Source organism: Oryza sativa, chromosome 5 (genome assembly GCF_034140825.1).
Source record: "Oryza sativa Japonica Group chromosome 5, ASM3414082v1".
Taxonomy (NCBI): domain Eukaryota; kingdom Viridiplantae; phylum Streptophyta; class Magnoliopsida; order Poales; family Poaceae; genus Oryza; species Oryza sativa.
In genome coordinates, this window is record NC_089039.1 from 24,458,482 (window position 1) to 24,564,414 (window position 105,933).

Here is a 105,933-nt window from a genome sequence, read left to right on the forward strand (position 1 = left end):
GCTTTATTGGGCCGATGAGATGTCACGTGATCCTCACCTGCTTGGGCCCACGAGGAGGACTCATTTGCTCTTCTTTTTATTACCACGACTGTCCAAATGCTTAATGCTTTTGTTTTGTTTTGTTTTGGGAGGGTTGCCTCAATTCTACGAAAGCACAGGTTTTGAACTTTGTTTGTGTGTAGGGGGAGTAGTATGTGTTTTTGGTCTTAATATATATGTTGGCTGAAAGAGCATGATATACATGTGCTTTTGAAACAAAACGTTGCCATCATTTCCTTGCTAATTCAGGAGAAAACAGTAAGCATATACTCTACGTTTCATCGTAGTAAGTCGTTTAGACTTTATATAGTTATTTTTTTTTATTTTTGCCAAGTTAGTAAAAAAATATAGCAATACTTTTAATACAAAATAAACATATTATCAAAATATATTCAATATTACATTTAATAAAACTAATTTGGTATTTTAAATGTTGCTTAAATTTTATATAAACTTGATCAAGTCAAAGCTACTTATTCTATCTTACTACAAAGTTGATGACCAATCAGGATTTGAAATTTCGTTTCGAAATTTTTGAAATTTTGGTAATTTCGCCCCCACCGACAAGCTCATATCTTGCCCGAAATTTTTGGTTGTTTTACATTTTTTTGTGAATTTGGTCAAATTTTATTTAAATTCATTCAAAATCAGTCAAAATTTCAAATATTTTCGGCCAAAATTTTCGAAATTTCGGTAATTTCGGTGCTCCCGGCAGAAATAGCAATTTCAAAATTTAAAACCATGTTCCCAATAACTCCTAAAGCTTCACATGCAAGTGTGTCACATTATTACCCGCGAGTAATTATTATCTAGAGTGTTTTAAATCGCATGCACGTGTAACATATCATTATCCACTAGCAATTATTATCTATAATATTTTCAATATCATGCAAATATAACATATTATTTACAATTTTGTTGTATTTTTAGAACTTAATATGTAAACAATGTCAAATTATTATCTCCATATTATTTAACATATACATGTATCATTTCTATAGGGTATAACATTTATTCATCCACATATCTCACAGTAAAACGTGAGGTATCAACTAGTATAATATAAAACTGAGAAAATACTTAAGAAATGCAGCTACTAGCGGGGTGGGACGGGAAGGACTCCCGTGAAAAACATGTTAAGTCCTAATGGTGCAACCAAACAGCCCCTAAAGATGCTAGGATCCATCTGCCATTTAGGAAAATCAAAAGACCAATCTCAGGTTGACTTGCATAGCATCTTAAAACTGCTTCGTGTGTAGTGATGAGTAAGTTTGCTAGATCAAGAGCATCTTAAACTGATCTGGAAAGAACGTGTTTGGTTCTATCTCTGTCCTTTTTAATTACTAGTTTTTATATCAGTACATGTATATGGTTGTCTTTTACTATACTACTAATAACTTAATGATTTCTTTAAATGAAGTTGACGTCCTGCAGATGAAGATACAGTAGGAAAGATCAGTCGATCAGAAAATTCAATAGAGCGTTAAGCCGCTAACGCCTTAACCACCTGATACCATGCCAGGAGCAAGAGCAACATAAATTTCATAAGAAATACAGCACAAAATGGAAAGAATACCGAATTCCAAACATGTCATCAAGTGTGTTTGGTTGGATGAATAAAATTGGATGGGAGATAGTCGTCTAATTCTTTGATTAAAAAAAAGATAGTCCTCTAATTCTTTATCGTGTTTGGTTGGAGGGCATGGGCCCATAAAAAAAGAAGAGTAAAGTTTACGGGCGGTTCTTAAACTTATAGCGGTATGTCATCTAGGTCCCTAAACTTTCAAAATGCAAATCCATGTCCCAGAACTTGTCATTGTGTGTCATTTAGGTCCCAAATCGCCACAACCCCTTCAGGATCTTACGTGGCGTGTATTTGGCATGCCACACGGACATGACATGGTATTATTTTGACTGGCAAATGGGACCCATTTAAATTTTTTCCTTTTTCTTTTTTTCTTCTCTTTTTCCCCTTTATTCTCCTTTCTCTGTGACCCGTGCAGAAAAAAAAGGAAAAAAAAAGAAGAATGAGAAGAAAACGAAAAAGAAAAAGAAAAGAAGAAAAAAAGAGAGAAAATGACACGTTACGTCCATGTGGCATTGCCACATCAGTACCACGTAGGATCCTAGAGGGGATGTGTCAATTTGGGACCTAGATGATACACTTTGACAAGTTTTGGGACCTAGATATGCATTTTGAGAGTTTAGAGACCTACATGACACAACCCTACAACTTTAAGGACCGCCAATGCACTTTACTCAAAAAAAAATATTCTCAATATGTTAGATGAGTGAATCCGTTCAATTTGGCCAGATGAAGCCATTTATGTTTTTTTTTTGGGATGAGCTATATATGTGTCGCATGTTTTTTTTGGTTGAAAATAGTCGGATCTCTGGCCGTTGATGGTTTGATGTACGGTGGATAAACGCTTGAGGGATGCAGCTTTCCTTTTTATCGTTATTAATCCTTTGCTTTTTTTATTAGCATCGGATTTTTCATGTATGGATGATGACACGTTGGTTACATCATAGTTACATACTATTTACACTATAATTACATATGTAATTTTAAAACGTACATATGTAATTTTCGAATTTACATATATAATTTTACGACTTATGTTACACATACACTAAAATTATATATGTAATTTAGGTACTTACAATGTAAATACATGCTGATTATTTTTTGATAAAAAATATGATGCCATAAATATAGCTACTCTTTTTTTTTTTGGTGACGTGCCCCATTCACTTGGTCATGATTGGTTCAATTTTCTGTTAGCAAGCTACATGAACATGAACCAAAAACACCCTTGGTGATTAAGGTAAAGCCATCACCGACACAAAAAATAGATACTGTACATGTTTGATGCGTTTAACTAAACGTCTGACACTGATGTGTAATCCATCATCGAGGGCCTCTATAGCAAAGATTAAGGAGAAGGCCAAAACTTGGCTATCTGCAGCAGGCGTAAAGCACATCTTGCTTATGTTGTCGTGGTGTTTTTACTTCTTATTCAGTTTTTTTATACTTGTACAAATAGCTTTTACTTCTACCCTTTTCGATGAAATTGGTATGTCTGATACTAGTCGTTCGAAAAATAGGGCCTTTTGTGCAAATTCAAACTTAGGACCTGTTTAGTTCGCGAAATAAAAATTTTTAGGTGTCACATCGAACGTTTGATTAGATTTCGGAAAAGGTTTTTGGACACGAATGAAAAAACTAATTTCATAAATCGCCTGGAAACCGCGAGACGAATCTTTTGAGTCTAATTAATTCGCCATTAGCACATGTGGGTTACTGTAGCACTTATAGCTAATCATAGACTAATTAGGCTCAAAAATCGCGATTTCTCCCTAACTGTGCAATTAGTTTTTCTTTTAATCTACATTTAATGCTTCATGCATGTGTTCAAAGATTCGATGTGATGTTTTTGGGAAAAACTTTTTTTTAACTAAACGAGGCCTTATGGGGGCATTTTGTAATTACGAAAGATTAGGGGGGAACTTTTGTAATTTGCTCGTACTATATATAATCAGCTAAGGCGAAATAACTTTCTGAAATCTCCGATAGCCAGCAAACAAAGCAGGGCGGGAAGCAGGAGGAGAGGGAGAGAGGAAGCGGCGGCCATGGAGGGCGGGAGAAGCTGGAGCATCGAGAGCTACCTCAACGAGTACTTCGACATCCCCGCCAAGAACCCTCCCGGCGAGGCGCGCCGCCGATGGCGCCGCGCCGTCGGCCTCATCGTCCGCAACCGCCGCCGCCGCTTCGGCAGGTTCTCCGACGTCGACGCCATCGACGAAGCCCAGCGCCGCAAGATCCTGGTTCGTACGCAGCCCCCTCTCCCCCTCCCCCGGCGGGATCGCCATTCCCCCCCCCATCCCCGCCGCCGCGGTTGCCCCGGCGGCCGGCGAGCGTGGTAGACTGCAAGTAGAGTCGTACGGCTCGTACGACTGACTGTTCGTAGCATATCGTGCGGGTCGCTTTCGTTGAAGCGAGGTACAAATTTACCTATTCTTTCTCGAATTTTGTAAGTAATTTTTTGGGAGAGGTCAGAACTGTGGCTAACGAAATTGCTGCGAAATTTCCTCGGATTGGTCTCCTATGTGGATGCGCCCTCCCCCCCCCCCCCCCCCCCCTCCTGATGTGGATGCGCGCGTCTGCATCCCCCACAACTTGTGCCTCTTGTTGCTGGCCATGACATCCACAAGATCTCTCAATCTCACAGCGGATTCCACGCCAAGGTTCTGTCAAATTCTTGAAGTCCATGTCCTATCATTTGAACTGCGCTGTAGCCGGGGGCTGCGATTCAGGAGGCGTTCTTTCCACGTCTCGCCTCGTTGAATTGAGTTCTTGAATTAATTGTTCTCGACCTGTTCTGGTCAAGGTTCTCATGCGACCGTCCGGATTGAGAAGACCACTTCCAGCGGAAGGCAAATGAAATAATGGATACATGTGTGTTCATACAACATTACAACTGGAAAAAGCTACATTGCATTATCTCAACCATTATCATAACATGGTCAAGTTGTACATTATCATAACATGGTCAAGTTGTACAAAAGTATACAGCAAGATAGGATCTTCTACCCTTTTTAACTTAAAGAAGTCAAGGGGGCCCCTTAATTGTCCAACCATCTCGGATCATCGGGGCATCTGACCTGTAAAAGTATCAACTAGGGTATTATCGTTTATCGGGATCAATGATCCACCTTCAGTAGGAATGTGACAGGAACCTTTCTTGGGAGGGGCAAAATATTTATGGGTGAAATCTTTGCCTTCGGGCCGGCAACGATGCCTGTGGGTGCCGTTTTCCTCTTGGGGCGTTGCTGCATAATCTCATCTCTCCCAGTTACTTTCTTCAGGTGAAAACGATGTCCTGACTCCCTGGGGCAGGCGGTGGTAACGCTTTCGGTGTTGTTCCCTTCTTGGAGGCGTCGCTTCGAAGATCTTTCATTCTTGTTTCCGCTATCGCGGCATGTGTTGTCATAGACGCGCGGTGTGGTTGTTTTTTTTCTTTCCTTACTATAGTTTTTCAGGACTATAGACTTGTATATTTCTCATGCTTTATCAATACATGAAACTCACACTGTCTTGTGCAATTCGTTTTAAAAAAATGATCCACCTTAATTGTCTGGCCAACTTGACCATCGATTTATTAATCCATCCATCACATATTTCTCAAGACTAACCATCCAGCCTATTGTCTAACATGGACAAATCATCCTGACAATGCAAATTTTAGTATACATCTCAATTAAATCATACTTCGATTTATTTTTACTTGAACTCTTATTTTGGGGAAACGGATTGTTTACTTCAACCTGTTATTGGGCTTCAACTGACTAGAATTGAGCTAGACAAGTCTACCGTGAATCATTACTAGATAAAGGAAAAACAAGCCTAACTGACTATTGCTGCTTCTGCTTTTATTACTTTTTTTGGGGGGAATACGCAAGGAGCGCATCTTTGTATTAAGGAGTAATAAAAGTTATTTACAGGAAAAATACAAATGTGGTGAAGGGGACAAGATACAGGAAGGGAAAAAACGAAGGAAAATAAAATCTAATCTCGCAAAAAACTTCTGCTTTTATTACTGAAATTTATTTTTGAAGTCTCGTCAAATTACATCCACGAGTGAAGGCCAAAAAAACAAGGAGTGTAGTTGTGTAGATGATAGTAGTAATTCCTTTTGCCATCAACGGTCCCCTTGAGAACATAAAATTCATGTAGGTTATTTTATTATTTGATAGCACAAGTAGATTGTTTTTGTTCTTTTCTTAGAGATGCTTCTTTTTCTTGTCCAGGGAAAAGTTCAGGTTGTAATTAACGTGCACAAGGCAGCGCTGCAATTTATTGATGGTGTGGTCTCAACTAATTATTTCTGGTTTCTGCTCTTATCATAATCACAATATGTCATTTCACCTTATATCTAATGATGTAGGTGTAAAACAATATCATCTACCTCCTGAACTTATTGAAGAAGGATTCTGTATCAGCCCAGATGAACTAGCAGCAATTGCTAACATGCGTGAAGATTATACAATGCTCAGGATGCATGGTGGAATCAATGGAATATCTAGAAAAATCAAAGCATCATTGGAAGATGGTGCCAAGGAAACAGATATAGCAACCAGACAGATGCTGTATGGAGCTAACAGGCACGCTGAGAAGCCCCCTAGAAGCTTCTGGATGTTTGTGTGGGATGCATTGCATGACTTGACACTGATTATTCTAGTGGTATGTGCTCTGGTTTCTATAGTGGTCGGCCTTGCCACCAAGGGATGGCCGATGGGTATTTATGATGGTTTTGGCATAATACTCAGCATTTTGTTGGTGGTACTAGTTACTGCAACCAGTGATTACCAACAAGCTCGGAAGTTTATGGAACTGGACCGTGAGAAGCAAAAAATATATATCCGTGTAACTAGAGATAAGAAAACAAAGGAGGTTTTAGTTCATGACTTGGTTGTCGGAGACATCTTGCATCTTTCTATAGGCGATGTGGTTCCTGCAGATGGTCTGTTTATATCTGGTGACTGCCTAATGATAGATGAATCAAGTTTGTCTGGTGAGAGTGAGCCAGTTAATATTTCTGAAGAGAGGCCTTTTCTTCATGCTGGGAATAAAGTAGTAGATGGGGCAGCTAAGATGCTTGTTACTGCCGTTGGTACGCGTACTGAGTGGGGCAAAATCATGGGTACTCTGAATGGAGATGGTGTGGATGAAACTCCTTTGCAAGTTAAGCTTAATGGTGTGGCTACAATAATTGGCCAGATTGGATTGGTGTTTGCTGTGCTAACATTTTTGGTACTTCTAGCGAGGTTCTTGGCTGACAAGGGAATGCATGTTGGTTTGTTAAATTGGTCTGCAAATGATGCATTGACAATAGTCAACTACTTCGCTATTGCAGTCACAATCATTGTTGTCGCAGTCCCTGAGGGTCTACCATTGGCTGTGACTCTTAGTCTGGCATTTGCTATGAAGAAGTTGATGCATGACAAAGCACTAGTTAGGCATCTCGCCGCATGTGAAACCATGGGTTCAGCAAGTTGCATTTGCACTGATAAGACAGGGACTTTGACCACGAACCACATGATTGTTGATAAGGTTTGGATTGGTGATGTCAAGTTTGTTGGGGACAAAAAAAATTCTGAGCTAAAAAGCACGATTTCAGAAAGAGTTATGGCGATCCTTATACAAGGCATATTTGTGAATACTGCGTCTGAAGTGGTGAAGGGAGACGATGGAAAAAATACCATCTTAGGCTTGGCTACTGAAACGGCATTATTGGAGTTTGGCTTGAGCTTGGAAGAACATTTATATGATGACTACAATAAGTTGACTAGAATAAAAGTAGATCCTTTTAATTCAGTTAAGAAAAAGATGTCTGTGACAATACAATTACCTAATGGAGGCATCAGGACCTTCTGCAAAGGTGCGTCAGAAATTATTCTGGAACAGTGCAATACCATCCACAATACTGATGGAAATATAGTACCGCTGTCAGAAATGCAGAAGCATAATGTATTAAATATAATCAATTCGTTTGCTTCTGAGGCATTGAGAACACTTTGCATCGCATTTAAGGATATGGATGAATTTCCCAATGATCAACCTATATCAGATGATGGTTACACACTAATAGCAGTTTTTGGTATAAAGGATCCAGTCCGTCCTGGTGTCAAGGATGCAGTAAGGACCTGCATGGCTGCTGGTATTAGAGTAAGAATGGTGACGGGAGACAACATCAACACTGCTAAAGCTATTGCCAAGGAATGTGGAATATTAACGGAGGATGGAATAGCAATAGAAGGACAACAGCTTAACAATAAGAGCTCAGATGAACTGAAGGAACTCCTACCAAAAATTCAGGTTTAGTTGTACTCTCTTGTTTTCTTTTCATTAATTAAATGCGAATATAAGCTAAATCTATGTCCCAAGCTCAGGTAATAGCTCGCTCCTTGCCTATGGACAAATACAAATTGGTGACAAGCCTGAAAAGTATGTATCAAGAGGTTGTTGCGGTGACTGGTGATGGAACCAATGATGCCCCAGCACTGCACGAGTCAGATATTGGACTAGCAATGGGTATCACTGGAACTGAGGTATCTATGAATGTTTTTCGGTAATTTATGTTGTTTTATTCCTCTATGACCTTAATATGTTCGGTTTGAGCGTGTCTTGAAGTGAGAACTGGGAAATGCCCTTTAGTCTAAACCAATTTTCTACAAGGGCTTATCTATATCCTGACTTAATAATAATATTAGCTGTATTTTTTAAAAACATATTCCTAGATGTTTAATATTGTCAGTGCTAAAAAAAGGAGCAAACGGTACAAAAATACAATTTAATTATTTTGCATAAGGTCGATTTCCTTGGCTGTAACAGTATTCATCATTGTTTAGTGACATTTGATTTTCCGTGTATGATATATCTGTGGACAAGTTGTGATGCAAGTTTTATCTGTTTGCAGGTTGCAAAAGAGAGCGCTGATGTTATAATAATGGATGACAATTTCGAAACCATTGTAAATGTTGCTAGATGGGGCCGTGCAGTTTACTTAAACATCCAGAAGTTTGTGCAGTTCCAGCTTACAGTTAATATTGTGGCTCTGATTGTGAATTTTGTCTCAGCGTGCATCATAGGTATTAGCACACTTGCTACCACTCTAATATTATTGATCTAATGATGACTGTTTGAAATGAATGTGTATTGTTTTCTAGAATAAATTCGTATGCATTTTATTTGGAATGCATATGCAACTTATGATATAATATTTCCTTTTTGCTACACATTTTAATAATAAAGTCATATATATTGTTATTATGGCTGGAAATAGAGGATTGATAGGGTAGATCGCCCTCAAGTCGCTGGCTTCTCCGGAAGACCGAGGCTTTGATCTGTTTGACTTGGTGGGCAAAATCCTTAATTTCTTTATTGCTTAAGTCCCTAATACAATAGCAGGCCCCCTTTATATACTAGGTGCCAGTCTAATATTTAGGAAATCTAAGACAAACTAGGAATAGGAAACAGAATCCTAAACCAACTAGAATTAGATATATCTACTGATTATTCCTATTCCTATTCCTATGGTATTTGATTCCATAACGCCGGTCTATAATAATTGTCCTCTCTTCTTCCCTTTACTTGAAGGGAGTGCACCACTTACTGCTGTTCAGTTGCTATGGGTGAACATGATTATGGATACGTTGGGAGCCTTGGCCTTAGCCACAGAACCACCAAATGACGAAATGATGAAGAGGCCCCCTGTTAGGCGAGGAGATAATTTTATCACTCGGATTATGTGGAGAAATATTCTTGGCCAAGGTTTGTATCAGCTCCTTGTGCTGGCTACTCTAATGGTTATTGGAAAGAAACTCCTTAGTATTGAAGGTCCTCAATCTGATAAAACCATCAATACTCTCATATTCAACTCTTTCGTCTTTTGCCAGGTATGTGAACTACAAGTCCCTTTTACATGCAAATGAGTCAATTTTGTTGTTTTTGTCTATGGATTTTATTTATGTTTGATATTTCAAGTTCTCATATTATAATTGACAGGCTATCATTTACATTATTCTCGGCCATTTCAGATGTCATGTTCACTTTGTAGAGGCTAAGACATTTAATTCTGTGCAAAGCTCATTGACATGTGATATCTGATAATAATTTTCAATATGCCATGGACTCTCTGATGACTTCAGCAAACCATAGAAAATAATCATGTAGTAATCAGTATATGTTTTTCCATTTTCGTTAGAAAAACGATCCAGACAAATTTAATAATTTTCAGAACAAAACAAAGCTTTTTCCGTGCGCATTTCACATATCCTGATGCTATGATTCTATAAAATGCAAGTGCAAAGTAAAGGCAATATTCATTAAACAAGTGATCTATTGTGGAAATTAGGAATCAGTGCTTTATTTTAATGGTAATTTTACCATCCTTGAGAAGGTATCGGGAGGTAACACATTTTCTAGTGTAAAATTTGGTACATTCAGGTACTAAAATACCTTGAGTATAAAAAACTTTTGTGTAAAATTTAGGTACCTTGAGGTACTTTCTCAAGGAAGGTAAAATTTCTCTTATTTTAACGGTAAGTTTCATCTGACATGTTACCATGCTTCCAGGTTTTCAATGAAATAAATTGTAGGGAGATGGAAAAGATCAATGTCCTCCAAGGTATCTTCAGAAACTGGATCTTTGTTGGTATATTGACAGCTACTGTCATATTCCAAGTGATCATAGTAGAATTTCTTGGCACTTTTGCAAACACTGTACCATTGAGCGGGGAGCTGTGGCTGCTCAGCGTCGTCATTGGCTCAATTAGCATGATCATCTCTGTTATCCTCAAGTGCATTCCAGTTGAATTTAATAAGACAAATACTAAACCCCATGGTTATGAGTTGATTCCTGAAGGCCCAGAGATTCTATAGCAGTTTCACGGGAGGTGCGGAAATTCCGCTCAAACTGCGGTTTCTGCGGTCAGCAACCCAATCAATCATAATGGAAAAGGATGCACTGTAAGGATTTCTCTACTGATGTAATTTTGTTGAATATGATCATGTGTTTCTGAACATGATATACTGAAGAGTTGAAGTAGATGTTATAACCAGCAGATATGTGATGAAGTATACGGAATAGGACCAATCATGCTGCAAGATCAGACAGCCTACGGGATTTATGGTGTTGATTCAAGATTTCAAGTAGATATGGCTGCTACATGAGAATGTCGCAGCAAATGTGGACTGCTTGGAGGCTTCGTTGCAAAGCGTACAGTTTGAGCTGGTTCTGCAGAGTTCAGCTTGAGATTTGAGCGTACAGTTTTGTAAAATTGAACTCTAGGTACTAACAACTGTCGAAATGGTATCATATTATTACCCTTCGTGCTTTTCTCTTCAGCGGTGAACTGTGTATAACGTGTAATTATTCTTTTTTATGTATAATAAAGCAAATTGTGTGTAACTATTCTTTTTATGTATAATAAAGCAAATTGTGCGTAACTATTCTTTATGTATTCTTTGTGCATAAGAATGGATGTCCTACATGTGAATAATGTTGTGTTCTAAGGTGAAGTTGGGAACCTTCCCTTCCCTCCCCGCACGGCAAACGTGGTATCATTAACACGTGATTAATTAAGTATTAGTTAATAAAGCTTAAAAATGAGTTATGAGCTTTTAAAATAATTTTCTTATATGTATATTTTTTAAAACGTATCGTTTAGCAGTTCGAGAAAACATACGCAAGAAAAAAGAGGGAGAAGTTGGGAATATGGACAATCGAACATAGGGATGAAAACGGACGGAAACCACCTTTATCATTTTCGTTTTTGTCGACGTTTGATGTCTCGACTACGGTATTTGGACAGTATGGGGATCGTCGGTGCTAGGATATATGCGAGACTAAGGTAAAAGAGATGGAGACAGGGATTTTTATACAGGTTCGGGCCCCTGAGTTGTCAGGTAATAACCCTACATCCTGTTGGCCGAAGCCGGTATTGCTCTTATTCACCATAATCACACCAGTACAATATGTGGGTAGCCTATCTAACTGTTGTCGACATGGCGGTCTGAAGGTCTGACTCGTAGTCGACAACAGGGTAGCCTTCCTCCTCGAGCTCGCGCCCGATGGAATCAAAGACAGTGCTAGATCCCTACGGCCGGCCTCTGAAGGTACCGGATAGGGTCGATCCAGGCGTATCTCTGATGTCGATATCCGGCGGCTTGTCTTGGTGTATGTAGGCTTCTATGTTGATTGTGTTGGGAGTTGATTGTCTCGTGGTGGGTGTTGATCGTCTCATGGTGGGGGTTGATCGTGTTGATAGTTTTGATCCTCCATGGTGGGTGTGTGTCCCTCTGTCCTCCTAGGGGGGCTTGTATTTATACCCATAGATGTCCCCTTGTCCAAGTAGAACTAGGGAAACCAATATGGATACAATCCGAGTAGTCCTTGTCGTTTCCATGTAGAACTCTGATTGTCTTTCCTTATCCGGAACTCCTCCTATATCCGAAGGTTGCTTCCGTATAGGACATGGTATGTGGTGTATCTTGCCGAGATTTAGTCAACTACTATTAGGTATGTAGTATCCATAACCCTGACAGTTTTCATATTTTTTTTCGGAATCAGAAATCGTAGATATAAAAACGGAATCGAATATTATCGAAACTGAAAACGGAACGAAAACAAACAGGTGCGAATATGGTAACAAAATTTTATCAAAATACAAAACCCCTCAAACTGAGCTTCAAACTTTGTCAAGTTCAATTCTCAAATCTCAATAGTAAACAATTCATCATAAAACACAATCATATCAAGTCCAATTGTTAAGTCTCAACAGTACATCATAAAACACAATCTATGAAATAAATGATCTATGTCTAAGAGAGAAATATTGTCGATAAATCCCAATGCAAGAATTTAGGAATTGGGCCAGGCTATTATTGTGTTGTATGGGCTGTGCTACAGGTATGGAGGGTATGGAAATTCCGAGAAAATTTTTAGAAAGTTTCAACTGATTCCGAGTTCCTACGAAAACTGCCCTAATCATATTTGATTCTGTTTCCGAGAAAATATTTCCCAATTCGTTTACTTTTTCGAAAAATTCTGACCGATAGATTCTGTTTTTGAAAATAGCTTTGGAATTCAAAAAGTTTCCGTACCGTTTTCACTCCTAATCGAACATGGCTAAAGGGTTAGCGACAACAAAAACAAGCGGGAAAAACTCCATAGCACAAAAACTCGCAGGTCATCGACTCACCGTGCTAAGATAAAAACAAAACTACCAAAGAAAATTGCCAAAAATCCATGGCGATGAGAAATCTAAAATAACCTGAAATAGTGAAATGTGATGGGAGTCAACATGGTCTGAACAGTGCAGGAGACAAGAAAGCAAGTGTAAACTAAAATCTTGGACCAGAAAATGATCAAATCAACTCATCTAAATTTCATCCTCCATACTTCTATTTGGATGGCCATCCAAAAAGATTCACATTCTATATAACTTTTCACTCCAACAGATTATCCATATTATATCCTACATATACCAACATCCTATATTTTACTAATAATTTTCAACTACTACACATTTTTACTCCTACTTCTCTCACCTTTCACCACTTAAAAAAATCTTGGTAAGTGGGTAGTTGAGGATGGAGTGAGGAGAGAGAAACTCTATATTTGGCTTGGGAAGGGCTAGATTTGGAGGACCTCCAACAATGGAGTATGTATGTGATGGAGACTCTACTGGAGCATTGTTTTTCTTCTCCATACTCTAAATATCAGATGGATGACTAGATAGAGAAGCTGCTGGGATGCTCTAACAACCCACCACAATCAAGCTTAACCTCGCTTTAGAAAACGCTTTTGGATAGCATGCTGCCGCTAAACGCAATCACAATCAAAAGCCAACCCTTGCACGCCCGAATTAAATCACCCGGTTGGTCACCTGTGCAGCAGCTGCACCGCCCCGGCTCGGACCAGCCCCACCTACTCCACCGCCCCGCCGGTTCATTCATCCACGCTGACGCTGACGCGGCGAGAAACCACGGCGGAATCCGCGCCGGCTCCACCTGTCAGAAACGTGGCGTGGGTAAGCCCAAGTTTAGTTCCAAAATTTTTCTTGAAACTTTTAATTTTTCCATCACATCAAAACTTTCCTATACACATAAACTTCCAACTTTTCCGTCACATCGTTCTAATTTGAACCAAACTTCTAATTTTGGCGTGAACAAGGGAAGAAAACGGATAATATGCGACTTGATTCGCGCGATTTGGATAAAATACCACCCCTGTATTTGTACATGATAAAATATCACTTAATATATTGTCTTCCACCTTCCAGTGAAAAGCTTTCGAAGAATTTTAGCCCAAAAACATCCTTGGTTGTGGAGAGAGAAGGAAAGGGGAGGGTCGAGCCGGACGACCGTCGTCCCCGGCGGTGGCGCCGCTCGTCCGCTCGCTTCTCACCGTCGATCTCCAGCGCCGCTCGGGCGCTCACGACTTGTCACCCATTGACTAACGCGCGCCACCCGACCACTCACTGAACGTCGCCTCCAGCCGTCTCTGTGAGTAGGACTAGGTCCAGCAATATGGCACGGTCATTGTCCGACCCTCCAGCGCTCCTCTTTTCCCTCTTTCTTTTCACAAAAGAGAGCATTTTGATCTAAAATTCTTTAGCGTTATTTTAATCGGGAAAAATGTATTAAGTGATATTTTATATGATGTATTTTATTATCTGTATCTACATTTTATCGAAACCACCCATATTATCCGTTTTCTCTACCCAACAAGGCGGGTTTACGGGGTCCACCTGTCGGATGCCTGCATCCGTCAGTCCACCGGTCACCCGCTCGTCAGAGGTAGGTCGCCGTCGCCGCGTCCCCCTCCGCCGCCGGCTCCCGTCGCTCTCCGGTCTCACGCGCCGCGCGGCCGCAGCAGCAACAACAACAACAACCCGTTTTGACCGCGCCTTCCTCCTCCGCCGGCCCGCGCGCTCGCCGCGCGCGGCCGCCACGGGTTTCTCTCTAGAAGCCCCGCACGAATTTTATCCGTTTTTTCGCATTCTCCCCGCCTCATCTCCTCCTTGACACCGACCTCTCCTCCTCGGCTCGGGGAATTCAAACGCGCGGCCTCGCCGGGTGGCCTCGCCTCGCCTCGCCGCGTTCCGACAGCGAGTGCCCCGCTGGTGCCACTATTTCTTGCCGCCCCAACCCCTCGCATCGATCCCCCACACCCACATCTCGCCTCCTCTTCCTCGATCCTTTGTCTTCTTGCTTAGCTAGCTCTGCCATGGTGGGGAGCTACGCGGCGGGAGGGGGACGGGGAGCGGCAGTGGCGGCGGTGGCGGAGGGGAAGCTGGACGAGCTGCGGCGGAGGATGGGGAAGGCGGACGGCGACCTGCTGAGGATCGTCGGGGTGGGGGGCGGGGCGTGGGGGAGCGCCTTCTGCGCGCTGCTGCAGGACGCGTACGGGCGGCACCGCGACAAGGCGCAGGTGCGGGTGTGGCGGAGGCCCGGGCGCGCCGTCGACCGCGCCACCGCCGAGCACCTCTTCGAGGTCATCAACTCCCGGGAGGACGTCCTCCGCAGGCTCATCCGCCGCTGCGCCTACCTCAAGTACGTCGAGGCCCGCCTCGGCGACCGCACGCTCTACGCCGACGAGATCCTCCGCGACGGCTTCTGCCTCAACATGGTCGACACGCCGCTCTGCCCGCTCAAGGTCGTCACCAACCTGCAGGAGGCGGTCTGGGACGCCGACATAGTCATCAACGGCTTGCCCTCCACCGAGACCAGGGAGGTGTTCGGGGAGATCGGGAGGTATTGGAAGGAGAGGATCAGACCCCCCGTGATCATCTCGCTGGCCAAGGGGATCGAGGCGTCGATTGACCCCGTGCCCCGGATCATTACCCCGACACAGATGATCAGCAATGCAAGTAAGTTCTTTGCTCTCGAGTGAGTTTGATTATCATATCCATTTTTACTAATTAGTTTCAATTACAGTATCAAATCGATTATTCGGTTGCTATTTTACTACTATTTTCGTTGATCGTTGTACTTGTGTCCTTGTGGGAATAATGGACACATAAAGAAAAGGTAGTTGCTGCTGAACTGGGACCAAGATACATACCTCCAGAATATTCTTGATAAAATGTGCAGGCTATTCTTGATATGCACCTAATGTGATGTCCTTCATGTTTATTGCAATTATTATACCCAACACAATGTCTATTGTTGAATGTTATGAGAGCTAGTTAAGGCCTTCAGTATGTGCCCATGTGCTATGTTTCTTTGCAATTCCTTTAGGGGTAATGCATCTTATTTTTAGCAGAGTTTATCCAAATTAGTACCCAGTACTGCACGTTCCGTGTCACGTTTCTACCCAGTATTAACTTCTGATATGCTCCTAAGTTTTTGTTTCACTGTATAATTGATTTTACCATCCACTGGTCTTCATCTTTCCTACCATGTTGTAGCCTTTAATGTTTTTTGTTTCTTATGATGGGCCTATTGCAGCTGGAGTTCCATTGGAGAATATTCTATATCTTGGAGGTCCTAACATTGCATCTGAGATATATAACAAAGAATATGCAAATGCTCGCATATGTGGAGCTGACAAGTGGAGAAAACCTCTAGCTAAATTTCTGAGGCAGCCTCATTTTATTGTGTGGGATAATAGTGATCTCATCACTCATGAAGTAATGGGCGGCTTAAAGAACATATATGCCATTGGTGCTGGTAAGTTCCATGGTCTCATATCTGACGTTTTATGTCCATATCACCTTGAAAATTTTTAACTGGGAAAATAAAACCATCATGTGGCTTTTCTTGTTGAAGCTCACACACAATGCTTGGCAAAAGTATGACCAGTTCAAACAACGAAGCCATAAAATTGTTATGTTTGCATAATGCTGAATGCTATCTGTCCTGTAGGAATTGTATTCAGTATACGTTGAATTGCTATTATCTCTTATGTCAAACGCAATGCTGCTTTGACATTTCATCAAACCTATCATAGATTAGAAAGAGTAAATCAGGTCATCTTGGGTAATGAGGTTCCCCTATGCATACATATTCGTTATAACCTTCTGCATTAATATAGAGGATCTTGATTTAAGTCATGTTGTTAAATACCTTGTTATCTTGTAGGTATGGTGGCTGCACTAACCAATGAGAGTGCAACCAGCAAATCGGTTTACTTTTCACTTTGCACGTCTGAAATGATATACATCACCCATCTCCTAGCCGAAGACCCTGAGAAACTTGCCGGGCCTTTATTAGCCGATACCTATGTAACACTGCTGAAAGGTCGTAATGCATGGTATGGGCAGAAATTAGCTAAGGGTGAACTGACTCTTGAAATGGGGGACAGTATCAAGGGCAAAGGGACTATCCAGGTTGGTGCTACCTTCTTAATGATGTAAATCTTTCCATACTTCTGGGTGTGTTTTTGGTGCCGAATAGCCATGTGCTAAGATTTGCTGTGATTTTATCTTTAGGGTGTCTCTGCAGTCCATGCATTTTATGAGCTCTTGAGCCAGAGTAGCTTAAGCGTGACACATCCAGAAGTGAAGAAGCTTGTTGCTCCGGTCGAGCTGTGCCCAATACTAAAAACACTTTATAAAATCCTAATCAAGAGGTTGGTCAGATTACCTTTGTTGCTGTTCCTGCTAGTACTAATATATGTGTACAGGCTTAAGTTCTTTGCACATTTCACCTGCAGGGAGCTTGCCACTGACTCCATTCTCCAGGCAATACGAGATGAATCAATGTATGATCCACGGGAGAGGATTGAGATGTCTCAGCGCCAGTGTCTTTACCGACCATCTCTTCTTGGCCTACCTAAAGTAGATATTACCCAGGCTTAGATCTATTCTTTTTTTTTTCTGCAGATTTGTTTTGAGATTTGCAGGATTCTTTGATGTATTCTTTGCATAGTGGTCCTCAAGATCCTTCCTTGTGTGCCAAGTGCATCTCGTGTTCGAACACTGATTCCATTCTCTACTAGAGAATTTGATAATGAGGTGTTTTGGTTTTTTATTGTCAGAGTTCCAAATAGTTTCACGGGCTGATGCCCCCCACATGTGTATATAAAGTACAACCACTGTTGATTCAATTGTATTTGTTGCTCCTTTAGAGCCTGTTCACTTTGATGCCAAAAAAAAACCTTACCAAATTTTGGCATTGCCGAAATTTTAGCGTAGTTGCCAAAATTTTAGCAACTTGCCAAAATTTTGGCAAGATTTCTTATATAGTCACCAAAATTTAGTAGCAAACTAAATATAATCACTTTTTTTAGCAACTTTACCAAAATTTAGTAAGGTTTAAAATGGCATCAAAGTGAACAGGCCCTTAATATATTTCTTACCATTGCAGGGAACGGATACCTGCTTTCTTTTCTTATTACTTATATAGATACACAGAAGATGCATACGTTCCCAGTTCACCTACGCGGTGGTTCATGCGTCTTCCCTGTAATCGAAAGGAAAAAAAAGGGACCATCTACAAAACCGCTGCAAGTTTTTTAAAGGAAAAATTTTTAAATCTAACTATAATATATAATTGTAATATACTTCTACTATAACTATAATATAAGTATTAAAATAATATATGCAACTTGATGGCCTGTTCTGATTGTAACCAAAATAAACCTTACCAAATTTTAGCAATGCTAAAATTTTGGCAAGTTGGCAATATTAACAAAATTTTGGCAGAATTTATTATGTATTTACTAAAGTTTGGTAACAAACTAAACGTAGACACATTTTTAGCAACTATACAAAAAAAAATGGTATGGTTGAAAATAACATCAATCTGAACAGCCTCTATATCTAACTTATATAGAGATTATAATATAGTTACAATATAACTATAGTGTAACTATAGTTGCATTTGATTTTTTTTTCAAAAAAAAAAACTTGTGACAGTTTTTTAGCCATTCTGATAAATAACTACTGTTCATGGTTTCCTTGGCCCATTTACGGACTGTGAAAGCAAAAGGAAATGAGAACATGAGGCCCGTTTATCGGTCTATGGCTAGCTAATCCATCCGTAAACAACGTTAGCCGGCTAGCCCAACTAATGGCCCATTGCGCCCCGTCAAAGACAACTTTAAGTGTTTTTTTTCTCTTTTTCATCTACTATCTTTGTGATTAATAAATAATATCGTTGACTTTTAAATAACATTTGAGTATTCATTTTACTTAAAAATTTTACGTAAATATGCTAAAGTGTAAGTTGTACTTAAGTTTTATTTAATGGTAAAACATGTCACAATAAATTAAATGATATTTATATAATTTTTTTAATAGAACGGATGACCATATGTTATGTAAAAAATCAATGACGTTACCTATTAAAACCCAGAGGGAGTATTAGAAGTGAGCATGCATAGTTTCAGCAGTGCAGAAAGTAACAAGGAAAACAAATTAAAACACCATACGACTACTGAAGCCTGATTTCCTAATAACCATCTGATCATCTCCTCAGGCTTTACATCCAGGTGCCATCATATCCCGTCTTAGCAGCTAAAACCTGGGAGGAAAATCCACATGAGGGACATAATTAAAAAGTGATGAGCAATGCTCCGGTGCTTTCTACTTGGAGTATTATACTACAAGTAAAATTAATCTCGACCGTTCATTTTAAAGGGTAGATTAGTAATCTCCTAATATATATTAGGGGCAATTTTGGCAGGATCTATTTTCTCTGTCTCGGTCGGTCTTGGCTTGATCGCATCAGGTCCGACGAAAAGCACCGCATCTCGCCCGACGCACGTTGCTTATCGCTACTCCTCCCGGCACGCCGTGGCGCGGTGCGGCGAAACCCTCAGGCGTCCCCTCCTCCCACCTCTCACCTGTCTATCCGTTCCTCCTCCTCTCCTGTATTCCACGTCGGCATCCTGGTTCGCCATCGTGGCCTTCTGTCCGCTGCGAGTGGCCTTCCGCGCGCGTCCGATTCCGCCGGAGCCCCTGCGCAAGACCTGAGATTCTTGGCAGCGCCCACTTTGGAGGATTCAATCCATTCCGCCGGCGGGTAGTGATCTCCATTCCGTGTTGCTCCGATTGTGTGGGCTGCGGCCACTTGGGAGGCAGCTGCGATACATTCCAGCGCCGTATCCCCGGTCCCCCTCCGTGCGTGCCCGAGTCTTGTGGCTTGCATCGGCGAGCACCTCCTCGACCGCGAGCACGGCATGAGATGCAGAATATGCAACAGTGTCGCTCGCTGCGTGTTGCCGTGGAAGGCGTCGCCGGCGAACCTGATAGACCGCAGTGCTCAGAGGTTTCAGCACATCCGTGCTCGCGGCGGCGTCAGGACACTGGATCGGACGCTGAACGATGCATGTGGCATGCCCGATCTGCTAGCTCAGGATGGTGGCCGGCGACTGTCCGCACGCTCTCCTGCGGGCATGACTTCCACGAGGATTGCAACATCGCGAAGTGGCTCCGTGACAACAAGAAGGCCTGCCCAGTTCATTCTGCTTGTAATATTCAGTTGTATGGTGTGTCGAATACTTCATTGACTAATTGACGAGCTTTGAGATACTGATGTTTATTGGATCTTGTGACTGTCCCAATATATTCATTGTTCAGTAATGGTTTAAGTAAAAAAGAAAAGGTGAATAGTGATGGACTACTAGTAATGTCAATGTGTTGACCATGTCAGTGTGTTGTGCATTTTTTTTGTGTGCAACTGTGATGGGGTGAGATGAATCCAAGCAATTTGAACTGAAATATGTCATCCTGCTCCTGGATCAGTAAACAAGTTGTTTTGCTCCTGAAAGAGTGAGACTGAAAAAATCTGATAAACTGCTTAAATGAGATTTTTCACTATCAGAGTTTTGCCCATATGTAAATTGCATTTCAGTCAGAGCTGTAATTCAGGATTTGTTTTATATTTCATACCATCGAAACATCTAACTGCATTCTGTCATATTCTGGCGCTCTGAATCATCGCTACATGATTCCTTTCTTGTGCTCATATGGGGGTAGCTAAGCCCTCAATTGCCACTAAATTGATTTTTTTTCAGTCATAGGACAATGTCTACTAATGGGGGCTTAGAACATCTTGATTCACTCTTTGCTGCAAACTCCCTGGTCTACTGTCGTGTTTATGCAAAAGCATTTGCATTAGCTCCGCGGCAGCTTGTGAAGTCATGCACAGTCCCTATTCATGTAGCATCCAAACACCTCATTCCCAAGTCCCTTAGCCGCTCGTACGGTCGCCGGCGGCGACCAAATGCCACCGCCTCACTCGAGCTCCGCCACCGCACGTCGCCGGCTGCCATAGCTCATTTCTTGGCCAATCCGAGCCGTCCACCACATCCCCATACTACACTCGTTCATTCCCAGTTGCCCATTCCTCCTACCTCGCCGCCGTTCGCCGGAACCCGTTGAATTTCGTCCGCCGTCCAATTGCCCGGCGATCTCCTGTCTTGGTCAAAGCTACATGGCAGGACTAGTCGTCCGCCGTGGGCAAGGACCTTCAGCGGCTTGGCGAAGAGGAGAAGGGCCACCCTTGGTCGCTGGAGGGGGAGGAGATGTCGATCGCGCTGGAAATGATGGAGGCGGAGAGGGAGATGGACAAGCGACGAAGTCAACGATGGATGGGGTCAGGCGCTTGAGAATGGCGAAGGTTTAGAGTTACTGAATAATAATTTACGATAATACCCTTATATGAATTATTATCTATGGACAAATATACCCCTCCACGTTTCTACTACCACTATGAGTGGTGGTAGTAGAATTAGATCTCAACCCTACGATTATATACGATCAACGGCTCGGATTATTTTCTACTATAAGTAGAAAGCACCGGAGTGAGGCACAAAAGTGATTACACGTTCGTCCCATATAATTTCTTCACACACAAGCTAAACTAGCTAATTATTAAATGCGCGTGATCATCCTATAATTGCACGACAAAATTATCTATATTATCAGATCGGATGGAAAATGACCGGATGGAAACGGACGTGTCCATGATGATCAGTCCATCAAACTAGCTGTTTCAATTTGCATCGTTTTCACGTACTCACGCTCACGCTCACGGGCCCTCGCCTTTTTCACAGGGAGAAAACTGAAAAGAAGAGCTCCTGGATGTGCTCATGTGACGAACCCTAATTTAATCCGACGCGTTAACCCCAACCAACAAGACAAATGCACGCAGAGTCAATCGCCCGATCGAAAACAGCTTCCCGCCAAGCGCCTGACCGATCTCTGAAGCGAAAGTTGCACCAGCAGCTAGCTATAGCTCATTTAATCGTTTCTGCAAGAATTTGACATTTTTGGGGATCGAGCAGATGAACCTTTTTTTTTTCCTGATGTTGTGTGTTCACGTGGGGGAAAAAAACATTTGGTGGGGTTGATGATCATGTAGTGTAGTGTTTGGAGAGCCACAGCTGTCGGATCTAATTCTCTCGTAATGTCGGTCGCTTGTGCCTCGAGATTCATGATACGCCCTCTGTTCCTTTCGTTTGTAACTTGACATAGTTGGCCAGTGTGATTTTTCTTTTTTTTTTTGCAAATAAAACTTTTGAATTATGTTGTTTTTATATTTTCACCTTATTAGGCACCAGCTGACCAGCAACATGAGATGATTTGCCTGCCAATCTGCCATGTATATGTTGCTGACCTGCCTAGTACTCCATTCGTCCCAAAACAAGTCAACATCGTACTACGATGTGACACATACTAATACAAATATAGAGTATATCCAGATTTATTGTACTATAATATATTATAACTTAATATGATATTGGTTTATTTTGAGACGAATAATGTAGTTGTTACGAAGAGCATTTATCATGTCTGGAATTGAATTCCTGTTGCGATTTTACAACTAGTTAGCACACGCAAAGTTTTATATGTTCTTATGAAAAATCAAATCACTCGCAGCAATCCAAAGCTTTACACTGAAACTACTCCTAAAAATCTATGAATCGATACGCCGCGTCTGAATCCGAACAGCTGCCGTCTTACATATGTCGGGCTGTCGGCTGGATTATCTTTGGATGCAAATATATAAGTTATCTCTGCTGTATCAGAGAGCAAGCCAAGCTATCTATGTTGTCCTTGCGTGATTGTACAATCTAACTAGATTAGATTAACCAAGAGGAAAATTGTCCTTCGACAAGCTAGCTCACCAGCAGCTTAATTAGCTAGCTCCATCTGCATCATGGGCAATGGATGCGTTGCGTGCAGATATTCTCAACGACAGATCAAAACGAATTCGATCGTGTGGTAGCCAAAAAGAAATATCGGTTTTACACTGCCGGAATATCTAGCTATAGGACATTTCTTCTGCAAGTGAAGTTAATCAGGTTGTCCAAAAAAAAAAGGCTATCGTGGTCACGGGAACAGACGCCTGTATCTCGCTGTCTGAATTTTTCTTTTCTGACGAAGAACAAAGAGAGAGAAAAAAAACGCGAGCAGAGTATGTGGTTTTGTGAATTGAGGCGCCGATTTTCCGTGAACCATCTACTGTTTACTCAAGAAAAAAACGCAAGAAGAACATGTTTACTCTCACTTTCACCTAACGCCATTCCAGAGCAAAAGCGTAATTAAGATATGTTTATGTCCTTAAAATAACAGAGAGTGAGACCAGCCGACAGGCCATCAGTTTTATTCTTGTTTAACCATTCATGCAGTTAGAACCAGCTGGATGAATATTCAGATACATGTTGTTACCGTACCTTGTAAAAAAATTGGGTTTGTGTTACTATTTTTCTTACATCGGGTTGCTTTCAAGAAGTGCTTTTCTGAATTCTGGGCCTCGTATGTAAACGCGTTGGGGGATAGTATGTGGGTGTTCGTTTTCGTCTTCTCATGGTGAATGGGATATATTACATTTATTTATTTTTGAGATTACATGTTTGTCTTTTCCAATACCATATCATAGAACTTGATAAGCCTAGGATACAATTGGAACCAAGGAATTTTTTTTTCCCGATCGCCTCTCTATACCTCCTCAAAAACCATAAATCGCCATTATAACTCCTTTGATTGGTACCACTCGTCCACTGTGACGTGATACCTACTGCATGTGTATAAGATATCTTCGAGGTATTATATCTGAAGGGCCTAAATAACCTTGTTTTTGCTTTAATCTTAATCTAGCAGATTTTCTTGTGCAACTTTATGTGGAGTTAGATTTCTAAAGTTGAATTGGATATACAACTCTAATGTCCTATTTCATCATAGATATAATTGTATTTTATATACAACATATTTTAAAAGCATAATTGGATTTATCCTACAACCCCTTCTATTTTTATTGGTACAATTTTGTATTTTATTTACAAACATCAATCAATATCAATGTTATAATTTGAACCCACTATGATCTATAACAATGTAAGGCTGTTGTGGTTGGAAACAAATCCCTCCCGCACGTAAAATGGAGCGATCCATTAGCGCGTTATTAATTAAGTATTAGTTTTTTTTAAAAAAAATTGATCAATATGACTTTTTAAAGCAACTTTACTTTAGAACATTTTTGCAAAAAACACACACACAATTTAGCAATTTGAAAAGCGTGCGCGTGGAAAACAAGTTGAGTGAGTCGGAAAAACTCAAGTGTTGAACTCAACCTAGATCTTTCTCTTTTTTTCCCCGATTAAGATACTCCCTTAGTTCCAAAATAAGCGTAGTTATGAGTTTCCGTGTTTAACTTTAATCGTCCGTCTTATTTTGAGATGGAGAAAGTAGTAATTTCTAGGTCTCCAAGCCAACATGATGCTCTTTTATATCTTTCAAGATAATACAAATGTAATATAGTCCATCCGTTAAAAAAAAACGAATATAGGACTGGATGTGACGTATCCTATTACAACAAATCTGGACAGAGACATGTCCAGATTCATTATATTAGGATGTGTCACATCCAGTATTAGGTTAGTTTTTTATGGGACTGAGGGAGTAGTAGTTACTCCCTCCATTCCATTCTAAATTGATCTACATATTTCATAGGTACACCAAGATCAAAAAAACTAATAACTCTCTCATACTATATTTACTCTAGCAACAAACTCAATGCATGCAGCATCCCCATTATTTCTTAACCAATAGCAAATCTAAATATTGTATGTGGGTAATAAATACTTGTGTACATGGATGCATGTATCAATGTCCATCTACTCTAATCCACAAATAACGAATAGACTTAATGAATGAACACAAATATGTAGATCATTTAGGAATAACCTCAAAAAAAATATATATGTAGATCAATTTAGAATAGTGGGAGTAGTAGATAAATTTTTTAAGTTAACTTTATCTGAAAAAAGTTTGATCAGAGTTGCTAGACATACGAGGGTAGCGAGAGTGTCAACTGCTACAATACATGCACGGCGAACAAAAATCAATGCAATTAGCCACAAAGCGAGAATCGAGAAGCTTTCTCTGCTGCGGCGAGGTTAATTTACCGTGAAGCAAATGGCGATCGATCTGCAGGTTGGTGCGTTGCGTTGCACCTAATCAGATTAGCCCAGGCCAAATAGTAATACGTGGTACGGTTGATGAGGATGGCCTCTAATTAATAGTGTGTGTTGACCTCTTGACTATATTATGTATCGTTGGAACTTGGGAACCGCTGATGTGATCTGTTTTTGCAGTACAGGCACCGGCTTTGGTGACCTAATATTTGTGGTCGACGATTCTTAATTATGTATGGTAGTACATACAGATATCTGCATTAATACTCTTTATTAGTACTGTATCACAAAATTTTTAGATTATATTCAGCACATTCAAGTACCAGCGAATATCAAATATAGTTAGAAAAAGGAAATTTGGAAAAGGAGAACGATAATCTATCTTCACCTTGTGTATAGCAGATTTATTCTTTTGGGGGGGTTGGCCGAAGACAAGGTTGATCAAATTTCATAAAGACAAGACCGGATGGGATGAGATTTGATTAAAAAAACTGCCTGTAAAAAGAAGTACATATGCTACTAGTGCTGAAATTTAGCCATTAGCTTCTTTTTTTTAAAAAAAAAGAAACCTTCTTGCTTCCACATATTTAATTTTAGAGAACTGCAACATGATATAGCATAGACCTCTTTTGAAATGCAGAAAAAAAATTACATAACTTTTACAGGAACTAAACAATTTTTCACAAAACAAAGACCTTTGAAAACCTCCATTGCGAAAAAAAAATCATAGTATAATTTTCAATGTTTGTTTGCACCGTGTTTTGGAGGGAGCTGAGTGTCCAGTTTGTCCACGGATGTACCACCAAACGTGTAATACTGTGCACCGAAATGAATGTTTGCATACGACACACATGACGTCTGAGATGTACGTGTCAAACAACTCGGTAAATGGACGAATGAAACGTGTGCGCGGTGTGCCAGACAGGTCAACCACATGAAACTTGACTCGGTGAATACGTGCACGTGTGAGGTCACGTTTTTGTGTGTCCCAAAATCCACAAAAAAGTAAGAACAGAACTACGGTCTGCTAGTAAATGCTGACCTTATATGCATACATGCAAACATGGTAGGAGTACACAGCAACAAGAGACTTGTTAGCAAGGTTAGCCATAAAAGTGATAATGTGTGCCAGCTCGATTATTTTGCGACTACGTGGAAGACGCACAGGCCAGGAAACGCCGATGCTTCTAAAATCGGCCATATCTGATGTTAGGTTTTTGGGCTGGTTTGGTTTGAGGCCTAAATTGGCCTTACTAATATTTGTCAATTTTAATAGTGTTTATTGTTTATTTGGTTTGGAGCCAAATTTTGGCATGCCTAAGAAAATAGGCCACTTCAACATTTAATTTAGGCTATTTTGGCTTCAATCCAAACACAATTTTACCTTTATCAAAATTAGTCATGCCAAAAGTTGTCAAAATTTGACATTGACAAAAATTGGTAAGGCCAATTTATGCCACAAACCAAACCAGCCCTTTATTCATCTAAATTTTTTTTCCTAGTGCAGCTCACAATACACAAGAAGTTAGAATGAACCTGTTTATAAACTTAAGTTAAATGAGTCTACATTTAGCATATATGGGCGAGTCATATACTATGATCACATTGTATATAAGATTAATTCCAATATAATTATGTGGGCCAATAACTTACAAAGTCGATCATGTAAATAAACCCAACTATTCCACCATGTGCTTGATCGGCGCAAAAAATGCATATACATATAAATATAAATTCTAGTATATCTCAATAACTTACAAAGTCGATCATGTAAATAAACCCAACTATTCCACCATGTGCTTGATCGGCGCAAAAAATGCATATACATATAAATATAAATTCTAGTATATCTCAATTAATTTCTCTATTGTGTTTCATCATAGTTATCCTTGGCACCATTTCACATCAGTAATTCCCCATCACACGCAGCATAAATACTTTTCACATTAAATTAAAGAAATACCATAATATAATATATAAATATTGTATGATGTCCTCCCTACTGATAATACTTCTCATTTTAAGCAAGGATGAGGTCAAACTTTAGAATATTTAATTATGAATCATTTTTAAAATATTTGTCTTTTAAATATGGTGGCCACATATATAGATTAGTCTTAAAAAATATTTTAATAAAATCACATATTTGTTAATACTTTTATATATTTTATAATAAAAAATAATGGTTAAAGTTATTTTTTTTGAGACCGTGTCCTTATTTAAAATGACAAGTATTATCAATCCGAAGGGAGTATAAAAATAAGTCCTACATCAATACGCTCAGATACCCTCCCTTAATCCCGGAGATACTTACCACGGATTCCTCCACGACACTAATCCCAACCAGAATCACCTCTGCCCCCTAATTTGCCACTAATGACAAGCTTATACAATATGTGGTCAAAGCCGCGACCGGTCTGACCACGTCCCTTCGCCGTTGATCGAGTCGACGTGGCTTTCCTGACGCCGTCGACGATCGATCGAGCAGGCCATCGATCTGGTCGTCCGTAATTCATCTACTAACCGCTTGCGGCTGCAGGTTCGCGCGCACGCACGCACGCGTTGCATTTGCCTAGTCCTTCGGGTTGGTGTGGCTTCTGAAACCGACTCCTCCCCCACTCTTCTCCCACGCAAATCTGAAATTGTGAAGTGAGCGGTTTGCCTTTAGGCTTATATATACGGAGACCTTAACACCACGCAGAGAGAGAGGGAGGAGACGCGCGCGCGCAGGTTCAGATAGTTTCAGGCTTGGGAGGAAGGAAGGAGAGGCAGAGAGAGAATTTTTGTCTGAGAGAATTCAGATTTCAGAGAGATAATTTTCGTCTGAAGAATTGTGTATCGATCGATGTCTGGTGGTGTGATCAGCATGGTGGTCGCGCCATGGATTCTCGCTTGCGGGTTCTTGCTCTGCTCATCCTCCTTCCTCGGTGAGAACAGTTCTCAGTTCATTGGTTCATCTTTCTGTTTTTTTTTTCAGTTTTTTTACCTTGCTTGCAATTTCTTCTGTTTTCTTTACCTCAAGGGTGATCGGTTAGCTTCAATCTATACATGAGTTCATCTGAGGTTTAGAATTACGTTTAATCTCTTATAGTAGATTATAGTGTATGAATGGTTACAGCATGTTTCTCATAGCTAGAGTCGCAGTTTCTTCAATCTGTTCTTGACGTCTAGCTAGCTACTTTCATCGCGTTCTGTTCATAGCAGTTTTTTTTTCTTTTTTTGAAGAACGTTCATAGCTAGGTTGGTTTTGTCTCCCATCACGTCTTGTTTTGTTTCTTGATTTGAGCTTATACTGCCATTAGGGTAAAGGATTTTCTTTTAACTTTGAGGGATCCTTTGGGATAAAGATGGCGCCAAATGTCTGCTTCGATAATTAATTATCGATTGCAGGTAGAGCCGTATAGGTGGTTGCCAGGCTTATTCTTTGTGTTCTTGGTTAGGTTTCTTAAAGAAAGAAATCCATCCTGCTGAGGAAACACTGCATGATTGGTTTCAGGAGGAATGCTGCGACTGTAGCTATATTTATTTTGTGGGTTTTCAATTTTTTAATTACCCATTTATCGTACTGGACAAAACTTCGGTAATACTCCAGTATTTAGGAGAAGGAAAAGGATAACAACAATATTGACATCAGCATCCTGATTGGACAGATTTCGATTACAGTACAAATATATTTCGTATGGTTCAGAAAAATAACTGTATCTAGTCCACTGGGCCTATGATGCGTTCTTACTTCCTTAGACCAGTTCTGTTCTTTCAGTAAAAGTTTGGCTAAACCTACCTAAATAATTTAAATAGGTCATATCTGCCATTATTTATTAGATGTTACATCTCAACCAAAATATATATCTTATTCTGCCAATAGTTTTTCTGATTGACGAAATGAAAAAGGGTAACACTTTTGCATTGATGTTTAAATCAAACTAAACTGATGTTGATATCGTTGTCATCTCAATATGACATAACACACCGTCACTGGATAGGATTATGTCTTTTCTTAATCTTGTAGTTTTTTTTTTCAACATCAGACAACCTAAACCACCATTTTTGCTGTTATCTTTGATTCCAGTGCATCTTTGACTCTTTGTATATCTTATCCAGTGTGCTTTGATGAAACAACTATAATTAGGCAGACCTAGATGATGCTGTAAACCTAGATAAGATATAATCCATTACCATATGAACGTATCTAAACAGCATCACATTGTCTACAATTACAACAAAAAAGACATTGCTGCGGTTTTAATATCTTTGTTTATTTCTGGTTGAAAGCGATGTACTTGGATATATTTGACTCCATGGACATTGACGTTTACTGTTTGCTCCTTGACGCCAAGTAGAAAATGGTTTGTGCATTTTGCATCTTATTTTTTGTAGTGTGAATGACGGAATTGGACCTGTGTAGTACGTTCTATAAGTCCTTAGGTTGGAAACTTGGAATAGCCAGCAGAAAAGACGTATAGTGATGTGGAGTTGTGCACGGGCTTCACTTGGAAAATTTTATCTGGTCCCAACTCTTCTCCTGGGTTTGTTGGCTAACCACTCGCCTAATCTAGCTAGGAGTTCAGTTTCTGCAAGTCAGGTTACACACCTAATTCATTGTTCTTCATTTCATAATGTTAACCTAAACATGATAGGTTTGGCATTGCGGATGTGAACAAGGCTAATGATTGCAACTTCTCACAAGTCCACTTAATTTTCTCATCTCAAATATATATATATATATATATATATATATATATATATATATATATATATATATATATATATATATATATATATATATATATATATATATATATATATATATATATATATATATATATATATATATATATATATATATATTTGCTCCAAAGTTGAAACAAATATAAATTGATCATTTGACTAATGTAAATTGTATCATACACCCTCCATCCCACAAAATATGGCATCTTCTAGTACAACGAATCTGAATAAAGATATTTAGATTCGTTGTACTTGTGTGATCTCTTCTAGGTTGATTTTTTTTTATAGATGGAGTAGCTGTATAATGAATGAAAATTACTGAAAAAAAAAGTTGTAAGTTGTAACTCATCCGTGTGGCAAAATGATGCAGGAGCTGAAGGCGCCATTGGTGTGAACTACGGCATGCTGGGGAACAACCTGCCGTCGCCGGCGCAGGTGATCTCCATGTACAAGGCCAAGAACATCAACTACGTCCGCCTCTTCCACCCGGACACCGCCGTCCTCGCCGCGCTCCGCAACTCCGGCATCGGCGTCGTCCTCGGCACGTACAACGAGGACCTCGCCCGCCTCGCCTCCGACCCCTCGTTTGCCGCCTCCTGGGTCAGCTCCTACGTCCAGCCCTTCGCCGGCGCCGTCAGCTTCCGCTACATCAACGCCGGCAACGAGGTCATCCCCGGCGACCCCGCCGCCAACGTCCTCCCGGCCATGCGCAACCTCGACGCCGCGCTCAAGGCCGCCGGGATCAGCGGCATCCCGGTCACCACCGCCGTCGCCACGTCCGTGCTCGGCGTCTCGTACCCGCCGTCGCAGGGCGCGTTCTCGGAGGCGGCGTCGCCGTACATGGCGCCGATCGTCGCCTACCTCGCGTCCAGGGGCGCGCCGCTGCTGGTGAACGTGTACCCCTACTTCGCGTACGCCGCGGACGCGGAGCGCGTGCAGCTCGGGTACGCGCTGCTGTCGGCGTCGCAGTCGGCGTCGGTGACCGACGGCGGCGTGACATACACCAACATGTTCGACGCGATCGTGGACGCGGCGCACGCGGCGGTGGAGAAGGCGACGGGCGGGCAGGCGGTGGAGCTGGTGGTGTCGGAGACCGGCTGGCCGTCCGGTGGCGGCGGCGTGGGCGCCACCGTGGAGAACGCGGCGGCGTACAACAACAACCTGATCCGCCACGTCTCCGGCGGCGCCGGGACGCCGCGGCGGCCGGGGAAGCCGGTGGAGACGTACCTGTTCGCCATGTTCAACGAGAACCAGAAGCCCGAGGGCGTGGAGCAGCATTTCGGCCTCTTCCAGCCCGACATGACCGAAGTCTACCATGTCGACTTCGCGGCCTCCAGCTAGATTAGGCCCGGCCCATTTCACATTTCTTTCTTTCAGCTGCTGCTACTATTTTATTATTTGTCGGATACAGTATTTTCGTAGTTTCGGTTCGATCTCATGTCACCGGTGCTCTGATTTGGATTCATTGTTCATTTGTTGTCGATGCACATTGGAGTATGATTTATTCAAACGCACGAATTTTACGAGAAGATATGCAGACAATTTCCACTAGATGAATGCTGATCTGGATTTAAAAACAAACACCATGTCAAAAACTGAGTGAAATTTAATCGTTGCGAAGAAACTAATTCTGCGCCGATTGCTTTTGCGGAACTATGGTGGACCGGAAATGCGATACTTACGGGCCGTTTACCCGTAGACTCGGTCAAAGCCTTTTGGACGCTTATGGGCCGGACGTGGGCCCACGAAGGTACCAGCGATGATGCCACGTGCCACTTTTTGTGGCACACGTGGCGATCCAATCCGAGAGGACTAGCCGCTGGTGTGTAGTAGTACTAGCGAGTTCTTCCTCGGCGAGTTGGCGGCGTAGAGGGAACGAGAAGAGGCGAGTTCTTGACCCTTCCACCGTTGCGCGCTTCGTCTGAGTTTTGCGCCTCTCCTCGAGACCGGTGAGTGCGATCACGCGATTTGTTTTCCCATCTGTTCCGTAGTTTGGTTGAGTCCGATGCTTAGGGTTACTTCGTGTTGGTTCTGTTTCTTTGGTGGAATCTTTGATCGATCGCGTTAGGGTTTGCTTTCAGCAAAATGGTTTTATTTTCTAGCGAATTAGCGTGCTTTGGTTGGTACCATGTAATCAGGAATCAGGCAAAGGAGGAGGGTAGGAAACTAGGGATTCAGGTACGAGTTATTTTGTGCGTGTTCCCCATGTGGCCATGTGCGAGGCTGAAGGGGAGATTAGGATTACTCTGTTTGATAGAAGTAGGAAGTTTTGGTGGTTCATCAAGTGGAAATGCAATTGAGTCTCTAGCAGATTCCTCTCGGTGATTGTAACAATCTTATAGTTGTAGTGAGCTAGAAATGATTCACAAGTCGATTAGCCTGATTTTGAGATTCCACGCAAAAACCGAGTAAATTTGAGACCCACTGGCAGATCCTTTCCAACTTATGTTATTGTACTCCAATAAAGTGGCTAAGGTGATGCCCTTTTGTGTAGATTTGTTTCGAAGTTGCTAAAGCCAACTTTAACTCATTCGCTCTAGTACCACTTGATGCCTGGTAAATGTGAAGATTGTAGGAGCAGACTAGTTAAATCCAGGAGCAATGCTTCTACAAGAACAGCTTAGTTATGCCTTTTTCCCTTTTTTTTTCCCCTGGAAGCATCTTCAGTTGTATTTTGCTGATGCTTAGTGTATTGGGTCCAAAAATGGATTGTATGGGAAAGATGTGACAGTTTTCTATGGCATTCTTTATCTATTTTTAGATAATTGATAGAAATATGGCCTCCTATATCCACAAGTGGATATACACAGCTAAAAGATACATGATACATGAGTTCTTAGGCTCCAAGTCTCAAAACTGAGGACAAAATAAAAAGGAAAAAAGCTAGACAACTACGAAAGAGAACTAGAAGACTTTGTTTGGAACTTCCTAAAGATTTCGTAATAGTATGACTAATCTTTGTCAATACATTCTGTTAGCATATTGCTGTGTATGCTGTGTGGTTCTTCTCTTGGAGTCTTACATCTAGTAATTCATACCAGGCATGGATGCAAAGAACTTAGGCAACAGACGACAAAATCATGAGAAGAGTACAATGACAGAAGATGCACGGAGCCGAGATCAGGAGACCTTGCAGCGGTTTGCAGATTCAGATATTACTGTGAGTCCAGTCAACAGTCATGAATCTGGAGATGTGAACATGGAAGCTGCCATCTCTGCTGAGGATGTCTTGCGAGCTGGTGGTTTCGGAGCAAAAGATGACATCGGCAGCCTCCTTCCCACAGCCGTAGATTCGACTGATTTCGAGGCCTCGCTACGGGATGCTCGCGACTTTGAAGGCGAGAGTGAAAAACCATCGCATCCTGGACTAGGATACAAAGCAAATGAAACTGACAGTGGAGGCAAACCATCAGATGTGCAGCAGCAGCAGCAGCAGCAGTGATCCTTAGTGTTCTCTTCTCCTCCATGCAATTTTAGCTTTGGATAACATGACATTCGCCGCGTTCCTCTAGTGCTCCGAAGACCTATCCTGTTCTGACTTTGTGCTAAGGTATGTGGCATTTCTGTTGTTTCCCTGATGTACCATGTATGAACGTGACCATGATGATTCTGCTGTATGAACCAGATCGTTTCACCTTGTATACCTAAGTATTAGTGGTAGTAGTTTGTGCCAGTTTTTTCATCATGAGTTGATTATCTGCTGGTGATTGTGGTCACAGGATGCAGAGGAGAGCTGATATATTTTGGAACGAAACGCATGCAAATTTTGCATGGTAGGTACTTGATAGGAGGCATAAAGGATCATCTGAACACTTATGTATGATCAGAAATCAAACATTAAAACAATAGAAATCAACTAAGTTGACATTAAAACCAACAGAAATCAACTAAGTCTGGATCTCGACACAAGAACAGAACAACAGAGCAGGTCTGTCATTCACTGTGAGGCTCTTTGTGAGTTAAGATGATAGACAATCGTCGTCGTCGTCGTCGTCAGCATCACGAAACTTTTGCCCTTCGGCCTTGTTGACGTGAAGCCTCTTCTTCTTCTGCCCTGGCTTCTTCTTGCCGGCGTCGGCCGCCTTCTCGGCCTTGAGCTTCTCGTTGGCCACCGTCGTCATGGACGACACGATCTCCTTCACGCTCGTCGACGTCAGCGACGCCACGGCGAGCTTGTTCATCGCCTTCATAAGACCAATGTAATGGTAGCTTTTCTGAAACGAAGAAAGAAACAACCAAACATTAGACCCCAAATTCTCCTTGCAATTATTTCACGGACAAGAATATGAGACGAGAATGCAAATACCTCGTAAGGTCTAAGAAGATCTTTCGCGATGCGCTCGGCGTACTCGGCGAATTCCTTCTCCGATTTTGGGACGAACTTCTCGATGGGTTCGTCGTCGTCAGGCTGCTTCTGAGCTATCTCAGCAGCGGCATTCGAGGTAGAGGTTTCACTCGGTGTTGCGTCTGCTGCTTCTGCCTTCGCCTTCGCGTTGGCCTGGCTCTTCTTCCCTTTGGTTGCAGGAGGTTTCGTGCTCGCCGCCGTGGCGGCCGTCTCCTTCCCAGGTTTAACGTCGTCGTCGTCGTCCCACGTGTCCTTCACCGCGGCGAAGTCGTCGCCGGCGTCTTCGTCCTCCCAAAGCCTTTTTCCCATAGACTGTTCTTCCTCATCGGAAAATTCATCGTCATCTGCAGCGAGAAACGCACGGGCAATGTCAGAACAAAAAATGGATCAAAATTACAGTTTGATAAAAAAAAGTGATATCGAGAAGGAAAAGGGGAGTTTTACTATGGACCATCGACGGCAACTTACCCCAACTCGCCATCTTTGATGCCGTACTTGATGATCCGTGCAAGAACATCAACAAATTAACTATCAAAAGCAGGGATTTATAGCCTTTTTCTCCAAAACCCAAGAAAACACCAAGAGGGCTTCGATTGTCGAGTGAAATTCGAGGGCTGCAAAATCGAGCCGGTGCACGAGAATTTTTGAAGTTTTTCTTGCGACCGAGAAGTGCTCGCCAAATTGCGATGGCTATCCGTGGATGCACGGGACAATCCAGGTATATAGAGGAAACGGAGGGCCGTCTTCTTGTCAGAGTCGGACGAGGAAGAGCATACTAGAGTACTGGATTCCTAGTCCGATTCATGATCCGAGTTTCTGCTGCCGTGGGGCGCAGCAGCCAATTGCTGATACAGGCATTGATGAACTGGAATCGGCTTAAATATGCCACGTTTTATTAAGAGAGTTTTGAGCGTTCGACACCACAAAATCTGCGATCCAAACTAATGAACTCATGGCTCGACAACCAGAAGAAAAATGTAGTGATGAGGTTTGTCTGAATTCTGATGCGGCAGGATGAACATTGATTGGATCATTGGAAGCACTGCACGTCCAGATCCGATGCGGAGTTTGTTGAAGTATATAGATGTGACAGGAGTTTATACATGAATGCTCAAATGTCCATGGTTAATGCAAATATCTTGAAGAAATTTCATGGGCATAAAATGTGATGATGTTTCACTTTCAGTGATCAGTTTCTGGTTGCACACCCTTCATCTGAATTTTGAGCTGAATCCAGTGTGCGCATCCAGCATGCAAATACATGATCAAATGCTCACAATGGATTATGAAAATCTCCAAGGTGTCTGTTTGTTCCGGAATCCAGCATGAACTCCTGCCATGCCATGATTCACTAATTTTCAATGGATACATCTACTTTCAACAGTCGACTGCCCAGGCACCCTAAAGTTTGCTTCTCTGCCAAAGAAAAAAAAACGCAAATAAAACATACTTACCCAGCAAATTAGCAAAAGAAAAAAAAAAGATGATGAGAGAAAGTTCTGGGGGAAACAACGTAAGGTATTGATAATTATGTTTCCTGAGGTAAGGTATATCCAACAAACACAAAATGCTGGGAAGTTATTCAAACGATTTCCAGCATCTCTATAAAACATTGGTCTCTTACATTTCGAGTGGTTGAAGAGGTGCGAGAAAGGAGTAGAATATAGCAAGTTTAGAATGGTACATGAAGAAGATGCAACAAAATGAAACTTAGCCTCATACGGCCACAGTGACAGCTTCATCAAGTGCAATGACTCCAGGAAGTTCCTTTCCTTCCAACAGCTCCAAGCTAGCACCACCTCCCGTTGAAATGTGGCTCATAACATCTGCAACTCCCACCTTCTCAACAGCGGCAACAGAATCACCTCCTCCAATAATGGTTGTAACACCCTTGCCGCTAAGGTCTGCCAACTTCTTTGCAATAGCCTGCAAAAGAGAGCTCACAGTTAAGCTTGTTTTCGCAATTCCGTTAAGTTTGTTTTGGCAATTCCATCTGTAATCAAACCGAATGAGAGCATTGGCACAGGCCATCACCTCAGTTCCTACTGCAAACTTGTCAAATTCGAAGACACCCATAGGTCCATTCCAAATGACTGTCTGTGTTGTTTCCAGGGTAGAGCTGAATGACGCGACTGAATCTGGACCAATATCCAGACCCATCCAACCATCAGGAATAGCAGATGCTGGAACAACCTGTAGAACAATTCAAAGTCAAGGTCAGGTCCAGTATATCACTTCACCAAACTTTGAGCTGCTCTATATCAAGTTATCGACTAGACAATATCTATGATAATCATCATCAGTGATTACAAAAGAATAAAACATAACAGACCTGGCTGTTAGCATCAGGAGCAAACTTATCAGCAATGATAACGTCAGATGGCAACAGAAGGGAGACACCCTTTTCTTTTGCCTTTGCAAGGAGAGATGTTGCAAGCTCAAGTTTGTCTTCCTCAACCAAGGAAGAACCAACAGAGAGTCCTTGTGCCTTGTAAAATGTGAAGATCATACCACCACCTAGAAGAAGGATATCACATTTCTCCAAAAGGGATTCGATAACCCCAATCTTGGATGACACCTTTGAACCACCCACGATGGCAGCAAATGGGCGTTTAGGGCTTGAAACAGCTCCAACAAGGTAGTCAAGCTCCTGTGATTTAAATTAATGATAAACATTGAGGCTCAGAACTTTATATTGTTTTTGAAAGAAAAGAAAGGGTACTCTAAAATTTCTGGTCTAGGTATAGCTTTCAAAAATTTCAAGCATCAGACTTGAAAATGTAAGGTGAAACGGTAGTAACCTTCTGCAAAAGGAATCCTGCGACAGAAGGCTTTAAAAACTTGGTAACTCCCTCAGTTGATGCATGTGCTCTGTGGGCTGTTCCGAATGCATCATTGACATAGAGATCTGCTAAGGAGGCAAGCTTCTTGGCAAACTCTGGGTCATTCTTCTCCTCTTCCTTGTAAAATCTAACATTTTCAAGGAGCAAAACACTACCATTTGGCAATTCAGATACCAATTTCTCAACATCTGGTCCAATAACATCTTCTGCCTTAGTCACCTGTTTGCGAATACAAATATGGTTTAATCAGTGTGATCAAATTAGCCCGTAAAGATTCAATTAGAAATAACAGTAACGCAGAAACCTGTATGCCGAGAAGTTCAGACAATCGCGGTACAAGGGGAGCCAAGCTAAACTTGGGAGTAACACCCTTTGGGCGACCCTGCACATTTATAGGAGAAAACGAATAAGATCACAATTGATTCATATGCAACGAGTAAAAAGATTGGTCACATATTACTTTGCTAGATTATTTGCAACAACATTTGATAACCAATTTTAGCCTTTCAAACAGCACAACAAGAAAAATTCGTGCCTAATAAGACACTATGCACAACAATCATCCCATGGAATCAGATGAGATCACAGCGACTGGCATCCCGCAGGTTCTGAGATCCTGCATTGTATATCTGTGACAAGTAGCGTTACATTGAGGAAAAAGATGAGGGACGGAGGCTTTACCAGGTGGCTGGAGAGGATGACCTTGGCACCGTTCTTGATAAGGTACTGGATGGTGGGGATGGCGGCGCGGACACGGGTGTCGTCGGTGATGTTCTGGTTGTCGTCGAGCGGGACGTTGAGGTCGGCGCGCACGAACACGCGCTTCCCCTCGAGGTCGGCGGCGGTGAGGTCCCCGACGCTCTTCTTCGCCATGGTGGCGACGGCGCGCGTCCCGCGCGAGGACGACGACGCCGCCTGCCGGCACCGCGACGCGACGTGGGTCGCCAGCCGCGGGTCCGCGGCCGCCGCGAACGCCAGCGACCGCGCCGGCTGGCACCCGGCCGCCAGCCCCCCGCGCCGTAGCGGCGACGCGGCGGCGGGCCCCACCGCCGCGGCGCGCCTGGCGGCGAGGGAGAGCGAGGACGTGGTCGGCGCGGCCGCGGACGCCATTGGGGGAGGACGAGGGAGCGCGCGCGGAGGCTGGAACGCGGAGAAGGTGGGAGGCGGGAGGGGGACGAGGGGTTGGGGGGTTCGTAAAGAAAGAGGGTTTTGTGGACGAGAGGGGGGAGGGGGAGATTTGCTTATCGCTGGCGAGAGGTTGGGAACTTGGGAATTGGGATGGGAGGTGGGGGTCGATGATACCGGTGGTTGTGTGGGGGAGGAGGCGGCGGTGATCGCCGCGACGGCGACGTGTGGGGCTTGCTGCCTTCCGTGATCGCCGTTGTTTTTTTGTGTGATCCGTGTGATCGAATCGATCGATCGGAGTTTGGAGAAAACTTGTCCATTTTCGTGTGATTCGTTGAACACAATTTTTTTCTCTTTTTTTAGACAAAACACTTTTTTTTTCTCGAGGCCAGTTCAGCGGTAGGGATTTATCAATTTGTCATTGGCATATTCTTTGTCACAGCATACTACCATAGCACATCTCGTGGAACATGCTACGGAGTATATGATTATTGTTTACTGCTTGATCAACCTGACACCCACATGACTGTTAATTTTGTATGCCATTTTTTTTACAAGGCTGTGTAAGAAAAGTGCAATTGAACTTTCTTCCTTTCTTTTTAGCTGAGAATGCAGGAAGCAAGAGTATTATTTTGTGTTGTATATGTTAAACTGGAGGGGAAAAAATAGAAAATTCGATCCATAACATAGGAAAGAAAGCGGTACAAAAAATGGCACAATAATTTTTCGCTTTCGATTAGAAGCACATGCCACCGGTTTTTCTTCACCCCGTAACACTTCCGTCGTGGTCATCGTTCCAGTGAACTGGTTAGTTGTTAGTCAAGAGTTAGAAAGACCATATTGCCTTCATGCCTTGGTTCATATGAGCCACATGGAGGAGATGATTGCCGGCCATCCAGAGTTCCTCGACCGCGCCGTTCCATCTCTCGACGCTCGGCTCAACTTCACCAAGAACGCGTGCCAAAGCTAGCCATGGCCACCGCGGTGAGGGTAATCACCAAGTGGGGCCACCCCACCGCGGACATCACCCACCTCGTTGTCTCCACTAACGCCGGCGCCCACTCCCTTGGGACCGACGAGTGGCTCGCGGCACTCCTCGGCCTCCGTGCCACCGTCCAACGCACCATCCTCTACATGCACGGCTGCTCCGCCAGCTGCAGCGCGCTTCGCCTCACCAAGGACATCGCCGAGAACAACCACGGGGCGCGCGTGCTCGTGGCCTGCACGGAGGTCTTCCTCATAGTGTTCGCCGCCCCCGACAAGGCCCACCTTGACACCCTCGTCACGCATTGCCATTTGGCAACGACGCCAGCGCCGTCATTGTGGGCACCGACCCGAGAGCTCCCGTTGAACACTCTGTCTTCCACATGGTGTATAATCGGATGGGGAGCGAGAGCTAGGGTTTGGTGAAGACAAAGAATAAAGAGAACGAGATGACACAGAATGGGAGATTAAGGCGAGGAAGACGAAGGGCAAATGGGTCCAACAATTTTTTTTCATACTTCAGTGTAATGCTGTTAACTACAAACCTGACTGAAGTGCTATGGGGCGAAGAAAAATCGGTGGCCTGTGCTTCTGATCGAAAGCGAAAAATTCTTATGCTATTTTTTGGTTTTTTTTGCGTGTGCTATGATAAAAAAAAAGGCACCAAGAGATACTAAATAACACGGGGAAATAAAATTTATCGCATAAAGATGACACGAGATGAAGTTTTTAGCATATGAAAGCCACGTTGGCGTGCTTGTCGCGGCAGTAAAGTCCAGGCTGCTGAGTGTACCCTTGCTTGGCGAGCAGCTCCCGCGCTCTCCGCACGAGCTCCATGTTGGTCACCTTCCCGCGGCGCTCCTCGGCGAGGACGCTCTGGATGGCGTCGCTGAGCGCGCCGTACGACACGCCCTCCGGTGTGGTGGCGTCCGCCGAGGTCTCGTCGGTTTGGCACCCGCTGATCAGCACGCCGTTGCGCGGCAACGGCCTCGTCTCCGGCGCCCCTTGCTTCGCCGCCGCCGCCTCGCCCTCGCCGTCGACGCGCTCTGGCTTAGCTTTATCCGGGTGCTCCTCGCTCGCCGTGGCGCTGCCGTGTCTGCGACCCAGCATGGCATTCACGAGCCGCCTGATCTTGGGGCTCGCGTCGTCGCCGAAGTGGTGGAACAGCGTCGTCCGGATCGAGCCCACGCCGACGTCGTCCTTCCCGGTCCTCTCCCTGAGCATCTCCACGAACGTCGAGAGCGGCAGCGACCGGTTCTTGATGCCGGCGCGCGTCGCGTCGGCGGCCAGCAGCTCTGCCTGCGAGCGTGGTGGTTGATCCTCTCCCACGCCATCGCGGCTGCGGCTACCGATGATCCGTTGGCCACCGCGGCGAGGAAGATGGCGCAGCGCGATCTGCAGGAGGGAGGCGCACGAGCACGTGCCGGGAGAGGGAGCTTGCTGCCGGCGCAACTCTCTCTCCCGTTGCTGGATCTTGCTCTGCTTCGTGCTGCTCCCTATCTGCTCCTTGGTCTTGTCGATGAGCCCGCCGCTGTGGCACGAGTCGGAGACCATGGTGAACAGGCAGCCATCCGGGACTTTCTGCACGAGCTCCGTGAAATCTTGGTCTGCATCATCCAGCTCTCGTGTCAAATGAGTGATAGCCATATATACTGGGTGTTAGCGAGAGATCAGGTGTTTGTCTCCGATATCACCTTTGATCAGGTTCATGTCGCAGGGCACGATGCACTCGTCGTAGCCGGTGTCGTCGTCGTCACCGCCGGTCTCGATCGGCAGCTGCAAGCCGTGGCCACTGTAGTGGAAGAAGAGGGTGTCCCCGGGCCGCGCGTCGCCGACGAGCCGCTCGAGCTCGAGCCGGATGTTGGCACCCGTGGGCTGCGGCGTGGACGGGTCGGCGTCGGCGAGGACGCGGATGTCGGCCTCGTCGAAGCCGAAGCGGTCGACGAGGCAGCGCCGCATGCGGGCCACGTCGTTGAGGCAGCCCTTCAGCTCCCCCTCCGTGCCGGCGTAGTTGATGCCCACCAGCACCGCTCTCTTCCGCCCCATCGTCGTGTTCGTCGCCGGCGATGTGATCGATCAATCGCCACCGCGGCTGTGAGCACCGGCGAGCCGGCGAGGTGTGTGCACTCTGCCGGGACACCGGTTTGGGTTGGTGGGGCGGCGAGCTGCCGTTCCGATAGGTTGGCACTGGCAGAGTGGCAGTTTTGTGGTGGGTTGGTGGAGCTCTGATGAGTGATGAGTGCGGTAGCGCGAGGTGATCGTCGCTGCCAGGGCGCGCGCTTTCTTGTATTGGCTAGTGATGCCACTCGACACTGGCAGATCGGCTGGTGTGCCTGAGTGCCTGACCAGGTTGGCTGGAGGCTGCCATTCTACAGCCTTTTTAGCAACATGTTTTTTGTGGTGGACTGATGGAGACCACCGGGGATCTGACAGTGAAATGGTGGCCGTGATGACAAACAAATCGCATTTCCCGGTGGCTGGGATTTGGTGATTATTTTACTGTCATTTTGTAACATCTTCTCTTGATATTAACAGTCGACCACTCTCCATGTTGTCTTTCATTTAAAAAACAAATAGACTCCATACTCCATAACAATGTAAAACATCAAAGGGGAAAGGGAAGATTCTCGCATATGTAGCAATCCACGCAGCACAGCTGATGTTCCAGGCTCTCAGCATATGAAGGCCACACTGGTGTGCTTGTCACTGCAGTAAAGGCCAGGCTGCTGGGTGTACCCTTGCTTGGACAACAACTCGCGCGCTCTCAGCACGAGCTCCTTGTTCGTCACCCTGCCGCTCTTCTCCGACAGGATGGTCTGGATGGCGTTGCTGAGCGCGCCGTAGGACACGCCCTTGGGCGTCGTGGCGTCCGCCGATGTCTGGTCGGTCTGGCACCCGCTAATCAGCACGCCATTGCTCACCCTCGCCGTCGTGCCGGCGTACGCCTCGTGGACGCTGTGCACCTCCTGTTTCATGGCCGGCTCGAGGGCGTCCGCCTCCTGGTTGCCCTCCAGCTTAGCCTTCATGAACTCCTGCGCCAGGGCGCCCACCAAGCCCATCACGCCGCCGTGCTGGCCCTCCTGGAGCTTGGTCAGCATGACCTTCATGAACTTCTTGATCTTGGGGCTCGCGTCGTCACCGAAGAGGCTGAACAGCGTCATCCGGATCGAGCCAACGTCAATGTCGTCCTTGCCGGTCTTCTCCTTGAGCATCTCAATCAACGTCGAGAGGGGCAATGACCGGTTCTTGATGCGATCGCCACCATGGGAGGATGAGCCCATGTGTGGCTCCTCATCCTCGTCGTCGTTGCGGCGGCTGCTCTGGTGAGGGATGTGAACTCCTCGAGACTCGAACGCGTCCCGGACTGTTTCTTTGAGGGTTTCTTTGAGGAAGGATCGGAAACCGCCGGTGCCAGAGTCAGAACGTTCTTCTCGCTTGATCTGCTGGGCCTGGTTCTGCTTGGTGCTGTGCCCAATCTGCTCCTTGGTCTTGTCAAGTAGACCACCGCTGTGGCAGGAGTCAGATACTATGGTGAATAAGCAGTCATCTGGGACCTTTTGAACGAGTTCTGTGAAATCTTGGTCTGCAGGGTACAGAAGAAAATCAGGACGCTCTTGACAACAGAATAAGACATGTAAGCTACTAATCTACTTCAGTGAATCAGTGAACAAGATTGATGAATGCTCTTAACTACATAATCAGATAGATGAGCTACTACTCTACCAAAGATTGATGTATGCTCTTGACAACAGAATCAGATAGGTAAGCTACTTCCGTTCAAAAAAGATAGGTAAGCCACTATTCTATCTCAGTGAATAAGATTGATAATTTTTTTCTTGCTACCTAAAATTTTGAAACCAGAGGTAGAACAATCAAATCATAACTTAACGGTAAGAAGGAATCACAGGAAGAGCATATCCTATTCTAAGTTACCTAAATTTACCAGGCAGGACACCAAGTGGCAAATTCTAATCTGGCCTGGCTAATTGTTTGTGGCTAAAAGGGCATTTTGGTTCAATTGATCTGAATCAGAGCCTTCTGATCAAGTGTTAGTTCGGCTTCAGGCTTTTCCCTCCACTCACCTACAACCAACTTGGGAGTTGGGATAGCAGGTATAGATATAATTATTGTATCAGAAATGTGTGATGTACACTAACTTTGGTTTATAGACAGCATGGAGGTTCTATGCACTCGAAATATTAACATTTTCCACATTTAAAAGAAACATAATCAACATTTTCAGAAAAGAAACCAAATACTATCATACGGAATCTTTGGTGTTGTTGAATTCAGCTTTTTGTCCATTTCAGTAGCAAAATTACTAGTGGTTGGCCCATTAGATCCCAAAACTTAAGTCGCCTCATAACCCATCAAATTCAACTTTTTTTCATATAGCACACTGAGCACGATTCGAACATAAGTCATGTCACGTAACAATCGGACAACGTCCCTCTCAAATCTCGCCTATTCGATCCCCAATTCCGAAGCAGGACGACAAAAAAAATGTAGACAGCAGCGCGCGGAGCAATCACCTGTGATGAGGTTCATGTCGGAGGGCACGATGCACTCGTCGTAGCCGGTGTCGTCGTCCTGGCCGGTCTCCGCCGGCAGCCGCGTCCCGTGGCCGCTGTAGTGGAAGAAGAGGAAGTCCCCGGGGCGGGCGTCGCCGACGAGGCGCGCGAGCTCCCGGCGGATGTTGGCCCCCGTGGGCTGCGGCGCCGACCGGTCGGCGTCGGCGAGGACGCGGATGTCGGCCTCGTCGAAGCCGAAGCGGTCGACGAGGGCGCGGCGCATGCGGGCCACGTCGTTGTGGCACCCCTTGAGCTCCGCCTTGGTGCCCGGGTAGTTGATGCCCACCAGCAGCGCGCGCTTCCGGCCCCCCATCGCGCTCGAGAGCAGCGCCCTCGTTCGTCGCCGGAGCCCGTGCGGCGGTGGCCGGCGTGGGGAGGTTGGCGAGGCGGCGGCGTAGACTAGTTTCTTTGCGGACGCGGAGTTGGCTGCGTCCAATGGAAATGAGCGAATTGGCTGGGTTTTTTTGGACTTTTGGGGGTGGGTGCTGAGCTGTGTATTGGCGTCCCATCTGGCAGTGGTTGGGAGGGTTGGCGGTGGTGGCCCAATGTCGTGCCAGGTAGTCGTCATCCACGGTCTCCTTTTGGACTTTTGTAACTTGTATTTTTTCCTATGTGAATTTAGCGAAATGTTGTTAACTTAAAATTCGGTCAAAAATTAGGCATTGTCAAAATTTTGGTAATACATGATCATTTAATTGATGTCAAAATTTTGATGAAGGTAGCGTTTTTTTAAAGACCATCGTGTAGGGTGTTCAAAAAACTGTGCTTACACAGAGCAAGCTTGGTATGTATTACTGTGGATTGCGAAGTGAGCGTAACTCAACTTTAGGTTTCTTGTGGTCGAACTGGCCCTCCAGGTTTAAATTCTAGATTTAACACGGGTGCTCGAATTTACGGCTAATTATTTTTTTTAGTGATAAGGCAATGCACCCGTCGATAGCAAGATGTCTATGGTGACTTCGTCAATCTCAATATATCCTGAGCAATTCTTTCGAAGGTATTGCAATACGATGTTGAAATATATTTTTTTAAAAAAACAATTCTTATATGTCGGTTTGGATTAGTACTCTGCCTACCCGATCCCTTATATTATGAGACACGCTTTTAACCCCTAATCCCATATAATGTGGGACGGAGGGTGTCGACGGGGGATATCCGTAAACCGGATATAGAGGGTATTGGAGTACGCTGGTACAAGGATCTACGTAATACGACATCGAGTAGGCAGAAAACAAAGATTATACTGGTTCAGGCCCCTTGATAGGTAATAGCCCTAATCCAGTTGATATGGGATTATATGATGGAAACCACATATTACAAAGGAAATAGTGGAACTCGACGATACCAATGAGATCGTAGTCGAGTTGATTCGACTAGATCACCCGGCGACTTGGCTCCTGTAGGCTCCGGCTTCGTAGGCTGTGGTGGATGTGTTGGCGGTAAGATTCGATGCTTTAGGTCCTCCCGGGGGGTCCCTTTTATACCGCATGTCAACTGGTCTCCAAGTAGAACTCGGAGACATCGGACCCGGTACGATACAATGACGACCCATTTATATCCGAGTAGGACTCCTTCCATCTGTAAACTCCATAATGAATTTCCTTAACGTATGCCGAAAACGTCCATATACGCGTAAGTATACCATATCGATATGTGACGTATATCGAAGGGTAGAGGGTATACCTTACCCGTAACCCTGACAGTAGCCCCCGACTTCTACTTAAATGAACTCGCAAAACCGATCGCGACTTCTGATGTCGAGGTTGTCATCGTTCTCGGTGTGAGGACCGAGAGACAAGGAGTGATCGACAACGCCAGGTGAAGCTCAACGGTCATGAGTGAATTAAATTGAAGTCCGAAAAACTGCCGCGCGTAACAGACCCAGAAATTTCCGGCGGCCATCTCTCTCCTTTCCTTAGAATTCACACCGTCGGAAGTGCGTCTATTTAAGGGAGTTTTGGGGATCCAATTTGAAGTCCGCCTGTTGTGAAAAAACTCTCCAGCCTCCAAGTGTCCCTCGTCTTCTCCGCTCCCACAAAAACCCTAGCTAGCTCATCTCGGTCCTTTCTCCGGCGATCCCCGGCAGCAATGGATCTCGACAAGTCTACCTCTACCAGCGCATCGCTGAAGAAGCTGCAGGAGGATGGCGCCCTTCCCAGTCGCGGAACCATGGAGAGAGAAGCAGGAGGTACTGAACCCCAGCCTGTCCTGGGTCGCATGGTTGCGATCGAGGACTTTATTCTCTGTGGTTTTCTTCCTCCGCCTTCTGAATTTCTTCTCTTGGTCTTGAATTTCTACGGCCTTTCCTTGCTCCATTTGAAACCCAATTCCGTCGCCTTCCTGAGTATCTTTTCGCATCTTTGTGAGGCCTACATTGGGGTAGAGCCGTTTCTTGACCTCTTCCGCTTTTACTATGAGTTGCGCTGGATGAAACCTAAAAAGGTGTTTGGATGTGTCGGTTTCCGACTTCGGGATGGCCTGAAGTCGCGATACACCCCCCTTCTAGTGCCCCTCATCTCACAGCAAATGGCGGGGGAGGTGGTTCTATCTTCAGATAGAAGATTCGGATCCGGTCTTTATTGTTCCTGAGGAGCAACCAGACAAGATTTCATCTTGGACCGCCAAATCCACCTTGACCCCATCCCTCCAATCTTTCATCGATATCATTGATGACCTCCGAGTACGGGGATTGTCGGGGTATGAAGTCGCTGCCGACTTCATTGATAGGCGGATCCAGCCGCTCCAGGCTCGGGCCCACCCAGCCTTTGATTATTCTGGGCCGGAGGACGCGACCCGGGTTTCTCCTCGGGGTATTTTTTTTAGTTAAATTGACTCCCTTATGTGCGTGTTCTTCCCGACTTATCGAATTCTGGTCTCGATCTACAGGCTTGGACAGCGCAACCGTGGAGTGCCGCGTCAGCCAACTGATGATCAGTGGCCCAACAACGGCGAGCAACGTCCCCGTCCCCCTTTGCGAGAAAGGGGCAGCCGAGCGCGAAGCTGCCAACTATGTAAGTGCACTCAGCGGTCCTTTTGCATTTTTCTTTCGGGATCACATCATGACTTCATGAAGTGTAGGCTCTCCCTCTAACTGATATCATCGGGCCGCTCGTGGACCATTAGGTGGCGACGTCGCTGAAGGAGAAAGTCGCCAAGGAGGCGTCTGACGCTGCTGCCGCTGCTGCCACAACGAGTGATGGCAATGTTCCGAAAAAGGGGAGGAAATTCTCCTCTGTGATCAGACATCGTCGGAAGACGCCCACCCCCTCGGTAAGCTCTCCTGGTCTTTCATCGCATAGTCGGGAAACTTCCACCTCACCTCATATACGTTATACTCCAGGCCTCGGATGCGTCTCCCCCGCCTCCGCGACGGCAGCGGCTTGTGACGCTCGGCGAGAAGTAAGTGAATGAATTTGAGGTTTCGTGACTTCGTCAAACTCTTGTAGTCTGTCTCAATTGCAGCCTTTCGCAGGGCGGCGCGGGCGAAGGCGGTGCAAGACGGGTCTAGGGGGACCTCCAGCGCGTCTCCTGCTGTGGCCTCGACGGATGTCGTGGTCGTGCCCAGGAGCCACGAGGCGACACCTAGCGGCCTAGCCAGCGATCTCGTGGCTGGTCGTGGTCCGCCGGCTGCCGTCCTCACCTGGGAGGAGCTCCAGGTCGAGATGGGGCGCCTCCTCGAGGCTGGTGCTCGCAGCATTAGCCGCGAGATCACAGAGGCGAGGGCGGCTGACGGAGCGTGGGGCTCCTCACCGGGAGACCGCGCAGGCCCCCCTTTGCCGGTTCGGCCGGGGGCGCTAAGTGAGGTTCTTCGCCCTCGATCTGGAGGAACTTCAGCGAGAGAGGAAATGCACAAGACATGGGCGACGTAGACAGGTTCGGGCCGCTGAGAAGCGTAACACCCTACTCCTGTGTTCTGGTGGATCTGTGTGTGTAAGAATTACCGAGAGCCGGAGAGCGAGGGAGACCGTTCAGGCTCTAGCACTCCTTCCTCCTCCTCTTTTTTCCCTCCTCTTTCTTTTAGGCCTGGGCCTCCTTTTTATCTGATCAGGGGTCACCACATGGGCCTCTAGCTGCCTAAGAAAGGAAACATGCTTTTTACAATGAGGGCTAGTCTACAGCCGGAAATGACTTCTGACAAGCAGAGCACACGCTTCCTGCCCTGCTCGCCCGCTTTTCCGGTGGACGCCCATTTCAACCTTCATTTAATGGCCAGCGACTTCCTTGCCATGCCTGCGTTGAAGTCTGGAATGAATCTGACCGGGACTGACATACCAACTACAGGAGTGAGCACGCCGGCTCCGACTAGGGACGAGAGCCAGGAAACTCTCATCATTCCGACGGGACGGGGCGAGGCGTGTGACAGGCCGCCTGTTGCCACCTAATCCCGCGATCTGACCGGTCTGTGACCGGTCACACGCCGCGACCGGTCACGGACCGGATAAGCATGCGCTGCGCCGCATTAAATGCGGCGTGGCGCGCTCGTCCAACCCGCTATAAATGCGGTTAGGTGAGCCCCGCTGTGCTCACCTAACCCACACACGTGGCGCCAAAACCTCAGGGGGTCGGGGCGCTCCAACTCTTCGTCTCCTGTGCCCTACCCTCGCCGCACTCGCTCGCTCTCAAGCTCCTCCTCCGCCGGCGTCATGGCACGGGGCTCCGCACCGCTCGACGGTAGCGTGCTGCCGCCTTCCCGCATCGTGAGCGAGAGGCAGGCCGGGCTGCCGCGCCGATTCATGCCGGAATCTGCCACCGGCCGGGAGGTGGTCGCGCTGGGCGAGGGACGCCCGGCGCCACACTACCCAGGGCGGTCCGTCTTCTTCCTCTCTTTCGCAATGGCGGGGCTGGTCCCGCCATTCTCTACTTTTTTCATGGATATTCTGGAGTTTTATGATCTCCAGATGGCGCACCTCACCCCCAACGCGATAATGACGTTGGCCATCTTCGCGCACCTGTGCGAGATGTTTATCGGGGTGCGCCCATCTCTCCGGCTGTTCCGGTGGTTCTTCACTGTACAGCCGGTGTCGCCGCCGACGGTAGTCGGTGGTTGCTACTTCCAGCCGCGGGGGCCGGTGCTGAACCGCTACATTCCCTGCGTCCTCCGCAAAAAGTGGGACGACTGGAAGAGCGACTGGTTCTACACCCCCCTCGCCGACGAAGCGCGCCTCCGACTTCCGAGCCAGCCCCCGGCGCAGGCCTCCAGCTGGCGGGCGGCGGTAGATCTGGGAGACGGCTACGACGCCGTTCTTGACCGCCTGGCGGGTCTGCGATCCCAGGGGCTCACGGGGGCCATGGTCTTCGGCGACTACCTTCGTCGCCGGATCGCGCCGCTCCAGCGGCGCGCCCGGGGCGCCTGGGAGTACACCGGGTCCGAGGACTACATGAGGACCCACCAGGGGTGCAAATGGGACTGGGTCCCTGAAGACTTCAAGATGGTGGTCCAACGGGTGCTGAATCTCAGCTCCGTAGAGGCATCCCTCATCCCCCAAGGGGTCCTCCCCCTCTGCTGCGATCCAGACCGCGCCAACATCCTGACCATCATGCAGGCGGTCGGGGCGTCGGGGGAGCGGGCCCCCCGAGGCCACGATGGCGCGGGCGGGAGCCGCAGGGGGGAACAATCTACCCCGGGAGGGGGTCGCGCTTCAGGGCCCCGCGACGGGGGCCCGGGGGGCAGCCGCCCTGCCGACGCCCGGGGGAAGAGGAAGCAGGAGGGTACCCCTCCCCCATCTCCTCCCCGAGGGGGCGGGGCGGTGCGTGCCAGCAGCAGGCGCCCGGAGGGTGCCGTGCCGACGCCGCAGCCCGAGGAGGAGCGAAAGAAGAAACGGCTCCGCAAGATGGGGGGGACCGAGCCATGCCGGGGGAACCTCATCTCGCCCCCGAGGTGGTCATTTAACCGACCTCCCCGCAGGTTCGTCTCCGCGCCCACCGCGGCCGTATTCATTCTCCCATCTCCCAAGGCGAGTTTTCACTCACCCGTTTCTTTTTGTCTTCTGGTTTTTCTTCTGCCTCAGCGAGATCCCGTCGCCCCCCCCCCCCCCCCCCCCCCGCCATTCCAAGTCCGGCCGGTCTGAGGCCGAAGAGACGGTGACCGCGCAGGCCCGGTGGCGGGAAGCTGACCGGCGAGAAGCCGCGGACCGCCTCCAGGAAGCCGAGGAGGCTGCCCAGGAGGCCGTCCGGGTTCGCCAGGCTGAGGAGGCCGCTCGGGAGGAGGCCAGACTCCGCCGGGCCGGGGAGTCCGTCCGGGATGCAGAGGCGGCGCGCGCACGCCAGGCGTCCTGCCAAGCCCCCGACCCGATTCCGCCCGAGGCGACGACGACTTCCGAAGCCACCCACGACGAGGCTGCGGGCGCGCCGCTCGGGCCCGACCCCTCGGGCGACGCTCGGGACGAGCCAGCTTCGGGGGACGCCCCCGAGTCCGGCACGTCGATCGGTGGCTGAGCCGCGCGGCACCCACACCGAGGCGTCTCTCCCCTCTGCCTTCCGCTGCCCCACTGAGCGCAGAGCCCCTCCTGCAGGCCTTGGCCGCCGCGAACAGCACGGTGCTGGACGGGTTAAGTGCCCAGATGGAGGTCCTGCAGGCGGAGTGGGCGGAGCTCGACGCGGCGTGGGCGCGCGTCGAGGAGGGGCGGCGCTCGGTGGAGGCCTTGGTGGAGGCGGGCCGTAAGGCACACCGCCGGCACGCCTCAGAGCTCGAGGCCCGTCGTAGGGACCTGGCGGAGATCGCCAGGGAGGTGGAGGAGGAGCGGGAGACTGCCCTCATCGCCACCGCCGTGCTCGACGAGGCGCGGGACGACCTCCATCTTCAATACGGGAGCCGGGCGGCGGAGCTAGAGAAGAAGCTCGACGCTGCCCGAGGAGTCCTTGACGCCGCCGCTGCCCGGGAACGGCGGGCGGCGGAGAACGAGGCGGCATCCCGGCAGCGCGAAGAGGCCCTTGAGGCTCGTGCCACGGCGCTGGAGGAGCGCGCCCGCGCCCTGGACGCGAAGGAGAGAGAGCTGGCGGACCGCGAGGCCGCCGTCGCCACCCGGGAGGCAACATTGGCGGCGCACGAGGCCGCCTGCGCCGAAGAGGAGTCCGCACTCCGCCTCCGCGAGGACGCACTCACCGAGCGGGAGCGAGCTCTCGAGGAGGCCGAGGCCGCGGCGCAGCGGCGGGAGGAGCAGGCGCGCCGTAATCTGGAAGGCGCCCGCACCGAGAGGGCCGCACTGGATCAGCGGGCCGCTGAGCTCGAGGCGCGGGCGAAGGAGCTGGACGCGAGAGCGCGCAGCGGCAGGGCGGCCGCGGGCGACGGCGACCTAGCCGCCCGCCTCGCAGCCGCCGAACACACCATCGCCGAGCTGCAGGGCGCGCTGAACTCGTCCGCCGGGGAGGTCGAGGCCCTCCGCTTGGCGGGCGAGGTAGGGCCCGGCATGCTTCGGGACGCCGTCTCCCGTCTAGACCGCGCCGGGCGGCAGGCGGGCCTCTAGGGCGGGCAGTGCGCGAAGTACGCCGCCAACCAGGGGGGTCTCGCCCAGCGCCTCTCAGAGATGGCTGGGGCCCTCCGGCGGCTCCCCGAGGAGCTCGAGGAGACGATCAAGTCATCCTCGAGAGACCTCGCCCGGGGGGCGGTGGAGCTCGTACTGGCAAGCTACCAGGCCAGGGACCCTGACTTCTCCCCGTGGGCAGCGCTGGAAGAGTTCCCTCCCGGAACCGAGGACGGCGCGCGCACGCAGGTCCGGGATGCCGCCGACCACATCGTCCACAGCTTCGAGGGTACGGCCCCTCGGCTCGCGTTCGCCCTCGACTCTGACGAGGAGGGCGGTGACGACGGTGCGGACAATAACGACGACGAGGACGGCGACCCGGGCGCGTCGGAGTGAGCCCCCAGGCCCCCGCCAATCTTAATAACTTTTTCTTCTTTTTCCGAGGCCTTCGGGCCCCCTTCTTGTATAGACTGATTTAATCTGTAATCAAGTAAAGAGGAAATTTCTGCGTCAGTTCTGTTTGTTGTGTGTATGAGACGAGGATGGTCTGTGCCGCGGTCCTTCTGTGTCTTGGCTTGAACAAGGGCTCGTGCCTAGGTCCCAGCCTCAAACGGCGCGGGTCGGAGCTAGTGCCTGGGGAGATCCACGTGTCGAGACTGGCCAGGCCGGGAGCGCGGTGACCGAGGGTTATGGATGACCCGATTGTGGGCCTTTGCCGATTCCCCCCCGGAGTTCACCACGCCCCGGGGCACGGCTCGGTTCTGGGCCCCGTTTGGCGATTTTAGCCGGCCCGGGCCACCGAGGGTAGGGTCGGGCACGAGCGTACTAATTCAAGCCAAGATTCTTCAAAAGGAAACGATGGCACAGACACAGTCCTCAGGAAATCGAAAATGCTTTTATTGAAATACGGAAGAGAAAAAAGGTAAGTATATGCATGTGGTAGCCCCCGGCCAACCCTGTACGCCCGGGGGGGTGCGGGGTTGGCCCGAGCCCTAGACATGACACCCGACCCCCCCTAGGGGTAGAAGCGACGAAGGTGTTCGATGTTCCACGGGTTAGGTAGCTCTATGCCGTCGCCCGTGGCCAGCCGAACGGAGCCCGGCCGGGGGACGCCGATCACTCGATACGGACCCTCCCACATTGGTGCGAGCTTGCTCAGTCCAGCACGCGTTTGGACGCGGCGTAGGACGAGGTCGTCGACGCAGAGTGATCGGGCCCGGACGTGGCGCTGATGGTAGCGCCGCAGGCTCTGCTGGTAGCGCGCGGTTCGGAGGGCCGCGCGCCGCCTTCGCTCCTCCAAATGGTCGAGGTCGTCTCGGCGAAGCTGATCTTGATCAGCCTCGCAATACATGGTGACCCGAGGGGACCTCAGGGTGAGCTCAGATGGGAGGACCGCCTCCGCGCCGTAGACAAGGAAGAAAGGCGTTTCCCCGGTTGCTCGGCTTGGCGTGGTTCGGTTCGCCCAGAGCACCGTCGGCAGCTCCTCGATCCACGAGGTGCCGTGCTTCTTGAGGATGTTGAAGGTCTTGGTTTTGAGGCCCTTGAGGATTTCTGCGTTGGCGCGCTCCACTTGGCCATTGCTTCTGGGGTGGGCGGGGGAGGCGAAGCAGAGCTTGATGCCCATGTCTTCGCAGTAGTCACCGAAGAGCTCACTAGTGAACTGGGTGCCGTTATCCGTAATGATACGGTTAGGCAACCCAAACCGAGCAGTGATGCCCCTGATGAATTTAAGTGCGGAGTGCTTATCGATCTTGATGACCGGATAAGCCTCGGGCCACTTAGTGAACTTGTCGACAGCGACATACAGATACTCGAACCCGCCCGGGGCCCGCCTGAACGGACCCAGGATATCGAGCCCCCAGACAGCAAACGGCCACGAAAGAGGTATGGTCTGCAGGGCCTGGGCCGGCTGATGGGTTTGCCTGGCGTGGAACTGGCACGCCCTGCACCGCCGGACCAGGTCGACCGCATCGTTGAGAGCCGTCGGCCAATAGAAACCCTGGCGAAAGGCCTTGCCAACCAAGGTGCGTGAGGCGGAGTGGGCTCCGCACTTGCCTTCATGGATATCGGCGAGAAGCTCGACGCCTTGTTCCCGAGGAATGCACTTCAGGAGGACTCCGTTAGCCGCGCGCCGATAGAGGGTCCCTTCCACCAGCACGTAGCGCTTGGAGATGCGCCGGACGCGTTCACTCCCTTCGCGGTCCTCGGGTAGAGTCTTATCTGCGAGGTACGCCTGGATCTCAGTGATCCAAGCAATCAATCTAGGGGAGCTGGGAGCGCTCCCCTCGGGTCCCGAGGCCTGGACTCCGACGGGCCTCGGGGGCCGTTCAGGCGCGTCCGTCTCCCCTTGGGGGTCGGGTCGCGCCGACGGCTGGGCAAGCCTTTCTTCAAAGGCGCCCGGTGGGGTCTGGGCTCGCGAGGAAGCGAGCCTTGAGAGTTCGTCGGGGCACGTGCCGAAGCTCTATCCCGTCGAAATACGTGCCGAAACTCTATCCCGTCGAAATGGCGCTCCATACGCCGCACCTGGCGCACGTAAGCGTCCATCTGCGGGTCAGAGCACCGGTACTCCTTACAGACCTGGTTAACGACCAACTGGGAGTCGCCTAATACCAGGAGGCGGCGGATCCCCAGTCCAGCTGTCACTCTGAGTCCCGCAAGGAGTCCCTCGTACTCCGCCATATTGTTGGTCGCCCGGAAGTCGAGGCGGACCAGATATCTGAGGACGTCTCCGCTCGGCGAGGTCAACGTGACCCCCGCACCGGCGCCCTAAAGAGACAGGGAGCCGTCGAACTGCATCACCCAGTAGGCGGTGTGAGGCAGCTGCGAGGGGCCCGAGGTGGCCTCGGGGGCGGAGACGGGCTCGGGAGCTGGGGTCCACTCCGCCACAAAGTCGGCGAGGGCCTGGCTCTTGATCGCGTGGCGTGGTTCAAAGCGCAAATCGAATTCAGAGAGTTCGATTGCCCATCTCACCACCCGTCCAGTACCCTCTCGGTTATGCAAGATTTGGCCGAGGGGGTAAGATGTAACCACCGTGATCCGATGCGCCTGGAAGTAATGGCGCAACTTCCTCGAAGCCATCAGAATAGCGTAAAGCATCTTCTGGGCCTGAGGGTATCGGGTCTTGGCGTCCCGGAGGGCCTCGCTAACGAAGTAGACGGGCCGCTGCACCTTTCGGCGGGGCCGATCCTCTTCGCCAGGGGCCGCAACTCCAGGGCGCTCTTCGTCCGAGAGGCCACGTGGGGCGCACTCGGCTTCTGTGCCGACGCCCTTGGGGTCAGAGGGCGACAGGCGCGGCCTTCCCGTAGTGGCCTCGGGGCCATCCTGGGGGTCGGGGGCGCCTGGCACCATCGGACAAGCAGGCGGAGGGCCAGCTCCGGCCGTCGGGGGCCTCGGGCCGCCGTTCGGCTCGGGGGCCTCTCCTCCCTGCTCTCTCCCGGGTCGAGTCGACACAGGGTGGGGATGCGCGGAGTGAGGGTTGTCCTCGTCGCGCTCCACGACCAACGCCGCGCTGACCACCTGCGGGGTTGCCGCTAGGTAGAGTAGCAACGGCTCATCTGGCTCCGGGGCGACCAGGACTGGGGGAGAACTGAGGTACGCCTTCAACTGAGTGAGGGCCCGCTCAGCCTCTTCCGTCCAGGTAAACGGCCCGGAGCGTTTGAGGAGCTTAAATAGGGGTAGTGCCTTCTCTCCCAGCCTCGATATGAACCGACTTAGGGCGGCCATGAAGCCGGTGACGCACTGCACATCCCTAAGCTTGCTGGGGGGCGCATCCGCTCTATAGCTCGTATCTTCTCGGGGTTGACCTCGATGCCTCGGGCAGAGACCAAGAACCCGAGAAGCTTGCCCGCAGGCACGCCGAACACGCACTTATCGGGGTTCAGCTTTATGCGGGCGGAGCGGAGACTTTCGAAAGTTTCCGCTAGATCCGAGAGTAAGGTCTCTTGGTTGCGCGTCTTCACAACCAAGTCATCAACATAGGCCTCAACATTGCATCCTATCTGACTACCCAAAGAAATTCGAGTAGTACGTTGAAAAGTAGAACCTGCATTCTTTAACCCGAAAGGCATTGTCGTATAGCAATAAGTTCCTATGGGGGTAATGAACGCAGTTTTTTCCTCATCCTCCCTAGCCATGCGAATCTGATGATAACCAGAATATGCATCTAGAAAACACAAAAGGTCGCACCCCGCGGTGGAGTCGACAATCTGATCTATGCGTGGCAGGGGGTAAGGGTCCTTAGGACATGCCTTGTTAAGGTCGGTGTAGTCGATGCACATCCGAAACTTGCCGTTCGCCTTGGGGACGACGATTGGGTTCGCCAGCCACTCCGGATGGATGACCTCACGGATGAATCCGGCCTCCAGAAGTCGCGCCACCCCCTCGCGGATGAAGGCTTGATGTTCCGGGGCCTGCCGCCGCACTTTCTGCCGGACCGGCCTTGCGCCCGGCCGCACGGCGAGACGGTGCTCAATCACCTCCCTGGGGACCCCGGGCATGTCCGCCGGTCTCCAGGCGAAGACGGCGGCGTTTGCCTGCAGGAAGGAGACGAGCGCGTCTTCCTATTTGTCGTCCAGAAGACCACCGATTCGTGTGGTCTTGGACGGGCCGTCGCCCAGGGCAACCTCCTTGACCGGGACCTCGTCGCACGTGACCATCCGCCGCCTTGGGGCGGCCGGGACGGAGGTGCTGGGCCTCTCGTCGCCACCCGCGGGCTTGGACGCCGCGGCGAGGTGGTCCGCGCGCTGCTCCATGCAAGCAAGCGCGACTTTGAGGTCGCCATGGACGGTGATGGGGCCACCGGGGCCCGGCATCTTCATCTGGAGATAGGCGTAGTGGACCGCCGCCATGAACTTCACCAACGCGGGCCTCCCCAGGACCGCGTTGTAGGGCAGACTGAGGTCCGCCACATCGAAGTCCACCCGCTCCGTGCGGAAGTTGGCGGAACCACCGAAGGTGACCGGGAGGTCGATATGACCCAGCGGCTAGGTGTGCCCCGGCGTCACACCGATGATCGGCTGGGACGGCCGGAGCACCATCCCCGGGGCCTTGATGGCGTCAAAGGCAGCGGGGGAAAGGATGTTGAGGGCTGCACCCCCGTCTATGAGGACACGCCCCAACTTCACGTTGCAAACGGTGGGGGAAACCACCATCGCGATCTGTCCTCCCCGGGCAACGCACGGCGGGTGGTCGGTCTGGTCGAAGGTGAGGGCAACCTCCGACCACCGCGCCCGCCGCGTCGCCTCATGGGTAGGGGCCGCGGCCAGAAGCTCGCGCTTCATGGCCTTGAGGCTCCGGCGAGAAGCGTGAGCGCACGCTCCCCCATCGACGGTGGCGACGGTGGCCTCGGGCTCCTGGAACCCCAGGTCATCGTCGCCATCGTCGATGCCCTCGGCGGTGGCCTTCTGCTTGGCCTCACTTCGCCGGTTGCCGGCGGGAGCCGCCGGGGACTTGCCCTCACGGCGCTCCTGCCTCTTCTCCTCCTCCCACTTCCTCGTGCGCTCAGCCAAACTTTTGACCGCGCGGCAGTCCGCGAGGTCGTGGAGGGAGGTGTTGTGCACGGTACACCACTTGCCGGTCGGGCGCTCCCTGCTGGGAGTGCCGGCCTCCTTCTTTTTGTCGCTCGCAGGCCTCCCCTTTCGGGGGGCCCACGAAGCGCCCTCGACGGCGAGGACATGACCCTCGTCGTCGGAACGGGCCGACCCCTTCTTCCTCCTCCTGTCTCGCCGCCCTGACCGAGCGGCGGACCCGGGGGCGGCCGGAGCTGCCACACCAGAGCCGGAGGAGTTCCAGGTCCAGGCCTCCTCCTTGCGAGCCACACGGTCCGCGAGCTCAAAAAGCTGCGCGGTGGTCTGGGGCTCCTTAGAGGCGATCTTCTCGAGCATGCGGTTGTGCCGCACGTCCCCCCTGAACGCGTAGATCACCGCGTGTGCGGGGATGCACGGTATGGTGTTGCGGACTTGACAGAACCGCTGAATGTACGAGCGAAGAGACTCATCGTCCCTTCGCTGTACCGCATGCAAGTCCGCTTCTTCGCCTGGGCGCGGATATGTGCCTTGGAAGTTCGTGGTGAACTGCTGGCACAAATCCTCCCAAGAGTGGACCGACGCGGGTGGCAAGTTCATTAGCCAACCCGCGCCTGACCCTTCAGGGCCATGGGGAAGAAATTCGCCATGACCCTGTCGTCACCCCCGGCGGCCTCGATCCCGGTCGTGTAGATCTGGAGAAACTCGGCGGGGTTGACGCTTCTGTCGTATTTTTCGGTGATGGTGGGCCGGAACCTTGGGGGCCAACGGGCGTTCCGAAGGCTCGCCACAAAGGCTCGACAGCCGGCACCGCCAACCGGGGACACGGGGGGCCGGCCCCCGTGCCCGGACCGAAGTGGCGCTCCGGATGAGGAAGCGCCCTCCGTTGCGTGGGCGGCGCGACGAGCGTCGCGCCGGCACTCGATATCGAGGCGGGCGTCCGGCCCCCCACGCACATCTTCTTGGGCCGGAGGCGTTGACGAGGGAATGGCGGACGAACGGCGGGTAACGGCCGCCGCTCGCCGCGCCCTTCGCCTCGACGACTTGGAGCCGGCGACGGCAGCGCCAGAGGCCTCGGTGGCGGAGGACCGCCCGCCGGCGCCTAGTCGCTGCTGCGCCGTCATGACCAAGTCGGCCACGTCATCCAGCCAACGTCGGGCTGGAGTCTCTGGATCGGGGACGACGGGCGGGTGACGCAGGAGCGCGCCCGCAGCCTGGAGCGCGCACTGGGGCGTGCCGCCATCGCCGTAGACGAGGCGGCGACGCGCCCTGTCTCGCCGTCCTCCCCCGTCGCCCGCGGGCGGCGAAGTCGCGGATCTTTCGACCCCCTCGAGCGCCTCCCCCCGCCCAAGATTTCAGCGAGAGGGGGACGGTGGGGTGCGAGCCCGACGGCGCGGGTTCTGCTCCCCGTCGTCACCGCTAGCGCTCGGAGAGAGGGTGTGCGCCACTGCCCGTTCGGCCATAGGGCTGAGCGGGAGAAGCTTGGCGCACACGAAAGAGGACGAGGGCTTAGAAAGACACGCGCGCCCCCTACCTGGCGCGCCAGATGACGGAGCGTGGGGCTCCTCACCGGGAGACCGCGCAGGCCCCCCTTTGCCGGTTCGGCCGGGGGCGCTAAGTGAGGTTCTTCGCCCTCGATCTGGAGGAACTTCAGCGAGAGAGGAAATGCAAAAGACACGGGCGACGTAGACAGGTTCGGGCCGCTGAGAAGCGTAACACCCTACTCCTGTGTTCTGGTGGATCTGTGTGTGTAAGAATTACCGAGAGCCGGAGAGCGAGGGAGACCGTTCAGGCTCTAGCACTCCTTCCTCCTTCTCCTCTTTTTTCCCTCCTCTTTCTTTTAGGCCTGGGCCTCCTTTTTATCTGATCAGGGGTCACCACATGGGCCTCTAGCTGCCTAAGAAAGGAAACATGCTTTTTACAATGAGGGCTAGTCTACAGCCGGAAATGACTTCTGACAAGCAGAGCACACGCCTCCTGCCCCGCTCGCCCGCTTTTCCGGTGGACGCCCATTTCAACCTTCATTTAATGGCCAGTGACTTCCTTGCCATGCCTGCGTTGAAGTCTGTAATGAATCTGACCGGGACTGACATACCAACTCCAGGAGTTAGCACGCCGGCTCCGACTAGGGACGAGAGCCAGGAAGCTCTCATCATTCCGACGGGACGGGGCGAGGCGTGTGACAGGCCGCCTGTTGCCACCTAATCCCGCGATCTGACCGGTCTGTGACCGGTCACACGCCGCGACCGGTCACGGACCGGATAAGCGTGCGCTGCGCCGCATTAAATGCGGCGTGGCGCGCTCGTCCAACCCGCTATAAATGCGGTTAGGTGAGCCCCGCTGTGCTCACCTAACCCACACACGTGGCGCCAAAACCTCAGGGGGTCGGGGCGCTCCAGCCCTCGGGGCCGAAACGGGGGCGGCCCGACCCCTCGGGGAGACAGAGGGAGGGGTGACCACGTCACCCTCGGGCCCGACCCCCCCGAGGGGGTCAGGCCGCTTGGATGACCGCGGCTACCCAAGCCTCTAGCCACGATACCCCCGACCCCATGTCACCGACAGCGGCGGCGGCGTCGTCGGCGAATGAGCGCGCCGACCGGCTGACACGTGATCTGGCGGAGGTTCGCGAGGACATCCAGAAGATGCGGGAGCTTGTGGCTGGCAATGAGCGACAACGGCAAGGGCTCGAGCATCATATGTCGGAGCTTGAGAACCACTTGTCGGAGATTCGTGGCTCACTACGGGTCACCTACACCGGTCTGCACCAGCTCACCGGGGAGTGCGGCGTCAAGGCCACCATCCCGGCGAATCCCGATGAGTTCTCGCTGACGTCTTCGATTGCGGAACTGGCGACGGCGATGGAGGCGATCCCCTCCAAGCACGCGGCCAGGATCGGAAAGGAGACGTCCAACGGGATCTATACCAGGGCATGCCATGTCCTTGCGTGTGTGAGGCTGGCGCATCCTGAACTCGACCTGCGGAAGATCTTAGATCAGGGGGGCGGCTAGCGATGCGCGCAAGGATGTGATGGAGGTCGGCAATCTGGGGGAGTCCGTCCTCCCACTTTTTGAAGAGTAGTATTTTAGCTCTCTTGTACTCTTTAGTCATGCTTTGTAAAACTCTTATTGGTTCCAACTGCGTTTGTGTGTGCGGTCATCACCTTAGCTTTCTTTAGCATTGTGATCTTGATTAATTTGTTGTCGTTTGTAGAGATGTTGATGTCGAGGATGTCTAGCAACGCGGACAGCCTGAGTTGCCAGTGATCGTTCCGGCACTTGCGTTCGAGCCACATGTGCCGGGGGGCAATGTAGATCAAAGTTCGCCTGTGGAAACGAGCATGGCAACGACTCCCTTTGGTTGGTTGTCTTTGTTATCATTTCCTTTACTCTTCCGTCTGGATCGAATTGATTTGTTGTATTCTCGGGAGAGAAGAGCAGCTTGACTTAATCGTTTCCATGCTGAGCAGACCTCGAGAGTGCGCTTACTGACCAGGATCATCGCATCCAGTATTGGAGGATGAAGTTTGAGGTCGCGGAACTTGAGAGGACTATACTGGAAGTGAAGAAGGACCAGGCCGTAGAGACACTCTGAGGTCGTGAGGTGTGGTTCAACTCGTATCTGAAGAGTTGCTGCACGTCCATGTCAAGAGTCTGTAGAGAGCTCCGAGTACCCCGTGGGGATCCCAAGGAATCGGCGGCCGAATACATCTCGTGGCTGAATAGGGCCTACGCCCAGCTCGAAGGCATCGGTGAACGTATCGACGAGGCCTTGAAGTAGGAGTGTCGTCGATCAAGCCGATATGCCAGGGGGCATGTGTTGGCTTGCATACGAGAACATCGTCCGCAGCTGCACCTCGAGTTCCTCCGCGAAGGGTTTTCTCGTTCTCGGAGAACTCCTACGGAGATAGATGGCCTGGCGAAGTCGATGGCGCCGCTGGCGGAGAAGGTCTTCCAGTCGATGGACTATCGTTGGCCTTCCTGGTAGTCTCCGTATCCTGTGATAAATGTCTTAGGAAAAAAGTGTAATATAATTTTGGATTTTGATGGAATTGTAAGAAGTACTTGTGAAATAGAAAAGAAATATATCTAACTAAGCTTTCTTACTCTGGATGTAGCGTGTATGAGTGTCTTCTCACTTCGCGACTTCGATCAGTCGTTTGAGTTATACACTCTCCCTAGCCCCCAGCCTTGTCATCGGAGAATTCTTCTCGGAAGATAAGGCTCTTGGACTTTTGACCTGCCTCGGTTGAACAAGCACTGATCCTAGCCCCCAGCCGTGAAGTTGGAAAGTTTATTTCCGATTACACGGCTTGGTTAATACGCACGGCGAGAACTCTTACACGACCAGATCTTACATGGTCTTTCGTCTCTACAGGATCCGACAAGGCCTTATCGGCTTTGGGCATCCCCAGCCGAAGTTCCGTTAGGTTCCTTGGAGGCCTTGTCAAGACGGCGTAAAGGGACATGAGGATAGGTTTTAACAGTAGGTGTCATATGGGTAAGGGATCATCGGGAAGGAACACTTTGATTGTGGTCTGGGCCTGAAAATAGGCTTTATTGAAGCTGTAAGATGTCTTACAAGTATGGATACTATTGACTTATACATAGAATTTACGTAATTGATCAATGTTCCAGGAATTTGCCAACTCGCGACCATCGCCGTCTGTAATTTTGAATGCGCCTGGCCGCAGAACTTGTGTGATCGTGTACGGTCCTTCCCATTTAGGTGAGAGCTTGTTTCACCCTGCTTGGCTTTGAACCCGTCGGAGGACGTAGTCGCCGATTGAAAACGTGCGTGCTCGGATGCGCTTCTCGTGGTAACAGCGAAGGGCCTGTTGGTAGCTAGCTGCTCGAACGGCAACTCGTTCGCGATGTTCCTCGAGTAGATTCACATCATCGTTTTGTTGCTCCTCCTGATCCTCATCAGAATACTTCTGTACTCGTGTACTTTGATGTTGTAGCTCGGTGGCGAGCATGGCCTCTGAGCCGTACATGAGGAAGAAGGGTGTCTCCTTGTTGGACGTTGTTGGTGTGGTACGCACGGCCCATAGTACTGATGGAAGTTCTTCGACCCACTTCTTGTCATGTGACATGAGCATGTCGTAGATGCGAGTCTTGATTCCTTGTAGTACTATGCCGTTTGCCCTCTCGACTTGTCCATTGCTCTGAGGGTGAGAAACCGAGGCGAAGCAAATCTTGACTCCCAACCTAATGCAGTAATCCTGGAAATCGGCACTGATGAACTGGGAGCCATTGTCCGTTATGATACGGTGGGGCAATCCGAATCTGCAGAATATCCCTTTGATGAATTTGATGGCGTTGTCGGCCTTGATTTCCCCCGTGGGTGTCGCTTCGATCCACTTAGTGAATTTGTCGATCGCCACGAATAGGAACCTGTAGCCGCCCTGTCCTCGTGGGAATGGCCCGAGTATATTTAGCCCCCAGCACGAGAACAGCCAAGTGAGAGGGATAGTCTGGAGTGCTTGCGCTGGTAGCTTTGTGTGTTTACTGTGAAATTGACAGGCTTCACACCGCTGAACCATGTCGCAGGCGTCTTTGAGGGCGGTTGGCCAGAAGAACCCTTATCGAAAAGCTTTTCCGACTAATGTCCGACCGGCGGCATGTGACCCACAGATCCCTTTATGTATGTCGAGGAGGAGATGTCTGCCGTCGTCGGACAAGACGCATTTTAGGAGTACCCCGTTTGGTGCCTTCTTGTATAGATCATTGCCGATCATATAGTAGACTTTTGCTTTACGGGATATTTTCTCGGCTTCTGCGTCGTCCTCGGGCAACTCTTCGCTGCCTATGAATTTGATGAGTGGGGTGCGCCAGTCGTCTGTGGTCTCGATATCGGCAACGGCGCGCTCTGCCTCTGTAGCCCCCGAGCTGTTGTTGAGGGAGACCGGGCTATCTTCGCCGCCTGCGTCTTTCACTGATGGCCTTGTCAGGACGTCCAGAAAGGTGCCAGGTTCGAGTGGCTCTCGTCTGGATGCATGCCGTGCTAGATCATTTGGTTCGATGTTGTCCTTGCGATATACATGTCGGACCTCAATCCCATCGAACCTTTTTTCCAGCTTCCTGACTTCTGCGAGATACTTGGATAACTCGGGGCTAGAACACTTGTAATCTTTATGCACCTGGTTCGCGACTAGTTCGGAATCCCCTTTCACGATCAGTCGCCTGACTCCGAGTGCAGCTGCAGCTCTTATCCCGGTGAGTAGTCCTTCGTACTCGGCTGTGTTATTAGTCGCCCTGAAGTTGAGGTGAATTGCATGCTTGAATTGATCTCCCAAAGGTGATGTCAAGATGAATCTTGCCCCTGCTCCTTGGCTGTTGAGTGCACCGTTGAACGTCATTGTCCACGTTTCGTTGTCGATTTGGTTGTCTGACCTATTATCAGGCATAGTTCAATCAGCTACGAAGTCGGCAAGTACCTGGGATTTGATGGTTGTTCGTGGCACAAAGCAGACATCAAACTGGCTTAGCTCGACTACCCATTTCGCAATGCGGTCGACAACGTCTTTGTTTCTCACTACTTCACCGAGAGGGAAGGAGGATACAACTATGACCTTGTGGGCTTGAAAGTAGTGGCGTAGCTTTCTTGATGTCATGATTACCGCGTAGAGCAGTTTTTGGATATGTAGATATCTTGTCTTTGCGTCGTGCAGAGCTTCGCTGACATAGTAGACTGGTCGTTGTACCTTCTCTCTCTCGACAACAATGATAGTGCTAACGGAATATGGCGTGGCGGCAATATAGAGAAATAATTCTTCATTAGGTTGGGGGGCAACAAGTACAGGGGGATTTGATAGGTAGCGCTTGAGTGCAATGAATGCCTCTTTGGCTTCCTGTGTCCATACAAATTTGTCTTGCTTCTTTAGCAGAGCGAAGAAAGGTTGTCCTCGCTCTCCTATCCTAGTGACGAACCTGCTTAGTGCCGCCATGCATCCGGTTAACTTCTGTACTTCCTAGAGTCTTGTAGGCGACTTCATGTTCTCGATTGCCTTCATCTTCTCGGGATTTGCTTCTCTTCCTCTACCAGAGACGAGGAAACCGAGCAGCTTGCCCGATGGTACTCCGAACGTGCACTTCTCTGGATTGAGCATGAGGTGATATCGTCGGAGGTTGTCAAACGTTTCCCGCAGATCGTCAATCAATGAGTCGCTTGTCTTGGTCTTGACAACAATGTCATCGACGTAGGCCTCAACATTGTTTTCGAGTTGGTCGCTAAGTGCACCTTGGACCGTGCGCTGGAAAGTGTTTCCAGCAGTTATTAGTCCGAACGGCGTGATGAATGTTTTCTTCTCCTCGTCCTCTTTCGCCATGCTAATTTGGTGGTAGCCGGAGTAAGCGTCGAGAAAGCTCAACAACTCACAACCGGCTGTTGAGTCCACCAGTTGGTCTATTCGAGGAAGAGGGAAGTGATCCTTGGGACACGCCTTGTTGAGGTCGGTGAAATCGACACACATTCTCCATTTTCCGTTGGCCTTCCGTACCATGACTGGGTTGGTTAGCCACTCTGGATGGAGTACCTCTCCGATGAAACCAGCTTTGAGAAGCTTGTCGAGTTCTTCTCGTATTGCTTGTTTTCGATCTGGTGCAAATCTCCGCAGTTTTTGCTTTACTAGCTTGGCATCGGGTCGCACCATGAGTTTGTGCTCAATCACCTCCCTGGGTACCCCCGGCATGTCGGACGGCTGCCAAGTGAACACGTCAGCATTGTCGCGGAGGAAGGTGATGAGCGCGAGTTCCTATTTCTCGCCTAGTGATGCCCCGATCTTGACGGTCTTGTCGGGGTTGGCACTAGAGAGTGGAACGATCTTGATTGCGCCGTCCGGTTTCGGCGTTTTGTTTGTTCTGCTCACTTTCTTGGGTGGCTCAGCTGTGTCGGGTGGGCTGGGCGTGTGCTCGACCATGTCGAGGCTCCGCTTGTCGCATTGCACTGCTAGCTTAGCGTTCCCTTGAATACTGATTGTTCCCTTCGGTCCCGGCATCTTGAGCACTTGATACGCGTAGTGAGATGCGGCCATGAACTTCGCGAGTGCAGTTCTCCCAATGATGGCATTGTATGCTGTATCGAATTCAGCGACATCAAAGGTGATCTGCTCTGTTCGGAAGTTATTTGCTTGGCCGAAAGTCACAGGCAATGTAATTTTGCCCAATGGTTTGGACGATGACTGAGGAGTGATTCCATGGAAGGGTTGATCGGTGGGTGTCAACTCGCTTCGTGGGATCCCCATCGCGTCCAAGGTGCTGGCGAAGAGAAGGTTGATTGAGCTACCGCCGTTGATCAGAACTCATGCGACCTTGATATTCTGAATAGTGAGTTCGACCACGATCGGATATCGCCCTGGGATGACAGCAGTTTTGGGGTGGTCCTCTTCTGAGAATTATATCTTCTGCTCAGACCACTTCATCTTGGGCGCAGCCCCCTGCTACGTCGAACAGACTTCATGTTCCACCTTCTTGTATTCTCGCTTTGAGAAGTATGCCGTGGAACCTCCGAAGATGTGCGAGACATGGAGATCGGAGTCTGGGTATGCTGAGTCCGATTCCTGAGTAACCGCCTCAGCGTCCTTCTCGACCACACGTACTCGCTTGCCTTTTTCCAATGTCATGTGTTTTGCGAGCGATTTTTTGAAGACAAGGCAATCTTCTAGAGAGTGTTTGTCTGACTTGTGTATAAGGCACCATGTTTTCTTCGTGTCGCTGCCTTGTGAGTCTGGGCACTTGGGAGGGTCTGCGTATTCTGTTGCGAGAACATCCGCTTGAGCTTTCCTTTTCCCACTCTTGCGATTTTTCTTCTTGCTTGACTCAGGTGCGTCCTTGACTGGTTTCTTCTCCCCTCCGGTCTTCGGTTTGTTGTTCTTGCGTCTTAGTGCGTCGTCCGCGTGAGCGCATCGATCGACAATTTCGAATAATCTCCGAGTAGTCGTGATGCGCCTCGTTGCCAGCTCCTGGGTAGTATAGCGATCTCTGACACCGGACTTGAAGGCGCGGATTACAGAAGCGTCGGTGATCTCGGGGATTGTATTCCTACACTCATTAAGGAGCCGAACATAATCCCTCTAGGATTCATCCGGGTTCTGCGTTAACGCATGTAGGTCGTCTTCGATCGCGTGGCGCTTGTAAGTTCCTTGGAAGAAATCGAGTAGGGGGGAGATGCATCAGCCATGAACGCGCAGAGCCTTTCAATGTGGTTGGCAAGTAATTTGCCAACGCGTTGTCATCCGCTCCGGCAGCGTAGAGTACCGTGGAGTAAACCTGAAGGAATTCTTCTGGGTCGGTACTCCCATCGTATTTCTCTATTGCTCCTGGTCGGAATCTTTCAGGCCATCGGACATCTCGAAGTGAACGACCGAAAGCTCTACACCCAGCGCTAGGGGCAGTGGGCTGTCGGCAATCGTACGTCCTTCGTGGATGTCTATCTGATGATGAGGATGAGGAGGAGGATGACGATGACGATGGGTCGCTTGGTTCCAGCGTATGATTACGAGGACGTTGGCCGGGTTCTCGAGGATCCTGTCGTCGTCTCCCGTTGTTGTCTCGGCGCCGATCTCCATCATCGTCGTCATTATGGCGACGTCCTTGACCAGTATCGCCCAGTACCCGCCGTTCGCAATCGTCGTGATTGTGGCGGTTGTGGCGGTTAACACGGTCTCGGTCTTCGCTCGAACAGCCTCCTCGTTCTTCGTTGTCGTGACGCCGTTAAGAGACGTGATGTCGGGAGCGGTTCTCGTTGTCTCGTGTGCGTCACGCCTCTCGGCGGCCATTCAGGTGATCGCGGAGATCGCTGGTGCCGCGAGGTGGAGGGGTGGCTCGATGAGGCGATTCCCACTGTTCAGGGTTCTCACCATTAGCATCGCCAGTTGGTGGCTGTTCCGGGTGCACTGCAGCAGCGGCCTCTTCGAACGCGTTGCTGAGGTTGGTCACTGATTCCCGTAACCGTTCTGTCCATCGTGCGAGATCGTCGTTCAGAACGGGATCGTAGGGGTGCTGGGCCGGTGTAGTCACTTGATTCTCCGCTTCCGCATTAGCGTGCGCTGACGTGCCAGTCTCGTCGATAGCCAATACCTCGCACGGCGTACTCGTTGACGATGAGCCATAATCTTCGAGCAGGTGCAAGACTGATGGTTCGTGGGGATCGATGTCGATTACCCCAACAAATCGATCTGAAATCAGTGTCGCTCCTTGTTCCTTGTCCTCATCCCTGAGGGGGACACGTGACTGCTGGACCTTAGGAGGTGGCGTCTTCATGGCGCTGAGAAAGACCTTGCAGCTTGAGAGGTCGTGATTCTTTGTCTTGTGAATAGGACAATAGACATCACGAGTTGGAGAAGTACGCTGAATTCCACGCTCTTTGCAGGCACGAATTTTAGCGTGGACGTTGAGAAAAACCCAGCATGCTTGCAAGGTGTGTTTTCTGGTTTTGTGGATAGGACACCAGGACCTTGTCACCTCGGAATTCATCCTCGTCGGCTCGTGATTCTTGTCGGAAAGACAAGGCTTGGCCGCACTAGGATCCTTCTCGGGCTCGGATGTCGTCGACGTTCTGATCTCCGCTTCGGCGGGAGGATCCTTCAACATGGAATCGCCCTGAGTTGTAGCCACTGCGTTCTCGTTTCCGGCCATTGATGGACCAGCTGAGATCGGCACCGTGGTGTAAACCGGGAAGACGATTTCGCCGACTTGAGTCCTTACCAGCATTGTTGAAGTAGGAACTCCTTGGTTGAGGTTGGTGTTGACGTTGTTGTCGACGAAGCTGGATGTCATAGTAGTAGAACCTTGAGCACCAAGTCCCCCTACCTGGCACGCCACTGTCGACGGGGGATACCCGTAGATCGGATATAGAGGGTATTGGGGTACGCCGGTACGAGAATCTACGTAATACGACATCTAGTAGGCAGAAAACAAAGATTATACTGGTTCAGGCCCCTTGACAGGTAATAGCCCTAATCCAGTTGATATGGGATTATATGATGGAAACCACAGATTACAAAGGAAATAGTGGAACTCGACGATACCGACGAGATCGTAGTCGAGTTGATTCGATTAGATCACCCGGCGACTTGGCTCCTGTAGGCTCCGGCTTCGTAGGCTGTGGTGGATGTGTTGGCGGTAAGATTCGATGCCTTAGGTCCTCCCGGGGGTCCCTTTTATACCGCAGGTCAACTGGTCTCCAAGTAGGACTCGGAGACATCGGACCCGGTACGATACAATGACGACCCAGTTATATCCGAGTAGGACTCCTTCCATCTGTGAACTCCATAATGAATTTCCTTAACGTATGCCGAAAATGTCCGTATACGCGCAAGTATACCATATCGATATGTGACGTATATCGAAGGGTAGAGGGTATACCTTACCCGTAACCCTGACAGTAGCCCCCGACTTCTGCTTAAATGAACTCGCGAAACCGATCGCGACTTCTGATGTCGAGGTTGTCATCGTTCTCGGTGTGAGGACCGAGAGACAAGGAGTGATCGATAACGCCAGGTGAAGCTCAACGGTCATGAGTGAATTTAAATTGAAGTCCGAAAAACTGCCGCGCGTAACGGACCCAGAAATTGATTGGTCGATGCTCTCTTCGCTTTGCTCGCAGAGAACACAGAGATCCGGATGTGGAAGATCTTTGGTGTGCAGTCTGTCTGTCGTCTAGCAGCGCCTCAGGGCGACCAACCAGAGGAAATAACGACATCGAGGGGGGGTGGTAGAGACCTTCAGATAGGTTTCGACTGAAAGGGGATCCGACCAAAGAAGAGAGCATTATAAGCTGAAATGGAGGAGTAGTGACCTGAGCTCTCCCACTTCCAAATAAAACGATCCAGGCAATCCTCGAGCTGGAATGATTGCAAACGCGACCAAAGTTGAAGATATTCCAGGATAGCCTGTATCCCCAGCGCGCCCCGAATGTCCTGGATCCATCTTTTGCTGGCAAGGCCTTCGGCCAGAGTTCGCTGCCGTCGGATTTGAGCAGGGACGCGATCGAAAGTATTTTCTACACTTAGGTGCCACACCTAGGTGTATGCATGTAATTTAAATAGTTATATAAAAATTTTATAAAATTTAATAAGATAGACCATAATAATATAAGACACTATACAAATATGCAAGTCTAATTTCGAGCCGCCGTAAGGAGGAGCAGCACCCGCTGGAGCGCCCGCTCCCGTGGATCCTCGTCCCGCGCGGCGCAGACGGGCCTTCCTTCTCGTGCCCCATTGCCGGCTGCCGCGGACACCGCTTCGGCATCCCGGACGACGCGCGCGCCGCGCGCTACTTCGGCACGTACGGCGGCGGCTGGCTCTTCCTCGCATTCGGCCAGATCAAGCGCCACGCGCTCCTCAGCCTCCGCACCGAGCAGCGGTTCTACCTACCCGACATCGCCCGCTGGGACTTCACGGGGAGACCAGCCTTCGACACGGACATCGTCATGGTCGCCGCGACCCTCTCTTCGCCACCGGAGGACAAGGGCTGCGTCGGCGCCGCCATCGTCTTTCACCGGGTCAACTTGTATAGTCCACGCGTTCATGCATTCTGGCGCATGGGGAAGCAGCTTGCAGTGGCGACGACCTGTACTAACGCCATTGCTGGGTATGAAAAAACAAAAATAACAAATTTTATCTGTACGGGTACTATTCACCGTTTGATTTTACTATTTTTGTTTCTCCAATTGTAGATCAAATTTAGTCCCGCATGTTTGTGTATAGACTTGTATATATCATCACAAACGATGTTACTATTTTTTTTAATTTTTTTCTATAACTATTTAAGTCGTATGCAAATGATGGATATCATGTCATATAGATATAGAAAATCCTTGTCGAGAAAAGAAAGTCCTAATTTATCACTAGAGCTGGGCTGGACGCTGGACTCTTCATTCGATTGACTGGTTCATCCTATATATTATTGTAACTGTGTAGCCGTGCAGGCCGTAGTGCTAGATCACGTCGATGGATTCATCCGACCTTCAATTCGTACGTGCATCCAGGTCAGATTTTCTTTATATATATATATATATATAAAAAAAAGCAAAGTGCACGAATTGTTTAATTAGTAGTTTACCACATCTCAGCAAAAGAGTAACCCACACGATCGATCCTGATGTGATGCCAACTACTATGATCAGTTGATCACTGACAATGATCAGTACTGTTTTTCGTAGTACAAAGAAATTAAGAAAGCAAGAACAATATTGGAACTGGAACTACGTATACATGATACATGGACATGCAGTACACGAGATGTAGAGATATCGAACAATAGCTAGCTAGTCGACGTGACACCCGTGGACCAGCTTCGGCGTGCTCGTGCAGGAGGTCGACGCGGACGCCGGCGACGAAGGGAAGGAGAACGACGTGGGCGCGGACGGCGCCGCCGCGGCGGCGCCGTGCGGCGTGACCCGGCGCCGGGACGACGACAGCGACCGGCGCCAGTGCGAGAAAGACGACGACGACGCCCCCCTCCCGCCGGCCGCGGCGGCAGCGGGAGGCGACGCCGGCCACCACGTGGAGAGCGACGCCGACGCCAGGAAGGTGACGCGCTGGGGTGGTGGCGACGCCGACGACGCGTCGTCGTCGTCCGTCGCCGTGGTCTCCAGCTGCACGCTCTTGATGCCGGCCGCGCCGCCCGCGAGCTGCATGACGGGCGGTGGCGGCTTCTTCTTCTTCTTCTTCTTGGAGCGTCTCGGCAGGTGAAAGCACAGCACCCCGCACCTGACACCGCCGATCTCGTCCGCCGCCGTCTCAAGCCGCGGCGGCGGCGGCGGCGACCGCCGCGGTAGCTGGTTACCTACCTCCTGAGGCACCGATGGATTTGAAGGAATAGCTGGCGCGTCCTCCGGGGGAGAAGCCATGGTGGGTGTTACTAAGCTGCTCGAACGGTGAGCTTGACAGAAGAAGGAATCGAAGCGAGGGCTTTGCTTGGGATAACAGAAGTGGACTTGGTTTAGCGACCGGTTTTATAGTGGACCAGGACTCTATGTGCCTTTGCTTTCTATTTGTAAGGCAAACTGTCCACGGTTTATTTTACTTTGCGTTACATAATGTTCGTCTAGAAAGTGGCCAGCATAACCCAGCGAAACATAAGCTCTATGGTGATATATATGAGCCATCTAGAAGAATAATTTTGAGATTACTGTGGCAAATTCCGTTGAAATTTGAGTGACATTCTGTTTGTCCGATGTTAGTACGTCACATAGGTCTAAACCCAGTTCAAAATCCAGCGAAGTTACATGTATCTTTTGTGTAGGGTTAATCAATGCGCAAGAGAACGCAGTGAGATTTCTGAAAGTGATGTGATTTTCTCAGTGCATTGCTATCCACGGTATTCGAAGGAAACTCATTGACAAACCCGCAAATTTTGCACTACACCGGATTTTTCAAACAGTGTCTTGCCAACTATTTCTTGCTGCAGTCTAAAATGATATACATGGTCCTAAGCTGATTAGTTTAGGATAAGTATGCATTTGTGTGGATCATGCGCAGGCTTAAAGATAGGATGAGGGCTTTAATCAAGTAGAAGTGGGTGTCATTATGGTACACACTACTCCTTGCTGCGAGCTGGAATGCCGGATGCATTGACCTGCTGCCTCGTTTTGTTTTTGGTCTCCTTGTGTCAATATTCTGTTTGGGAGTGCCGTAGCTTTTCGAAAAAGATTTTCTGAAGTTTGTTCAAGAAACTGCATGCTTTTTTTAATATTCTTTTGGTTGAAAATTTGCAAGATCATGGATGTTTCCGAGGTTGCGGGGGCGGATTTAGGAAGAAGCAGTAGGCGAAATTGAACAAATTAGACCCCGTTAGTTTCTCTAACAAAAGTTGGATAAAAAATTTGATATTTATGGCACGCTTTTTAAACTGCTAAACGTTACGTTTTGTGCGAAAACTAAATATTACTTCTAGATAGATACTTTATCTTTCAAGTTTGTAGTAATTAAAACTCAATTAATTATACGCTATTAACACATTGTTTTACATAAAAACACTTAATCTTTATCTTCATCTACATGAGTTTCAAACACCACCTTAGACAAAACTTTATCACGTTTTCTTACAGAGTGAAAAAAAAAATTAGAGGGGGCTCCCATACTCCCAACATCAGTAGTCTGGGCTTCAAGCCCCTCCACCCCCATGACAAATCCATCCTGATGGCTGGGTGATTGTGAGATAAATGATTCAGATCATCCAAAGTTCCAAACAGTGTTGGTGTTTACACTTTTGATATTGTAGGACCATTCTATGTATTACTAGCTTGTAAAGACGTTATTAAAGCCATTCTATGTATTATCTGTCTGCCTGGGCCGAACAGCCCATGCGCATCTCAACCAAAAAGAGAAGGAAAAAGTTCACTTGGTCACTCATCTTACCGTTAGGTTTCAAAATCGCCCATAAACTGGAATACCAATTATAATGTATCCCTAATATTTTAAAACCGGGTTACAATGGGTCTCATTGTCTCAAGACAATATTTAGAGCGGTTTGCTGACGTGGCGACTGAGTCAGTGTTGAACCCACATGTCATAAAAAAAATAATCACCGTCCCTCTCTTCCCTCCGCTCCTAATGTGATTCCATCACCGCAGTGCCCACGTCCGGGCCAGCCTCCGCCTCCGTGCCCACTGCCACAGCACTTGTCTCTACCTCCGCACCCACTATCTCTCATCTCGATGTCGCTCTAGTTCTGCGACGACGATGACTCGGGCGACGTCGACCTTGAGCCACTTTCCTGCTGCAATGTCACACCCCAAGCCGGAAGAGCCATTTGAGGTAGGGCTGCTGTCTCCAGCTACAATGGTGCTTCCCTGGTAGTGAGGTGGGATAACTTCTCTGAAGTCTTGCATACCTGGGCTCGGGTGAGGCCGCAGGTGTCGACGAGGTACTCCTTGACGGCGAATGGTTTGAGTGAGACGCGCGCAGTGGTGAGGGGAGACGATGGAGGGAGAAGGGCCGAAAAATTTCGACGAGAGGGAGAGGGGACACCCACCGTAGTAGTAGAGAAAGGATGTGTCTCCAGAGGTGAATTGTGGTGGCAGCGGTGCAAGGATCATAGCCGCGTGAAATCACAAGGCGTTGTGGTGTCAGTGGTAGGGAGCTCGCCGACGCATCAAGCCACCTCCGCACTGAGCTCCTTGCAGCCCCGTCAACTCACCGCACCTCTCCTGTTCGGCCATCGCCCACCACCAACCTCATGGAGGCTAGGAGAGAGATGTGAAAAGAGGCGGAGAGAGGTAGAAGAAGATTGGGCCACTGGCATGTGGGTTCCGTGCTGACTCAGCCGCCACATCAACTAAAATCATTATCAATACTGGCTTGGGACTTAATATGCCTCAGTTTTATAATATTAGGGATGTGCTATATCTGGTTTTCCAATTCATGGACAATTTCAAAACTCGATGACAAGAAGAGGAACCTGAAGTGAACTTTCTCCGAAGCAGAAGGCCGACCAGAAATCAGCCCAACATGAGCCCCATATAAGTTCGCACACGAAAGCAGCGCATCGCTCGTAATCCAGCCCAACTCCAGAGTCTTCCTTTTGGTCTGACACATTTGCTCGAAGCGGGAGGAAGAAAATCCTCTCGCCGTTTCAGTTTTCCCTCCCAAATTTTCGCCCAAAATTCCCAAATCCCACATTCCCCTCTCGGCCGCTTCGACTTTTCCCCAAAATCCCCCCACCGCCACCGCCTCCGCCTCCACCGCCGACGGCCCGAGATCTGCGCGCCTCCACCGCCGCGGCCTTCGTCGGGCCCGGAGCACCCGCGCCGCCCGGTCGCCGTCGCTCGGAGTTGCGCGCGCGCGGTCGCCGTCGTCCCGAGTTGCGCACCGCTTGGTCGCCTTTGTCCTCGAGCCGCCCCCCTTCAGCCGGTGCCGCCCTTGCTGGGCGAGTGATCTTCCGGCGGGCGGGCGGCGGCGGCGGCGGCTCTCGCGGTCCGGTCCTCCCTTGCTGCTGCGGTCAGGCATGGAGAGTTCCCCGCCGAGGTCACCCGCGCCCTCGCCAGGGAGGGCGGGGAGGCCGCGGCTGTTCATAAAGGAGATGGTCCTCCGCAACTTCAAGTCGTACGCAGGGGAGCAGCGCATCGGCCCTTTCCACAAGGTCTCGTTCTCTCTCTCACTCGCAAGCACACGACACGAGCGCGCAAGCTAGCTACAGTATATCTTAATTCGTCGCGCTCATAGTCATAGATGACGTATTCCCCCACTACCAATCCCCGGTTTTCGTTTGTTTTTGGCGCTATTCAGGACCCTCCAGCTGCAATGTCATGTGGTGGGCTTGCTTTTTTTACTTGACCTGTACGATCGTTGAACCCTAGGCACGGCAGTTGGATATAGCAATTTAACTTCAATTGTGATAGCGTAGGAGGTGACCACGTATACTTTCATTTGAGTTTTCCATTTCCCAGTGCCTACAGAATCCTAAATAAGTTAAAAACCGTGTTATAGCATTTTTAGGAATTCGTGTTATCTTCAGTGTGGCCGTTCTGCCTGGCCTCTAGTTTATGAAGTGAAATACCGATACGCGCATTGTTACTAGGTTCTGAACCTATGTGACGTTTTGTTTATTAGGTTCTGAATTTGTTGGTCTAGTTTTGGTCTCACGAATGTTAGATTAGAGTGGAGGTTTTTGAGTTGTGCACTGGTTTTACATTTGTTCTGAAACTTTAGAGTGGCATGGTCATACTCCATCAGTAGTATGTTTTGGGTTCACTTTGTTTTGTTTGGAGATATTTTATTATGAAGAGTAAGTCACATGGTTTAATGGCATTTGTTCTACCCAGAAATGGAGGTTCCTTATTCAGTTCTATGGCTTCTATCTGAATTTGCCCTTTCATACGTTGAAATTTCAGACCTAACTCTTTTATCCTCAGAATGTCGTTTCTGCAGTTTAACTTTCACTTGTTCTGTAGTACCTAAGATATAAGGAAAGCAACGTTTATCATAATTTTAAATTTTACTGATTTTCAAGTGCATCAATTTAAGTGGCCAAATGACTATGATTTGTGAGTAGTAACACATCTTACATTCCAGAAATGCCGTCTAACTTTATAATCGTGTTTTTATGGTGACCTGTGCAGAATTCACAATTCTTGTGTGTGTAACCATCGTGTTCTGTGCAGAATATCATTATAAACTGTTTATAGGTACTATCGATGAGTGCACTATGCTTCAAGCTCTTATGAACATAGGTCTACCACTCTGTCGCTAGGATCCATGCATCGTATAAAAGAATAACCGCTTTTTCTTGCTTTCAGAGTTTCTCAGCTGTTGTTGGGCCAAATGGCAGCGGGAAAAGCAATGTCATTGATGCGATGCTGTTTGTGTTTGGGAAGCGTGCAAAACAGGTGGGCAATATTGCTTCCTAACTGTAAATGTTTATTGATGTTCAACATTTTTCTGGTCAGCTCAGTGGCAGATTTAAGCTAATCATTGATTTATTCTATCTCAAAAAGTCATTGTATTTTTTTATCCATTCAGCGAGTGCTAGATGCCAAAGTTGGCATGTAAGTGTAAGTTATTCCCAATGTTTTTAAAGGCTGGGCAACAAACTGCTACTTTATGTTTGTTAGTGTGTTACTGATTTTGTATGCAAGGCGAAAAGTAAGCTTCAAAGTCTCTGCCCAAAGGTTTTTGAGAATTTAGTGTAATGGTACTTTCATGATAGTAAACTAGTTATTGAAGAGAAATGTATTTAATACTTGAATACAATGGGGCCCTTGTATTTCCTGTTTACTATTGCCCATTTCCTCCAAAGGTTTTTCCTTAAAAGTTTTGGATTAAATGCTATAAAATTCACGAATAACTTAAGCTCTTGAGAGATGATCTTGCTATTTGTTAGCTACTCCATATTTTCTTAATTCAGAACAACCTATTTAGGTTGTTTCAAATCATAGACTGTTTCTGACCAGTTTTCCATCATTGTAGATGCGCCTGAACAAGGTCTCAGAACTCATACACAATTCTTCTAACCACCAGAATCTAGACAGTGCTGGGGTCTCCGTCCATTTTCAAGAAATCATTGATTTGGTATTTCTTGAGCCAAGTATTTAGCATTTCATATTGCTTAGCTAGTGCCACATAATTTATTTCCCTCCCTCTATGTCCATCATAGGATGATGGGAACTACAGGGCTGTTGAGGGCAGTGATTTTATCATCACAAGAGTTGCTTTCCGTGACAACACTTCTAAATACTACATAAACGACCGTGGAAGCAATTTCACTGAAGTAACTAAACTGTTGAAGGGCAAAGGAGTTGACCTTGATAATAATCGCTTTTTGATCCTTCAGGTTTGTGTTTCTTTTTCCATTTACACATGAAAAATGCGCGTGTTTTGTAAGTTTAATTTTGGACATATGTTGCATATTATTTAGTATGTTTACATGACTATGAGGGATATAACAGACATCCATATGGTGTTATATTTTATGGTTTTGCACTGCATAACTTCCAAGTTGGGCACTTTCAGGGTGAGGTTGAACAAATCTCCCTGATGAAACCAAAATCTCAAGGTCCACATGATGAGGGGTTTCTAGAATATCTGGAAGACATCATTGGGACAAATCAGTATGTTGAGAAAATTGAAGAAGCTTCCAAGCAGTGAGTTCTTTAACTGATTTAAGGCCTGTTGTCACAATGAGTGCTTTCTGTCCATTCTGTAATGAAATCTGACATGTTCTGATACATATTAGATTGGAAATGCTCAATGAAAAACGGACAGCATCTGTGCAGATGCTGAAGTTGGCTGAGAAGGAAAGAGATAACTTAGAGGTGACGGTCTGAGGGTGATGAATTGATTCTTCTGGTTGAATGACACTACTGATTGATATATTTTCCTGTAGAGTGCGAAAAATGAGGCTGAAACATTTATGCTGAAGGAACTCTTACTTTTGAAATGGCAAGAGAAGGCGACCACATTGGCTTCTGATGATGCTACCTCACACGTTGCTCAGCTGCAAGAGAATGTTGCAGACTTGGAAAAGAACCTTGCCTCTGAAAGGTCATTTATTGTTGTGGATGAACATGATATTTTGGTACTGAGTTTTATCACTAATTAATTTGGTTATAATCCAGGGAAAAAATTCAGCATAGTTCTCAAACTCTGAAGGAAATGGAGTCTGTTTACAACAAACATGCTAAAAGGCAAGAGGTATTGTGTTGTTGGAACATTACTTGTGACTCGAAAGCTGTTTATTCCTAGATGTTCAGGATAGAGCTTTTTTCCCCACAAGATGGTTAGCGACAGATTTTCTACTCCCTTTCTAACATTGCCAGATTATAATGCTCGTTTGTATATTTATTCTCTGGATGTGTTTAGGACCTTGAAAATAATATGAAGTCTTGCAAGGATCAATTTAAAGAGTTTGAGAGAAAAGATGTAAAATATAGGGAGGATTTGAAGCATCTTAAACAGAAGATTAAGAAGCTGGAGGACAAAACTGAAAAGGTATATTTAAAATGATCCCATATGTAGTTCAAGCAAAGCAACAAAGTCCACCTTCATTTTTATGCAGGATACATCGAAAATTGATGAATCAACAAAAGAGGTTGAAGAATCATCCAGTTTAATTCCACAACTAGAGGAAGAGATACCCAAATTGCAAGAAAAATTTAATGAAGAAGAGAAGGTGCTGGAGCAAATTAAAGAAAACTCTCGAGGTGATTTTTAGAGCAAGACATGTGCCTATAAATTTCTTCTAGTGCAGTCTGTTCCTTTTTATGACCAAACCTCTCTCTCTTCTCTCTTTTTTGGTAATTACAGAAGAGACAGAGAGACTTCGTTCTAAACTTACTCAAGTAAGGTCTGAACTTGAACCATGGGAAAATCAAATAATTGAGCATAAAGGAAGCTTAGATGTTGCATCTGCTGAGAAAAAATTAATGAAAGAGAAGGTTTGTCCTGCTTTGTATTTCTTTTCTAATTAAAAAGTTGTGGTAGGCCATTGTCAATTTTCTCCAGTACTATTCAGCTACACGAACCACTTGACTGCCCATGAGGTCACTACTCACTAGAAAACTTCTATTCCTAGTACGCTACAGTTTTGCCATCGCCAACCTGGATCTGCCATATGGAGAATTGAGTATGGCATGATATTTCTTGATTGCTGGAGTATAGTCGAAAACAAGAGTGCTCATCTTTCTTCCTCTTTTTGAAAACAACTAATTGTATCTATAAATTTCAAGTTGTGTGAATTCTCACTAGGAACTGTGCATTAGCACAGATGGCTAGAGTGCGTTCATGCATGCGCGCCCACCCACGTTTGACTCTCCTTGGAGTCGACGCGCGTGTCCATTTCCTCTCAATTCCATTGATACGAAAGCCCCTCTTTTGGTATCCAACTTTTTTTGTGGACTCTCACTTGAATGTTATTAACTGTTTTCAGCATGATGGAGCCCGAGCAGAATTAACTGCTGCTCAAAACCAGATGGAAAGCATTAAAGAGCAAATCAAAGCGAAGGATACATATATTATGGAGCTTCAAGAAAAAATAGAGAAACACCATAGTGAAGCAAATGAGGCTCGTAAAGTTGAACAGGTAAAGCATTTGCAGACTTCTCTGGGCCATTTCTTTCCCTCGAGCAGTATCACTGTATTCCCATTTGCTGTGGATGATCCTGAGTTTCCAATATCTCGGTATGCATAACAGGAATGCCTAAAACAGGAAGAGTCACTTATTCCTCTTGAACAAGCAGCTAGGCAGAAAGTTGCTGAGATTAAAACCACAAGGGATTCTGAAAAGAATCAAGGCACTGTCTTGAAAGCAATTTTGCAAGCTAAGGAATCAAAGGAAATAGAAGGCATTTATGGCAGGCTAGGTGATCTTGGCGCAATCGATGGTAAGATGTAATTGTTGTAGTCTCAATTTGTGCTAGAATGTGTGCAGTTAAACAACCATGCCTTCTTTTTTCCTTTGGACCTGAAGACTTTTCCAGCTTCTGTACATTTGCCCGTTTTTATTATGTCATGAATATATACTTCCAAATTCATCGTATTAACAGATACTAGTCATTAGTCAGTGTGTGATATTGTTAGACTTTGGAAAGAACTGGAGGTTAAACTTGCTTTGCAAATATTATTGTATTTTACTGATTCTCCGAGTAAATATACTAGAGAACTAGGAGAAGTTCATAATTGTTTTATTTATGTACTCTAGGTCTGGATTGTGCTGCATATCACTTAATTGTGTTAGCTGTTGTGCTCTGCAGCAAAGTATGATGTTGCCATATCTACAGCATGCCCTGGGCTTGATTATATTGTTGTTGAAACAACCAATTCAGCTCAAGCTTGTGTTGAGTTATTACGCAGAAGAAATCTTGGCATTGCAACTTTTATGATACTGGTAAAATTCTGGATCCTTTTCATAGCGTTTTCATGTTTATTTGTATAGAAGCTATCTTTTCGTTGCTTTCATTGCTTTTGGCATGATTTGGTACTCTTACCATTACAGGAAAAACAAACACATCATCTTCGTAAGCTACAGGAGAAAGTAAAAACACCTGAAGGGGTTCCACGCCTCTTTGATCTAGTAAAGGTTAAAGATGAGAAGCTCAAGTTAGCTTTCTTTGCCACCTTGGGGAACACTATTGTTGCAAGTGATCTTGATCAGGTATATACCTGAATTGTATTGTTTGTTTTCGTTCTATTATTTGCTTCTTTTGCTGCTTGTTCTATCATGTGCCTTGTATATTTGTTTCTCAAAGTACTCTACTGCCCCACTAGCATTTTTTATGGAAAACTTCTAAGAAGGCTAGAATTACTTAATTGAGGACATATCGTTCTATTTTCATACAAAAACCGTTGCAGTGCTGCTTATATTTTTATTTTTTATAACAGTGACATCAATAATCGTTTTTGTCAGGCTACTCGAATTGCATATAGTGCAGCCAGTGAATTCCGTCGAGTAGTTACCCTTGATGGTGCACTTTTTGAGAAGTCTGGTACCATGAGTGGTGGTGGTAGCAAACCAAGAGGTGGCAAGATGGGCACATCCATCCGGGAAAGTATTTCAGAAGAGGCTGTTGCAAATGCTGAAAATGATCTTAATAAGCTAGTCGATCAACTCAACAGGTTACGTGAAAAAATTAATGATGCTAAAAAAGGTTACCGGGCCCTGGAAGATGCCAAATCCCGTTTTGAGATGGAACTGGCAAAAGCTAAAAAGGAGGTATGTAAACTACTTTTTCTGCTGTGAGATTCTATTTTCTCCTTGAGGTCAGCTTCCATTCATCTCTTGAAATAGGTTGAGAGTATGAATGCACAATTTAGTTACAATGAAAAGCGACTTGACTCTCTGAAAGCTGCATCACATCCCAAAGCGGACGAGGTTCGCAGAATGGAAGAGCTGGATGATATCATATCTGCTGAGCAAGCTGAACTAAATAGACTTGCTAAATGTTCCAGCAAGCTCAAAGATCAGGTATGTGGCTATACAGGCTTTTTGATCGCATGCCAATTCATAAGCTAATCTGCCTTAGTGAGCGTCTGCTTCAACTCACAAATTACTTCAAATGCTCCATCATTCAGAACTCACTCTCCCAGTCTCCTGTTTGAATCTGTGCCTGCGTATATTGATTTTTCTATGCTTTGAGTTGTTAACTGAAATTATTTGTTACATAGCTTTGACTTAAGTTTGCTTTCTATACTAGGCATCAGAACTACAGCAGAAAATTGAAAACGCAGGGGGACAAGTGCTCAAGGATCAGAAGCTAAAAGTTGCAAACATCCAATCTGTGAGTATAAGCTTCAATGCTTGTGTGATTCTGTTCTTCGTTTTGGTTATCTGATGTCTAAGATTTTGTGCGTCAACCGCCAGCAACTTGACAAAACAAGCTCAGATATCAACCGCCACAAAGTTAGAATTACTACATGTGAGAAGTTGGTGAAAAAATTAACCAAGGGCATCGAGGAGTCTAGGAAAGAAAAGGAAAAGCTTCTTGCTGAAAAGGAGAAGATGATGTCTATTTTCAAAGAGATTGAGAAGGCAGCTTTTACTGTTCAAGAAGATTATAAGAAAACACAAGAGGTAGTTTAGTTGTATTGCCTTACAAGCTGTAAAGTGATTGGATTGTTTTTTCATTTGTTCAATGGAAAATGTTAATCTGTTTTTTTGCAGATGATGGACAACCATAAAGATGAGCTTGACAAAACAAAGGTAGAATACAACAAATTAAAGAAAGCAATGGATGAACTGAGATCCAGTGAGGTATATTATATTTATATTTAGTTATTATGTTAAGTCACTATGATATTGTTCCTTTTGACAATATTTACATTTTGTATGTATGTACAGGTCGATGTGGAATACAAACTGCAAGATACAAAAAAGCTTGCCAAGGAGTGGGAAATGAAGGTGAAGGCATTCAGGAAAAAGCTTGATGACATTCAGACAAATCTTGTTAAACACATGGATCAGTATGTGTAAATGCTATTTTCAATACTGCTACGTGTTTTCTGTATTGTTTCTCAGACTAATGTGCATCTTGTTATTTTCAGAATTCAAAAGGATGCTATTGATCATGAGAAACTGAAAGAAACATTGAGTGACGAGCAATTCAATGAGGCGTGTGACATGAGAAAAGCAGTTGAGATGGTGGCACTGTTGGAAGCCCTGCTTAAAGACTTGAGTCCTAACCTGGATTCAATAGCAGAGTATGAATTAATGATCTATACATGTCAGTAGCATTTTGGCACCACCAATTTCCTTACTGGCTTACATTGGCTGGATCAGGTACCGCACAAAGGCTCGTGTATATGGTGAACGCGTTGATGAGCTAAATGCCACCACTCAGGAGCGTGATGATCTTAAAAAGCAATACGATGCATTGAGGAAGAGAAGGTATTCCTTTCTTTGAATTTCTATCCATGTTGCTCTATTTGCCTCACATGCAAATATGCATTATTTCAGGTTAGATGAGTTCATGGCAGGATTCAACATAATATCTTTGAAACTGAAGGAGATGTACCAGGTACTTTGAAATAATGAATACATATATCAAAGCATGTAATATGGTGCTTCCATTGTTTTACAATTTGAAGTCTGACCACACTTTGTAAGAAATGAAGTCTAGGAAGCCAAAAAAAGTTAAAGAGTTAGTTGAGATAAGAGCAGGCTTACCCAATTAACTGAAAATCTGAAATACTTTTACCACTCAACCTCTATTACTAAACAACATGATTTCAACAGCAATTCCTTTTTGTTTTTAGATGATTACGCTTGGAGGTGATGCTGAGCTGGAACTTGTTGATTCCTTGGACCCGTTTTCAGAAGGTGTTGTTTTCAGTGTTAGACCTCCCAAGAAAAGCTGGAAAAACATTGCCAATTTATCTGGTGGCGAAAAGGTATTTTTGCAATTATTATTATTTTTTTTGTGCAAGGATGTTAGTTAATATGGCCTTATTTTACTGACAAAGATGGTTTTCAATATCGTTACGAGAACTTGTTTTCTACTCCATACCTTGTTTCCTTATTCAACAGTAATATGAGTTTTACATTTCTTGTTGGCATTATGTTCTGTGCATGTGTTATCTCATCTAATATCACTTTTTTAGTAGATTGTTACTGAACTAAGCTTTTTATCTTGCAGACGCTTAGCTCACTAGCTCTGGTGTTTGCTCTTCACCATTATAAACCAACTCCTTTATATGTTATGGATGAGATAGATGCTGCGTTGGGTAAGTTTAGTGGCCGTCCTCTTGGCGTTTAACATATATTAACACTTCAATACATTAATGACATTGCTGCTCGCAGACTTTAAGAATGTCTCCATCGTTGGACATTACGTGAAAGACCGGACCAAAGATGCTCAGTTCATTATTATCAGGTATGCTTATGGCAGCTTAGTTTTCCTAATTTTTCTACCCGCATGTGCCACGCCCCACTTATACTCCAGCTGAAAATAATTTTATGAGAAATACTGAGCAAAGATCTGTCGAAGATATATGTTTGCCAAACATTCATCCATACAAGAGACTTAGTTGTTCATCTACAAAAGTAATGCTACTAAAGTTAAAACCGAAATATTTATACGTGCTAAGAGGCAGGGTGAAATTTCCCCAATCTCACGTTTGTCGCCCTGTCTGCAGTCTCAGAAACAACATGTTTGAACTAGCTGATAGGCTGGTTGGCATCTACAAGACGGATAATTGCACCAAGAGTATAACCATCAATCCCGGAAGCTTTGCGGAGAGCATGAAGGTAGTTTAGTGTTTGTGCTACGGAAGTTTGAGTTAGATGTAATCTGTTGTCTGCGTGGTGCCAGCATGGAACCGAGGTTCCTTCGGTATCAAGCTTTTGTAGAACAAATTGATTTAGAATTGTGCGTGTATAGTGATGAACGAGACCAAAGGACATTTGTTAACGTAAGGTATGTGATCACATGCCCCAGCTGAACACAACCTAATTCAGTAAGGCCTGTCGTTTATTTGTAATACTACGTACTCCTGCGTTACAAATCTGGTACCCCGCGTTCACGTGGACCAAATGATAAGAAAGATTGTGTAGACAAACAGGTTGAGAACTACTCCCTTTATTCCAAATTGATCTACATATTTTATAGGTACACCAAGACAAAAAAAAAAAGCTAATAACTCTCTTATACTATATCTACTCTAGCCATAGATTTAATGCATACACCATCTCTAATATTTCCTAGCCAACAGCAAATCAAGATATTATATGTGGGCTAATGTCTATTTACTCCAATACACAAATAACGAATATACTTAATAAATGAACATAAATATGTAGATCATTTAGTAATAACCTCAAAAAAAACTATATGTAGATCAATTTGGAATGAAGGGAATAAAGCATAATACTCCGAGTAAAGCATAATACGAGATGTTCCAAAGGGTGGATGTAGAAAAGCACGTGAACTGGATATTTTTACAGATTACCCTTGGAATTGGCTGATTATGATATCTGCATCGCAGGTTTATATAAAATGCAGGATTTGAGAAAACGGAAAAAATAAAACAAATATAATTTTCATAGTATTGAGATCCATTGAATTTCTTATGTTTTTCATATAGATGAAAAGGCCTATGAATTTTCCCCTGTAAGCAAGTTGGACGGGCAACTTGTCACTTTATTATCGGTAAGATTCGACTTTGGTTTCCTGGCAAGGAGACATTAGCCACGTCTGTTGATAGGTGATTAAAACCATAGTTATCTAAATGGATCAAATGTTGGGCACAGTCTGTAGCGGACGCATTGTTTGTTTTATGTTTTTGTTTATAAATAAAATTATAAAATTTAAAACTTTATTTTAGAGTTGATTTTATAGATTTTTTATCATAAGTTATTTTACAATATCTAATTTAAAATCTAAGGACACATGGAGTAGTTAATAAGCTGTGCGCATAACTACAGAAGCATAATCGAACGTGTGTACTAGTAATACTACAGGAAACGACAATCGAGACAGGGTGGACTCGCGAGCCATTTTGTGATGGGACTTTTAAGCAGATGGTCAAGTCAGTGAGGCCGGGAGCTCGGGACGCCGGGTGTGCCATTCATCTCGAGTTGAATGTCTTTTTACAAACCCTAGTTTAGAGTTTAAACAGTTAAGTAAATTAAGGCTGCATTGATATCAATTGATACTGTTAATTTTTTGAAACCCCATTGATACTGTTAATTTTCACTAACGGGGCTTGCATTGATAGCACTAGTAGTTTAGAGCGTTAAGTATATTTGATTTACTGATCAATATGTATAACTGAAATCTTTCTTATAATACCAGTACTAGTATTTTACATGAATTAAAATTTTGTAGTACTAGCTTTTGACCAACCAAATGTTCCGAACCAACCGCTCACTCGCCCCACAACCACCATCACCATGCAAGTTCTCAGGTCAGTAATAGTACTAACCTCGAGTGAGAAAACCGTCTTATACTACAGAAGAGATGAAAAGCTGTACGCTAAAAAGTTCTTAAAATGGAAACAAGAACAGGGGCAATGTGAGAACGCTAAACTTTCCTTAAATAGTAGTACGTATGTACACAGCCGGACCAGTGCTCTCCACTCCCACATTAATCGGTTACCCCTATCTACTAGTGATCTCTAAGCTTGATCCTTGGTCCTAGTACTACCCAGTGATGCTCTACTCACGTACGTGTCGAGATCACGAGCCGAACAGCAGCGCCGGCGGCGGCTCGTTGAGGTCGAACGGGAGCTCGCCGGCGCTCGGCCCCGTCCGGAGCTCCAGCGTCGTCGACGGCAGCGACGCGGCGACGTGCGCCGCGACATGGCCAGCCGCCGCCGGCGCCATCGCCTGCACCCTCGCCGGGAAGTAGACATAGTGCCACGGCGAAGGGTGGCTGATGTCGAGCCCGCCGAAGTGACCAGGGCCCTGCGGCGGCCGCGGCGGGTGCATGCGGTGGTGAAGCTGCGGCAGCTGGGCGTGGCTGTGGCCATGGCCGTGCCCGCCGACGCCACCACCACCGCTGCTGCCGCTGCCGAAGTTGGTCCGCGCCTTGACGCCGCGGAGCGCGACGGCGGCGCGGTCGTAGGCGAGCGCGGCCTCGACGGGCGTGTCGTAGGTGCCGAGCCACACCCGCGTCTTCTTCCACGGGTCCCGGATCTCCGCCGCGTACCGGCCCCACGGCCGCTTCCTCACCCCGCGGTAGTGCGCCTCCGCTCGCCCACCTCCCACTACTCCACCGCCTCCTCCCGCTCCCATGTCCAGCTCCATTCGCCTCCACGAGCGAGAGCCTGTGCTTGCGCTGTGCCTTGACGGACGGATCGGCAGCTGCCACTGCCAGCGACAAGCAAGTCTCAGCGACCCTTTATACGGGAGCCAAATCTATAGTGGCTCGCTACTACTACTAGCGCGCGGTGGCCGCTCGCTCTCGCGTCGGCTTTGCGTTTGCGCGCGCCTCGTGAAATGGGGAGATGGTGGTAGTACTAGTACTAGTAGGAGTAGGTGTCTGCCGCTCTGGGGCCTGCTGCGTTTTGGGGGGTTTGAGGCTGTCGCTGACCAGCGCGGCGCGGTGTCCGTCTCGGCCTCGGCCATCAAGCCCCAGCCGCCGCGCGATTTGACGCCCCGAATGGTCTAATCGCCGTGACGCCAGCCCTACCACCACCCCCAACGCCCTATCCGTCCTGCACGCCCTACCCCCCCTGCACACTGACCGCACGGGCCCTCCACCTCCTCCATACCTCTCCCCTGTCCGTTACGTCGTGTTGACGCGGCGGACTAGCCTACCAAGGGTGAAAGCGAGATACAGTACGGCCCAGGGGACGTGACCGGGCCCGTGACGAGTGCGTACGTACGTTTACTAGTACTCCTCCTACGTCCCGACGTGCCAGCGGCAGCAGGCGGATGGAAGGAAGGGAAGAAGGAAAGCAACCGCGGCGGAGGTAACGTGTGGGGTTGGCGTTTCGGCGTAGGGGGGGCGACGTGCCGTGGCACGATTCGGCCCCCGGGGTCGGGTTCACGTGGGCGAGGAGGTCCAGGAGCCGTGTCGTGGCGCGGGGGGCAGGCAGGCAGGCAGCACCGCGGTTTGCCGACGCGTGCGGCGCGGCGCCGCTCAACAGTAGCAGTCGCCGCGGCGCGCCCCGGTGGGTGGGTGGCCTATCCGGCACGGCGTTGTCCGCGCGCACGCCGTTCGGTGGGTGGGTAGCCAGCCGCTTGTCACGCTCCAAATTACTCCTCGTCCGGAGTAGATTCGCAGCGCCGCGGGCAGCAGTAGCTATCTCGCGCCTACCCGACGATGGATCGGCTCGACCCGTCCAAATCTCGTGGGGAATTGAATGTGGGAAAAAATACTTTGGGGAAGAGACGGGCATGGCATGGCCGCAGCTAGCTAGGCTGCCGCGGCAGGAGCAGCAGCAGCGGGAGGAAGGGAAGGGAGAGAAGGGGGGGGCCTTGGGAACGCGCGAGGCTTGACTGCCTTCTGCTGGGTGGGACAGCGGGAGGACCTGTCGAGCGCTGATGGTGCAGCGCAGCGAGCGGCGACGACCCCTGCCTTGGGAAGAGGCGTACCATTGATGAAAGGCCAAAGGCGTTGGCACAGTGCGTGCGTGTGTACTGTATAGGGTAGCCATGCCCATGCTGTTTTGGATGGACCGGCTAGACCGGTAGTACTGCTCCAGCCCGGCCGGCCGGCCGGCCGGCCTCTTTATTATTCCATGCATTTCTTTGTGATGCTCCCTGTCAGTGCAGCATTTTATTTTACCCTCGCCTTTTCAAATGAAGATAATGTTGCGGTGCTAGTAGACAGTTATAAATTGCACAGACAACTGAAAGATTTAATCATGCCAAAAAAAAAGCAAAAGATTTAACGAATGGAACGTGCAGAGCAAACATTACGGCTTCACCGAACTAATAACCCAGATTCACAGGACGCCTGGCCTAATCAATGTTAGCACCGCTTTTTTCAAGCCTTGTACCCGTACTGTCGCCGCACAGCATTCAAATAAACCGCCTCGCACGGCCGCCACGGCACCTTTACTCCGTATAGTGCCTACCGCGCGCCTACCATGTACGGTACGGCATCGCCTCCGTCTTGTCTTTTCCGGTGACGCCCCACGCACGCACGCACGCACGTACCAGTAGTACCAGTACCCCTGCCCGCTTGCCGCTGCCCGCGCCGTGCACTGCCACGCGCCGCGACCCCCCCGGACCCGCCCGGCAGGCAGCGGCCGGCCGTGTGCCATAATTTCCCCATGCCGTATACGGCTCGCTGCCTTTGCCTGCCTGCCGCCCGTCCTGACACCCGCAGGGGAAAAAAACGAGCGCCGTGCGGCCGGCCCAAACGTCCTCGTTCGGCTACTCACGTGACCCCGGCCCGCGGCCGTGATGTCATGTTACCGCATGCATATGCCTCTGCGCGCCTGCATGCGCGAGTGCGCACTGTACCCAGCACAGCCCGCAGAGACGGCTGCGTGGTTCGTACGCTGGCCGTGGCCGTCCTCGCCCGCCTTCAGCAAGGCATCCGAAAGAGAGAGAGAGAGCCGCTCCCGCCGTATTCCGCGCTGAGCTTTTTTTGCTTGTCGCAGGCGTCGACGGACGAAAGCGAACGCCCATGCAGCAGCAGCAGCAGCGGAAGCGGAGGGAAATTAAAGGGAACAGTAATCGGACTTCATGACAGGTGAAAAATTAGAGGAGGAATCGGATCGAGATCGCAGGGGGATCGATAGCATCTACAGCTCCCAGCTGCGTGCATCCATGGGCATCTATAGATACTTTTGGAATGGCAAAAGTATGGTATTTAAGATGCTTAAACTTTTATCATTTTATCATTTTTTTTAAAGAGAGAGTGGTCCCAAAGCACTTTTTGACACAATTTGCTACTATAAATTAGCAAATGGCAAATGACAAATTGCCAACTTTTACTATTAATGTTTAGATTCAACATAACAAAAAATACTTTAAAATGATAAAACTTTTGCTATTTTGAAGGATTTAAACAGGGTCTATTATTGTACAATATACTCATATGTATGGCTTGTGAATTGTGACCTACTACTAGTACCACTCTATTACTACTCACATAGCAGGAGATCGATGAAAGCAGAATGCTACAGTGCTGATAGCTAGCCACTGTACTGTTGCGTCATTTAGGCGCCGCACACGTGTGACGTGTCGAATAGGCACAGGATAAGGATGCGAGGGGTGAAGGAGGGCACACCGCGGGGTGGGCCCGGCGTGTCAGTGAGACGAGGAACGTCATGGTGGGGGCCTCACGTGGGGGGGGGGGGGGGCAGCGATGCGGGTGTCGCTGTGATGGGGGCAGGACGGGCCGTGGCACACGTGGTCGCGGAGATGTTGGCGCGGAAAAGGTGGCGCCGCGTCGACCGGCCGCCCCCGTCCTTTTTGACCGCCCGGCGCATGCCTGCATCTGCATCTGCATCTGCATGGATGATGGATGGCCGGTGTCGCGTCCTCGTCGCTGCCCACATCGACCATAAATTGACACATCCGTACTAGTGTATCGTAATAAAATTGATTACAACCTTTGTCCCAGAATATTTTTGTCATTATAGGTCTAAGGTTAAAAGAAAAATACTATAATACCCTTAATAAAATATTATATAGGTAGATGTGGCATGATGGTTTAGGGGTATGATTGGGAGAAATTTGAATTGGAAGTGGTTGATGTGACAATAAGTATTTCCAAGTGACAATTGTTTTAGGACAATTTTTAAATTCCAGAGAGACAAGTATTATAATACTATCTCCGTCTTAAAATAAGTACAGCCATGAGAATCCGTGTCCAACGTTTGACTGTCCGTCTTATTTAAAAAATTTATAAGAAAATTAAAATAAGTTAGGCTTAGGCCCAGTTTAGTTCCAAACTTTTTCTTCAAACTTCCAACTTTTTCATCACATCAAAACTTTCCTATACACACAAACTTCTAACTTTTCCGTCATATCGTTTTAATTTCAACCAAACTTTCAATTTTGGCGTGAACTAAACACACCCTTAGTCTATTATTCATGTTTTATCATCTAATAATAATAAAAATATTAATCGTAAAAAAATTACAAATAAGACGAACGGTAAAACATGAGACATGAATAGTACAAAACTGCACTTATTTTAAAACGGAGAGAGTAGGACTAAGTTTTTTTTTTCCACGGAAATTGCTGATATTGGAGTAGGACTCGGTTGCTTTTAGTACTACACTACTATATGGCGTTGACAGATTGGTCATTGATCAATCAAGTGATTGGCCGTTGATCAATCAAGTTAACACGATCAACGGCACGGGGTTGGAGTACGCCCGTTCTCCGTTTCACCCACATATAAGGGTGCAAGTAGGTTTACCCGCGAACCCGTTTATAGATAAAAATAATGCGTAATCCGTCGGTTTGATTAGCGGATACATTTATTTATATATTTAGATACGACAAGCCGGGTCGTGACACGAAAATTTATAAATTATTATTTATTTAAACTCGACGGTCGGCCGCTTGCTCCTCAACCCACAACTCGCGTCACCTCAAATCAATTCTACCGCGCACCGTTCGACCACACGTATGTTCAGATGTTCCGGACGGCTGCCTGCGCACGGCGCCTCAAGGCCGGCACCGTCCACGGTGCACCTTTCGCTGCTCAATGCCGCTGAGCCACTACACGACCATGTGAGTGTGACGGAAGCACAGACCAAATCAACGGTAGGAGTGGAGTGGTAGTAACTGCTGGGTACACTACGGCGCTAGCATAGCTGCGTACTGGAGCAATAGATGAGCAGTAGCCAGTGGTAGGAGTACTAGAGTTTATTATCTGTACACGCTACATCAGGTCATCAGCCGTAAAAAGGGGGGCGGACGGTCATGGCGCCTTGCCATACTGCGAGGTCTCAAAATAAATTCATTTCTTACTAATATTACGGACTAAAAAAATTAAAAAAAACTAAAAAGGATTAAAATATTCTTACTATGTCAGATCTCAAATATATTTATTTTCACTTTATCTACTCTTAATATATTTATCATGTACTTTCACGAACTCCAGTTTAACAATTATTTAAAAATATTTTAAAATTGTTTATAAAATGGAATAAATAAGAACTTATTGTGAAAAGGACGTAGCTTAGCCAAGACGAGCAAGACATATTGGAGGACACGAGCTACTGATCCTAGCAATGCTAGCACGTCGAGGTGCAGTAGGAGTAGAGCCATGCAGTAGCGTTTAGCCCTTGCGTGCATCGGACGACGGGACGGACCCCACCACGAACACTGGAGCTAGCAGCAGCGTGCGCACGGGGCGCGTGGTGGCGTTGGTGGTATCTGACGAGGGAACGACTGCTCGTGCAGCGTGGGGAGACAGCGGCGTCGTGTCGCGTAGATGGGGGAGTAGCTAGGTTATCTTCGTTGCGAGCGATGGCAGTACGCTAATCTTAGGTTTGATTTGATTAAACGCACGGCCTGACGGCTCTATACTCCGCGGCTCCGCACAAAATACATCCTCCGTCACACAATGCTTATATTTTTATACTGTTTAGCACAAATTAAGCTTTGAGAAATAAAGACTATATTAACCCCTATTTGAATGGAAGCAAAAGAGTTGTGAGAATAAAATATATAGAAATTTAAATTGGAGATGACTGATTTGACAAATACTAGCACTTTTAAAATACAGGTAATATAGGATAAATTTGAACTTCAAATAAACAACCGTTTAGGACTGAGGGAGTACTCCATTTTGTAAAATGGTACGCTGCTAAGGGTTCAGAGCTCCAATTCCACTTGTTACTACAACTCCTAGGAAAATGCTTTGGAGACAATTGACGGGTGTCGAAAAATCAGGTCCTCCCCTTACCTCATATTTCACCCGTCTCATGTGCAGCGGCTGCTGCTGCGCAATTCAAGAGAAACTCTATCCTCACCACCTCGTGCATCACTGATGGCGATGATGAGCGTCGTTCAGTGTTGCTATGAGTTGACGGGGTCGTCTGAATCAACTCATAGCATGTGGTGGATGTATGACGGTGTGATAACAAGAGGTGGTATGACGTCAGCTTTGATCCATCCTATGTGTTCACTGTTGCCGACGTTGCATTGCCGTCGAGGAGGGAAGCGGGAGATGGACGAGCTCTGCGCATAGCTTCCTTGCTAGCGTCAAGCGTGCCACAATTTACCCATCTTTTCTCATGAGCACACCATGCCCTGTTCATGTAAGAACGTACTCCCTCCTTCTCAAGACATAACAACCTTTAGCACTCAGGATTTATCCTAAAATATAATAATCTCTCCACCAAAAAATTTTCCTAACCATTCACTTTTCTCACCTATCTCCACTTCTCAACTAATCAGAACATCTCCCTATTTAATTTTACCTACTTTCTAAATAACTGTGACGGAGCGTGGGGCTCCTCACCGGGAGACCGCGCAGGCCTCCCTTTGCCGGTTCGGCCGGGGACTCAGGGTGAGATTCTAAGCTCTCTGTATGTGGAAGGTTCGCGAGAATGGAAACACACAAGACACGGGCGATGTATACAGGTTCGGGCCGCTGAGAAGCGTAATACCCTACTCCTGTGTTTTGGTGGATCTATGTATGAAGAAGCTACAAAGAGCTGGAGAACCAGAGAGCTCTTACTCTCTCCCTCTCTGATCCTTCTCCATCCGAAAAATCCCCATCCCCCTTCTAAGTGGGCAAGGTCCTCCTTTTATACCTCAAGGGGATACCACATGCACCATCTCTCTCTTTTTTGTGGGGACTTATCCTATCTTTTCATAAATGGACGGAGATTTGTATGATTGCCGTCCGAATGACCTTCTGATGGGACGGCCCATACCTACCTCCACTTCCGCCGGAAGCAGGCGCGACGTGGGAACATGACTGTCTGCTGACGACATGACCAGTGTCAGACCAGTCACAAATCGGTCATTCTTGTCCACCACGCGTCAGTTTATCAATCTGCATGTTCGCCCCTCTTCATACAATGTCTTGCTTGTAATGGTTAGGATGAAGCCTGGTATATATCTGACCGGGACCAATGTGCCATCTCCAGGAGCTAACACGCCGGCTCCGGCTAGGGACGAGTGCTTGCAGGCTCTCATCCTGACGGGATGGGGCGAGGCGTGCGTCAGACCGCCTGTCGCCACCTAACCCACGATCTGATCGGTCTGTGACTGGTCACTGACCGGATAAACGAGCGCGCTGCACTGCGTTACATGCGGCGTGACGCGCTCGTCCAAACCGCAATAAATGTGGTTAGGTGAGCCCCGCTATGCTCACCTACCTCATATACGCGGCGCAAAACCCACAAGGGGTCGGGGCGCCTCGGCCCTCGGGGCCGAGGCGGGAGCGGTCCGACCCCCTCGGGGAGACAAAGAGGAGGGCGAACACATCACCCTCGGGCCTGACGCCCCCCGAGGGTGCCAGGCCACGTGGGCGATTGTGTCTGCCTCAAGCCTCTAGTCATGATACTCCCGGTCCCATGTCACCGACAGTAGCCCCCGGCGTTATGCCAGGGCGATCGCCCTCCCCGAGGGAAGCGGTCGGGCGTGACGCCACTTCTAAGGCCTGGTGATAGGTGGGGCCGGTTCCTACAGGTGCCGTCGAACTAGATCACCCAGAGGGCGGTGTGAGGCAGCTGCGATGGGCTCGAGCTGGCCTCGGGGACGGAGACGAGCTCGGGAGTTGGGGTCCACTCCACCACAAAGTCGGCGAGGGCCTGGCTCTTGATCGCGTGGCTTGGTTCAAAGCGCAAATCGAATTCAGAGAGTTCGATTGCCCATTTCACCACCCGTCCAGTACCCTCTCGGTTATACAAGATTCGGCCGAGGGGATAAGACGTAACCACCGTGACCCGATGCGCCTGGAAATAATGGCGCAACTTCCTCGAAGCCATCAGGATAGCATAAAGCATCTTCTGGGCCTGAGGGTATCGGGTCTTGGCGTCCCGGAGGGCCTCGCTAACGAAGTAGACGGGCCGCTGCACCTTTCGGCGGGGCCGATCTTCTTCGTCAGGGGCCACATCTCCACGGCGCTCTCCATCCGAGAGGCCACGCGGAGCGCACTCGGCTTCTGTGCCGACGACCTCGGGGTCAGAGGGCGACAGGCGCGGCCTTCCCGCAGTGGCCTCGGGGCCATCCTGGGGGTCGGGGGCGCCTGGCACCGTCGGACAAGCAGGCGGAGAGCCAGCTCCGGCCGTCGGGGGCCTTGGGCCGCCGTTCGGCTCGGGGGCCTCTCCTCCCTGCTCTCTCTCTCTTCGGGCAGAATCCCGGCGGTCGCAAATCGCGCGCATCAGCAAGGGAAAACCGACAGTGGCGACGAGGCTGGCGACCCGGGTGCATCGGAGTGAGCCCCCAGGCCCCCGCCAATCTTTAAATAGTTTCTTCTTTTCCTTCTTCTTCCGAGGCCTTCGGGCCTCCTTCTTGTTATAGGCTGATTTAATCTGCAATCAAATAAAGAGGAAATTTTTGTGTCAATTTCATTTGTTCTGTGTATGAGACGAGGATGGTCTGTGCCACGGTCCTTCTGTGTCTTGGCTTGAACAAGGGCTCGTGCCCAGGTCCCAGCCTCAAACGGCGCGGGTCAAGGCTAGTGCCTGGGGAGATCCACATGTCGAGACTGGCCAGGCCGGGAGCGTGGTGACCGAGGGTTATGGGTGACCCGATTGTGGGTTTTTGCCGATTCCCCCCCGGAGTTCACCACGTCCCGGGGCACGGCTCGGTTCTGGGCCCCGTTTGGCGATTTTAGCCGACCCGAGCCCCCGAGGGCAGGATTGAACACGAGTGACCTATTTCAAGTCAAGATCCTTCAAAAGGAAACAACAGCACAGATACAGCCTTTAGGAAATCGAAAATGCTTTTATTGAAATACGGAAGAGAAAAAAGATAAGCCCCCGGCCAACCCTGCACACCCGGGGGGGTGCGGGGTTGGCCCGAGCCCAAGACCTGACACCCGACCCCCACTAGGGGTAGAAGCGACGAAGGTGTTCGATGTTCCATGGGTTAGGCAGCTCTGTGCCATCGCCCGTGGCCAGCCGAACGGAGCCCGGCCGGGGGACGCCGATCACTCGATACGGACCCTCCCACATTGGTGAGAGTTTGCTCAGTCCAGCACGCGTTTGGACACGGCGTAGGACGAGGTCGTCGACGCAGAGTGATCGGGCCCGGACGTGGCGCTGATGGTAGCGCCGCAGGCTCTGCTGGTTGCGCGCGGCTCGAAGGGCCGCGCGCCACCTTCGCTCTTCCAAGTAGCCGAGGTCAGGGAGCGTCGGCTTCCTTCTTTTTGTCGCTCGCAGGCCTCCCCTTTCGGGTGGCCCGCGAAGCGCCCTCGACGGCGAGGAGATGACCCTCGTCGTCGGTATGGGCTGACCTCTTCTTCCTCCTCCTGTCACGCCGCCCTGTCTGAGCAGCGGATCCGGGGGCGGCCGAAGCTGCCACACCGGAACCGGAGGGGTTCCAGGTCCATGCCTCCTCTTTACGAGCCACTCGGTCCGCGAGCTGAAAAAGCTCCGCGGTAGTCTGGGGCTCTTTGGAGGCGATCTTTTCGAGCATGCGGTTGTGCCGCACACCCCCCCTGAACGCGTAGATCACCGCATGTGCTGGGATGCATGGTATGGTGTTGCGGACTTGACAGAACCGCTGAATGTATGAGCGAAGTGACTCATCATCCCTTCGCTGGACTGCATGTAAGTCCGCTTCTTCACCTGGGCGCGGATATGTGCCTTGAAAGTTCATGGTGAACTGTTGGCACAAATCCTCCCAATAGTGGACGGACGCGGGTGGCAAGTTTATTAGCCAACCCCGTACCTGTCCCTTCAGGGCCATGGGAAAGAAATTCGCCATGACCCTGTCGTCACCCCCGGCGGCCTCGATCCCGGTCGTGTAGACCTGGAGAAACTCGGCGGGGTTGACGCTCCCGTCATATTTTTCGGCGATGGTGGGCCGGAACCTTGGGGGCCAACGGACGTTCCGAAGGCTCGCCACAAAGGCTCTACAGCCGACACCACCAACCGGGGGCACGGAGGGCTGATCCCCGCGTCCGTGTTGATGTGACACTCCGGACGAGGAGGCGCCCTCCGTTGCGTGGGCAGCACGTCGGCCATTACGCCGGCGCTCGATACTGATGCGGGCATCCGGCCCCCCACGCAGATCTTCCTGGGTCGGAGGCGCTGACGAAGGAGTGGCGGCCGAATGGCGAGCAACAGCCGCCGCTCGCCGCACCCTCCGCCTTGACGATACGGAGCCGGTGGTAGCAGCGCCAGAGGTCTTGGTGGCGGAGGACCGCCCACCAGCACCTAGGCGCTGCCGTGCCGTCATGACCAAGTTGGCCACGTCATCCAGCCAACGTTGGGCTGGAGACTCCGGGTCAGGGACAATGGGCGGGTGACGTAGGAGCGCGCCCGCAGCTTGGAGCGCGCCCTGGGGCATGCTGCCGTCGCCGTAGACGAGGAGGCGACGCTCCCCGTCTCGCCGTCCTTCTCCATCACCCGTGGATGTCGAAGTCGCGGATCCTTCGACCCTCTCGAGCACCTCCTCCCTCCTAGGACTTTGGCGTGGAGGGGGCGATGGAGTACGAGCTCGACGGCGTGGGTTTGACTTCCCATCGTCACCGCTAACGCTCGGAGAGAGGTTGTGCGCCTTTGCTTGTTCGGCCATTGGGCTGAACAGGAAAAGCTTGGCGCACACGCAAGAGTGCGAGAGCTCAGAAGATCACTCGCAGAGCCCCCTACCTGGCGCGCCAGATGATGGAGCGTGGGGCTCCTCACCGGGAGACCGCGCAGGCCCCCCTTTGCCGGTTCGGCCGGGGACTCAGGGTGAGATTCTAAGCTCTCTGTATGTGGAAGGTTCGCGAGAATGGAAACACACAAGACACGGGCGATGTATACAGGTTCGGGCCGCTGAGAAGCGTAATACCCTACTCCTGTGTTTTGGTGGATCTATGTATGAAGAAGCTACAAAGAGCTGGAGAACCAGAGAGCTCTTACTCTCTCCCTCTCTGATCCTTCTCCATCCGAAAAATCCCCATCCCCCTTCTAAGTGGGCAAGGTCCTCCTTTTATACCTCAAGGGGATACCACATGCACCATCTCTCTCTTTTTTGTGGGGACTTATCCTATCTTTTCATAAATGGACGGAGATTTGTATGATTGCCGTCCGAATGACCTTCTGATGGGACGGCCCATACCTACCTCCACTTCCGCCGGAAGCAGGCGCGACGTGGGAACATGGCTGTCTGCTGACGACATGACCAGTGTCAGACCAGTCACAAATCGGTCATTCTTGTCCACCACGCGTCAGTTTATCAATCTGCATGTTCGCCCCTCTTCATACAATGTCTTGCTTGTAATGGTTAGGATGAAGCCTGGTATATATCTGACCGGGACCAATGTGCCATCTCCAGGAGCTAACACGCCGGCTCCGGCTAGGGACGAGTGCTTGGAGGCTCTCATCCTGACGGGATGGGGCGAGGCGTGCGTCAGACCGCCTGTCGCCACCTAACCCACGATCTGATCGGTCTGTGACTGGTCACTGACCGGATAAACGAGCGCGCTGCACTGCGTTACATGCGGCGTGACGCGCTCGTCCAAACCGCAATAAATGTGGTTAGGTGAGCCCCGCTATGCTCACCTACCTCATATACGCGGCGCAAAACCCACAAGGGGTCGGGGCACCTCGGCCCTCGGGGCCGAGGCGGGAGCGGTCCGACCCCTCGGGGAGACAAAGAGGAGGGCGAACACATCACCCTCGGGCCCGACGCCCCCCGAGGGTGACAGGCCACGTGGGCGATTGTGTCTGCCTCAAGCCTCTAGTCATGATACTCCCGGTCCCATGTCACCGACAAACTGTGTCCAACAATAAAACTTCTTATGTTCTGGGGCCGAGGTAATAGTATGTTTAATTAGTTAGATCAAAATGTTACATATAATGTTATTTACATGTTTCGGGTACTAAGTGGAGAATAAAACACTAGTACTCGGCTTCTCCCTACAACAAAATAATAAAAAAAAGTATCGTGTGGGAACATAACATTTTTTCTCTACTGTTATGAAAATTTATAGTACTTCTACTTAGACTGTGGTGTAGGGGTGGGTATTCGGTCAGACCAAATCCCGGTCTCGATATTCGGTCTTCAGTCATTTAGTCAGTTCGATCATTGTAAAGTGAAAACCGAATAACAATGCAAAATTGTCAGGATCGGTTAATTCAGTCTCAGTTTTGACTGAACTGTGCTAATTTTAGAAGATAAATTTTGGCAGAACTTTACCTCTTTTAAGACAACTTTTGATAATTATATATCACATATATACAAGGCAACATCAGACACCAAACAATACATTACATGATAGGATCAAGTAGTAAGAATAAATCAACTCACAAGCATCATGCATTTAGTCGTCAACTTCATACGACATACAATACATCACAAATGACATTATGGTTATATCGGTCACTATGGTTAACCAAGACCACAGACGGAATTAGCCGAATAAATTTTGGACTTTTTGGTTTAGTCTTATTCTACCCACCCCTACCTTGTTATGTCGTCCCACATCGTGACGGATTGAATGCCATCATCACACAACTTCCATATTGCTAGCAATTCGATTCCTTTTTCCACTACCACAAGCCTGATTATGTTTCGAAGTTTTTAGTCTCTGCAACAACGACTTTCCTATCAGCTTTCCATCTCGTGTAGTTCCCTCATCCCAATCTTATGCAGAGGAGAAGCCGTTGCCGTGCTGAGCAAAGTGAGGGGGGTGGACTCTGGAGAGACGGATAGTGCAGGGACAAAGGGATTGACAACAAGAGTGAAGGTGAGGGAGAGGACATATCAATCGATCTAGATCCCCGTGCTATCGGGTGGTTCGGTTCGGTTAGCTCGTTTCTTCTTTATGCTGATTTACAAAATGACCGGCATTGATATAGCATCCATATTAACGTCACAATATATAGAGTTAGAGTAGTACCGATTCCGAATTGGCAAATGTCTTACATGCGCCAGTTTTAATTGGAGCAACACATACAAGATGTCACATATTTGGTGTTCTATATTAGTGTTATCTGTCCGGAATTCTATCCTTTGTTGCAAGGCTTTTTTTCCGTATAGTTGTATTTAGGTCATATTGTTGGTACCTATCTGTGTTACAATACATTTTTAATTCCTAACACATTGGGAACTTATGGATTATTTTAGAAATATCATTTTGTAGCAGTTGATTATTGCTGCAGAAACTGTTTTAGCCAATAGTCTCTTTCTGTTTAGTTATACACGATCATTAAAGAAGCATATAAAAATAATTTTATTTTAGTACGGAGATAAAGTACCATTTATAAACTCGCTATTCAGCAGATGTTGACTGAAAGCAGTTACGTGTAGCGAAGAAAATGAGACAACTGTGTCCTTTATCATTGATACTCTCAGAATTAACACTTCATTAGCGACCAAATGTATTTTCAAATGTATTTTCTCATGTTCCCCTTCATCTACTTCTGATAGTAATATTTCCAAATCTGAAAATTTTATTTTTGATAGACATATTTAACTTCAACAATCTATCATCTTAATAATTTTCTCGGATTTAATGCATGACTCTCCATTCTTCCACATAAGATTGGTTACATATACATCGAGAAACGTAAATATCAATAAATTGCTTGTTTACGAGGAATAACTAGTAGCGTATTTTAAATGAATGATAAGTAGAATTATTTATCTTTGATCTGTGTGCCAAGATGAAATATGACTATCAAAAGTAGATGGAGAGGGTATTACACTCTACATTTTCACTGGAGCTATCGCAAAGAGGGCATCAAGCAGAGGCTGGACCGATCGATAGAGTAGACGAAAAGCATAAAAGTGAATCGCATGCCGCAGCCGCAAATACCTTTTGACCGGCTGCTTCGCTTTTCTCGGTCTTCCTTGGGATTGGCGGCCCAGCTCAAAGTATTTTGGGCTACATGGACTAGTACACGCTACGTGACCAGTGACATGTAGGAGTAGGGCGCTGCACCTTTTGCGGTGCGAATGATGCGCGGCTTCACGTGCTGCAGCGCCGCACCGACGACGAGCACCACGCCGGCACGCCGCAGCAATAGTACTGGCGCATAAGATAAGAATTCGCCTTCACAGGTCATAGCTTCGCCACCTTTGTCCACCAGTATAGGATAGGACAAATCACACGGAAGTACAGTTGGATTCACCAATGAAGAGCCCTGAATTTCCAAGTATAATTAATTTCGACGAATCACCGCTCGTCACTTCTGACCTCACATCGACCGGATCGCCCGAAAATCGTCTCCCCGACGGCAACGACAGACCGGCTTCGCAGAAAAGGCCATACGCCGAATTCTGGACAGTCGTCCAGCACGACGCACACCCAGCAGCCGGCCGCCCCGCAATTCCAGCCGCTCCAGAAGAAAAAAGAGAAAAAAAAAACAAGAAAGGGAGAGAAGCCGTAAAGAAACAGCCGAGCAAACGGTGGGGGCGCCGCGACGAAAGCGGCGACCTCCCGATGCGGGCGTGGGGCCCACGCCCCCCGCGCGCGCGATGGCGAAACGGCCGCCGCGCGAATCACTGCGCCCCGCCCCGACGCCCCCGCGCGGGCGACGGGTGGTCCCACGCCCCCTGTCTGCCGCGACCACGCCAGGTCCTCGCGCGCGGGGGCCAAACACGCACCACGGAATCCAGCCAACGGAAACTCGCCTCCACCTACGCGCCGCCCGCCCGCAGATCGGGCCACACCGCCCGCGCGGCCGCAGCGACGATCCCGGGGGGCCCGGCTGCTGCTGCGAGTGGCCGGCAGCGGCGCACACGTGGCCCGTGGGCGTGGGCGTCGTCGCCCACACGCTCACGTTACTCCCGAGGTCACGAGCGGAAAGGAAAGGCAGGCACAGGCGGGGGCGGGGCGCAACCAACCCACCAACCAACCGAACCAACCCGGCAGCACGCGGGCGCGTTGCCGGTAGCCATCCACACGCCGTACGACAGCTGCGGGCGCACACCGACGCGGAGCCGAAAGATCCACCCGCCCCACCGCACGCCGCTCAGGGCGGCCGCCCGCCCCCGCGCCGGTGTTTTTTTCTATTCGGCTCGATTCGATTTACGCGTTCGTTATCCACATGCGTCGTCGCCTCCTTGTGCCGCTGCCCCAGCCTTGACAGCAACACGTACTATAGCGGCAATAGTTTTTTCTCTCCTTTTTCCTCCCTCCGGTTTCCCTGACACCATTGGTCAGAAAACGACCGCGCGCGGGCAAGGCGAGTGCCCGCGTTGAACGGGTAAAAAAAAAATCTTTGCGTCGGCAACGGCGACTGTAGCGTCGGTAGGCCTCATCCCTCTACACGCGTAAGAATTGACAATGATTCCACCTCACTCGTGCTGCCAACTACCCGGGGTTAAAATGACATCGCCGCTGATACGGGTGATCGATCCGGTGCCTGCTAAAGTCGACACGTGAGTGGTGTAGACTGTATGGGTGGGATGCCCATGCACGACGAGACGACTGAGTGTTCATTAATCGACAAAGATAACGGCGATTGTTGCATGGATCGCAAGCAAGAGACCAGAAGAGACGGGTTCGAAGTGCAAACGCTCAGACGACATGCCACCAATAAATGAACCGCCTTGCCGGTAACGCTCCTGATTTATCACGAGCTAGAGCTTATAAGCAAAACAGAGTGAAAAGATGATTTCTTAGAAGGGTTTCTACATAGTTTCTCATGACTATCAAAATAATAATAATACATATATAATCCCGCTCCATAACAACGCCGGCAGGATATGTCTTAGGTGACACACATGGTGTGATCTTCTCTTAAACTACATCGCCGGCGAAAAAAACTATTTACAAAAATGTCTTCCCTCAGTTAAGCAAGAGGGTCTAGGCATAAGAGGTACACGGAATTTTTCTACTACTAAAAATTAAAAAGAAATAAATGAACTAGCGGTCATCATGTAAAAACTCCGGCTGCTAGACCTCCATCGGCGGCGGACAGTTCAGATCAAGATCAAAAGCGATGGCTTTCTTCGCCAACGCGGCGGGCGGTGATGGTGCCAGATCCACGATCGACGAGGAGTCGGAGTCGCTCTGTGCCAAGGCGGCCACGGTGACCGGCGCCGGCGCAATCTTGAGCATGCGGCAACCAGAGGCGGCGGCGGCGGCGGCCGCTTGTCCAAAGAAGTAGTAAGGGTGCGATACGGGGTAGCCCTCGAAAGGGAAACGCATGCCGCCTGCGCCGGCGGCCGCGGCCGCTGCGGCGCGGTGGAACAGGTCGAGCTCGAGCGACGGCGGGATCGGCATGGCCTTCATGGGCGCCTGCACGTCGCTGCCGAACGACTCGACGGTGCTGCTGTTGCTGCTGCCGCTGTTCACACCGGCGGCGGGCGCGCCGTTAGGGTAGGGGAAGTTGGTCTTGGCCTTGGCACCGCGGTACTCGCGCGCCGCGGCGTCGTAGGCGCGCGCGGCCTCCTCGGCCGTGTCGAACGTGCCGAGCCACACGCGGCTCTTCTTGGCCGGGTCGCGGATCTCCGCCGCGTAACGGCCCCACGGCCGCTTCCTCACGCCACGGAAGTGCTGGCCGGTGCCCACGGCGGCGGCTCCGGCGACACCGCCCACGCCAAGCGCGAGTCCGGTGGCCGCGGCCGCCGGTGACATAGTCTTGTCCGACGTTCTCGGCGCCATGGCGATCTTTCTTTTCTCCGTGTTTCTTTCTTGGTGCGCGCTGATGGTGCGGTGCGGATGCGGGTGCAGCTGCGGTGTTGCGGATGAGGGGGTGGTGGGGAGGAGGGACTTATAGGAGGGAGGAGGTGGGGGGTTAAAAAGGGAGAGGAAATGGGCGAGCGGGCGGGTGGTGGAGCGGCAGGGAATAAAACTCGGCGCAGTCAGGGAGCGGTTTGACTGTCCGCGCCGCCGCCCCTCGTCTTTAGCGTGGCGGCATTACAATTCGGCAGGCGCCTTTTTCCTCCTGACCCATCAAAACCAGCTAATTGCGCGTGAGTGAACCTGTAGAGTGCAGTTGCATTTCAGCCCCGGCAAACGGGAAACCAGGAGAAATGTGTTTGTATTAGTCCGGAGAGGTTTTTACTTAAAGGAAATATACATTTATTATTATTTTTCATGAATTGTAGTCTTGTTTCTTACGGATGGATTGTACCAAAATTATATCCTCAGGTATTTTAAAATTGACGACAACAAAACGGTGAAATATGCAAGACTATACTGTGGTAAAATTGTGTGTGCATAGTTATACCATTAGGTGCGTACATGTTAGTGAAATTCCGAATCGGAATTTAGTACAGTCAAGAAGTTGTTATAGGTTCATGCCTCTTTTAAAATGCATTAGGTAATGTTTTTGTGGTTTTGGATTGTCGTTAAATGCTTAGGAATGTATGTGTGTTTGTATTTTCTATGTAATCGAATAAATATTCATTGAGAAACAAGGGTAGCGGCTAATATAAGCGATAGCTAAAAATATTCATTAAAGAACTGGGATAGGATCACTCTAAGTTCACAGGTAACCCAACTTTTAGATAAAGGCTAGAGCTAGAGTCCAACTAATTATAGGTAAATTAGTAATTTACAATAACATGATTATGAGTAACTATTATTTATGTTTTTTCCCATCTAAAACTATCTATCATCATCCATTACGTTGGCATCGCTAATATTCCATGGAAAAAATCCAAAAAAGAAGAAAAAAGGTTTAGTCATTGTTAAATGATGATTATATCTATCCGCATCTATTCTTTTGAACAACAGTATCTCTACATGTTTCTACTACTGCTAACTAAGGTGTTAGTATAAATAGACCTAAACCATTTCATCAAATGAAATTAACGATTCAGACTACTTTTTACTATTAGTATAGAGTATCATGGTGGGGCTCGAAGAGAACAACATAGGTTGTTAGTGGTAAGACAAGTGATATGTGGTGGCGAATGGCAACAACAAATGCCAAGGTTTGTGTTTTGCCTAACAACACCGTGCTCTTTAATAGCTTGTGCATCATTGGCAACGAAGAGGCCGAAGATAGTGCAATGGGAATGAAATTAGGGGAATGATGAATTAGATACAGACATATATCGGTGAAAAAAACATCTTTAATGTTTGAACTAATGAAACCAAATGAACACAATGGTAAGTGGTTAGGTGATGGCAAATGATAACCGCCAGTAGTTTATTTGAGATTGAGAAGACAATAGGATGATTGTGTTGTGTTGCATTTGACGAAAATGATGATAAGTCATTAGAGGTGGAATACTGTATTAGTTAAGCCTCTTTTTCTCATGGGAAAAAAAGTAATGTCTCAATTTATTTTAAATGGTGTTAATGATGCAGATTTAATTTTCTGCCTTTTGTTTCCCAAAAACACGTTAATTTTGTGTAAACGTTATTGGATCGTCGTGTGATATTGCTATGGTTTAGGTACTGGACTGCGAAGTCTCCTCGTTCCCATCCCATAAACAAAAGGCATCAAAGCCGCCGCTCGCGGGGCCCGCCGCGGGTGCGTAGAGCGGCACGTTGTGGGAGCACGTCACGGGCGTCGTGGGACCCGCGCAAGGACAGGGGCGACGCATCACGATCCGTGCGTCCCGAGCCGCGGTCTGGGCGGCATTCGCATCCGTGGGGGCAACCAAAGTCGCCGCCCGCGTGCGCGCACAGGCACGTGGCCCCCGCCGCCCCTTCCTCTCTCCAGTCTCTACTCGGCGCTGCACGGCACGCGACGCGGACCTGCCCGCGTCGCCCGTCGTCTCGTCCACCCACACCACACCACCTCACGTCGTCAGGAGAGAGAGATCATACAATATCTCTCCAACCGCCTCGTCGGCGCGGCGTGAGCGGGATGCGATGCGTGACGTCCAGTGGACACGCACAGCCGCGCAAGCCGATAAAGCCGGCCGCCGCTTGGCCCGTACCCACCACGTAAAGTGGCCGCCGCGACGGATTAAATCACTGCACACAGACTTGAGAGAGAGAGAGAGAAAAAAAAAACGCCGAGAGGGACGGGTGACGACGGCACGTTAGGCGGCAGGCGCGCGAGGGAACGGGGCGGGCGGGCGACGACGTTCGAGGCTGTAGCGTGGGCCCTCGACAAGTGTCGGCATCGGCCGCGCTGCCTGGATCGCGAGGCTGCTGTAGTGGTACGCGCCCTGTACCGCTGGCTGTAGCCACCAACCGTTCCCGCCCGTCCCCTCCTCTCGCTCTCTCGCGGCGCCCCTTTCGCATTAAAAAGCAAGCGGTGGAACCGCGCGGCGTGGCGTGGACCGACAGGTCGCGGGGGCCGCGGACGGGCACGCGCCGGTGGTAGTAGCGTACTACGAGTACTAGTAGTACGTTGCGTGCCGTGGGGCCGCGTGCGGGCGTGTGTACGGGGCGACGCGTCGGTCCGTGGCCCGGGTGGCCCCACCCACGCACCGCGCGCACGCACGCTCGCATGCACGCTCGCGGCGCTGCCACCTTTCCTCGCGCAGGACCACGGGATCGCGCGGCGGGTGGCGCGGCGCGGCGCGCGTAGTGGTGGCGGTACCGCGTACTACCGGCGCGCTGAGGCACCGACCGCTTGTCCACTTGCGCGGGGTGTGGGGCCGGCGCGGCCCGTGGATCTGGAGCCCGGGCGGGCGGCGTGAAAAGCGTGCAGTACCACCTCCGCCGGTGTAAAACTCGGTCCATTGGACGGTAGGGACTGCCAGCTCGAGCGTTTCCTATTTCAAAAAGACCACTGTCTCTTTTGTATCCACTAATCTCACTAAATATCTACTCCATCCGTATAAAAAAAACTCAAAACTAAAAGAGATATAACCCTTCCTATAACAACGAACCTGGACAAAGGTAGTCCAGATTTATGGGGTCATATCTCCTCCTAGGTTAAGTTTTTTTATAAAGGGAGTATGCAAATATACGTAGGAGCATTACGTAGCTGTGGTTGACAAAATAAAAACTCTTATGGATAAATTGTGTACATAAATTGAATTGAGCAATTTGGCAACATTTGTATACTATACTGAAAGTTTTTTTTTTAGCTTTGATATCCATGCCAATCACTTGATTTTTCTTCGTAATTGTTAGTCTCCTACACTTACCGATGTAGTAAACTAGGAAAGGATCATGTGTGCACAATCTTCGGGTGCACTAAGTGTAACATATTTAACTAATAAGTGTCACATAAAATTATAGAAAATTATGTGCATGTAATTTACTTGTGTGGAAATTCTTATCTTCAAATTCAACATATATAAAGAGAGAAAAAGACAAAACATATTTCCTAAAAAAGACAACATATTTACACTCTTAAATCTGTCATATTTTTCCTTTTTACCTAAAATAATGATTTGATGTTGAGACTTTAGATATATTTGTTATACTCTTAGAAATACATTTATATTTTTTTTAAAAAAATTCTATCATACTAATTACTACCTCCATCCCTTAATATAAGGGATTTTAACCTTTTGCGTTTGACCACTCGTCTTATTTTTTTTACAAATATAAAAAATAAAAAGTTGTGTTTAAAGTACTGTGAATAATAAAGTACTCCCTCTGTCTCAAAAAAAAGACAAACTCTGGTATCCGTGTGCAACGTTTGATCGTCCGTCTTATTTAAAAATATTATGAAAAAATTAAAAAGACAAGTCACGCATAAAGTATTAATCAAGTTTTATCATCTAACAACGATGAAAATACTAATTATAAAAAAATTTCATATAAGACGGACAGTCAAACGTTGGCACGGAAACCCAGGATTTGCCTTTTTTTTTGGGACGGAGGGAGTAAGTCACAAATAAAATAAATGATAATTCTAATTTTTTTAATAAGACGAATAGTCAAACAATGCAAGCAAAATATCAAAATCACTTATATTATGGGATAGAGGGAGTAGCTAATGTGCAAAGCGTGTGCAAGATATGCGTGTTCCCATATCAAAATATGTATTACATACACATATTATAGAAAGAGCAACTTTTGAGTTTGTTTAGTTTGGAGCTAG

General features: G+C 48.5%; 11 protein-coding genes and 1 non-coding gene across 16 annotated transcripts; 6 read left to right on the top strand and 6 right to left on the bottom strand.

Moving 5' to 3' along the window:
- The first annotated feature begins 3,602 nt into the window (after positions 1 to 3,602).
- On the top strand, positions 3,603 to 11,012 carry LOC4339199 (probable calcium-transporting ATPase 6, plasma membrane-type). Of its 5 annotated transcripts, none has more exons than XR_001546190.3 (8): positions 3,603 to 3,867; positions 5,851 to 5,905; positions 5,988 to 7,918; positions 7,993 to 8,151; positions 8,520 to 8,691; positions 9,200 to 9,498; positions 10,178 to 10,570; positions 10,651 to 11,012. XR_001546190.3 is itself a non-coding variant. In XM_015784736.3 (7 exons), exons 1-7 carry the CDS (start codon positions 3,673 to 3,675, stop codon positions 10,481 to 10,483), a joined length of 3,117 nt encoding a protein of 1,038 aa, XP_015640222.1. In that variant the 5' UTR covers positions 3,603 to 3,672; the 3' UTR covers positions 10,484 to 11,012. The 5 variants fall into 5 exon arrangements, 2 of the variants coding, with proteins under 2 accessions (XP_015640222.1, XP_025881434.1); XR_001546188.3 differs by having other exon boundaries at positions 10,664 to 11,012; XR_001546189.3 differs by having other exon boundaries at positions 10,667 to 11,012.
- A 3,362-nt stretch (positions 11,013 to 14,374) lies between these two features.
- LOC4339200 (probable glycerol-3-phosphate dehydrogenase [NAD(+)] 3, cytosolic) lies at positions 14,375 to 17,657 on the top strand. Its single transcript, NM_001420687.1, has 5 exons — positions 14,375 to 15,477; positions 16,058 to 16,279; positions 16,691 to 16,938; positions 17,041 to 17,180; positions 17,265 to 17,657. The coding sequence occupies exons 1-5, from the start codon at positions 14,835 to 14,837 to the stop codon at positions 17,407 to 17,409; spliced, it is 1,398 nt and encodes a 465-aa protein (NP_001407616.1). The 5' UTR covers positions 14,375 to 14,834; the 3' UTR covers positions 17,410 to 17,657.
- A 9,866-nt stretch (positions 17,658 to 27,523) lies between these two features.
- On the top strand, positions 27,524 to 31,231 carry LOC4339201 (putative glucan endo-1,3-beta-glucosidase GVI). The gene is made up of 2 exons (XM_015783925.3): positions 27,524 to 27,901; positions 30,073 to 31,231. Exons 1-2 carry the CDS (start codon positions 27,820 to 27,822, stop codon positions 31,041 to 31,043), a joined length of 1,053 nt encoding a protein of 350 aa, XP_015639411.1. The 5' UTR covers positions 27,524 to 27,819; the 3' UTR covers positions 31,044 to 31,231.
- A 331-nt stretch (positions 31,232 to 31,562) lies between these two features.
- Positions 31,563 to 33,375, top strand: LOC4339202 (uncharacterized). Its single transcript, XR_010741282.1, has 2 exons — positions 31,563 to 31,651; positions 32,744 to 33,375. It is a non-coding gene; the product is annotated as an uncharacterized protein (transcript).
- Positions 33,376 to 33,443: 68 nt separating this feature from the next.
- LOC4339203 (uncharacterized) lies at positions 33,444 to 35,524 on the bottom strand. The gene is made up of 3 exons (XM_015783926.3): positions 34,516 to 35,524; positions 34,009 to 34,391; positions 33,444 to 33,916 (listed from the first exon to the last, which is right to left on the bottom strand). Exons 1-3 carry the CDS (start codon positions 34,562 to 34,564, stop codon positions 33,662 to 33,664), a joined length of 687 nt encoding a protein of 228 aa, XP_015639412.1. The 5' UTR covers positions 34,565 to 35,524; the 3' UTR covers positions 33,444 to 33,661.
- A 27-nt stretch (positions 35,525 to 35,551) lies between these two features.
- On the bottom strand, positions 35,552 to 38,055 carry LOC4339204 (phosphoglycerate kinase, chloroplastic). The gene is made up of 6 exons (XM_015783924.3): positions 37,572 to 38,055; positions 37,195 to 37,272; positions 36,849 to 37,109; positions 36,380 to 36,697; positions 36,082 to 36,240; positions 35,552 to 35,973 (listed from the first exon to the last, which is right to left on the bottom strand). Exons 1-6 carry the CDS (start codon positions 37,998 to 38,000, stop codon positions 35,764 to 35,766), a joined length of 1,455 nt encoding a protein of 484 aa, XP_015639410.1. The 5' UTR covers positions 38,001 to 38,055; the 3' UTR covers positions 35,552 to 35,763.
- A 932-nt stretch (positions 38,056 to 38,987) lies between these two features.
- On the top strand, positions 38,988 to 39,552 carry LOC107280987 (bisdemethoxycurcumin synthase). The gene is made up of 2 exons (XM_015783169.1): positions 38,988 to 39,314; positions 39,523 to 39,552. Exons 1-2 carry the CDS (start codon positions 38,988 to 38,990, stop codon positions 39,550 to 39,552), a joined length of 357 nt encoding a protein of 118 aa, XP_015638655.1.
- A 106-nt stretch (positions 39,553 to 39,658) lies between these two features.
- Positions 39,659 to 41,176, bottom strand: LOC4339205 (metacaspase-6). Its single transcript, XM_015781908.3, has 2 exons — positions 40,694 to 41,176; positions 39,659 to 40,606 (listed from the first exon to the last, which is right to left on the bottom strand). Exons 1-2 carry the CDS (start codon positions 41,043 to 41,045, stop codon positions 39,729 to 39,731), a joined length of 1,230 nt encoding a protein of 409 aa, XP_015637394.1. The 5' UTR covers positions 41,046 to 41,176; the 3' UTR covers positions 39,659 to 39,728.
- A 273-nt stretch (positions 41,177 to 41,449) lies between these two features.
- On the bottom strand, positions 41,450 to 44,017 carry LOC4339206 (metacaspase-5). Its single transcript, XM_015781907.3, has 2 exons — positions 43,532 to 44,017; positions 41,450 to 42,582 (listed from the first exon to the last, which is right to left on the bottom strand). The coding sequence occupies exons 1-2, from the start codon at positions 43,881 to 43,883 to the stop codon at positions 41,672 to 41,674; spliced, it is 1,263 nt and encodes a 420-aa protein (XP_015637393.1). The 5' UTR covers positions 43,884 to 44,017; the 3' UTR covers positions 41,450 to 41,671.
- Positions 44,018 to 73,168: 29,151 nt separating this feature from the next.
- Positions 73,169 to 82,992, top strand: LOC9267154 (structural maintenance of chromosomes protein 4). The gene is made up of 28 exons (XM_015782485.3): positions 73,169 to 73,639; positions 74,796 to 74,885; positions 75,466 to 75,567; positions 75,653 to 75,829; positions 76,009 to 76,139; positions 76,232 to 76,310; positions 76,382 to 76,539; positions 76,614 to 76,689; positions 76,858 to 76,986; positions 77,054 to 77,198; positions 77,302 to 77,432; positions 77,924 to 78,076; positions 78,188 to 78,377; positions 78,747 to 78,880; positions 78,989 to 79,147; positions 79,400 to 79,705; positions 79,781 to 79,957; positions 80,187 to 80,270; positions 80,354 to 80,563; positions 80,654 to 80,743; positions 80,831 to 80,952; positions 81,034 to 81,189; positions 81,269 to 81,376; positions 81,446 to 81,506; positions 81,745 to 81,879; positions 82,125 to 82,212; positions 82,289 to 82,361; positions 82,624 to 82,992. The coding sequence occupies exons 1-28, from the start codon at positions 73,505 to 73,507 to the stop codon at positions 82,742 to 82,744; spliced, it is 3,720 nt and encodes a 1,239-aa protein (XP_015637971.1). The 5' UTR covers positions 73,169 to 73,504; the 3' UTR covers positions 82,745 to 82,992.
- A 1,453-nt stretch (positions 82,993 to 84,445) lies between these two features.
- On the bottom strand, positions 84,446 to 85,302 carry LOC4339208 (ethylene-responsive transcription factor 12). The gene has a single exon (XM_015782903.3). The coding sequence runs from the start codon at positions 85,232 to 85,234 to the stop codon at positions 84,665 to 84,667; it is 570 nt and encodes a 189-aa protein (XP_015638389.1). The 5' UTR covers positions 85,235 to 85,302; the 3' UTR covers positions 84,446 to 84,664.
- A 15,322-nt stretch (positions 85,303 to 100,624) lies between these two features.
- On the bottom strand, positions 100,625 to 101,711 carry LOC4339209 (ethylene-responsive transcription factor 11). Its single transcript, XM_015782052.3, has one exon. It carries the CDS (start codon positions 101,628 to 101,630, stop codon positions 100,920 to 100,922), a length of 711 nt encoding a protein of 236 aa, XP_015637538.1. The 5' UTR covers positions 101,631 to 101,711; the 3' UTR covers positions 100,625 to 100,919.
- Between the last annotated feature and the right edge of the window lie 4,222 nt (positions 101,712 to 105,933).

Coding starts and splice junctions, on each gene's coding strand:
- LOC107280987 (XM_015783169.1), top strand. CDS start 38,988: ATGGCCACCGCGGTGAGGGTAATCACCAAGTGGGGCCACCCCACCGCG. Junction 39,315..39,522: donor TCGTCACGCATTGCCATTTG/GCAACGACGCCA, acceptor TTCATACTTCAG/TGTAATGCTGTTAACTACAA.
- LOC9267154 (XM_015782485.3), top strand. CDS start 73,505: ATGGAGAGTTCCCCGCCGAGGTCACCCGCGCCCTCGCCAGGGAGGGCG. Junction 75,568..75,652: donor TTCAAGAAATCATTGATTTG/GTATTTCTTGAG, acceptor TGTCCATCATAG/GATGATGGGAACTACAGGGC. Junction 76,140..76,231: donor ATTGAAGAAGCTTCCAAGCA/GTGAGTTCTTTA, acceptor GATACATATTAG/ATTGGAAATGCTCAATGAAA.
- LOC4339203 (XM_015783926.3), bottom strand. CDS start 34,564: ATGTTCTTGCACGGATCATCAAGTACGGCATCAAAGATGGCGAGTTGG. Junction 34,392..34,515: donor ATCAAAGATGGCGAGTTGGG/GTAAGTTGCCGT, acceptor TTCTCGCTGCAG/ATGACGATGAATTTTCCGAT. Junction 33,917..34,008: donor ATCTTCTTAGACCTTACGAG/GTATTTGCATTC, acceptor TCTTCGTTTCAG/AAAAGCTACCATTACATTGG.
- LOC4339209 (XM_015782052.3), bottom strand. CDS start 101,630: ATGGCGCCGAGAACGTCGGACAAGACTATGTCACCGGCGGCCGCGGCC.
- LOC4339200 (NM_001420687.1), top strand. CDS start 14,835: ATGGTGGGGAGCTACGCGGCGGGAGGGGGACGGGGAGCGGCAGTGGCG. Junction 15,478..16,057: donor ACAGATGATCAGCAATGCAA/GTAAGTTCTTTG, acceptor GGCCTATTGCAG/CTGGAGTTCCATTGGAGAAT. Junction 16,939..17,040: donor AGGGCAAAGGGACTATCCAG/GTTGGTGCTACC, acceptor TTTTATCTTTAG/GGTGTCTCTGCAGTCCATGC.
- LOC4339199 (XM_015784736.3), top strand. CDS start 3,673: ATGGAGGGCGGGAGAAGCTGGAGCATCGAGAGCTACCTCAACGAGTAC. Junction 7,919..7,992: donor AACTCCTACCAAAAATTCAG/GTTTAGTTGTAC, acceptor TCCCAAGCTCAG/GTAATAGCTCGCTCCTTGCC. Junction 8,152..8,519: donor TGGGTATCACTGGAACTGAG/GTATCTATGAAT, acceptor ATCTGTTTGCAG/GTTGCAAAAGAGAGCGCTGA.
- LOC4339201 (XM_015783925.3), top strand. CDS start 27,820: ATGTCTGGTGGTGTGATCAGCATGGTGGTCGCGCCATGGATTCTCGCT. Junction 27,902..30,072: donor CTGCTCATCCTCCTTCCTCG/GTGAGAACAGTT, acceptor AAAATGATGCAG/GAGCTGAAGGCGCCATTGGT.
- LOC4339206 (XM_015781907.3), bottom strand. CDS start 43,883: ATGGGGGGCCGGAAGCGCGCGCTGCTGGTGGGCATCAACTACCCGGGC. Junction 42,583..43,531: donor CGACATGAACCTCATCACAG/GTGATTGCTCCG, acceptor TGTACCCTGCAG/ACCAAGATTTCACAGAACTC.
- LOC4339208 (XM_015782903.3), bottom strand. CDS start 85,234: ATGGAGCTGGACATGGGAGCGGGAGGAGGCGGTGGAGTAGTGGGAGGT.
- LOC4339205 (XM_015781908.3), bottom strand. CDS start 41,045: ATGGGGCGGAAGAGAGCGGTGCTGGTGGGCATCAACTACGCCGGCACG. Junction 40,607..40,693: donor CGACATGAACCTGATCAAAG/GTGATATCGGAG, acceptor TGGATGATGCAG/ACCAAGATTTCACGGAGCTC.
- LOC4339204 (XM_015783924.3), bottom strand. CDS start 38,000: ATGGCGTCCGCGGCCGCGCCGACCACGTCCTCGCTCTCCCTCGCCGCC. Junction 37,273..37,571: donor TCATCCTCTCCAGCCACCTG/GTAAAGCCTCCG, acceptor ATAAATGTGCAG/GGTCGCCCAAAGGGTGTTAC. Junction 36,241..36,379: donor CTCCTGATGCTAACAGCCAG/GTCTGTTATGTT, acceptor ATTGTTCTACAG/GTTGTTCCAGCATCTGCTAT.